The 144,179-nt window shown below is 36.3% G+C and overlaps 1 protein-coding gene across 1 annotated transcript; it reads left to right on the plus strand.

Annotated features, from left to right (window-relative positions):
- Positions 1-50,106: 50,106 nt before the first annotated feature.
- SmD2 (small ribonucleoprotein particle protein SmD2) lies at positions 50,107-82,803 on the plus strand. The gene is made up of 4 exons (XM_081738071.1): positions 50,107-50,264; positions 65,882-66,002; positions 73,581-73,715; positions 82,501-82,803. The coding sequence occupies exons 1-4, from the start codon at positions 50,257-50,259 to the stop codon at positions 82,603-82,605; spliced, it is 369 nt and encodes a 122-aa protein (XP_081594197.1). The 5' UTR covers positions 50,107-50,256; the 3' UTR covers positions 82,606-82,803.
- Positions 82,804-144,179: the final 61,376 nt, after the last annotated feature.

Here is a 144,179-nt window from a genome sequence, read left to right on the forward strand (position 1 = left end):
CTTCTGGTGGTGGTGGTGGGTTGTAATACTGCTACTTAGAGCTACTTTTAAGAGCTCCAATCTCTGGGATGCGTTTTATTTGTGTATATAAAATAAAGAAGTTTCCTCTTCTGGGGGGAGCGATCCCCCCGGTCGCCCCCCCTGGATCCACCACTGACGATAAGGTAATAATTCAACAAATAGGTTGAATAATTGATGCTCTGATCCTCACGAAGGAGACCCTCTCGAGGCCTCCTCATCCTCAATTACCCTCGCCCTCAATGATATGAGGGCGAGGAAAACTTTTGAGCACGAAGGCGAGGGCGAGCGAGGATAATGGACAACTCCTATCGCGAGGGCGAGGGTGCGCGAGGGCGAGGAAAAGCTTCGACGAAAAGGGCGAGGGTGTGCGAGGGCGAGGAGAAGCTTCGACAGCGAGGGTGAGAGTGCGCGAGGGCGAGGACAAGCTTCGATGGCGAGGGTGAGGGTGTGCGAGGGCGAGGACAAGCTTCGACGGCAAGGGCGAGGACAAGTTTTGGCCGCGAGGGCGAGGACAAGCTTCGACGGCGAGGGCGAGGGTGCGCGAGAGCGAGGACAAGTTTCGACAGCGAGGGTGAGGGCGCGCGAGGGCGATGGACAATTCCATTTGCAAGGGCGAGGGTGAACGAGGGCGAGGGCCAACTGCTACTGCGAGGGCGAGGGTGAGTGAGGTCGAAGCAAAATGAACATCTATGTATCCAACCAACATGAAAGATCATTAATTCTTTCACCTAACTGACTAATTTCTCCTTTGATAATATTTTCGCATTTCTTGCTTATCTCATCAATCCTCTGACTAACTAAATTATTCAACTTCTTTTCCTTCTCGCTACATTTTTCTGAACTTTTCCGAAACGCAACAGCTGAATCCCGTTCTAACGCCTTCATTTGATTCAACATCTTCTCATTTGCCTCTTAAATTTTTACATTTTTCATTCGTCTGATCTAAATTGACTTTATAATTTTCTTTGATACTATCTACTTCTAGTTAGCTTAGAAAAATCCTCCGCTACAATACCTATCCTGTTTTCTACACTTTTGGTTATGGATACAATACTCATTAATATTTCTTTCTACATTCAGCATATTTTCCTTTATCTTCTCTACATCTGTTGCAACGACATTTACCTCCTCTGAACATTTAAGTCTTACTTCGTTTAAATTTTCAGTCAGCTGTGAGGTAACTAATTTAATTTCCGATTTTACAGCAGATAACTCGTGAGACATCTTTGTATCTAACTCAAGAATAGATGATTTAATAGAGCTAATTTCTGATTTTACAAGTTTAAAATCTGATTTTACAGAGTTAATGTCCATCGACAACTTTTGTTGGAATCCTTCCATTATATTCTTCAAGCTCTCGAGGAGCGGTCCCCCTCCAATTTCGATTTCTGATATTTGTTTCCGTGAAGTTATTTTGGAAGTTTGATCCATTTCAGTATTATTTCTTTCTGCTTCAGAAATAACGGATACATTTGCTCCAGAAACAATAACATTTTCTTGAGTCTTAGAACCTGTTTCATTACCTTGGCCATTTTCACTTAGGCAGTCAACAATATCGATTTCCACTGAACATATTTGACATACCCAATCACCATTTCTTTGTTTAATGGATTCGAGCTCTAAACTCGATAACGTTATACACTTCAAATGAAACAATCGTTCACACTTATCACAGCAAAGAGATTCGCAACAGTCTGGAATCGTTTTACGTTTACAACATACATGAGTATCTAGTTCCATATCAACCATATTAAAGTTAATCAACATTATAATTCCATTAAAAATTCGCTAGTCACACACATCTGAACAGACAAATAAGGGGACAAAACAGAGGAAAGTAAAAAAAGAACTATCATTAATCCCTTGTTGGCTTCTTAAATGCTTACGCAGTTTCATGTCGGAGATGTACACCCCACATATATTTTTTTACTTACTAAATTTTATTCACATTTCTTTCCTGAGACAAATCCACAATTAAGAAAAGGAAAAATCCTAAAGCATAGGTCACAACTTTAACACTAGTACTATTTAATTTAATAAATCCTGGCTGAGTCGCCACTTTAAAACGCACTCATTTTAGCGCCTTTATTTAAACTAAACAATTCTATTTAGCCACCCTTTTTAAAACATACTCAAAAATTTTAATTTACGATTTTAAAGTCTAAATTGTTTTAAGCGCAACGGTTATTTATACAAAATTAAAATAAGTATTCTAGGAACTTGCAGCAGTGCCACTCCGAACAAGAAACCTCAGCGTATCTTACATACTATACTATTAAGGGAAGAAAATGCTTATATGTATATATTATATCTAGCCTATATTATTATTCGTTTAACCCGTAAGTACTATGGACCGTCTCTCAGACCGCTACGACTTTTTTGTATCATTATCTTTTCTACACCCCTAGCACTACAAGTGGATCTTCTCGTCTACCTTCCTGTCTAGCAAATAGTTACATATTGTGAAGTTTTTGTTACAGTTGATCCCCTGTGCGCGGCTCTGGAGGGGTCGCGCGGTCTCACAGACGTACTATAGTAGTTACGTGAGTATTTTACGTATTAGCAGTCTTTCGTTATCTGCCAATTATTAGCAGTTTTGTGTCCTACCGTGTGGCTTGTCTGGCACCACATATCAAATAATGAGCAAGAGACTGGAAAATCAGAAATAATTATATCTTATAACATGAGTAAAGGCCGAGTGGATACTCTAGACTAAAACTGTACAAATTACACGTCAAGTCGTCGAACAAGACGATGGCCGTTGACAATTTTATTTATGCTAGTGGATGTTGCGTATGGTGTCAATGAGTATGTTTTGCATCAATACTACGCTAATTCCACAGTGATGACATAACATGATTTCATGAAAACGTTGGCACAAGGACTTTTTAGGAATCACATGGAACGTAGTTGGTTCATCGGATGTGTGCCACAAAGGATGTGTTTTTCAATCAAGAGCATACTCCAGATTGAAAGAGAGCTTTTCTCAATCCCGCACGTGTGAAAAGGAAAGTTTGAGAAGAGGAAAACGTGCGATTATGTCCACTCTATCCTAAGCGGAAAGCTAGATATTCATGTCAGCGGTGTGGGGTGCAGATTTGCTTTCAATGTAAACAAAAGAAAAAAGTTACCGAAGAAAGTAGAGAAGTTCATTGCCTACCCGAAGAAAGTGCATGAAGTCAGAAAAGTTAATACAGTGCTTTCTTTACCGGCAAAATGTATTTTCTTTACTTCGCCATCATGTCAGAACGAAAATTTAGTTTTATTCATTACCTTTTCACTAAACAAATATATAACAATACTATCTTGTAAGTTTGACAGAGCTACAATTCCATGTTTCTTTCCTCCGTTTTTACTGTATATTTTATTCTCAGTGCATCTATAAGAACAATTTATTTTGGATTAGGGTTATTTTAACTATATAGAAATAAAGAAATAAATTGAATATTTCATCAATTACAATGTTAGGATAACAATGAGTGTTGTTGCAACTTTTGACTGTATTTTCTTTCCCATTGTTTTAAAAATATAAAACTTTTTACACAGTGAAATTACTATATTTTATTTTTCTATACACAACTAAAATATGTAGGATAGCATTTTATAAAATATATAATAAAACTACTTTTCAGCAAATGTGAAACAATAATGCGGTCTGACAGACCGCTCCATAGTAGTTATGTGATTATTTTCGTCCATAGTACTTAAGGGTTAAATAGAAATGAAGCATATCTCTGAAAATCTATAGCTTTTGGCGTTTATTATTTTCAGATGCATGATGCAGCTCATAACAACGGACTTAATTAACAAATTTACAAAACCATGGATAATTTATATCCATAATTAAAGATTTATTACATAGCTTTATGATGAATCACAGTAACAATTTATAATAATTTTCGGTTATGTAGCTAATCTGTCTAATAAATACTTTCTGTTTCCAATACACACTTATTTATTCAATTTATAAATATCTCTATAACATATACTGGAATCTATGCCTGGTTTTCCATGTTTAATTATTTCTTTTATGACTGAACAATCAGGAACATCCCTCGTCAATTTATGACGACAACACAAAATACATTTTATATTACTCTTTTTTATATCATAAAGCTTTACAATAATGAGAGCTCAGCAACACAGGAATGTCGATTCTTTTTTTATATAAGAATAACTTACAAGTGGAAGCAAACACACTTTTACAGGTAAAGAAAATAACATAGGTTCATGCCTTCTATTCGTGTGGGCAGCAGCAAACATATCCACAACTTGTTAAAGATCTAACGATTTAGCAATTTTCTTCTCAATATAAAGTAACACTAAGTTTTTCAACCTATCATGAGTCATTGAATTGCGTATACAAGTCTTTAATCTTTTCAAAGAAGAGAATGACCTTTCACATGTAGCATTAGAAATTGATGTAATCACAGAGGTGATACCTAGCTTGTAGGTTTCTAGGAATGCGTTTTTGTAGACACAAAGAAGATCAACGAAATTCGTTAAGGAATCAGCTTTGGTTTTCTTCTCGTCTTCATACAACTTAATTGTTAAAGCAACCCACATTATGCTTTATTTCTTGTTTAATTATGCTTTATTGTTAATTTCAATGATTATTTTACATTAATTATATAATATCTATTTATTGATATTTTTTGCAACTAGTTTCTCTCATATTTAATGAACTTTCTACTTAATTCATTGTAAAGAGATGTGCTGTGCTCATCATTTGTGTGCACCTTACAGGTACATATATACAGAATGGGAAAGTAAAGGATGCCACCAAAAAGTACAGAAAGTGCTTAAGTTCAAAAACTAAACATAACAATATAGTATGCAGTTCTTGCATACTATTCATTGTTGGCGGAAAAAATTCTTCTTTTAATTTTTTCTTTTCTCCACATCAAAGGATTACACCGGAAACTTTACAGAAATGAAAATAAGCTTTTCATTGTTGCATTGTTATGTTCTCAATGCTTTTGCCTTGTAAATATTGGTTTTAAAAAATATTAACACAGTATGTTAAACTTTCAGTTAAAGAGAATTTTCCAAGAATTGTGCTATATTTTTTAAATTATGCTTTATGCTTTATTTTCTAAAATTATGCTTTTAAAACTAGTTTCTTCTGGACTCTTAGACAATCACATGCTGTTATGCTTTATATGCTTTTTATGCTTTTGGGTTGCTCTATTAATTGTGTTTGGGAAGATTTTGAGTTCTCACTTTAATGTTTGCAGATCACTCCATAATGCTGGGTTATAGGCTCGACAATGTTGTAATTTTAAAAAGTTTTTACTTTTTGGATGTAGAGTGGTGATTGATCTGATGATTTTGCAACATGATACAAAGCTGTTTTCCATATCAGTGATTGTCTATCAATTGTAGGGAGAAAAATGTCTCTTGATAGATATATTATCTTTCGAAAATTCGTTTTCTGCATCCAATGAAGGAAAAGATTCATCCAAGATGAATTTGTGATATTTCGATGGCGGATGTCTAGTTCGTTTCCACGAGGAACCCCTATATTCTATTTGTTTCCGGCTGTGGAATTCGAGACCATTTTCTTTGCACATCTCCAAACATTCTTGATAAATTTGTTCGAATATTGTTCGCTGAGAGTCATATTTACCAGACCTCATCTTGGACAGCGTTTGAACTAGTGTATCTACAAGGATCAAACCTTCTGACATGTCTGCATCTACTTGAGATAAGGCGAAACTCAAAGTTATAGCATGGCACCAGTAATCTTAATTTTAGCAGCCCGAAAACATTCCCTCGTGTACAGATCACACTAATTCTCCGGATGGAATGATGAAGGTAAATAAATATCAGAAGTTCCAGATTTGTTTTAATACCGCATGATAATATAATGTGTTGAAAACAGATTTTATGAAAAAAAAGGAATAAATAGATATGATAATTTGTAAAAAAAGTGATAGTGCTTAAGTGAATTATAAGAAAAAGCTTTTAAAAGTAATCAAGAGGAACCATTAATATGTTTTTCCTTTGTTATAATAACTTGTCCTAAGGGACAACGGTGATAGTAACTAATGAGACTTTATAATTGCAAAAAAAATCATAAAGCATTAATTTGAAATTAAAGATTGATAACATTTGGTAATATAATGGGGATTCAGGCTGGCAGAGGGGGAGAGTGAAAACGGAGGCAACAGTGACTTTTTTAAGCCATGTGCAAAGAGATTAACCTTGGACTTCGGGTGAGAGGTTACCATATACTCATGTGAGTTTCAATTGCTACCACTTGTAAAAGTTAGCTAAGAAAGACAGTCTGAGCATAGTTTTAGTTTCCTAGCGTAATTAGTTTTTGTGACAAGTAACTCGTATATGCAAATAGCATCGTTAATATCATCTTGTATGTTAGAATTGCCTTTGTGTAAATAAAATTGTAATTAAGCATTTCGAGGTAAAACAGGTTCTTTACTCCTACAAAGAAAAGATTAGAACTTACCTCTTATGCACAGATACGACAGCGTGGGATACTGTCGGTCAGTAAATAATATAATCTGAAGTTATCTACCATACGTAACTAAATATAATTGATTAATCATTTTTATTAATCAATAAATAGTTGTTTGGTAGATAAACTCATAATAATAATAATAATAATAATAATAATAATAATAATAATAATAATAATAATAATAATAATAATAATAATAATAATAGTACCAAATCATTTAATGAATGCTATGCATTTGTTCTATGTCGCCATAATCAATGGAAATCAATTACTTAGTGTACGAAGACTTTTTTCGTCCAACACAAGTGTAATGTTTTACTGCAGTGCATGTTATTTGTAAGTATGCATATCGTATTTTAGTATGACTTTCAACATTGAAGCGAATGAGAATGCCGACTGATTTTCTATTTTTCTAGTTGTTTGTCAAAAATAAAGGAGATAACTAGATAATGGACAGAGGTTAAAATGAATGTCCAGGTGGCGAGGTCAATGCAAGCATCCCACAGATTTCCGTAAATTAGATCTTCCCGTACTACAAACTAAAACGAGTGGAGCTATTTTACTCGGAACGCAACGGTATTCTGCAGTTCGTAACTTTGTTGTCGAGAGATGTTTTGGAAGTAGTTTCACTTGTAGCCACTGGCAACTCACCGTTTGTCGACCTATAATAGCATCATCTGTGTGTGGGGGGGCACTAGGGGGCCAAGAATTTGAGCAAGGGGGCCTGGCCCCCCTTGGCCCTCCCTTGGCTCCGCCACTGCCCATCTCGATCAAATTTTCAACATAGATGATGTTCGGGCCTGGGATGGTATTTATCTACTCACTTTGACGATAGAACTTAGGGGTGGGGGAGGAAGGAGTTGAAAAATAAGTAAAACTTAATAACTCTTGACTCAAACGATCAATCTGGATAAAATTTTTAACGTAGATGAGGTTCGGGCCTGAGATATTTTCTATCATTTCATTTTGACGGTAAAACTTAGGGGAGGGGAAGGAGGAGGAGATATATAAAAATAAATAAAACTTCATAACTCTTCAGCCACAGGACCGATGTCGATCAAATTTTCAACCTAGATTAAGTACGAATATGAGATGATTTTTGTCATATCACTTCGACGATGTAACTTAAAAGAGTGGGAAAGACATTTACAAATGATCAAAAATGACCGATATTAGTGTTGAATCTATAGTTTTTGATGTCACTGAGATGAACAGTGACACTTTTCATGCCTTTTAAATCCAAATTTAGGCCCGCAAATTGTGGGAGGGGAGGGTGATATATAAAAATCATCGAAAATGACCAATATCAAAGAGCGCTTAATAATAGTAAAAGTGACTGACTAACGAAACATATTACTATTTTTTCTTAATTTAACCCAGCGAAGCGGGTAACTGATGCTAGTATGTAATAATTTGGCGTAATGCCATTTGGAAAACAACTTTATATTGGGTTGGCAACACTGTTCGGTGTTTCTGTTTAATATATGCAAAAATGTCCCCTTCATACAGTTGCTTCGTGCAAAGTTCGCTTTTCTCTGTTTTCGTTTCTGTTGTAGCGGATGATCAAGAATGGTCCATCGTGTATATATATATATATATATATATATATATATATATATATATATATATATATATATATATATATATATATATATATATAATAAATCAAAACGGCATAATTTGAAATTTATGTTGTAAGCACTAAATAGGGAGAATGAAATGATTTCACTACATTTTACCCATTCTATCTTTTACCCACAAAGTGAGTTTATGAGAACAGGATCAAAGGGAAATCTCTTTTCAGTTGCCGCAACACCCCGTGGAGCGTTCACAAGGAGAACAAATGCTACTTCACCAAAAATTCCGTAGGCACGTCCTCACCATAGGATTAGTGTTGAGCCGACGTTGCCAAAGAGAATAGAAGATGCGCCAAAACACCATTCCGTCGGTAAACACACATGTTCCCGCAAGAAAAACAAGACCATCCAAGTGGTAACAATAAATGTAAAAGAAAACTTGAATTAACAAAAGGACAACCTACACGAATAACAGAAACGAATTTTGGTTCAGATATTTTTTATATTTTCCTATATTTATTTTTTTTAAAATATTTATTTTTATGCAACTCAAAAGAAAGATACTAGACTCGTACAGTAGCAGGTAGGTATGGGTGCACCTTATTCAAAGGAATGCGTCCACTGACCATGTTCTGAGGCTTGTATCAACTTTCCGCGTATCCGGCAGTCATATTCGCGGCCGAGATGGCAGGCAAAGAACATGTAAATGCAAGGGTGATGAACGCATGATAAATTAAAAGAATTGGGAAGAGTAGATCAGGTTCATGGCCTGATTTTGAGTAACTGATGAACTTCACTTCAAGCGATAACTTGATATTGCGCATATCATGAAAATTGTGTAGTCAATAATCATGATAAGTTGAACATGCACACGTCTTGCGAAATGAGTTCCCAAATGTTTGAATGCCGATGAGAAACGCAGAAGTCTGACATTCTCAGTTGATTTTGGGGTATTTTTGCGAACTCTAAGGACGAGTTTTTGAATTGGCTTGTTACCCAGGATGGAAGGTGGTTTCATTTATTTTGATCCTGAAACCAAACAATCATGTCAGTAGTGCCACTCAGGTTCTCCAATAAGTTCGCAGGCAGGGTGCTTGCCTCAATATTCTGCGATAAGGATGGTGTTTTGTTATCAGACTATCTTCCAAAGGAACAAAGCATAACATCACAGTGTTACTGCAATCTTCTGCTAAATTAAAGCATGCTATAGAAAAAAAAGCGCCGGGGAAAGATGTGAGTTAAGGTTGAGAGATGTGATTTTCTGAAGGACCTAGGGTTTCATTGCGTTTGCCACCCATCTTACTCACCAGACTTTGCGCCCCCTGATTTTTATGTCTGCTGTAAACTAAAAAAATCTGAAAGGAAAGAAATTTAACAGTGATAACGAGGTTATAGAAGTTGCAGAATAGCTTTTGGCAGACTAGGAGGATTTGTTTCTGGAGGTTTTAGAGAAATTGGAACAACGATGTGCCAAGTGTTTTGACTTTCGGAGAGAATACGTTGAATATCTGAAGCTTTCATACCTGTAGCTAAAGTCCTTTGCTGGGTCAAGCCCAGAACTTACCAGCTCCCCCCGCCCCTCGTAATGTTTTTAAGTGAAAATATAATCTATACTACTAAAACTATGAAGTGAAATTTGGTAATAAAACTACTTTCGTTACGAAAGTAAGGAAGAAGAAAGGATTTTTTTAAAAAAATACCAGTAGTATCCTAAAGGGGGAAGGGGATAGAGTTGTTCAAGTTTTTTTTTTTTTTTTTTTTTTAAGATAAAGTATATTCTCAAATCGTTAAAGTTGTGGAGATGAAGCTTGGTACCGTACATAAACTCCGTTAAAAATAACTGAACACTTGTTTTGGTGTCTTCGAAAATTACGCTCCTAAAAAGGGGGGGAATTCCTTAAAAATTTCAATTTCCGCTTTTTTATTCAGAAAATGCCCAATGTGAATATTTATTTAAGTTAGAAGTGCGAAATGCGGTATATAAACTCTTCAGGGCAGAAGAAAAAATGCCTAGAGGAAGACTGCTATTGAATTACCGGACTAAGTAATACAAAATGTAGCAAATAAATGGAAAAAGTCTGGCTCAAAATAAGGAAAGCTGCATCACACTAATCAAAAGATTGCTGACCTTAGAAGAAGAAACTCCTAAAGGTAATGCAATGCATTTTTCCAGCATTTTCGAAAATCCCGATCCTAAGGGGAATGGGCTCAATCCATTATAATAACTTCAAGTGCGTTGCCAGTTCGGTAGACTGTTCCCTTGGGCTCTCACTATACTAACAATACATCATTGTCGGAAAACAGGTTCGGGGTGATCTAGCTTCTCTTACACAGCAATGTGGACATTTCACGTGCCATTTTTGCGTACCCTTACATTCTGTTCCAACAGTCTGCTGAATTGGAAACGCTTTTTCATTTGATCTACGGAGTTTTACCAATATGTGACCCAAACACTGGCGCAAATCCCAGGGGGGACGAGGGGGACATGTCCCCTCCAATCTTGGACCTGGGGGTACTGTCCCCCAATAATTTGACTTAAAAAGTGCTTTTTGGGATAAGTGTTATGATTTCTGTCTGACTGCCACAAAGGAATATAAGATGAAATTGATTTTTCTTGGCTTTTCCATTTTTCAAAAAGATCCGTATTCTGTAGTATTTCAAAATAAACTTCGTGCTGTAGTGCGTTTCGTAGTCTCATCAATATGTATTGATTCCACTTCCGCTACTTGGGCACAAATTGCAATAAATACCAGAGGAGGATATGCCCCTCTCCTCGTGCTGGAAAGTTGTCTCAGCTGTAGGCAGGGCACAAATTCGGGGGAAATGGGGAGACGTCCCACCCAACATTGGAACTGGAGGCTCTCCCAATAATCCGACCTAAAAAGTGCTTTTTGCAGATAAGTGTGATGATTTGTATCCGACTGTCACAAAGGAAAGTGAGATGATTTTTTCCCCTTGGCTTTTACATTTTTAATGAAAATGAAGGCGTGCAACTGTGCGTAACATAACCTGATATGAAATCTTATCTCCTCCTCTCCCCTAGAACCTAGCACACGAAGAGTATATAGACTATCCAATGTTAGTAGAACCCATCTTTTCACTAAATGCGCATTTCATCTATTTGTAGTATCAGCCTAGGCATCTACTCATGCTTCGTAAGCTAACTAACTCTATAGACTATGGAACCCGGAGGTTCAATGCCGCGTTCATAAAAGCTCTTCGCTGACTTCTATCCTTAGCCAACTGGATCCAGTTTCTACTTTGTATTCCTATTTTTGCGAGATCCATCTTAATATTGTCTTCCCATCTGCGCCTAGGTCTTCCTTATGGTCGGTTTCCGATTGGTCTTACCGCTAACACTTTGAAAGCGTTACTACTTTCTTCCACCCTGGCTATATGTCCTGCCCACCTAAGCCTCCTAGACTTAATGACCCTAACAATGTTTGGTAAGCCATATAATTTATCTAGTTCCTCGTTATGAAGTTTCCGCCAATCCCCTTCTCCGTTCCTCTTGAGTCCGAATATTCGTCTGAGTATCCTGTTCTCAAATACTTTCAGTCTATGTTCTGCCCTCAGAGTAAGCGACCATGTTTCGGAACTATACAGAACAGGTATGATTATCGTTTTATATATTGTAAACTTCAAATTTCTCGACAGAATTCGTGACGACAAGATATTTTGAACTGAATAATAACACGAATACCCTGTTTTTAGTCGACATGTAATTTCTTCGTGAATATGATTTTCGTCTGTTAATAGTGATCCTAGATATTTGAAAGTATCCACTTTATCAAAAGTGTTATTTAATATTTTAACGCATTCATAATTTGCCGTATTACGGTCCCGACGCACTTCCATATATTTCGTTTTCTCTGCATTTACTTCTAAACCCTTGTCCCTGCAAGCGTTTAATATGACCTCTGTATTTCTTTCTATTGTTCTTCTATCATTCCTTATTAAATTTACATCATCAGCGTACGCATAACCTGGTGAATACCGTTCAGCTCTAGGCCCTGGTTGCTATCTTTGATTTTCCTTATAGCGTATTCCAGACAAAGTTGAATAATAATGGTGACAACGCATCTACTTGTTTCAGGCCATTCTTGACGCGAAAGCTAGTGCCCAAAACTTTTCCTACCCGAACTTTACTTTAGGATCCATTTAAACATGCCTTAATTGATCTAATTAGCTTTTTCGGTATTTCAATTTCTGTAAGAACGTTGTACAATGTTTCTCTCCTAATCGAGTCGTAAGCCTTTTTAAAATCAATAAATAGTAGATGTACCGGGCTACTGTATTCCCACTTTTTTTCGAGTATTTGGCGAATGGTAAATATTTGGTCGATAGTTGATTGATTTTGTCTAAATCCACACTGGTAATCTCCAATAATTTCATCTGCGTATGGGGTCAATCTTGCTAATAGAATGTTTGAAAGGATTTTATAGGATGTTGACAGAAGAGAAATGCCTCGATAATTATTACAGTCAGTTTTGTCACCTTTCTTGTGGATTGCAGCAATGATTGATTCTTTCCACTCTTGTGGCAATTCTACCTTGTTCCAGATAAGGAGGATGAGTTTGTGTATCTTGTTCCACAATTTTTCGCCCCCAGTTAAAATTAACTCAGCCGGAATTTCATCTACACCCGAGATTTGTGTTTCTTTAATTTCTTTATAGCGATTTCTACTTCTATTCGGTTGGGTTCTGAAATATACGGTTCTGCGGTGTGTATCTCCCTTTCTCCACGCAAATTAGTTTTTGGCTGCGTGTTAAGCAAATCGTCAAAGAAATCTTTCCATCTATTTAAAATGCCATCTGTATCAGTGAGAACTGTTCCATCAGCTTTCTTTAATATAAACACGAGGTTGATAGCCTTTCTTAAATAAGTTGATCCCTTTATACATGTCCCGAATGTTTTTATTTTTACTATTATCTTCATGTTTCTAAATTTCAGCTTTCAAAAGATCGCGTTTCTTTGTTCTAAAAGTTTTGGAAGTTTCCCGCCTGATGTCTACGAAATTTTGGATAGTTATACGGATTTTGTAGCCAACGTAATTTTGTCTGGTTTCTCTTCTCTGCTAGTTCGAACCATGTTTTGTTACTATGTATTTCCGCGTCCTAATTATTCTATTCAGAGAGGATCATTCGTAAGCAAAGGAAAGAATTCAATTGCTGGAATATTTTTCTCCATAATCTTAAGGTTACATCTGTTAAATAAAGAGTATATGACATGCGTCAGATTTCTGTAACGATTCCTGTAATGTTATTAAGATTATCATCATTTAGCTCAAAGAGTATTGTTGCGTCATACATAATTGATATTCTTTCTTCATAGTTTTGGGGAAGTCATTATTTATATTATTATATTATTATAAAACAATTTTAACGTGGATCTTTGTGGATTTCTAATTAGAAACATACCAATTATAAATATGTATGTATTCAGATTTCAGAATCTGTTCACGGTAGAGACCTGCACGGGCCGAATTTTTCGGCCCGAGCCCAATTCAGCCCGAATGTACCTAGGCCCGGCCCAACCCGGGCCCGAAAAGTTTTGGAGTTTTTCCCCCGAGCCCGGCCCAAGCCCGGCCCGGGTCCGATAAATTTTAAAAGTTTCATTCTGTAACATTTTTCACGGGCACACTTCTTCAACGTTTGCCTTTATTCTAATTATCATTTAACGAAAGTCAATAATTATTAAAGAATTACAATTAATCGGCCCCAGCACGGCCCTACCTGAAGAGAAATCAGTGTCGGCCCGCCCAAGCCCAAGCCCAGGTCTCTGATTTACGGCAGTGATTTGTAATACTGATATGTACTGCTATTTCATCTACATCACCTAATATATAATATATTCTACAACAGTTGATCAGATTCATCTACCATAATATGAAAAAAATGAAATCTTTCAGTTTTACGTCCCACGGTTATGCCAGTTAGAGTAAAGGAGACGGTGATGATGATTAATGAATGATATGGTAGAATGAAGAAAGTGGGAGGAAACGGGAGATCCCCGAGAAAACCCACGCACACGGTGTTTGTCCACCACAAAGTTAACTTGGCGGGGGCTGGGATCGAACCCGGGACTCCAAGCACCAGAGGTGAACGCTCTACCACTGAGCCACCGCGGCCCCTACCGTAATATGAGCTTCATCTCCCTTCTCTAGAATAAACCTCAAATCTGCCCACTTGCCAATGTTGAAGACAACCAATGGCGTATTTATGATTTTTGTTTCGAGGGGTTATGCCCAACACAAGGAAGGAAGTGGGCAATTGCCAGCTGAGTTTGAGAATTAAATATATTTTAATTTATACATAAATTGAAGTTATACCGGTAATGGCAAGAATTGCAGTCCGATAAATCTTATATGATATGATACATAAATTTAGGAGTGAATCTAACCCTTTGTTTTATTCATGCAAGGAAGCATCCTCTTGGCCTTCCTAATTTCCCGTGCTAATTATTCCCCTGTTTTGATTTACTTTAATTCACACATTTCCTTCTTTTAAAAATAACTAAACGATATAATTTTTCCTTTGTTATAATAACTAAAATCCTGCCATGTTGGTATCCGCGCAAGTTGGTGTGGAACACCAGTTTCGCTTATCAACTCCTCTTAGTTTTGGTGTTACTGATGACGGCCGACTTGAATACACAACTGACAACGGTCAATAAAGTATGATAGGCGAAATGAAAGAAAGTAACGTTAAAAAAAGAGGGAAAAGTAGAAAGGACGAAAGAAAGAACAAAAGGACGCAGTTCTTACATGGAATAAAATTTGACAAATACAGTATTATTTCTGAACAAAGAGCATAAGAAAATGGAAAGTCAATGACATTCTTAGAAATGGTAAGGATTATTATTGTACGTGGAATGCGAGAAACTAACAAATTTATTTCGGGGGTAGCTTGAGCCCGATAGCCTCCTAAATACGCCACTGAAGACAATTCTGCTCCCCTGATCCTTCACAGCATTGTTTTTCAACTTCATAAATATTCTGAACATCGCCATCGCTTATATATATATATATATATATATATATATATATATATATATATATATATATATATATATATATATATATATATATATATATATATATATATATATATATATGTGTGTGTGTGTGTGTGTGTGTGGGAACGGTCTTACCCGTCCCCCCCAATGTTGAAGACAGATTTGCGCCGATGGACCCAAACGGCTGTTGCAATTGGAAAATCCCCACCATTTTAATTAGAAAACTACTTATTTCAAGCAACTTTCCATTTTTTGTCTGTTTACTCATAACGAAGTTATGTGGACTTAGGTTTGTGGTATACATGGTTCTTTAAATTTAATAGTTCTTCAATTAACTTTTAAGTATTAGAATTGTGCATCACATAATTCAATGTTAACAAAGTTCTGCAATATTATTAGCTTTTAACAAAAAAATAAAATAAAAATGACACAATGCCAATCGACAGATTTTATTAAACCGAGCAAAATGATATGGGTGAGAATAATTCTCGTGCGTAGTTTTTAAAATATTTTTGGTAAACCTAAACATTGATGCTGTGCAATAACCATGCCATCTATTAAAATGAAACTGGTATTGAAGTATACCCTCATTAACCGTTTCATTATGGCATTAGGAAGATGATAGTACACATTATGGTTAATGAGACATAGCCTATCGTTATCACAGTATACAGTGTGGTTAATGAGATATAGCCTACCGTTATCACAGTACACATTATGGTTAATGAGACATAGCCTATCGTTATCACAGTACATTATGGTTAATAAGACAGCCTATCGTTATCACAGTACACTGTATGATTAATGAGATATAGCCTACCCTTATTACAGTACACAGTATGGTTAATGAGATATAGCCTACCGTTATCACAGTACACAGTATGGTTAATGAGATATAGCCTACTGTTATCACAGTACACAGTATGGTTAATGCGATATACCCTACCCTTATCACAGTACACAGTATGGTTAATGAGATATAGCCTATCCTTATCACAGTACACAGTATGGTTAATGAGATTTAGCCTACCCTTATCACAGTACACAGTATGGTTAATGAGATTTAGCCTACCCTTATCACAGTACACAGTATGGTTAATGAGATATAGCCTACCCTTATCACAGTATACAGTATGGTTGATGAGATATAGCCTACCCTTATCACAGTCAGGGTTGGCAAGGTAATTTACTTGTTACGTATTTTACATAAATTACGCGTAATTTACTAGTAATATACGTCTTGTAGAAAACCAGTTTTTTACGCAGACATAGAAAACTATATTTCTTTCATTAAAACTAAGATCATTTTGAATTGTCGCTTATATTGTAAGCTTCGTTTTCTTATTTAAGCATTAAAACATTATATTTAAAAATAATGATTTCATGCCAAATCACAGTAATAAAAGATAATTTTGATGTAAAAGTCCCTCGTCCCTCGCCGGCCCACTACTACTTTCCACCTATTAGCGCGCACACAAGCACAACCACCCAACATATAAGCACACACATTAAAAATATAAGTGTTGTTTCGGATATGTTTGAAAGTATCAAGTAATCTTTTGACAGGGGCGGATCCAGGACGGACTTCTGGGGGGGCGGTCGGCGGTAATACTGCTACTTTTAAGAGCTCCAAACTTGTTATGGATGGGTTTATTTATATATAAAATAAGAGTTTCCTGTTGTGGGGGGGGGCGATCGCCCCGATCGCCCCCCTCTGGATCCGCCCATTATAACAATTCATTGTTATACCTTTGCAGCTTTTAATATTAAACTCGAAACATTTCAGTATACTTGGAAACTTCTATTAAAAAAGAAAAAGAGATTGACGGTTAGGCTCATTTCACCTTCATATTACACACTAACACACATAACTGATACGAAAAATTCTGATCAGAATATTGAAATAATGAAATTTTAGAATAAATTGAATGTTTTTCTTCAACGTCCCAACGATACTATATATACCACTTCACTTAGCACTGGGACATACTGAATTTTTGATGTAAAAGTTATTTAGATTCTCATTTTAAACACACACAACTGAAAAAATATAAAAGCACCCGACAGAACATTATACTACATTTTTCGGAATGAACTAATTTATTCTGCTCTTTTCTTCCAAGTCCAACAACAACACTAAATATATTATTTCCCTTAGCACTTGACTATCATTTGAACTTTTAATGTAGACATTTTTCATGTTCATAATAAATAGAGAAAACTGAAGAAAATACTCAACAGAATATTGAACTACTTGTTTCTTCGTTGTTTTTGGAAAGAAACAATTTGTCTTTCTTCCTAGTTCGAATACTGAATATATTTCACTTGGTTCCAATAACACTGAGTATATCATTTCATTTAAAACTTAGCCATTATTTTAATTCTTAAAAAATGTTACATGCCATTTCCATTATAGTTTAGTACAATTCGAACACAACACTCTTAATCATACTAATATTCATAACTTGAGTGGTCTTGTAATTTGAGGGTGTAGTATATTTGAAGTAGTTTCTTCGAACGTTCGAAGCTGAGCCAGTTCCTTGTGACGTTATGGATAAAGGACCAATTTGAGAAAAGTCTTTCAATTTGCGCTGAAGATGCTGGGATGTTCAGTAACTTCATAACAAATTCCGACAACTCCTTATGTTGCCGAGTTGCGAAATACCAGAATGTGTGTGTGTTGTAATTCCCTTCTTCATAAGTTCTTCAAATTTTCCACATTTTCCCCGATATTGCTGGTAGCTAGTTATTTCTGAAGGGCCGAGGTTTTCCAACAAAAACTCCTCTACTTGTTCTTGATGCTTTTCTCAGACATTGCAGAAAGTCGTCACAAATGGAGACCACGAAGGCTTACCATTGTTGTTATATTGCACAATAGTTTCTTCCACGGCTTCTCTGGCATACAACTTTTCTCGATTACAGAGGGTTTAAAACATGAAACATGATGAAATGGGTTTTGAACAGTCACGCGTGCAAACCGTGTTATACAATGCTACTTTACAAAGCCAATACATTCAAAGAACAAGTACTTATTCAAATAGCTTTATATGTAATAAGATACACATCTCTGATGAGATGGTTTCTGATTCGATCCCCAACACTCAAGTCTATAACAAGATGGATTGGCGTGAATTTTTAAACCAACCCTCGTATTATTCCAACACCAATTCTTGGAAATGAAATGCGACTAATCAACAGTTGGAGAAGAACAATGCTCAGGAATTTCTCACCCAAAAGGTACCTCACATTTCCAGACAGCTCTGCTTCTTCCCGTCAGTTCATATAAGGTCGAGTAATTTTGCTACTCTCGAGAGAAACGCCCACGCACAAGTCCTCATGACGATGACAGAGTTCTACGTGACAATGTGAAGTCTATCAATAATTGTCGATTGTACAACTTATTCGAACAATCAGTATTTTTAGTGTGATTTCTATGAACTCATGAACTATTCGTTATATATTATTAGCAATATAATAACGCAAAAACTTAATGTTCTCTACGAACTATATTTTAATTTGTCAGTGTATTCTAGCGCCGCTGACTGGCAACTATGCGACGCAGGTGAAGGTCCGGAGAGAGGACTCTCATTCTCTTTTTCTCAACATGTGAAGTTGCAAGTGTATATACTCTCAAAAGGGAGAGTATAAGTCTTCCAAAAGGTGAAAATTAGAATATTTTACAATGTCAAGCTAGCGCAACGTACTGAACTTCCATTCTCAAAAATTAATCTGCATCAAGTACGAGTGTAATCAACAGGAAGAATGTAATGAATTCATACTACGTAAATCCTGATAGTCTAATGTTCAAAGAATAGTTTTCTCGCCGCCTAATGGAAACAAATATGTTCTGTGAACTTTATACAGCGATCGAAGTGAAGTTTCTGTAGTGAACTGCATAGCCACTAACCGATTCATCACTTTCTTTCGGTCGAAATTTCGCGTATTATTTCGCTTACGCATCGGTTCGTATGTCGCAGTGATTGGGCCATCTTTTCGTTTAAGTGAAATCTTGTGTTTGTGTTCTCATATGTTTGTAAATGTTTTATATTCAGTGAAGTTTAAAGTAAAATATAAATGTTTCGCAAATATTTTCTTTTTTAATATGCAGTGAAAATAATACTTAATAATTTCAAAGTGTGTGATCCATATTGTCTCTTTCTCAACAAATGGAGTATATTACCTTTTAATAGTGTACATGGTTTAGAGTAGAACCAAACAGGTAAGGTACTTCTAAATGGTGGAGAACAAACATTACTTTCGTCTCCCACTACTCATCTGGTGTTAATCACGCATGGCTATCCTACCTTGCACTTTTTTACAGATATTGAACAGTGTAACTTGGAGCTGACGCAACACCGACGGTGGGTATATGGCTCATGTCTCTGATATATTTAACGCCCGAATCCTAGGACCGTGGGAGTGAGACTATTTGTTTACTTGCCAGTTCCTTATTGGATCTATTAGTCTTTTACAAATGAATGATGTTAAGGAAGACTCCAAAAGAGATCCAAGGTTCGAATCCCAATATTATTATATCTGAGTTCGCTACGTAAACAAATTTATTATAAGTCTTCCTTTATTTTATTCACCCACTTGTCTTAAGAGGAGTTCTTCATACCCATTAGAAACAAAGATTTCAGTTCAAGCATACTTTCTGACTTCAAGTTCTTGAGACCATTCATCTTCTTGGTATTTAATAGCTTTAGCTATATGTATAAAATGTATATTGTATATTAGGTCTAACTTTTGAAGTGCTTACTTATCATTTATTTAGTGTTCAAAACAATTTTAACAAGGAGTATGCTATGCATACGCACTCATAAAATAATAAGGAAAATTACAATGAAAACTATCAAATTGTTGAGAAATCTATCACCAGGTTAGCCATACCTCCGTATTGCTTTTCAGGAATTCAATTGAATCTAAAGACCAACATGTTGGGAAGAAATCAAATGATGTGAACTATCAAATTGTTGTAGAGAAAGATAGGAACATATTTCGCAAAAACCATTAAGTTTATTGAATTCAAACTTTTTGTAGACTGCAATGACTCAGTGGTAAAGTGTACATTTCTTCTTTCTCTCTCTCTCTGTACATCTCTCTTCTTCTAAAGTGTACATTTTGTTTTGTTTTGATTGTCATTGATTGTTAGTGTTACTCATTTCTCTTAGCTTACAGAACATAGGGAATAGAACGCTAAACTGAATGACCCATGTAACTTAAATAAGGCAGTCAGGATAATTCCAAACACTATAGCTAAACGCTTAGCAAACGTGCTTTTAGCATGATAAACCTAGCTTAGTTCCTGGCAAAGGGTTAGATTTCACGTCTCATATCACCTCACTACTAAAAGTAATGTTAGTTTCTTTCTTTGTTCTTTAATATCAAGCTTGCCTATGAGACGAGACGAGATGAAACAACAGTTGTTATGGTTAAGTGGTTAGCGCACAAGTTTTTGACATCTAATTTTTATTCGTACAAACACTCTAATATCACTTTCCAATGTTCGCAGTTATTGGGAATTCGATTCCCAAGTGGGAGCTCATATTCGGGTGGAAGCTTTAAAAGAACTTCAAAGTCTATCATTTTACTGTCTAAGGACTACAAAAAAATAGCCTTGATGGTGAACAGGACACTAAACTCCAAACAAATTCATAAATATCAATGACTCTCTCACGTGAAGTTTTCCTTAATCATACCATGCAAATGTAATGTCAAATATATATCTAGTATGTAGTCTAGTCTAGTGTGTCAAATAAAATAAGATCGTTTTCATCTTACGTGCAAATGGTCACAAATTCAAAAACCAAGCGAGGTTTACACTAATTAAATGTTAGAATGAGACTTAACATGCAACTTATAGCATACTTTTCTGTCCTCCGCTTCTACGAATAGATATTTCAAACTACTTGTTGAACCAGACCACCGTAGATGGTGCACCTTAGATGGTTGGGATCCCAGGTTCAATCCTTGACCAAATAAGATTATGGTTTACAATATCGTGTCCGTAACTTTTCTTGGGGATTTTCCCGCTTCCCCCTCACAGTTTTTTCATTTCACCATTTGCTTTAGCTAACCAACATAAATGTGGAATGTCAGATTTCATTTCATTTTAGACATAGTCAAAGGAAGTCATTTCAACACATTGCCAAGGGAGATCGCTAATGATTTATTTAACTAATAAAAAACATGATTTTAAATGTCAATATAAGGCAACAGTGGCTCAGTGGTAGAGTTTTCACCGCTGGTGAGTGGGACCACCAGTTAGACTTTGTAGTAAACAACATAGTTTACAAAAAATTCAAACAACAAATTTTAAACAAAAAATTTGGAAACGAAAAAATTTCAAAAAGAATTTGAAACGATAAAATTTAAAACAAAAAATTTCAAACCAAAGTTTTAAACAAAAATTTTCAAACAAATATTTTCAAAACGAAAATTTCAAAAACTTCTTAAATGTTAAACAAAACTTAAAACTGAATGCCGCAAAGATTTGAAAATCATCAACCAATCTGATTGCACGAAAGATAGTGATCAACCAATCAAATTGCATCAACAATAACTTTACCAGTGTTGTAGCATGTATTCCTTTAAGACTATGAGTCATAAGATTCAATAAGGTTAGCTATCAGATTCTAAAGCTCAAGGTCAAATCAATCACCACAAATGATCTTAGACTATGAGCTGTGACTAAAGTTCAATGTATTGTTTCAAATTTTTGCGCCTAATGTTAAAATTCTGTTTATCACAATTCCCAAATTTAAAAAATACTTCTCTTGATATACCTAAGTCTTCTCCTATAAATAATTTCAGAGGGGCCGCGGTGGCTCAGTGATAAAGCGTTTACCTTTGGTGCATGGGATCCTTGGTTCGACCCCAGCTCGCACCAAGTGAATTTTGTGGTGGAGAAACACCATGTGCATGGGTTTTCTCGGGGTTCTTCCGTTTTTTCCCACTTTTTTCATTCCACCATTGCATTCATTTCTCATCATCACCGTGTCCTTTAGCCTAGCCGGTATAACCGTGGGTCGTAAAACTTAAAGATTTGATTTCAAATAATTCCAACCCAAACAGTTGCAGGAAATATGTCATTTCGAATAAAACAAACTACTCTATAAAATTCTGAGTGTTATTATTTTTTATATATACAATTCTAGCGGACCTTATTTCTAAATCGAAGGGTAAGAAGACTAAATTCACTCTCTTATTATTATAAATTCATTTCAATTGAAGCAGTTAAAATAGTTGGGAAAAATTAGAAAGCCATATCCTATGTTCCAGTGTGCCACAACCGGATAACGTGGCACACTGGCGTGCCCAGCAAAATGAACAGTGTGACGCAACTTTTACCTATTATTTACAATAATATTTGTCGAGTTTATTTTATTTATTATTATGAACGATTCTTCCACGGATCAGCTCTCTGTATACAATTAAACAAACAAGTATCACATTGAGGGAATGAGTGTAATTATTTACTTTAATAGTAATAGAAATGTATTTTTTTTGTATTTTCTACCGGGAATAACTGCATCCGGTCTAGAAAGCTGGGACTAACAACAAAGGAACCCGATGTGCTAAACACACACCACCTACGTACTTCAATACACCAACGAAGGTGCAGACTATTCATGAATTAAAGTCTTTCACCCAATGTATTCTCCTAACATGTCTCCCAGCGATTACAACATTTTTTGGTATCTCAATCACTTCCTAGTAGGATAGCTTTACCTAGAGACCACTGATTAACCTGGTATTGGATGTTTCACTTTCTTACCTTTGGAGTTGACAGTCATCGGTTGGACAATCTCACACGCAAATATCTAATATTAACAACGTTTCTTCTATAATTTCGTAATATTGTATTATTTCTTTGTATTATTTATTAGGTTGGTTAGGCTTGTTTCAACACTTTTCTCTTTGCACCTACTTATTACCTATACCTTAACGTTGGATAAAAATACACTAGCTCTCACCGGGAATCAAATCCAGAACCAATGGACTTGAACCATTTGGCAACAACAAGGCACATTTAAATAGAAGTTTCGATTTTGTTAGGAAAATTGTGATTAGGTGTAACATTTAAAAATATATAAGAATGGGTACGGATGAAACGCACTGAATTTTCTCGCTCGAATTTCTTAAACTGACTCGTGTTAGGCTGTAGCTATTACTGAAACATTTATTTGGGAAATGCGAATAAAATAATGTGTTTTTGGGAAACTTTGTTCGAAGCAACTTATGTCCAAAAGTAAAGTACCCATTGGTCATATTTCTGTTAGAAATAACTTATGCCATATATTAGAATTATTAAAGAAATAATTGTATGTGAACTATGAGCAAAAGCGTCTGAGTACTTTCTTAGAAATCGTCAAAAAAGTCATCCCCAAGAATAAAATATCCCTTGTGTATCTTTTCAGGACAAACGAGTTAGGCTATTTATGAAATACGAACAAAATTGCCAGAGTCATTCTCGACAAAATCGTAGGGTAAAAATTGCCCCGAAAAGTAATATACCACTTCTAGCTTTTTAGGATGATGGAATTATACCATATCGTTAGGTTATTTATGTGACATTCATTTATGAAATATGAACAAAATTGCGTCAGGCGTTAAAGGGAAAATCGTCGGAGAAGAGTAAACGACCTCTTCTGAATGTTTACATGACGAACGAGTTGTGTCATATTGTTAGGTTATTAATGATACAATTATTTATGAAATATGATTGAGAAAATTGCTCGAAAAAACGCATCCCATACAGTAAATTACACCTTATGTATTTTTTTCAGAGCAATGATTCAAACTATATTTGTAAAAAAAAGGAAAAACTTTACAGCTATTTTTGAAACAATTAATTTATTTTAAATTTTCATCCTTCAGCAAACTACCCTTATTTTTAGGTGTCGGAGAATATAGAATTCGAAACGATAAAGTGTTATAAAAACTTCATGTCTAGACTTAGGTCCAGATACGTCGTACAGTATGGCCTCTATTTGAATGCATGTAAAAGCGTGACGAACCAACAAACGAACAGATGGACAGACATCAAAATCACTTTTTCGATATGTGGGGGCGTGAAACTTGAATTCATTGAAATCTCGAATTCGATTTTTATCACTATTACTACAATTTCTTCTTTCGTCGCTTGAACGTGAAAAAGAATACGAATACAACGACACGTAAGGTGATAATTTGTAATTCCCAAAATTTAATGAGTTACGTTTAATGTGTTGCCATGCTAGGAAAAAAGCTTATGCCTGTTTGTTATATCATTTTAATATCAGTTTTTCACGCTACTATATAATGTAGAAATATGGTATGATTATCGTTCATATTCATTCCTTATTTGGAAATATTCGTGTTCCGTATACATAGATCTGTATAATTTAGTTACGTTCAACGAAAGCATTCTTGCACTTGTGGATATGAAAAAAAAGAGAGAGAAAGTCAATACTCTAAAAAGCAAAAAACAAGCACACACACACACACACACACACACACTAAACGATCATTTAACATCAGGTCGATGTAACAAGGGGTAAGACTGGACAGACTTTCAAGGTCGCGTATGTTCTTCCTGACACACAAACCCGAAGTGAGTTGTCTGCTGTTCAAGAACGGGAAGTAACATACAAGATTATAAACTGAAAACAATAACTGCTTCCAATAGTACACGTATTCTAATACTGAATAAATACGTCGATTAAAGGATACTACCAATAAATTATTTCCTTATTATATTGTTTCGGTTCTTATTAACATCAAGATTATACACTTCCTATAATGTTTTGTAAAAAAAATGGGATGGGATGGGATGGGATTCGATGTGGTGTCAAAATAATAAAGTAACTACGACTCCATCACTCTATCCACCTAACCACGGAGGCTACGTTGTGTTGGCTCTTTTTTTTTAAAGAAATAATCTTCATAACCATGGTGCGTATCGCTTCGAACCTTAAGATAAGAGTTTTTCTCTTTAATTCTATATTTTCGTACGACGTCTTAGTTACAGAAGCTAATTTATATTTGGCAGGCAATCTACACACTAGGTTTTAACCAATAAATGCAACATTTTAGTCCACTATCCAACTCCTCGATTCCCCTACTGAATTCCCTCCGCAATTGTGATCTGCTACTGAAAAATCCCTAGAAATCATCGTTGCCAGTATACACAAAACCGAGCATAATTTTGTTTTTTGCTTATATTTTTATTATTTTATTATATTTTTTGGAAATATCTCCTTAGATGGATTGCTTTCTATTATCTCCACATTCTAATAACTGAATTTTACCCATAAACGTAAGGAAAATGGAATAAATGCGAAAAATCTTGAGTTACAGTATACGCGCAATTTTTTTTTGCGCATGGGAGTACCTATGTCTTATGATAGGGAATGAACACCTATACATTACCATATAACCATGTAAGGTAATAGGACCTCATCCAAAGGAATAAATTAGGTCAAAAACCAAACACGTGGTACAACGTAATGCTTACGTTTATATTTTGTCAATTTTGTACCCCTGAAAGGGAACGAGGTGGACCACCCAAAGTTATAGTGATCCATATTAGGGTCCTATACTGTAATACCAAATGTTTAATTGAGCAATTTCCAAAATTAAAGGGGTGGGCCATTGTACCCCTCCCGGTTGGTGCACAAATGTACCTATGTCTTATGATAGGGAATGGACCCCCTATACATGACCATATAACTATATGAGGTAATAGGACCTCATCCAAGGAGATAAAATCAACCAAAAAACAAACACGTGGTATAACGTATTGCTTACGTTTATATTTTGGCAATTTTGTACCCCTAAAAGGGAACGAGGTGGACCACGCAAATTTATCATGATACATATTAGGATCCAGTACTATGATACCACATGTTGAAATTAAGCAATTTCCAAAATTAAAGGGGTGGGCCAAGGTACCCCTCCCAAAAATTTAAAGGGGTACATCAATATACCCATGTCTTATAAAAGGTAATAGACTCCTGTATACGCTCATGTAAACATATAAGGTAATAGAACCTCATCAAAGGGGATAAAATCAACCAAAAAACAAACACGTGGTATAACGTATTGCTTACGTTTATATTTTGGCAATTTTGTACCCCTAAAAGGGAACGAGGTGAACCATCCAAATTTATCATAATACATGTTAGGGTCCATACTATAATACCACATGTTGAAATTTGGGCAATTTCCAAAATTTAAGGGGTGGGCCAAGGTACCCCTCCCAAATTTTTCAAGGGGTGCATTAATATACCCATGTCTTATGAAAGGTAATGGACCCCTGTATACGCCCATATAACTATATAGGGTAATAACACCTCAACAAAGGGGATAAATTAGGCCAAAAACCTCCGAAATTTGACTTTTTGGCAATTTTTTACCCATGAAAGGTAACGACATAGACCCCAATACTAATAGAGGTACATACTATGGTCCTAGGCTACCATAACAAATTTTTAGATTTGACAATTTCCAAAATTTAAGGGGGGTGGTCCTAGGAACCCCTGCCAAAATTTAGGGGGTGGGCCAAGGTACCCCTGCCAAAATTTAGAGGGGGTGGTCTTATGTACCCCTAGGTCATTGAACCCGGGCCAAGGTCATTGACCTTTGACCTATGACGTCACAAATTTTTTTGCTGACTCGGCTTAATATACGTCGGGGCCTACTACTCATGTCTCATAGAGCATCGTTGCTGTAAAGAAGAATAAACTCAAAAATCCATCCATCCATGTATCCTTCAAAAATAGAACTTGCAATAATTTCAAGTATATATAAAAGAAGAAACCTTATATGTTTTGCAGAGAATGAATTTTCACTACACAACAGTTATTGAGACTATTATCAAAATACCTCAGCACTGTTAAGAAAGTTAGGAAAGGTTTTTCAGAACAAAGAAAACACAAATTTCCCCATTGCCCACAGAACAATTTATTTACATTATATATACAACTTATTTTATTTAAAAAAAATTTCTTTTAATTTTCTGGCCGTCTCTAGTCTCTCTCATTCCCCCCGCCCTTATTATAACCCGATCTTCCCCGTCGTTTAAATATATATCAAGTCCATCCCCCACCATTTCCACTGCTACTTCTTGCATTGGGTACACTTCCTCTTTTTGGTCATCCATTGGTACTGGTTCTGCTACTTTTCCCATTGGTATCCGTTTTCGTACTTCTACATTTAATAGTGAGTACCTTTTCTTATTTTTCTTCTCCTCTCTTCTCCCTCTCTTTCCTTCGGCTGCATTTAATAATGCATCCATTTTTACAAACCAATCCAGGGTATTGTTAGGGGGTTGGGGTAGAAGGTTGCTGTTGTGACTCCATTTCTTCTGCGAAATAAAAAATAATAAAAAATGTTATTAGTACAACATATTTTCACCAAAATAGTACAAATTATAATTATTTTTTAATGTGGACAATATATACCAATAAAAGTTCTGTTATTCTATCCACGTTCGGGAATCAATTACTTTTTTAGCGTACAAACTTATAAAAATATCTTTAGTTTGCAAGAGCTATGTAGGATTCTGGACAGTACTTCATACATTTTTGAATTCCCGATAAATCTGTACAAGCAAACTATCTGTGCTGTGTGTGAGACCCAAGCCTAATTTCCAACAAAATGTTCATATAATTCGATTTGGCCATTACAAACAATATTTTTTCTAAGAATCTACAAGAAATACGCTGCTAAAGAGAATGTTAAATTCTAGTGTTCCCTCATAGCGTAGTCGCTAACGTTCTTGCATTCAGTGCGAGCGGTCCCGGGTTCTATTTCCGGTGTGGGAGTAGTCGCTAACGCTCTTGCGTTCAGTGTGGATGGTCCCAGTTCGATCCAAGATAGGTGTCGCGATGCAAACGGTCGCGGGTTGAATCCCCGACAGGAGCTGCGGTGCAAACGGACCCGAGAGGACCTGCGGTGCGAACGGTTGCGGGTTCGACTACCGGTGGAGGATTCCGTCGAAAAAGCAAAACAAAATACGATATCCTGAATGATGTTTTCTCATTCACACCGGTCAAATGCCTTGGGTGGCACCTAACTTCCCTCTTTCCGCGAATACTGTGCTCACCGAGGGCCGTCATCCCTCAGAACGTGACGGGTGAAAAATGCCTAGAGCCCAAAAAACATAAAATCAACTCAATCTTTGACGAAGTATAAAATGATAAATATAAGTCGCTCACAAAAACTCTTGCACTTGTAAAAATCCTATATTTCAATCTTAGTGAAAACTTATGATTCCCCCAACAACAAACAAAATTTTCATTTTATAAAACAAAATTCATACAAAATTATTTATTTCAAAGTGGTAAGGCGTTCACTTCATATGTTTGGGGGGTCTGTAGTTCAATCCTGGCTCATTCCAACTGAACAAACACTCTGTCTACGGTTTCCTTTTACTTTTATACTATTACTAACTATATGTCTTCTAAGAAAAAGAATTCAGATCCACTACACTAGCAATAGTAATTTAATACTATTTTAATAGAAATACCAGTGACATCTAGCGGCAGAAATCTAAATTAGAGGTTAGTTGTACGTTGAAAGTCCGGCACTGCAGACGCGTGTGTAACTGTTCCGTATATTTCTATATATTTATATATTTACGGGGGATATCTACCTCTAGCACTAATGCTGCAAATGTTTGCTTTGAAATCCTAATACCAAAAAGAGAGGGAGTAAATGGTCTTTGGTAAAGAAAAAGTCTTGGAGTTACTATCTAACGACAATAGCGGTAAACCCTCCATTTCTCACTGCGAAACAAAAAAGTGTACGCTTTGGGGAAACCAAGTATAGAACAAATAGCATTCAGTAATGGGAAAGTCTAGGGGAGAATTCAGTCTTAACAGACTACTGACAGACTTTTACAGACTACGTTTGCGATCATTTACTTTTCTGTAGTTACAATATTTATTTATTTTTCTCACTCGATACATTGGGGTTAGTCATACTCAAATCACCTATTTAGTTGTATTCAAACCAGTGGACCTTCGTTAATATAGAGTTAATATGAAACAAGTTTGTGACTAGCCCATGATTAACATATTCTCTCTGAATACTGCCCCCACATGTTTAAAATATGCAACTTCATATTTCTTACATTTTTTCAAATATATTCCCAATACAAAGACAAACAACATCTAACTTAAATTTCTCTCACCAAATTACAAGCAATATCGCTGGAGTTATGGAAAAACATTTGGGTATTCAATACATTTCGCAAGATTTGCGAAAGTTTACTATTTTAACGCAAATTCGAAGGGGAAGTCTACCGCGCAGTTCTATGATCAAAAAAATAAACGAACGTAGTTCTTTCTTTCGAGTCTAGCTGTGGGAAAGTATCAAACATCGAGAAGAAAAACCTACACATTTACGTAAAGTCGAACGCAAACGCAACGCAAATTTGTAATAATTGTATCTCTCGGGAAACTGACCCACTGCAACTGAGAACTCTTTATATCTACATTTTTCAGTATGGGAACACTTTTTGAATAGTTTTGAACACTTAATACTGATTAATTTTTTAAATACTAGGGAATATATCTCTATTATAATTTTTTCTTTGCATTTATTCTTGTTACGCAAGCAAGACAAAAGTCTACATTTCTGTTGAAGTTAATTATTTTACACTATTAATTATTTTAAAATATATTGTGTATCTATTTGTTTCAAAGTGTTCTTTATGTGTAAATTGTTCATTTTCCGAAAACACTTCCCAATATGATTACAGATTCTCGATAAATCATTTAGACACAATGTATTTACAGAGTACCTACATTATATTTAAACAATATAGTACCAGTATCTAGAATCAAAAATATTGTATAGCACGCAATTGTGTTTAATCTCGCTTTCAGTTATAAAGATTGAGACAAATTCCACACTTGATTTCTGCCGTAAACTATAAACTCCATCAGTGGCGGGTCTCAAGTCACATCACAAGCATTTCTAAAAAAGACCAACTACTCTAGACTTAATTTCTGCAGTAAACTATAAACTCCGTCAATGGCGGGTCTTAAGGGACGTCACCAACCATTTTTCTCTAAAAAGACTAACACTAGTCAGATATCTTCCGTATAAATAAGCCACTACTTTGTTAAAAAAAAGTGTCATTGTAAAGTTTTAGATTATCACATATTCCTAGTTACAATAATAATAATGGTTTCATCCATCAGTCTTTACTTGCTGTCCACAAAGTTGTCCACAAACGCTGCAAACATGTACTGTTCAAACAATATAAAGTTTGAATTGCCTATGAAATGAAACGAGACTAAAACATAGTCTTCAAACACCAGTTTGCTGCTTAAGTTGCGCACGAGACGAGACGAGAGTAAAATATAGTGTTCAAACAATAATTTGGATAACCGTAAAACAATTCAGGGGTAACGCTAAAGGGGCGCTAGCACCCTCAACTAATCTTTTTTCAAAAAGCAAATGTTTCGCTCGTTCGTGGGGGACCCCGATCGTTCAGGGGTGGCTTTCCCTGGTTTGGGAAACACGTAGGGCGCTATAGCTCAGGCTTGGTTTCCCCCGGTTTAACAACATATTTGCTCAGTGGTAGTTTTCTCCGGTATGGGTTTCGTTTCTACACCGTTAATTATTTTCATAAGAAAGACAATATGCCAATTTAAATTATTAACGGTTATCAGACAGTTTCATACTGTGCCTAAAGTTTGGAGATCATCAGTATGTCTGCACTCATACCACCTTCCTCTCTTAAAAGGAGCCTGATTGTCGTATTTTAAAAAGACATGGGGCCTCATGACACAGACGAACTGATAACTACAAAGAAGTAGAAAATTCGTTAATGCGGGCTCAACCAGCAATTTTTATAAAAATGTGATTTTAATGGTACATACATTTAAACGAAGGAATGAAACCCGATGTCAGCTTTGAAATGTATTGCCTTCATTTCAACATATGTTTCAATTAGTCTTGTATTTTTGCCGAAAAGAACAGATCATCCATTTTGTCTCTAAATACACAGAAACCTATAAATCATTCAAGAAGGGTTAATGTTGTCTGCAAGACTGGTTATGGGCGCCAATTAGACATCCGAAAACAAATGCAAGAAAAAATGAAAATGAAATGAAATCTTTGAGTTTTACGTCCCACGGTTATGCCGGTTAGACTAAAGGAGACGGTGATGATGAGTAATGAATGAAATGGTGGAATGAAGAAAGTGGGAGGAAACGGGAGAACCCCGAGAAAACCCACGCACACGGTGTTTGTCCACCACAAAGTTCACTTGGCGGGGGCTGGGATCGAACCCGGGACCCCAAGCACCAGAGGTGAACGCTCTACCACTGAGCCACCGCGGCCCCTACAAATGCAAGAACCCAAGCGTTTATCCATCAGGTTATTGGCATGAGAGAGCCATTCAGTCGAAGGGTAGGCGGTGAAAGTAACCTTTGCAGGCTGTTCGTCACCCAGCGTGAAAAGAGAGAACGGAAGGGGAAGATGACCTGTGACCAGACACAAAAGTGGTCAAAGAGTTGGGAGAAAAAGGAAGCATTCATTCTTTCGTGACAAGAAATGTGTGCTCGTTCAGTGGTAAAGAACAATATGATTTGTCAATCATCGCGGGGGAAGGGAGGTGTTCACTTGTTCAAACAAGAAACGATGAACATTAATGGGGCAAAAATAAGGGGGAAAATTAAATCTTCCATTCAGTCAAAACTAAAGGAAATGATTGACATCTAACCATCTCCCCTGGTTAAACAGTGAGAGGTGGAGCTATACTGGACTTTGGTTACCAATCAAATTGCAAGGATGTTTATGTAGCGGAGTAAGTGGAGAACTAAGAATCCTCTTATTTGAGATGGGAGCTACAAGTGAAGAAACCACATGGATCTGCGTATCTGTTGGTTGGAGCGGCGGAGTCTCTCATTTCAGAAGCAAGCTAGAACGAAAACGGACTGCACATCGCAAGGAAAAAATAAATGAAAAATAAATAAATAAATATTCATTTCCTTTCCTTCCCGTTCCTACAAAACTTATTTTTATTTAGTTCTGTTCTGTTAATATTTTCAAAGTTACTGTAGCTCATCTTAAGACATTACGTAGTAAAACGAACCACCATTAAAAATCATACTTTTTAAAATATTTTCAGTACATTTACTTACAAGAAGTTCTTAATACGTTTAAAACGAAATCAGAGCTTATATAAGCGACAGGTAAAAGGAGAGAAATTTTAATGAAAACGAATTGAATTAACATAAATGACATCATTTTGATGGATCAAGTTAAATATTTAAGATCATAATTAAATTAATGGGAAAAAGCTTGTGGGAGCTAGGGATCGCGTTTTAAGCCATATACTGAAGTTCTAATAATCTGAAACATATTTTTAATTTTAATTTGATTATAATTTTTAAAATTTCGATTAAAGAATCGTGTAGGATCATGTTTCGACAAGAAAAAAGGCCATTCCGCTTTCCAGAAGCACATCAGCCCCTTCTATTGCCCAGGTAATCAATCCTCCTCCCCCAGGGACCTACCCAGGGCCGGGACAGCCTCACAGACAAGGATATACACAGACTACCAGTTCAATGGACCACCTGCTGTTCTGTTGTTGTATACAAGAAGCGACTGGACTACTCATTGATTGCTTATTGCTGATGCCACACACCAATTCGGATGACGTGGACTATAGTGACTTTTCTAGCCATATGATTTTCTCATTTAATCATTTCTAGTCATTTTCTTAGTTTAACTACTTTTTGATATATTCTGTGTGTCATTTTCCTATTTTCTGAAGCTTAATGTGTTCTGTAACTGGTAGCATTCTAAACCCCATTGTCCTAATAAAGCATAGCATTGAAGGTTATATTGATCCCCCATAACTTGGTTGCACAGCAGAGAATGAGCTCAAAACCTGTAAGTTACTAGTAGACATTGAGTAAAATTTTCGGAAAAGACGTGTAAGTTTTAATAAAAACTCTTTTAAGAAATTCAAAATAGACTTCCTGATAATACAGAAACCCCTTTGAAAATGTCGCTTTTTGCTGCCAATAAGAATTTTAAAAGGGTGAAACAGTCTTTTCCTGATTTAGCTTCAGCTTTCACTGTGAAATTTGAGGATAATATGGACGGCAAAATTAAAAATCAGTGACGAACATAAATTTCATGAAATGAGTAAATAAGTCTTCAATTGAAGAACTTTTGCAAGAAGTAAATCGCCACACATATGCTGCAAGAGATATATTTTCAAAATTGGTTTCGTTTTTTTTTTGGTTTAATACCAATGTTTCCAAATTCAAACATGGAAATGAAGTGTATATTCAATCAGGTGAATAACGTCAAAAACAGATTCAGTAACAGGAAATGAAAACACTTTTTTTTTTTAAATTTTAATGATGAGATTCGGATTACGTCGTGTGTAAAAGTGTTATTTTCTATATGAGAATTTTGCAACTAATTGAAACAAAAGCGGTCCAGTGCAAACAACAGGACAAAATATGCTTCTTAACAGCCTAAAGAAGAAGAAGATTATATTTGTCTCTGTGGCGGGAGTTTTGCTATAATTATACAAGGATGTTGTAAATAGAGGATCTGCCTATATATATTGTCGTCCTATTAAATCGATGAAGCCAAAAAACAATCGAGCATCGGCACGTCTGATTGGCTATTCTCGTTTCCGCCATCGTCTGATTGGCTACTTTCGTTTCCGCCATAATTGTTGGCTCAAAACATTGCGATCCTATTGGGCGGAGTGGGCAGAGTAGGGGTGGCGAAGCTGTGACGTATGGCTTCAAGATTTTGTGGTAAGGCAGATCTTCTATTTTATAAAATCCTTGTAATTGTATGTCATTATAGGACTAGCTCAGGAGAGTAATACTTCTGGAAGTGGGAACGAAATATACACTTCTGATTGGTTGGCGTTATCTATTTCTTGCCACGTAGCATTCAAATAGAAATCAAACTCTTGCTGCTGTCGGCTCTCGTGGCCGAGAGTGCTAGCGTTACGTGGTAGTAACGAAAATCACTTATGGCGTGTGTTTAAACCCGCTCCAAGGAAAGTTTTTTAAACACTTTTTTAAGTTAAAATAAGATGAAAATAATACTCAGAAAAGTTATTTACTTACGTCTGTGCAGATAAAAAGAGGAAGTAGTAGTAGTAGTAGTAGTAGTAGTAGTAGACGAAGAAGAAGAAGAAGAAGAAGTAGTAGTAGAATAGTAATAGTAGTAGTAGTAGGAACAGGTTAGCCCTGCAGTACTCGTTTTGTTCCACCTTGTCCCCCATGATATACATTTTGTGACCAACTTAAAACACCTGGCTAGAGTAGCACGCGAAAAAAACGTACTTCCGGGAGCATTACCTTCCGAGCGGGTCGTGCTATTATAGGATTCGGATTCGTTTATCTTTGTCTCAGCGCGGAAGCTTGCTTTTTTCTAACAAGTTCTGGCCATTTTTAGCTATTGATTTTAGCCTCTTTTTCTCGTTGAGTGTTGGCAACACTAATCGTATCACATATTCATTTGAGCGCGTCAAAGATGTTATAAAATAGAGAATCAACCCATTCGTATCTTCATAATATGAACTCAATGGGTGATATCAATAAAACGGAGAAGTTACTCATTACGCCCAATTTTGAAGTAGTTACTCGCATTGGTATCAATAAAAAGAGAACTGAGCACTAGTCGTCTCGGCTGACCTCGGAGAAGCCCCGCCCTTTTGAAGTAACCACACCTCTATTCTCGAGCCGAGTAACTACTCCGCGTTTGATATCAATACAAATCAAAGACTCCTCTGTGATGCTAGTAACTTCTCCAAATTTGTGGAGCAAGCTAAATAGATGACTCCGTGCGAAATATGGCAGAGTATATGATTGTTTTACTACGTAGAAAAACTTATAAACTGCATAGGAATGTTGGAAATGGAGATTACAAAAAGCATTATTAGTTTATGAAAGAAAATGTAGTGATTAGCACAACATTTTTTTAAGGAGAATCAACCGAAATTCGGGGTGGTGGACTACGTAATGATGAAAAGATGAGGGTTTTCTTCAAATCCTGTAGGGGCCCGGGCCCCCCAAAGCTCATGTGGGCCCCTATTGTATTTATGAATATACAATATTTGGCATAATTAGAGTGCAATTTGTCTTAAAATCCTGATATATATACCTTCTGCATCTGAATGCCCTCCCCTCCCAAATTTACAGAGAAATCGGTGCCCTTGGTTTTCTTGCGTTACGTGAGTGATCCGGGATTCCAGGTCGGAATGTCAGGGGATTCTGGTGTGGCTCAAAGTACTGTCTATGACTACCTGAAAATGGATTGTTTCCGGAAGTGTGCGTAATATATAAACAGCAAAGGCAGAGTGGCAAGAACAATATACATTTCCGGGTGCTATCGGAGCACTTGACTATATACAAGTGGCATTAAACAAACCTAGTATTTTGGAGAGTAATACCTTAATAGGAAGAGCTATTTCGTGGCTAAGCGGTTAGCGTACATGCCTTTGGCATAGGAGACTCGCAGTAGTAGTCCCCCCGTTATGGCCGATTTGACCTTGATGACGTCATAGGTCAAAGGTCAATGACCTGGCCCGGGGTCAATGACCTAGGGGTACCTAGGACCACCCCCTCTAAATTTTGGCAGGGGTACCATGGCCCACCCCCTAAATTTTGGCAGGGGTACATAGGACCACCCCCCTTAAATTTTGGAAATTGCCAAATCTAAAAATTTGGTATGGTAGCCTAGGACCATAGTATGTACCTCTATTAGTATTGGGTGTCTATGTCGTTCCCTTTTATGGGTAAAAAATTGCCAAAAAGTCAAATTTTGGGGGTTTTTGACCTAATTTATCCCCTTTGATGAGGTATTATTACCATATATAGTTATATGGGCGTATACAGGGGTTCATTCCCTTTCATAAGACATGGGTATATTGGTGCACCCCTTGAAAAATTTGGGAGGGGTACCTTGGCCCACCCCTTAAATTTTGGAAATTGACCAATTTCAACATTTGGTATTATAGTACAGGACCCTAATATCTATTATGATAAATTTCGGTGGTCCACCTCGTTCCCTTTTAGGGGTACAAAATTGCCAAAAAATATAAACGTAAGCAATACGTTATACCACGTGTTTGGTTTTTGGTCGATTTTATCCCCTTTGATGAGGTGTTATTACCCTATATGGTTATATGGGCGTATACAGGGGTCCATTACCTTTCATAAGACATGGGTATATTGGTGCACCCCTTGAAAAATTTGGGAGGGGTACCTTGGCCCACCACTTAAATTTTAGAAATTGACCAATTTAAACATTGGGTATTATAGTACAGGACCCTAATATGTATCGTGATAAATTTGGGTGGTCCACCTCATTCCCTTCTAGGGGTACAAAATTGCCAAAAATTCAAATTTCGGGGGTTTTGACCTAATTTATCCCCTTGGATGAGGTATTATTACCCTATATAGTTATATGGGCGTATACAGGGGTTTATTACCTTTCATAAGACATGGGTACATTAATGCACCCCTTGAAAAATTTGGGAGGGGTACCTTGGCCCACCCCTTAAATTTTGGAAATTGACCAATTTAAACATTGGGTATTATAGTACAGGACCCTAATATGTATTATGATAAATTTGGGTGGTCCACCTCGTTTCCTTCTAGGGTACACAATTGCCAAAATATAAACGTAATCAATACGTTATACCACGTGTTTGGTTTTTGATCGATTTATCCCCTTTGATGAGGTGTTATTACCCTATATGGTTATATGGGCGTATACAGGAGTCCATTACCTTTCATAAGATATGGGTATATTTGTGCACTCCTTTAAAAATTTGGGAGGGGTACTTTGGCCCACCCCTTCATTTTTAGAAATTGCTCATTTTATATATTTGGTATTATAGTACTGGACCCTAACATGTATTATGATAAATTTGGATGGTCCACCTCGTTTCCTTCTAGGGGTACAAATTGTCAAAATATAAACGTAAGCAATACGTTGTACCACGTGTTTGGTCTTTTGGCCCAATTTAACCTCTTGGATGAGGTTCTATTACCTTATATGGTTATATGGTTATGTATAGGGGTCTATTCCCTATCATAAGACATAGGTACATTTGTGCACTCCTTTAAAAATTTGGGAGGGGTACTTTGGCCCACCCCTTAAATTTTAGAAATTGCTCATTTTATATATTTGGTATTATAGTACTGGACCCTAACATGTATTATGATAAATTTGGATGGTCCACCTCGTTCCCTTTTAGGGGTACAAATTGTCAAAATATAAACGTAAGCAATACGTTGTACCACGTGTTTGGTCTTTTGGCCCAATTTAACCTCTTGGATGAGGTTCTATTACCTTATATGGTTATATGGTTATGTATAGGGGTCTATTCCCTATCATAAGACATAGGTACATTTGTGCACTCCTTTAAAAATTTGGGAGGGGTACTTTGGCCCACCCATTAAATTTTAGAAATTGCTCATTTTATATATTTGGTATTATAGTACTGGACCCTAACATGTATTATGATAAATTTGGGTGGTCCACCTCGTTCCCTTTTAGGGGTACAAATTGCCAAAATATAAACGTAAGCAATACGTTGTACCACGTGTTTGGTTTGACCTAAGTTATCCCCTTGGATGAGGTTCTATTACCTTATATGGTTATATGGTTATGTATAGGGGTCTATTCCCTATCATAAGACATAGGTACATTTGTGCACTCCTTTAAAAATTTGGGAGGGGTACTTTGGCCCACCCCTTTCAAAATTCGGTAAACGTTTTCTAGGACCCATTGGTGTTCCTCTTATGGCCAAATATTCAAAATTTAAATGTTATTGACCGGTTTTATTATTGAATAAGTACAGGATTTATTACTTTTTTTCATAAGACACAGGTGTATTTGTGTACCAATCTTAAATTTTGGGAGGGGTACATTTCTTATTGTCGTATCAATAATTGGTAATTGTTCTTTGGGTAAATCATTGTCAAATATGAGTATGATCACGTGATCAGTTATTAACCTATGATGGGATTAGGAGTCCAGGACATTGGTACATTAAAACTTTGTAGTATAATTTAAGAATTGTCAAATGAAATTACGTCATTGGTTTGATTATTCACGCCAAATATAAACGTAAGCAAGACGTTGTACCACGTGATTGTCCTTGATGAGGTAGTGTACAGGGATTCATTTCCTTTGTTGTGGTACTTCTTAAGTTTGAGTACACACACTTCTAGAAAACAGTTGGTTCTACTCAGGTAAACAATTGACGGACATTATTGACCTTATTGAACATATTAACTCTAAGACTTAGGTATATCAGGAGAAGTATTCTTTAAATTTGGGAATGGTGATAAGCAGAATTTTAACATAAGGCGCGAAATTAGAAACAATACATTGAACTTTAGTCACAGCTCATAGTCTAAGATCATTGGTGGTGATTGATTTGAAATCTGATAGCTATCCTTATTGAATCTTATGACTCATAGACGAAAGGCAATACATGCTACAACACTGGCAAAGTTATTGTTAATGCAATTTGATTGGTTGATCACTATCTTTCCTGCAATCTGATTGGTTGATCACTATCTTTCATGCAATCTGATTGGCTGATGATTTTCAAATCTTTGCTGTATTCAGTTTTAAGTTTTGTTTAACATTTAAAAATCTTGGTTTCGTTCAACATTTTGCACTCACTGATAAATATGATCAAAACCGTTTATTTGTTAATCGAATAGTTAAAAACCGGATAAAGTTTGACGGTTAACCGTGAAACGTAATTTTTTTTTTAGTTTGAAATTTTTTTGCTTGAAATTTTTTTGTTTGAAAATTTTTTCGTTTCCAAATTTTTTTTGTTTCAAAATTTTGTTTGAGATTTTTTCGTTTGAAATTTTTTGTTTGAAAATTTTTTCGTTTGAAATTTTTTGTTTGAAAATTTTTGTTCGAAAATTTTGTTTAAAATTTTTTGTTTAAAATTTTTCGTTTCCAAATTTTTTGTTTGAAATTTTTTGTTTCAAAATTTTGTTTGAATTTTTTGGTTTGAAATTTTTTGTTTGAATTTTTTTTTCGTTTCAAAATTTTGTTTCAAAGATTTTTGTTTGAAATTTTTGTTTCAAAGTTTGAGTTGACATTTTTAAAAGTTTGTGCACTTATTAGTAAAGAACCGGAACTGTTTAGAACAAAAACCTTTGACAACATTATGGTGCAATAGTACACGTCAGAACCTGGGGTTGTACTTGAAATGAAAAAACACAATTCATTGAAATGGATCATTTTATTACACTCCACATACATCCATACCAGATAGTGGTTCTGGATATTGTCGATACAATGTATTTTGAACTTCTTGCACTAGTTTGTCTTTAGCATATAATTTTAATTCCAATTGAAGTCTTTTAAGGTCTAATGCAATATCAATTGGTGGAAACTCAATGTCCATTTGATCACAAATAAACTGTTTATCAATACAGGTATGCACTAGCCGGAACTGTTTAGAACAAAAACATCTGGCAACGTTGTTTATCATGGTGCAATTGTACACGTCAGAACATGATAATGCAACGTCATCAGTTTTGCATCATCGTTCGAGTTAGTATTCATGATAACGTCATCATGGCTACTTGTCTGCAGTTTCTAAACACACGTGATGTGATGAAATCATTTACCAAGATTACTGATTTACAACAAAATGTACCTTATATAATCTTAGCTAGCCAAATGATCCCTACAAAGTTTGGAGTAAGAATCGTAGTGAAGCTTGAAAATGATAAGAATATAATTTTACCAGCAAGATATTTACCCATGGAACCGTCAAAACAAGAAGAACTGCTGCGTTTCTTAAATACTGGATCTGTATCTTTATGTTACAAAGGATTCTTGGGTCGAAGTCATCAACTTGAATTTAGTACACAGCAATTGTGATGAAATCATGAATCAGCACATTTCTTTCCAATGACGTCAGCTGTAGTTGTATGAATGTGGTTGGTCAGCATGACGTCAGCAACTGTGATGAAATCATGAATCAGCACATTCCTTACCAATGACGTCAGCAATAACTATAAACCAGCAAATACAGTGTCATCCCACGAAATCATTTGAGCAAGTGCTTTTCAGGAGGAAAGATGTGTACTTCTAACGATAAAGAGTTCATCTTCGCAAGCTATTATCCAATAAATATATTTCAAACAAAACATGTGATGATTGGTATCAGTGCTAGAACATTTGACCCAGTGATTCGATTGGGCAAAGCAGAACAATTTGGTGTACAACTGACCTGTGAAGAATGGCAAATATTATGTTCACGAATCGACCAAATGAACGATTATTTTCATGATGAGCTAAATGTGACCATAGTCAAATCATTAGGCTCAAATCATGAAGTGGTGCTACGTACAGTCCTCGAAGAGAAGATGGTGCTGTTACGTAAAAAGAGTACATCTCATGTCCCTCGCAATATGGTGTATCTAACGGAAACTGAATGGAACAAATTCATCAGCGTATTTCAGTGTGTGAAACATGCAGTGGAAATGTGTAACAAAACAAGTATATTCCTGAAAAAGTACTATTTTGAAAAATGTGTTATGCATATTGTACAACATGTATCTAGATATTGTGATGGTTGTCAACATCGTTCTTGGGTGCATACCTGTATTGATAAACAGTTTATTTGTGATCAAATGGACATTGAGTTTCCACCAATTGATATTGCATTAGACCTTAAAAGACTTCAATTGGAATTAAAATTATATGCTAAAGACAAACTAGTGCAAGAAGTTCAAAATACATTGTATCGACAATATCCAGAACCACTATCTGGTATGGATGTATGTGGAGTGTAATAAAATGATCCATTTCAATGAATTGTGTTTTTTCATTTCAAGTACAACCCCAGGTTCTGACGTGTACTATTGCACCATAATGTTGTCAAAGGTTTTTGTTCTAAACAGTTCCGGTTCTTTACTAATAAGTGCACAAACTTTTAAAAATGTCAACTCAAACTTTGAAACAAAAATTTCAAACAAAAATCTTTGAAACAAAATTTTGAAACGAAAAAAAAATTCAAACAAAAAATTTCAAACCAAAAAATTCAAAAATTTTGAAACAAAAAATTTCAAACAAAAAATTTGGAAACGAAAAATTTTAAACAAAAAATTTTAAACAAAATTTTCGAACAAAAATTTTCAAACAAAAAATTTCAAACGAAAAAATTTTCAAACAAAAAATTTCAAACGAAAAAATCTCAAACAAAATTTTGAAACAAAAAAAATTTGGAAACGAAAAAATTTTCAAACAAAAAAATTTCAAGCAAAAAAATTTCAAACTAAAAAAAATTTACGTTTCACGGTTAACCGTCAAACTTTATCCGGTTTTTAACTATTCGATTAACAAATAAACGGTTTTGATCATATTTATCAGTGAGTGCAAAATGTTGAACGAAACCAAGATTTTTAAATGTTAAACAAAACTTAAAACTGAATACAGCAAAGATTTGAAAATCATCAGCCAATCAGATTGCATGAAAGATAGTGATCAACCAATCAGATTGCAGGAAAGATAGTGATCAACCAATCAAATTGCATTAACAATAACTTTGCCAGTGTTGTAGCATGTATTGCCTTTCGTCTATGAGTCATAAGATTCAATAAGGATAGCTATCAGATTTCAAATCAATCACCACCAATGATCTTAGACTATGAGCTGTGACTAAAGTTCAATGTATTGTTTCTAATTTCGCGCCTTATGTTAAAATTCTGCTTATCACCATTCCCAAATTTAAAGAATACTTCTCCTGATATACCTAAGTCTTAGAGTTAATATGTTCAATAAGGTCAATAATGTCCGTCAATTGTTTACCTGAGTAGAACCAACTGTTTTCTAGAAGTGTGTGTACTCAAACTTAAGAAGTACCACAACAAAGGAAATGAATCCCTGTACACTACCTCATCAAGGACAATCACGTGGTACAACGTCTTGCTTACGTTTATATTTGGCGTGAATAATCAAACCAATGACGTAATTTCATTTGACAATTCTTAAATTATACTACAAAGTTTTAATGTACCAATGTCCTGGACTCCTAATCCCATCATAGGTTAATAACTGATCACGTGATCATACTCATATTTGACAATGATTTACCCAAAGAACAATTACCAATTATTGATACGACAATAAGAAATGTACCCCTCCCAAAATTTAAGATTGGTACACAAATACACCTGTGTCTTATGAAAAAAAGTAATAAATCCTGTACTTATTCAATAATAAAACCGGTCAATAACATTTAAATTTTGAATATTTGGCCATAAGAGGAACACCAATGGGTCCTAGAAAACGTTTACCGAATTTTGAAAGGGGTGGGCCAAAGTACCCCTCCCAAATTTTTAAAGGAGTGCACAAATGTACCTATGTCTTATGATAGGGAATAGACCCCTATACATAACCATATAACCATATAAGGTAATAGAACCTCATCCAAGGGGATAACTTAGGTCAAACCAAACACGTGGTACAACGTATTGCTTACGTTTATATTTTGGCAATTTGTACCCCTAAAAGGGAACGAGGTGGACCACCCAAATTTATCATAATACATGTTAGGGTCCAGTACTATAATACCAAATATATAAAATGAGCAATTTCTAAAATTTAATGGGTGGGCCAAAGTACCCCTCCCAAATTTTTAAAGGAGTGCACAAATGTACCTATGTCTTATGATAGGGAATAGACCCCTATACATAACCATATAACCATATAAGGTAATAGAACCTCATCCAAGAGGTTAAATTGGGCCAAAAGACCAAACACGTGGTACAACGTATTGCTTACGTTTATATTTTGACAATTTGTACCCCTAAAAGGGAACGAGGTGGACCATCCAAATTTATCATAATACATGTTAGGGTCCAGTACTATAATACCAAATATATAAAATGAGCAATTTCTAAAATTTAAGGGGTGGGCCAAAGTACCCCTCCCAAATTTTTAAAGGAGTGCACAAATGTACCTATGTCTTATGATAGGGAATAGACCCCTATACATAACCATATAACCATATAAGGTAATAGAACCTCATCCAAGAGGTTAAATTGGGCCAAAAGACCAAACACGTGGTACAACGTATTGCTTACGTTTATATTTTGACAATTTGTACCCCTAGAAGGAAACGAGGTGGACCACCCAAATTTATCATAATACATATTAGGGTCCTGTACTATAATACCCAATGTTTAAATTGGTCAATTTCCAAAATTTAAGGGGTGGGCCAAGGTACCCCTCCCAAATTTTTCAAGGGGTGCATTAATGTACCCATGTCTTATGAAAGGTAATAAACCCCTGTATACGCCCATATAACTATATAGGGTAATAATACCTCATCCAAGGGGATAAATTAGGTCAAAACCCCCCGAAATTTGAATTTTTGGCAATTTTGTACCCCTAGAAGGGAATGAGGTGGACCACCCAAATTTATCACGATACATATTAGGGTCCTGTACTATAATACCCAATGTTTAAATTGGTCAATTTCTAAAATTTAAGTGGTGGGCCAAGGTACCCCTCCCAAATTTTTCAAGGGGTGCACCAATATACCCATGTCTTATGAAAGGGAATGAACCCCTGTATACGCCCATATAACCATATAGGGTAATAACACCTCATCAAAGGGGATAAAATCGACCAAAAACCAAACACGTGGTATAACGTATTGCTTACGTTTATATTTTTTGGCAATTTTGTACCCCTAAAAGGGAACGAGGTGGACCACCGAAATTTATCATAATAGATATTAGGGTCCTGTACTATAATACCAAATGTTGAAATTGGTCAATTTCCAAAATTTAAGGGGTGGGCCAAGGTACCCCTCCCAAATTTTTCAAGGGGTGCACCAATATACCCATGTCTTATGAAAGGGAATGAACCCCTGTATACGCCCATATAACTATATATGGTAATAATACCTCATCAAAGGGGATAAATTAGGTCAAAAACCCCCAAAATTTGACTTTTTGGCAATTTTTTACCCATAAAAGGGAACGACATAGACACCCAATACTAATAGAGGTACATACTATGGTCCTAGGCTACCATACCAAATTTTTAGATTTGGCAATTTCCAAAATTTAAGGGGGGTGGTCCTATGTACCCCTGCCAAAATTTAGGGGGTGGGCCATGGTACCCCTGCCAAAATTTAGAGGGGGTGGTCCTAGGTACCCCTAGGTCATTGACCCCGGGCCAGGTCATTGACCTTTGACCTATGACGTCATCAAGGTCAAATCGGCCATAACGGGGGGACTACTACTCTCGCGTTCGATTCCCGGCAGGAGCTCATGTGGTTTGGATTCCACGTTAATTAGTGGGTTCTGTCTCATATAGGCACGCTACTGAAAAGGACGTTAAACTAATAATCAACTCAACTCAACGTTGATAGAAAGGGTGTATACATGAGAATGTATTTTGTTTATGTCAAGGCGAAAGGGGACACGTATAGTGTGGAAAACGCAATCAGATGGACGTGATTTATGACGTGGGTAGCTGGACTTCTTTAAAAAGAAAACAAAGGAGCCAAGTGTCTGATTTCGTTCTTAAAGCCAAACAATCTACAAAGACCTTGGACAACACGTGATATGCGCTTGTCGTGTTAATCTTGATATTGCTGGATTCCAATCAACATCCATCAGCTCAAATAGGTTCATTCTCATGGTTTCAGTATTACTTTCTTCTTTCCCGTTTTTTTCTTCTTTTTTTATTTTTGTTTTATTCTCGCTTGAATATTAAATATTCTCTTTTGAATTTGTGTCTCAGTCGTAGATGTATTTGATATTTCGTTGCATTTCACTGTAATTACCTTCAAAGTTTCGGCTTTCCTTCGTTTACTTTCTGGTAGCTGTGACTTTGAAAGTACCACTGGAAACTCTTTTACAATATCCACAAATGCACTTTGATTGAAGCTATCGTTGCTACTTGACCGTTTCATGGCTTTTAAGATACTACGCCAGGGGTGCCCACAAGGGAGGGCTATGACGCAAACTGCGTCATTGAAATATTTGGGGGGGGGGTAAAAATGTATATAAATATATTTGAGAGGGTGTAAAATTAATCGAAAAGATTTTTTTTCATGGAAGAACACCTCCGGTTAGGCAACTGAGGGGGGGTGCGTCATGGACATGAGGGGGGTGGGCACCACTGACTACGCCATAGGTTAAAAACAACGAAATGACTGCGCGATGAATGGGAGAAATGAGTAATCACTTCTTTTATTGATACCACTCAGTGCTACGTGCAGAGGAAGTGCGAGTAAACGTTCATAAATCTGGAGCAGACTAGACCTGAGTAGTGGCTTGTTTTATTGATACGAAAAAAAATGAAATCTTTGAGTTTTACGCCCCACGGTTATGCCGGTTAGGCTAAAGGAGACGGTGATGATGAGTAATGAATGAAAGGTGGAATGAAGAAAGTGGGAGGAAACGGGAGAACCCCGAGAAAATCCACGCACACGGTGTTTGTCCACCACAAAGTTCACTTGATTATTGATACGAAATTGAGGGAGGAGATTACTCCAGCTGTAGTTACTCCGATTCTCGAGCAGGACTTCTCAGGAGTAGTTACTTATTTTTATTGATATCACCCAATGAAGCCAAAAAACAACCGAGCATCATTTGAGCCGGCACGTCTGATCGGCTACTCTCGTTTCCGCCATGATTGTTGGCTCGAAACATTGCGATCTTAGTGGCGCGGAGTGGGCAGAGTAGGTGTGGCGAAGCTGTGATGTATGGCTTCACGATTTTCTTGTATAGGCAGATCCTTGGGGCGCGTGCTATCTCTTTCCGCAATACATGGAAGCCTCTCTTTCCGCATACTCTCCTACCTACCTTAACAAAAATGATAATTACTGAGTCGACCTATAATTTCACTCATGTTATGTACGATAACTCGTGTACAATAATAGGCAAAATACGATTATTCAATAAATTTTGGTCCTACAAATAATAACTCTCAGTTAGTTAAAATTGAGAGAATACTGTTTTCTTTCTTTTTTCTTTCATTCATTCTTTCTTTTCTTTTTTTTTTTTTATATATAGAAAAGGATTTGAATCTTGAGCTCAGATAGGTCTCTTTCCGTATATATTTGCGTCAAGGCTCTTACAATTGCTTTTTCGAGTTGTTGAGTTGCGGTTTTCCATAATATTTCAAACATCGTTACGGAATGAACCCATATGACGAATAAATTTCAGATTAACGTCTTAAAAAAGATAAATAACGCATGTAAAGTAATATTACTAGACAAGTAGGTCTGATTATAAATATTTAACGATACGCCTTACGTTTATAGTGTAAATTTCGGCATTTGAAAATTATGAAATAAATTTAATACATTTCTTTATATGTGTTATATCAAAAACCACACGTAACGGTTATTACTGGGTGTTTGGTTGATCAGTTTATTGGAACTTAACGTCACAGGCGGATATACACTCTGTAAAGAAAAAATAGCGACACCTCAATTCTCAAGGAAACTTACACAGAAAACCATAGTTGCAGCCGGCTAGAAGAGGAATAGAAGGAAATTATGAGTGTGATAATTCATTTCCATTATCTGTGACACCTATGGTGTACAATGGTGCTTACTAATTATTTAGGTATCAGTAATATTCTCTCCAGATGGCACCTGAGAGCGTCTCGTAAATTATTGGGGTGAGAATTCTGCATTGCATTTGTGATGTGTAAGCCCAGGTAATTAGCATTTTGTGATTGTTCTATGCTTTGTAATTGTTTGAACAGTGAAAGTAGCAATATTGTTGTTGTGCAGTGTTGTTTTGGTATGAAATTGTTGCTACATGTGAACTGTAAACAAGTATGATTGGTAAGAAATGTGACTTGTCACGTGAACAAGACATACTTCTTGCTTTGCACAGCTAAGTTAAGGGAGATGGCTGGAATACTCAGAATTTACCATTCGACGGCAGAAAGAGTAATTCACAAGCAAAAATAGTATAAGAAATCATCCATTGTCAACAGTGTAATAGAAAAAAGAAAGCATCAACCAGAGCTGATCGCCAAATAAAATCAGTGGCACTGCAGAATTAAGGAATGACTTCCCCAAAAAATCGTTTTGATCTTGGAACTGCAGTCAGTCGTACGACTGTATTGTCTTAACTGTATGAGGAGGATATTACGAAGAAAAAACCGTCTGGAAAGTCGAAACTAACAAAAATACTGAAGACTTCAACACGTACGTTTGTGAGGCGATATGCTACTTGGACTTATGACAAATGGAAGCATGTTGTTTTCTCCATTAAAATGTTTAGAATAGTTGGAAACGATAGTGATGTGAAGTTGTGGATACGAATGAGCGAGAAACTTGATACGGATTTTGTTTAAGAGATGCAAATATTCAGTTACTGAGTCATGGTGTGGGCTTGCTTCAGTGTCAAAGACTCAGAACAATATTGATATATGTGAAGAGTCATTTGATGTACAAAAATGTCTTCAAATTCTGGTACGTAAAATTCTTCGAACAGCTAAAGATAACTTTCCTGAAGAAGATATGGACTACTTCATTTTCCAGGACGTAAATGTTTCATGTCAATGAACGAAAATCGTTAATACGTGGTGTAAGAATATGACTATTCAAAGACTCATGTGGCCTCCAAACTCACCTGACATGCATCCAATTGTAAAGTTTGGGTCGATATGAGCAGAAGACTCAATAGACAACTATCTCGGATAGAATAGAACTCCCGGAACAGATAATCCGGGAGTGATTCCATGAAATCAAGGTTGCATTTTGCAATAGCCTTGTCACCAAAAGGCCTCGACGATTCCCCTGCAAGTCCTAAAGCCCATGGTCCACATACGAAATCTAGTTTGATGTATTGTACCTCACAATGTTCGTACACAATATGTCTTACTTTTAAGAAATTACGTTTTTTGTTTTGTGCTATTATTGTTGATTTTTCATACTTTTATGTATAATTCTTCTCACAGTCGTTTTTGCTGAAAACACACATAGCTACTAATATATGCATATAAATTCATTATATGCATATAAAAAACCTGAAACTCCGGCGCAAGTATTAAGAATGAGCTGCTCATTAAGAATATGCATTGTAATATCATCAGCAATTCATGTAAAAACTCATATTGGTTAGTGTATGTTGTGAAAACCATATCCGAGCGAGTGTCGCTATTTTTTCTTTACAGAGTGTAGAAGGTAAAAACTACGGCAGGCATGTAGCCAGGATTTCGTGAAGGAGGGGGGAGGGGGTCCGTGACATGAAATACTGTGATCATAACACCAGGGGCTCGATCATTCTAAAGTATTTTATTGGAACATATATTGGTTCGTTTAGCCAGGATTTCCTAACGGGGGGAGGGGAGGGCGTGATATGAGATTCTGAAGACTCATAAGCTTGATCAATGTAAACTACTTTACTACCAACATATATTGATTTGTGAGGACAATAAAGTGAGGATGTGTTGCTAAGTATTTTAATAACAAACTATGAAGAAATCTCGAGTAATAAAAGAATAAACAAGTATTGAAAAAGATTTTACAATATTTACGTTCCTTTCTTTGTTCATTCAAATATAACAATTTTCCTTTCATTATGGTCTCAACTATTATGAAAAGTACTGCACATATTCACTATTACAAAAGTTTATACTCAATATTTATAAAATATTTTGCAGTATCTGCGTTCCTTTTTCTGTTGAATCAAATGCTAAAAGAACTCCTTTTCCATATAATTTTTGTTTTTATTATTTCGTCAACTACTGTCGGTTCCAAATGACAGGCTAAAGGATCAGTAGATAATTATTTTTGAAATAACATGTTTGATTTTGCAAGGATGCCACGACGAAAAATTATGATAAAAAATGTCCACGCTGTTACACAACGGCACTATGCTTTCGGAAACTTGATATCTCCCTGACTAGTAGCAGACATTCTGAGAATTCTGTATCTTTTCTAGAAATTTCAAATTCCCTGACTCTTCCAGGATATCTCGCTCACCTCGCTACCATGTATTTCAAATAATACAAATCTCCTCAGAAGATAGTTACCAAAAGCTTTCTGTAGTTCTTTTTTAAAATTTTTAACGCTGATCTTTCTTTTTCTCATTTCATTTTCTGTCATCCTTCCTTAATTTTTTCAATTCTGGTCTCGAAGGGGGGGGGGTGTCCGGACCCCCCTTTGGCTACGTGCCATTTTTGCTATTTCAAACATATTTGTCAATAATTACATGTATTCGTAAAATCATTATTTGAGGAACAAAAACGAAATATAAATTGAATAAACTGTTGTGGTTCGTGTACTAATTAAATCTTCAAATTTTAATGACAAAGCAAAAGAAAATACACATATCTTCCACACAAAGTTCTTTGCTTACATCTGCCCATAATTTGTGCACGACGTGTCGTTTGTGTAATCAGGATGAGTTTGGTTCCACAATGGAACTTTATCGAAAACACAATTTATTAAAGCATTAACATCTATTTCCATCTTTATTTTTATCATTTATTTATTTTGTTTTTAACTCCGCACCTCACAACGACGTGTGCTTTCACGCAAAACAAATTTTCTAGCGCTCAATTCCTCTGCAGACGACCCTTCATTCGCACGAATTCGGACGAACTATCCCAGCTTGTTTGGATCGTTCGCATTCGCATCTTTTCGTCGGTTTTCGCAGGTCGGAACTAGTCGAGGCACTCCAATTTACTTACAGGTGATGGGAAATTCGCATTCGGAAGCAATGGAGGCGCGGCCTTAGGAAGTCGAACCACTAGTTACTTGTAGTTAGTAGAAAGGTTCCCACAATGGCTAAGGAATTGATTTCTAATATCCGAATCTTCCATATAGATTATTGAACTACATAGCTTCACAGATTATTGTAGTAGAAACATAATAATAGTCGATAGTGCGACTGTAAAAAAGGAGTATGATAACATTATGACAGAAACGATAATTTAAAATTTGCTTACGATAATCTGTAGTGATACCGATGGCAACGCTGCTTTGGCGGATAATAGCCATTATTTTCTACATATCTATTGTCATTTGTTAGGGAAGTTCCAAGTGGAAGTTTCCCGTATTCTTCCGCGGTACACTTGAAGAAGAAGAAGAACAAATAACTGTTGGCGTCTAGTGTTGCGAGGTGTACGAGAAAACTAGCCATGGCTGCGTAAGTAATGCATTATATGTGTAAAAAATAGTTTAAATATATTCTATTGATACTTTGTAACTGGATGATATGAATATTTCCACGGTATTAAAAAATTTACGCAGTAAAATAAAGTATGTGTAGTACGTAGTCAAGGTTCAGGATTCGGTTCCCTCTGAAGCAAATTTAATTAAACATCGTTAACTTTCATCAATAATCCGTCTCCTTGACCATAAAAGGCATAACCATAGGACGTGAAACTACTTTTAAAAATGTGGAAGTATTATTTTAAAATTAAACAATAGAATAAATTGCAAAGGTAATGCGTTTGAAGCTACCGGTACATGTTTCTGTACTATTGACATACTGTCAGTACCACGTGGTGAGATGTAACAGTCTGACAATAAGAGCGGTAAACGCTTTGGAAATCAAGTGACACTTAGTGTTTTATCGTTGAGTTACAGACATCACCCATCTCTTTATTTCATCGATTATTTCGGCTGATATTTAGTATCTCCCCCAATCTAGCGAGCGAAGGAAGTTAGAAGCCCCAGAGGGCCCTTTTTTGTCTACCTTTATCACAATTGAAACACAAACAAGGTACCCGATTCTGAAGCCAAGAAACGAGTTGGGTAAATACTAAATACCATCCATGGAATTTATCATAGAATTTGTGACAAGTTGCTACTAACTACTAAAGGTGCCGTTTTACTATACAGATCCAGAGATTGTAAAATGTACGGAATAATTTGGGAGTCTTTAATTTGTCTATTTTATGTCGACAACAGAACCCAACGAACCCCTGCGGGGCTTCTAATGTCATTTTAGCAGCAGTGGGCGTAGAGTTTCCTTGGCAACAGACCTAAACATTCCAATGTTGCTGCTAGTAAAAACATATTTTCAGCAGGATAGATGCGATTTATGTATATCGTCGGCGGCAATTCAAAACCTGCTATGTGCATTTTGCAGGAGAAGCGAAAAACAGTATCCTGGTTAGCTTTTTGGCTTTATAAAAGTGATGTTATAAGTAATATTTGATGCTGCACGTAACTGGTACCTTCTCAAGTTACTTGAAAAGGTATCAAGTTACGTGCAGCATCAAATATTACTTATAACATCACTTTTATAAAGCCAAAAAGCTAACCAGGATACTGTTTTTCGCTTCTGCAAAATGCACATAGCAGGTTTTGAATTGCCGCCGACGAATATTATCTGTTGCCAAGGAAACTCTCCCCCCCACTGCTGCTAAAATGACATTTATGATATATATATATATATATATATATATATATATATATATATATATATATATATATATATATATATATATATATAGATATATATACACACATGGAAGTGATTTCACACAGCCCTCCCTTCCCAACAAGTACAAACTGGGATAACAAACATATCCTTTCATCCTTCCAAACAAACCAATATTTAAAGATTTTCTTCTCCGTTAAGACTGGTAGGACGGTTCCAGCTGATGGACTTACCGGGTTGTGCACGAAGTGGCAACAGCGTACTACGTGCTTCTCCAAACGTCAATTTGTTTATAGTTTTGAAAGCACTTTGAACTGTAAGGTTGCAACAGAGTTCCGCGGTGAGGGTGAAAGCGTAAACAACATCTATAGTGAGCTGCCGAAGAGGAAATGGTTAAAGTGGAAAATTCTCATCGTTCACCATTTACACACTTTACACATATTCATGATGTTACGACTTACTATTGATTAAAAAAAAAAATTCCTGGATAGTATTGCCAATTTTGGAACTGACTTAAATTCTATTAAAACAGGAAAAGACTAAATATTCAGTCTCCTGGCTGAATTAAGCCAGTTTTGATTAAATTCTAATTAAATAAAAACAAATGAGCCCAAGTTCTAAAGAAAAAAAAAATTCTAATTTACATACGCAATGGATTTTTTTTTTAAGTTCATCTCAGGTTCTTGCTAAAGTAGTAGACCAACGATGAGACTTTAATCAGTGTTCCATCTAGCACACGTGCGTCACTAATTTACAATATATATATATATATATATATATATATATATATATATATTATTATTATTATTATTATCATCTAATCTGCCATTAAATTTTAGTAGGACTTTCGGAACTTAAATCATAAATTCAATTTGGAATTAGTATTTATTGGTTCAGATTCAGAATCAAATTACAATTTAGAAGTATTAAAAAAATATGCCTTTTTCAGATAAATTGGTTCTAAATGTCTTGACACGGCAATATTTACATTTTATCATTCCATAGCTTATTGTAAACATATTGTTATCATAGTAAAAATTGTATCTTAGCTTCCCGGTACAAAGACGAAATAAACACATATGCATTGTAAATAAAGTTAAGTTACTCTTCACTGTACTATATTCATAGTGGTATAACATTTCATACAATAATGATTATCATAATTTTAAATTGATCCATCCATCTTTCATTAAGAAATACGAAAATGCGAGATTAAAAAAAAAAATAATTAAAATTTCAATGTTCCGTGCACTTCTGTCACATCTTACTTATATGTCCCAATTACACACTACATTATCATTTCAGTTACAACGTAAATTTTATATTTGTAGCATATTCTTAACTTGGCCTACATAATGAGCCATGGGACGACACGTTCAACTTAGTAATTACTACAATAATTACTACTATTAATGAAGATGCAATATATACAGATGATATGAAGAAGAAAAAAAAATACGATGTAAGACAGAGTTTGCACTTTCCTGATTATAATCCAAACATAATATTTTTATCGCATGGATCAATATACTGCACACAAATAGTATTCGAAGACTGACAAGTTGACCTAACATAACCTTCACGGAAGCATTTTCTGAGACTATTATTTTTAGTTGTACCGAATTAAATATATCAAAATTAAAATAGTGAATTGTGCTATAGTTTACATGTAAAAGTTTCGGAACAGTGTTAATATAGAGGTTAGGTTAGCTGAAAACCCTGCGGTGAATCCGTAAGATGCGTGACGCAATTTAAAGATTTAAGCACAGATATTAGTCATGACTTTCTTACTGATGTCCACAAAACTTTTAAACAAGTGATACATGCAGTTGGTACCATGAATCAAGTCGTCACCAGTCTAAATGATTCAGGAAAAAAATAAAGAAAGGTTTTACCTTCTTGTTATGAGTTGTTTGTATCACCTCCACTCTTCCGGTCCTCGCCTTCACCATAGATGGAAATCCGAGCTCCCGAAGAGTATAGTTGTTACCCACCAGGGGCGTCATTTAGGGGGGGGGGCAGGGAGGGACAATTGCCCCCCCCCCTGCGTTTGAGATTTATACAGATGTTATCAATAAAATAGTAGAAAATCAGTGAAAACTGCGAAATTTTACTTATATCAAGGGATCTTGCTCCCCCCTCCCCCCAAGCAAAATCTGAAATGACGCTCCTGTTACCCACAACTAATGAACCACCCGCCACTCATTCTTCGTAGCGTCCATAGGTGGTTATTTACTGTGACACATCACCCAAACATGTTTTCAATTTATAGACTTCAGAGCCTCCAAATTTTGTCCAAATAGATGCAGGTTGTGCCGAAAGAATAAAATTTAGAAGTGGTTTCACCTACTATAGCGTTTTGCTGGTAAAGATTTTTTTTTTTTTTTTTTTTTTTTTTTTTTTTTTTGTGGAGGGCTCTGAATGCATCACATTACTTCACACTTAATAGAGAAGGTAGTGCGTCATTCAATACCTGGCAATTACACACCCCATGCTAAACACAATATTTTCATCTTGCAAACTAAGAATTTTTACCATACTTACTTTCTTTAATTTTCAAACTTAACAAATTATTAGCAACTACGAAACATTCAACTATTTTAATAATTTCCCAAACTAAGAATGGTATATTTGTATATTTCACTTACATTTGTCATTCCTTTCACGTCAAAGGAACCAATCACCCGCACCCACATATTCGTTTCTTCCAACCTGAGAGTCACCATATTTGCCCCTGGAACTTAGCATGCAACAAACACGCGACAGTTGAAGAACGATAACCGCTAGTTGTTACAGCATGCCTTAATGTATGAATTTATTTACCCACATATGTATTGTAATCACGTATATAACGGGTGAGTTTAAATAATAAGAATTATGCTTTTATCATGTTAATACGAATTTATGTAGAAAATTTAGAAGAATTTGATATAAGGTTAAAATCACATTTGTAATTAATTTTGATTTAATCATATCTTTACGTTAACTTACGGTGCGGTACAGACATAGTATAGACCTCACCATTTAGAGGCTTTTCTGACATTATTATTAACGGATCATAATAGAACATTAAAATAACCTTCACGAACAAGTCAAGCTAAACAAGTAACAAAAATGAATGGCACGATTTTACAACGTGGGGACCATTCACACAAACAACAAAATAACTAACAATGTACGTTACCGATAGACGGTACGTTACAATGAAAACATTTACATACATTCTCAATTACTCTACATGCGTACTTATTTCATTTATTTTTCACTTTATCCAACGTTTTCACCCTGAACATCTGGGTAACTGACCCTCTTCTTCCCGCTGGAACTCCTCGATTTTGACTATTTTTACACCTGATTATGACTATACATCTTTTACCTGTATTCGACTAATTGTTCTTTCTATACTTTAACCTACATAACTAACAGTTTATATTTAAATACATATTTCTTACTATATATAACAGGTAATACGACTAGAAAATCGACTAAAAAATGCAAATGGCCGCTTCCGCCATTTGTAAAATTTGTTACAATTTCAGTACAAGTAATTCAATTTATCCACATTTTTAGCATACTAGGCTTAAAGCTGATGCTCCTTTAAATAACACCGATAACGGTGAAGAAGACAAGACAAGGTTGCAATTATTGGAGTAAGATGTCCGTATCGGGGGATCAAATTTGATATTTAAACTTATTTCAAATAACTTAATATACTTGCAGAATTTTTTTATATTTAACTGGAAGTAAAGAAAGAGGGATGGATGTTGCAATTACTATAATAAGATGTGCATATCTCAAAACTCCTTATAGGATAGGCATAAAATTCACTATTTAGACTTAAATTATTTAAAACTTGTTCCAGCGCTTTTTGACATTTGACCGAGAGAGAGAGAGAAAAAAAAAAAAAGATTGAAATGAAAAGGGACGAGGCTTACGGAAGACTATATCTCTGTATCCCTTAAGGCTAGGCATTCAAAATTTGATATTTGGAGCTTGTTCCACAGCTTTTCGATGTTTGACATAGAATCGAAGAAAGATGGATTAGAGTAGTTTACTAAGATGCACATACGAGTATTTAGATTTGCATGTAAGATTTCGGGTTCAGGCGAATTTTATATGAAAGACTCACAAGAACTCAAAATATTGTCCGCAGTAACACGTGGTGGCATTTGCTAGTCTACAGTTACATGGAGGAGAAAATGATTACTTTTTGACAGGGTTGGCAAAAACCATGTTTTTTTATTGAAAATAAAACAAAAGCCGGTTTTTTGGTTTAAATAATTTGCTCTATGTATTTATATCACATATGGACAGAAATAAGTTTGTTTCATCTTGGTATTATTATTAAACAACCGGGTTATGCTGGAAGGGGTCACATAAGCTTAAAGCAGAATACAGACCGTTTCTCGACTTACATTCGAAATTGCCCTCCATTTGAACTCGAATTTGGGACTAATTGGCCACAAATACAATACGTCTGCCGACTCACTCACGAAGGACTCCTGATACGTTGTACTGATCTTTACATACCTGTTAATGTAATTGCCAAGAGTCATTTCAGAAGGACAAAATGATAAACAGTTGAACAAGTGAAACCATTATACATAATTACATATGAATAGTTTTCAAAGTACTGCAGAGTACAGAAGAACTAATTAGCCCAAGTTAGGTCACTACGACTTTTATTAGTCCAAGTTAAAGAAATACAAAGACTTAATTTACATATCAGTAAGAAAAGTGAATAAAGATACGAATTATTTGAGCACTTTGGCTCTGACCCATTTATACATAAATAGATACGAAAGGTACTTCTGATTTCATTAAATGCTTCTCATGCGGTTTGTATGTCCCCCCCCCCCTCCCGAAATAAAGGACAGCATTTCGATGTATTTTATCAATAGTAAACATTATTAAAACGAAACAATATTTAGAATTTTTCTTTGCTTGCAATTGCAGAACAATAATAATGAACTACTGAAAAATCACAAAAGAAACACTCATAAACTTACATTAAAAAATAAGTTGCTTTTGTAGTATAATCTCTTTGAGTAATGAATGGGGAATTTAGGTTTGAATATAATACGAATAATATACGGGAGTGAAACGTGGTAACCCACAAATGTGTGTTCATCAAGATTTTACGAATACTTACTCTTTTACATAAATTTTTCGTTTTTTGGTTTAAACCAGTTTTTTCAGTTGGTTTAAACCAGCCAACCCTGCTTTTTGAGTTTGTGAAACAGTAATATTTAGATTGAGTGCATACTACATGGATTCTGTGTAATTCCTTGAATTGCTTGCGAGGTCCCATATTTTTGAAGCCGAGTGTTTTAAAACTTAATGCTTCGTTTTTCCGACGAGTTTGTAATTCAGAAAGGAGGGGTTTCTTCTCCCATCCTCGATAGAATTTTTCTTGCATTTTGATGTAAGTAATCATCTCCCAAATTTGTGACACGGTATTCATTGATATACTGTACACTGATGAGAGAAAAAAATCGACATATTTTTGGAACTGGGAGGCTAGAATATTTTGCTTAAATTTTGTGCTTTTGTGTGTGTGTGTGTGTGTGTGTATTTTCTGTATTTTTTGATGGTTTAGGTAGGTTTACGTTAGTTTAGGTTAGGATATTTGGAGTTTGGGGGAGGAGGCAGAATTCTTCGCTTAAAATTCGTACTTACTTCCTATATTTTCCGTTTTTGATGATTTAGGCTAAGTAGGTTAGGTTAGTGTTTAGTAACTACACTTCATGATTTCACTACACGTAACATCAACTAATTTCTCCTGTAAACGTGGTGATTTTACCCGATTTTGGCCCCCCAGTTCCAAAATTATCCCAAAAAGTCAGATCAGGATTAAAGACCGCGTTAGAGAGATCAAAAGGAGGCTGCGGTTTCTGATTATCAAGATATCTTGATACGTCACAATTTAGAATTGAAGATGTTGAGATTTTAAACAACACTGCACAGTTTGAGAGAAGAAACTGGTAAGAGTGCACTTTGTGCAGAATATTCATAGAAACCAATACTTAAACGAGCCCTGCGGGTTTCTAATAATCCCTTCGCTCGCTCAGCTGTTTTGTGAAGTAACACTGGAGATCTTATATTTGCAAGATTGGAGGAGAAACTAAAACATACCCAAATCTCACTCTGTTGCATGTCTTTCATCAGTGAACTAGAGATTTCTTAAGCAAAGCTTAGTGTCTATGTGAGTTCTGTGAATTATTTGTGAACATACCATTTCGTCAACATTGATGGTTTAAATTAATAAAGGTAGAGGCAACTATTAGCAAACTAAAGATAGAAGTTCCGTCATTCCAGCACGTTTTTCCTCCCTGTTTTTTACTGTAAAAGTGCAAGATAATAATTTCAATTTTAATGGGGTTTGTTTTCTCATATTGTCTTGGAACAGATAGAAAAAAAAAAAAAATAGTTACTGATGTGAGGAGTTGCGTAATCGTCGCCAGTCGAGACATGCCTCGGTACAGTTATGTTAGTTGAATAATATAATATAATAATAATAATATAATAATAATAATTATAATTATAATAATAATATAATATAATTATTACTAACGACAGAATTTTTTAAAAAAAAAAGTGGCGTTTGGTCTGTCCCCCCCCCCCCTCTTATCCCAACTTCTTTATACAGTTCGTTGCGTAAGTACTTCGAGAAAAATCCTCGGATTATTAAGAAATGCCCAGAGGATAGGGCATTGATAAATGTTATAAGAGGATGTATTATAATAATTCCAAATTAAGTTACAGTTTGTGTGTTGATGAAGTTTTGGACTCCCTAAGTCATGTGGTTAATTTCAGGTAACTTTAATACATTTGAAGAAAAAGTTAGTTCATAAATTTGAAGAACAAGCTAAGATTTATTGGTTTGAAACTATATTTGCTGAAAGTTATCACAGGGATTGCAATATGTACACCACTCAAGTAACTAATTTTGTAGGGAGTAAGAAAGACGTTCTAGCATCTTAACTTTACATAGAAACACCCTCATTGCAACTACTCACACAGAGTGAGTTGTCTTTTGTTTTGTTGAAATTGTTACGTTGGTGTGAAACGAGATGTTTCCTGATGTAGATAACGTCGGTATCTCAGCATAGTTTACTTCTAGTTGTATTCTTGATTTCATACAGGGTGGATTGATTTAAATCAGTCTGATTTAAATCACTTGATTTTTTTCATAAAAATCGTTGATTTAAATCAAATTTCGAAATGAATTAATTTAAAGTGAAAGTAAGTAAAATCCCGTTTCTCTTCTGTTATTTCGATTATGGAAGATAATAATCATAATACAATGAGACTCAAATGTATGTAAGCACAGTATGAAAACGAGTATTATGTAGGGAACGATCAGGGAAAATCCCGTTTGAACGGGTTACGGGTGAACCCTGCTTTCTTCCCTTTGTAACACAGGGTTTTAAAATTTCTATTCCAACGGGGAATCACCATGAACATTTAAGATGAAAGCTCTTTTATGTCCACGTCTATTTGTTTGTTTCCAGATAATAGGGGCATATTTAGAGGGGTCCGATCCCCTCCTAAACAAAAAAAAAAAAAAAAAAAAAAGATTTTAAAATTTTGTGCGAAATTTATGTACTAAATACATAGAAGTTCCTCGGGATAGTAATACCACAAATTTTGGTTGCGTTAAAATATCGAATAATACTTTTGATAAAGTGGATACTTGACCCCATTGCAGAACATGCCGCGATCTGCGATGTGATCGCAGAAAATTTGCCGCGCCTGTGCAGGAAAAATTGTCAGAGGAAATAAAATAGCCAACAGAAAAGTATAAAAACGTGCCTGCTATGTATAGATGTCTTAATGCATTTGAACTGTTTTTCACATCACATAAAGCATATTTTTAATAATCACAATTGTTTCTTCTGCTGGAACTGATCTTCTTGATTTTTTTTATTTTGGAATTCCTGCAGAAAATTTTTGACTTACAAAAGCTCATCGCATAAAGACAAAGAAAGTTCTGCCATCGGCTAATGTATAGGATCAGAAAACGATATTCACGAAGAAATTAAATATCGACTAAAAGCAGGGAATTCGTGTTATTATTCAGTTCAAAATCTCTTATCGTCGCGAATTCTGTCGAGGAATTTGAAGCTTTAAAATATATAAAACTATAATTATGCCAGTTGTGCTGTATGGTTGTGAAACATGGTCGCTTACGCTGAGGGAAGAACGCAGACTGAAAGTATTTGAGAATAAAATTCTGAAACGAATATTCGGAACCCAAAGGAACGTAAATGAGGAATGGCGAAAACTTCATGATGAGGAATTGCATAATTTATACCATTCACCAAACATTGTTAGGGTCATCAAATCTTGGAGGCTCAGGTGAGCAGGACATGTAGCGAGAATGGAAGAAAGTAGGAACGCTTTCAAAGTTTTAACTGGAAGTCCAATCGGAAAACGACCATTAGGAAGACCTAGGCGCAGATGGGAGGACAATATTAAGATGTATCTCGCAGAAATAAGAATATAAAATAGAAACTGGATTCAGTTGACTAAGGATAGAAGTCAGGAGAGCTTTTGTGAACATGGCATTGAACCTCCGGGTTTCATAGATCATAGAGTGAGTTAGTTAATTTTAGGCGAAATTTATGTACTTTATATGTATTTCGTGCCGCTAGCTAGTTCCAATTGTTTAAAAATATGCCCCTGCCAAATATCAGTAACTTTCGTGAAAAGAAAAGTGTCATGTTGATATACATTGCTGTACTTTTTCCTTAATGCTTAAAACATTATTTGGGATTGAAATAGGTTAACGATTGGGAATTAATTCAAAATTAAAACCCAATACTTTCACTTAAATGGCATAATTAACATTTAATACTAATTCCTAATGTTTTTTCTTCAGTTCTCGACTTGTATTATACGAAGAAAAAGATTTGATTTAAATCAAAAAAATCGATTTAAATCAAAAAAATCAACAAAAATGATTTTTTTGAAAAAAATCATGATTTTTTTCCACCCTGATTTCATATAAAATAGTCTACACCAGTTTCAAACCTCCGGACTTCGGTTTTTTAAATTAATTATAACCAATCGTTAACATTTGTTACAACCTTAAACTTCAAATTGATAGACAAAACAGAAAAAAATTGAATAATGCTGAATACGCTATACGCAACAGATTTGCACGTGTGAAATAGATCTACGAAGTGAGTTTCAATGTTCTGCAAGTGCACAGAAAACAATTTGAATGCTCTTAATTGTGAACCACTATCCTTTCTAAAAGTATCGTACCTTTATTTCCATTCCTTTGTGTGAAATAGCCCTTTTATAAGCTTTCCTTTCTTTCACGGTATTGTATTACCAAAATAATTGTCGCATTCCCTTTTCATCTTTAAAGTTAAGAACGTTACTAACGAAACTATAATTTTTCGCATAAACAAAATTAAGTAGAAGATTCAAAATTCGCTGGAAAAGAAAACCTGGGAATACAATGCTTGTGTACTCGGTCATTTAATGTTTCCAAAAGGCCTACGACTCTGTTAGGTGGGAAACATTGTATAACATTTTTACCGCATTTGGAATACTGTAAAAAATAGTTATATTAATTACTAGCTGAAATACTAGTTCTTTATCAGGTTGGCAGAGTTAAGGTTTATTCAGTATATCATGCTTCAAGGTAAGTAATCAGTGAAACAAAGAAGGAAGAACAACGCCTTTTGCGTTTTCCCGGTCAGTTCCTAGACAATCTACCATGTCCATTCTTGCCTAAACTTTAGGTCAAATGTCATCGGTATTGTCACCAATCAGCTTAGAGATAATGAAAACTGGATTCAGCATTAATATCGATAATGTTTGACATGCTATTTTTCAGGCTCTCCCAACTGCCCACGATGATGAGGGCTACAGTTTGACTTGAAAGGCGTCGAGTGTGTTACTGTTCATCTCAGCGACCCCGAAAATTATGAATTTGACATTAATATTCGGCGTCCCTGGTATTTATAATCTCCCTTTTTGCATACGTTTTGACCCCCACCTCCCATAATTCTCATGCAATTTTGTTCTAGAACACGCTATAAAGAAAGTTAAAGATAACCGGGGCATAGAGACGAATGGTACTCACAAGGTTATGGCTTATGCTAATGAAATGAAGCTGATTGCAGATAACACGAGGACAATAGAAAGAAATGCAGTAGTTTTATTCAACATCTGTATGAACATGCGGAGAAAATTAAATACATGGAAGTTACCCTGACCGTAATACTCCAAATGATGTATACGTGAAATGTCAAATAATACTTGCAACAAAGTGGATACTTTCAGGTTTCTAGGACCAACATTAACAGGCCAAAACTATATCTACTAAGAAATTGTCAACTAAAAGCAGGAATATTGTGTTATTATTCAGTCCATAGTAGTCAGTCTTCGCGAATTCTGTCGAGGAATTTGAAGCTTAAATATATAACTATAATTATGCCTATTTGAACTATACAGTTGCGAAACATGATCGCGTACTGTAAAAGAAGAACGCAAATTGAAACTACTTTAAAATTAAATCCTAAGACGAATATTTGGACCCAAGACGGACGGGAATGGGAACGGCGGAAACTTCATAACGTGGAACTGCATAATTTATACGGTTTACCGAACATTGTTAGGGTCATAAAATCTAGGAGGTCTAGATGGGTAGGTCATGTAGCCAGAATAGAAGTAGAGATGCTTTCAGAATTGTTAACTGGAAACGATCGGAAAAAGACCATTAGGAAGACTTAGACATAGATAGAAGAACAATATTAAGATAGATGCCGCGGAAATAGGAATACAAAAAAGAAAGAATTCACTTGGCTAAGGACAGAAGTCAGTTTGAGAGCTTTTGTAATTGCGGCATTGATCCTCCGGGTTTAGTAGGCAATGAAATTCAATAATAAGTTCTGAGGTCACTTAATATTTCAGCCCAAATATGTGGCTTGAATGTTTCAGTACAGGTGTAAAGAATAAATAAATAAATAATACCACCTGCAACATGTATTCCGTCCAAATAAATGACACTCCTGCCTTAAAATACACTTTTCACTTGAAAGATTTTTTTCGTTGATGATTTACGTATACTCCAAAAATTTAAATAATCGTTCGGGTTATACAAGAATTTTTCCTTACCAGATATCTTGTACTAACTTGAAAGTTCTTATTGTCAGGGCTTGAAAAGTCCACTTGCCTGCTCGCCAGTGGCGAGTACTTTTTTACATTTGGCGAGTTAAGTACGATCATTCAAAAACATGAATTCAAGAATAAATAGCACATAACACTATTTTTTATTTATAAGAGACAAAATAAAAAAATGTATTGGTACTTTTACTGTTTCGCAAAGTGACTTCCACTAAAAGCATAAACACGGTGATTGCAAAATGGTCTGGTTAGATTTTTTGGTTGGCGAGTACTTGCAAGCAACATTTTTCAAGCCCTGCTGATTGCATTGTATCTCGTTAGTAGATATTCAAGGTAATGATTGTGTGGTAGATACACTGTACTCACCTTTGTACTTTTTTTTTTCTTCTTATGCATTAATAAACATCAATATTTCAATCCACGTAGGGATTTTCTTCGGGATCAGTTTACTCCTTTAGGCTTGGAAACCTATTACTCACATTCTTTGAGTTATTTTATTATTATTATTATTATTATTATTATTATTTTGTGTATTTCAGTCGTGATCCTTAATCCGGTGTTGAGTTTTTTCTTGTTTGAATCTTGCTCCTTTACAGAAGTTTTTTGCAGAATATTGCAGTTTATGTAAAGGTTTCTCTTCTTACTTCACTTAAACTAATATTTGTTAGCTTGACTGCGTAAGAAGTGACATAGAAATCGTACACGTATTCTCAATCGGAATTTTTCATTGATTCTTATATTCAACTAAAGAATCCCATGATAGTGTCAATATACCAAAAGTAAAGAAAAGGAGAGAAAGGAAGTCTGTGACATTAATGGAAATCAGCATTTCTATTGCAATCTGAAGATAGCGAAGCCAAAATATATCATTTACTTAAATCGAGAATATCTTGATCTATAATTTAATTCTGATTGGGAGTATGTGTACCATTTCTTTGTCACTTTTTACCCGGTCCAACTATCTAACCATTTGCTTTACTCTTTTGTGAGAAAACTCAGCAAAAAATACCAGAAAACTGTTGAATTTACATATATATATATAGGGTGACTGGTAGGTCGATATATTCCTTTTCTACAAGTACTTACGAACATTTACGCCTATATGAACCGGGTGTCGAAAATCAATAGTTTGAGTAATTGCACATGTGTGATTTGAAATCTGCCTTCTAACAAGAGGTGCGCAGGAGTTTTTACTCTGACCCACTTCCACATATCGTAGAGCGATGAAATTTTACGTGTGGAATCCTGTGTGCCTATGCAGGCCATGTGGTAATGTGCGGCTCGTAACTCAGCATCATTGCTGTGTTATAGTTACGAACGTGAAGTAAGGTGTGATGGTCCAAAATCCATTACTGCACCTCAGAAAATAGCGTGGCAACATCGCAGAAGTACTTGCCCCCTAGAAAATGACTGCATGGTTGGGAAGAGGTGGAATGAAGATGGTTGTCGATCAAGAGAAAACGTGAACTATGACTTGATTTCGTACCCAGGGTCGTGTATCTGTCTGGCCAACATTCGAGCAGTGAACATGTGCGTGTTTTCCAGGAGTAGAAAACCTTTTGTCAGCATGCCACGCTCTGGGACTTCACTGCTCCTAACACACGCGGCAGTGTGGCATAGTATATCCTGGAAATTGTGGTACTCTTTGCCTGGAAAGCGAGTAGTAATACCCTATGCAGATCCCAAATAAACTAATCATCACTTTGATCGCTCAGAGTTGAAGACGGACTTTCTTTGGTGACGGTACGTCGGCATGCTGTTATTGGTTTGACTAAATTTTCCCTGGTTTTCTTCACTCCCACCAGGCGAAGGCCGGAACAGTACCTTCTAGAATTCTAGGGCCAGTTCCTTCCCAATTCCTAGACCCACCTAAAAGTCTGATGTGATCCCGGAGTTGGAGGTCCGAATCCTTCCTTGAGTCATTCCATTGCATAAGTAAATAAATAAAATTTCACAAGCTTTTGTTAGTGCTACAGTGCTAAATGTGTTATTTTGTTATGACTTTCCAAGGTTTACATTTTTACCTTTGTAAAAAGCTTATAATACTAGGTTGCCATTGTATCAATTGGTACTGCAATGGTCGCCATTTTGTTTTGAGTTATTAAGGCGATGTATTCGATTGCTATTCCTTTCTTTCTATGTTTCTTTATTTATGCAAGGGAATGAATCAAGGAAGGGTTTGGATCTCCAGCCCCGAGGTCACATCGGTCTTCTAGGTGGTCTGGGATTTGGGAAGGAATTGGCCCTGGAATTCTAGAAGATACCATCCTGGCCTTCACCTGGCGGGAGTGAAGAAAACCAGGGTTTTCTTCACTATATATATATATATATATATATATATATATATATATATATATATAATATGATAATTTTTGCTGTTGAGTTTTCTGAAATAAGAGTAAAGGAAATATTAGTTATGTAAAAGAATTACTAGTACATAAATTACAGTATTCTAAATAAATTAAAAGGAAAAAAACTTTTGTAAAGGAACCAAGAGTCAAACAAGAAAAATCAGTGAGAAATAGTGGTTGTACATAAATTCAAGAAGTCACAAGTGAGGAAAAAGATAATACCCTGTTATTTATGAATTGCTGTTCTCAACTTGTTTGTGGACAATTGAGGAGTTTGATGCAATAAGGGCGTAAGTTTGAAACACGCAGTTGGAGAAAAACGATGTTGAAAATTTAAGTAGTGTTTCTTCTTACATAAAACAATGTAATATGCAGCATTTTATTCCAATATTGAATTGAATTATTACCAGGAGGCTAAACAAGCATAGCAAAAGCCACAAATGCGTTTGATGCAAAAAGGGCTCGCTTACGCCCTTATTACATCAAACTTAACAGTGATGTGATAGTGTTTTATGGTTTCTGTGTTCCTAATTTTTTTCATGAGACGGTACACAAAGTAAACCCAAAGAATATGAGTAATAGGTTTCCAGCGTAAAGGAGTAAATTTATTTCGAAGATAATCCCGTGTGGATTGAAATCTTGATGTTTAGTAATGCATAAGCAAGAGAAACACAGCAGTACAGTGTTTTACATATGTACCCTATAGCTTCCATTAGTAATTATTATATTTGTGTAGTTACGCTCTGGCTATGCTTCATGAAAGCAAGTACTTATTACTATTCTAAGATATATGTACAGAGTAATGTAATAATCTTCTATTGACAATGTTTCATACAAATTTTGTTCTATTTAGTCATGTGCATTTTTTTTTCTTTAAAGGTCTTTGCTTAACAAACCAAAATCTGAGATGAGTCCGGAAGAATTAGCACGGAGGGAGGAGGAAGAGTTTAATACCGGCCCGTTGTCAGTATTAACACACAGTGTCAAAAACAATACGCAGGTAAGCTAAACTCTTTATTTTTCGTCTTTATTATTTTATTTACGGCAAAAATTGTTTAACTATGTATCTTGGACAAGGGTCGTTTTAGATATTCATATTGACGTGATGTTTAGTACAGATACTTCCCAATTCATGCAACAACTGATAGTCCGCCGTATTCAAGTCTGGACTTTCAGGCGGACGACCCACGTAATTAATGAATTCGAGTACATTATTCGTGAACCACTCTTGTTCTTTTTGGGCCTTGTATGGAAGCAGTGCGCTGAAAACCCAATGTCTACGTTTAAGAGTATTAAAGATTGCACTGCATAGTCTAACACGTCTTGCTTGATATTCTTTGCCAATGTTTTTCTCTTGTTCACAACAGTGGTAACATATAAATGTATCATAACTTACACCACCTTTGAATCCTGGGAGCAACTTCAGAAGCTTCTTTACAGTTTCGCACATAAATCTTACTTTGGCAGTTGTAGAATCGTTGTATCGAGAAAATCTTAACGTCTGAGAAGTGGTCTCACTATAGCATTTCATAGCGTGCCGGACCAACAAAGTTAATCGTATTTTTTTTCTCTTTCTTGTAGGAGCATCATCTCCTGTTCTCTGGTGGTAGATACACATTCTCAGATCATTCTGAATAAGATGTGTTGTTGTTTCGAGGAATATTTTAATCTATACGACCATGACTTTTGGTTTCGCGCACGATTTAGAGATAATTTGATCTTTGCAGCCTTTGGAATTTGTACGTTGTGTAATTCGTCAGACCTCTTAATCTAATTGAATCTCGCAAGTTCTGTAGATAAAATTTTGGTGAGTTCTAGGTTTTCCAGGAGGCTAAATATCGTTGGTGTATCATGGCCAGCCTTTTACAAGCCGATAATTCTTCGTTTTATGTTAGTTCTCAGGCTGCTTCATTTATTGATGCTATTGAATGCTTTCATTTGAAATTAAAATTGAATATTTGTCCTCATAAATAAATACCGAATTAGCCCGTAAGTACGCCGTTTTCCTAAGCTTGATGATGCTTTCTGCTTTGCAGGATTGTTCCTGTTGACGACAAACCAGTAGATCCATGTCAGTAGAAATGAATGCAGATATAAATTTAGAAAATAGTGAACACAGTGGTAATATCCGAGTGCTTTATCAAGAATTCTGACTGTTTTGACAGTGCTCAGGGTGTCTATCGCTCACGAAATGAGAAAATGGTCATGAAAGTCACGAAACTTATCGTTTGGGTCACGATTTTTTTTAAACCGCAAATGTAAGTACAGATTGGCAAATTTTGTTCTATAAAACGTCAAAATTCACCACCAAAATGTCTGTGGTCGCCTTTAGACGCTACCAAATCGCATGCAAAGTACGTTTCTGTCGCATGAATGAAAATTCGGCCTAATTCGCACCCAAATTCGTTATTGGAAATGTTAGGAAATTTTATGATTTGGTAAAGGAAAGGTCACGAAATTTCATTTTGGAATTTTAGTAGACACCCTGGTGGTGTTGGATAACCTTACGGTATCTGCATTGTGGCCAATTTATATAATGGTATTGTTGCATTATCGTTATTTCAGAATGAGGGATCATCAGCTTTTTAAACATACGATATGACGAAATGTAAATTTTGTAAGATCGTGAATAGAAGACGAACTCCAATCTTTACAATTGAAATTTTGATATGTGACACTTATATTCGCACCAATACCGCAATATGAATTGCAATATGTGTGTGTGAAGTAACTGTATATGTGACATTTGTGAGATACTTTATGACAGTACTAAGTACATAATCAATGCTTAATAACGTAATAATAATAATGGTTGTGATTCTACATTGCATTCGTATACAAGACGGACACTCCGACTCACCATTAGAGTTCGTATCTAGGGTGTTATATTGTAATACCATTTAAACCAAGTACCACAAGGATGGAAAGTAGTTCTTTTCAACATGAAACTACAGATGAGGTTCAGTGCGTAATGGAATTGTATATTGATTGTAGTTTAGCTTTGGTTTTCAATACACAGACTCCGTACTATGGGATCTACTGGTTAAAATGGTATCCGATCGACTTCTTAGGTTTGTATCATAGGCAAGCAGCACATCGGAACTCCCGGGACCTCGCGAACAGAAAACAGTTAAAGGACACTATGGTTTTTTGTAACGTCCCATGGGTATGCTTTATAGCTAAAGACGACAGAGGATTACAGAAAGTGACCGATTGTCAAATTCAAATTTTTATGCTTTCTCGCCGGAAATCGAACTCAGGATCATGTGCACTAAAGGCACACGCGCTAGCCACGAGACCAGCGGGGAAGGCGAAGGTACTATGGAATTGTTGTAAAAAGTACATACCTTTCAATAAATGTTCTCTTAATAAATCTTTTTCGATATGAATTGAATTTGTTCTCTATTTGCGTAAAGTGTACATGATTAATCTGATTATCTATAATTTATTTAAAATTATGTTCAAATCCTTTTGGTGTTACCATTAAAGAAATAGAATGAAGCGAGCCACTATTGCAGGCGGCGAGACAAAACTGTTGGTAGTTCTGTTTTTCATTTCTCTCCTTATAATCTGATTTTAAAAATACAAACTAGTCGCGGTGGCTCAGTGGTAGAACGCTCCTTTCTGGTGTGTGGGGTCCCTGGTTCGATCCCTGCTCGTACCAAGTGAACTTTGTGGTGAACAGATATTGTGTTCAAACGTGTAAGTGAAAGCATAGTAGAAAGAGGAAAACTTTTTTGATATGAATTGTTCTAAGAATAGGTTCAAAATCTGCTTTAGTACCCTATTGTAACCAAAAATGACAAAATTCAACAATCTACAGTTTTCAATAAATGGAAAACTGAAAATAGCAAACCCGTATAATGACTGAAAACCGCCCGCCCAGATGCCTTTTGGCCTTAACCTTTACTGCCACTCCTGTCACCTCCCCAGCCCGTACACTACCCGCTCTGTCAGAGAACAAACTCATGAGAATGTATCTAGCAGAAGTGTATAGTGAATATTGAAATATCAATATTTTGACCGATAATGTAAATCTGTACGCTGTTCGTAGTAGAACCCAAGAAAATAATAATTCGTAATTTCCGCCCACTCCCTTTATATCCTTGTTTCCCAATTTTTTAATATTTGTGATACCTTCTCAGTTTCATCCGTTTCGAACAGATGTAAGTCATGTCGCCCAATGACACGATAAAGGAATTAGTAAAGAACAGTTTCATATTTGATCAATGATTTCTGGTAGTACTCTTAAGCGTAACCTCAACATTACATATTTATTTTAATCATAAGCAAACTTGAAACCTATAGGAATAATATTTTTATTCCTAGTTACTGGGCGGAAGGTATGAAGTGATTGAATCATACTGCCCCACTGCTCTGGGTAACGTAAAGCTATTGGACATTGAAACAAACATTTGAGCAAATATCATAGGATATTCGCTGGGCTCACCAGAGCCATCTGGTAGTTGATATAGTACTTTTGGGCAATGAGTCATGTGTGTCGTTCCTTAGTAGTCACTCCAGTAGAAGATGTTCTTCAGTGAACGTCAAATCGTGTGTTTAGAGTGATATAATGGGGACATATCAGACTTCAAAAGAGGGCAAATCGTAGGGGCGCGTCTAGCAGGTGCGTCTGTCTGAAACTGCAACACTGTGACGTCTCACGAGCTACTTTATCTAGGGAGATGTGTGCATATGAACAGAAAGCGCGAACCTCCAGGAGAACATCTGCAGGGAAAACGGAAGTAGTCTGAAATGCACGTCAGGACATTGACTAGATTGTTACACGAAAACGGAAAACCACTGCGGAAGTGAATACACACCTCAGAGGCACGAAAATAGTCCGTTGATACATGTATAAGGTCAGCATCTATGGCAGGATTGCGATACCGAAGCCTTTCATTAGTAGCGTGGTTAAGCTTAAGGTTTATCCTAATGGGGGTACATTGCGAGAGGTTTACTTTCTTAAACATAACCAATTCCGTCCTATGCTCCTGATAGAAGTGTTACGTAACATTAAATAAACTAGGAAATTCTAGGCGTGAATAAAAGATACAAGCCTCAAATGTGATTGATTTTAATTTTTAGTGAAGTCATGAGATGTTTGTGAATTGGTTTATGTGTAGAGACATTTTGGCAGTTGACAGATTTCTTAAGCACATACCTGATTTTCTTGTTGAAGATTATTGTCCCACGACAGTCCCTCCAGGTCCAATCTCAGCCCATATCCTTATTGACACAACAGTGACTTTCCAAATTTTATCTGATGTAGAATTTAATGTTCGAAGTCTCAAGACAAAATTGTTTCAAATAACTCAGTTACATTGAGACTATCAACGATGTAATCTCTGGTCGCTCTCTCCCTATCCCGGAAATATCGTGAGGTTATATACTATTTCTTTTGCTGAGGTTGTTACCCAAAGTGACGTAGATCCATGGCATGACCCAGAAACTCGGGTTCATGTACAAGTCGGAATTTGGTTCAGACGAAGAAATCTGTCAACGCAAGATTTACATAATGAGGAAGTTCATTATGTAAGTCACTGTCTTCAGCACATAAAACGAATTCGCAGACAAATTACATAATTCTTAACATTTTATTATAGTTTTAATCTGTATTTAGATAAAGGAATCTTTTCCTGTTTTGTTCATCTTTAAGAGTTGAATTTAGAACCAAAGTACAACACAAATAAAAAGTTTATAACTGGCCGGTTACAGTAGCACAAGTACCGTAAAGCTGTTTCAGTGGTGCCAGAAGCATAAAACCTGGATGTTGCGTTGGATGACCTAAAACGCGTCATTCTCAAATGAGTCCAACTACATTGTTTCCCAAACAGGGAGAGTGTTCGTTTGGGGAAGCCCATCTGATGCATACAATCCAGACTGCTTGGTACCCACAGTCAAATATGGAGGTGGATTCGTGATGGTTCGGAGTGCAATATCGTGGCATAGTTTGAGCCTCCTAATTTTCTAGTCGTGTCACTGCCAAGGACTATAGTACCATTGTGGAGGCCCATTTACACCTGATGGTTCGAACACACTTCCCGAACAGTGGTGCAGTGTTCCAGAATGATAAACGCCTAATTCAGCGTTTCCCAACCTTTTTCAACTTGCGGCACACTACGGGTGTAACTTGAATTCTCGCGGCACACTCATAGATATATTAAGTTATTATTATTTTATTCGTAAATATAAAATACCGTGGTATTTTTTTCTGTGATTGCTGATCTCACAGAGAAGAATGCTTGATCGCTGGTTATCCCCCGTGGTAAATCATAATGCTTATTTTTCATTCTAATTTAAAAATAGAGAACAATTGCGCTGAAATACAGGACTCAGGTTTTTAAAAGTACCCTTTCTTTTCCAAAAACTGTATCCAACCTTTCACTAAAAAGTAAGATCATTAAATAACGAACGAACAAACTAATCTCTTGTACTTTAATAACACAAATGTAGGTAATTTGTATACCTGTTTGCTTTACCGAATGGAATGAATGATATTTTAATATTTCAAGTTACAAAATATTCTGCACCAATAAAGAAGCAATAATGGTCATAACAATGATAACAAAAATACTTTTTTCAACGTTAAAAATGTACAGAAAAGTAACACAAGCATGAAACTTATAATTTATTAACATCGTTGATCTACATTACAATTTTTAAATATTTTATGAAGGTTAGAATTGTTCAATAATATTAGTAATGTAACATTATTTCAATATCTGTTGAAGGTTGCAATTGTTTAATAATATATTACGGTTACAGTTTTTCAAAAATAAGTGTAACAAATTGGTACACGAAGCAAAATTAATGTGCAGCTTGAGCTTGATGTTTTCATAATCTTCCTCAATTGTGGACTGATAGTTGTTAAATAGACCCTCATGTCGTGTTCCGGAGTTAACAGTTGTGACCCGTTCTTACACTTGATTGTGTTCATTGCAGAAAATCCTGCTTTACTTAAGTAGGATGTAGAAAAGGGAATATGAACTTTGTAGAAATAGCTGGATATTCTCCCCGAAGAGAAATCCAGAATGATGCCTTGTCTTGTAAGTGCTGGAGCTTCAAACCTCGGTCATTCCTCATATCGACCAATTAACTTTTTTCCTGTACGTTTAATTCTGCTGACTATAGGACAGAAGATGCAAAGTAGTCCCTCACCCAGTCAAATGAGTTAAACTGAAGCGTAGGAAAATACTTCTTAGCATTCGTACACAACAAAGACAATGTGTCTGAAATGAGTAGAGGTCTGCGCGGATGCGGATATCCGCATCAAAACGGGTATCTGTGGATATATATTTCGTTTCTGTGCGGAAAGCGGATAAAGTTGCGGATATGGTTTTCTACTTTTCCCTATCTAAAAAAAAAAAAACTATGAAATTTGTGATGATGGTGGAAAGAGCCCTAAGAAACGTTTGTTTTGAATTAGAAGTTTTAAAACCAGTTGAAAAATAACTAAAATCAAAATAAGTGTGTCTGAAACTTGTGACTCCGTGACAGGAAAAGGTCAAGAAATGACAGGAGAGAGTTGTCCTTTTATTGCTCTTTTCAATAGCTATTTAAAATGTGTTTTTAAAAATTTTTCGAAATCATGACTATTATAGAATGTGTAAGTTGTATATATTTCTACCTCATTATCTGCGGATGCGGTACGGATGCGGATGCGATATTTGATATCCGAGCAGACCTCTAGAAATGAGTGTTGATAGGTTTGTGTCAATTTTACAGGACTTTGTAATCTCAAATGTCACATTTGTTTTGTTTTCTAATTCTGACCTCCCAAAATGAGAGTTTCTCCCTAAATGAGTAAATTTTGTCACTTAAGGTTAGGATATTTTCCTTTTTTCCCTGCATGCATTTGTTCAGCGTATTCAATGTTTGGAATATGTCGGTAAGAAAAGTAACTTTGTTGCACCAAGTATCATCACTAAGGAAATCGACATTTTCACTTTCTTCTGACAGAAAGAATAGAAGAAGTTGTTCTTCAAGTGCATAAAATCTTGACAATACACGACTATGAGACAACCACCTCGATTTCGTCGCGGCACACCAGTTGGGAAACACTGACCTAATTCATACTGTTAAATTTGTTAGAGTTGTTCGATGAGCATAATAGTGAGGTTGAACATCTGCCATGGTCCGCTTAATCGCCGGATCTCAACATTATTGAGACTATGTGGGGTTTGTTAGAGGATCGAGTGAGAGTTTTCCTCCACCACGTTCACGCGCTGAACTTCTTGCAAGTGTCGCCAGAAAAATACCTTGGATGTGGTTAAGAAAACAAAGGTTAGCAATAGCTCAGTAAGTGGTTTCCCATTGAACTCTCGCCAAAGAAAGTAAGAATCGAGGAATTTCGCCGGATCTGCAAAAGTGTTGATGATCAGTTAACTTTATTATTTAATGTTTTGATTATCTTCACCGACAGGCTTATTCGACGTAAAGCAGTTTGTATGAAATACTTGTTTGATTCGTAGAAATTGTATTAAATTATATTGGTTATGGGGAAAAAAATAAAAAACAAGTGGTTTACACCGTAAATAAAACTAAAATAATATTGTAATGAATACTTTCATTGCAGGTTCTGATCAATTGTCGGAATAATAAGAAACTTCTGGGAAGAGTGAAGGCATTTGACCGTCATTGCAACATGGTTTTGGAAAACGTCAAGGAGATGTGGACTGAATTACCTCGAACTGGAAAGGGCAAAAAGAAGGTAAGGTTGAAAATGTTGGAGAATGTTTGCTTTCGAAAAGTCAGTCTGTCAATCCACTATTTCCTTATTTGCCACCCCAATACACACACAATTGATTCTCAACTCTGTAGAACCAAGGCATCACATTGATTCGACTGGCTAATAAGAGCGAAAAAGAGTGTTTATTTCCACAGTAAATTGGTAATCGCGCGGTTTGTGAAACCGATTGTGGTGGTACGTCAACATCCTTTGGTTAGGACCGAAAAGAATATTATAGTACATCCCTGGTGAGTCAGCCATTCTAAGTGATCAAGCATGTATCGCTCGACCATCTCCAAAAAATCTAATTTTTTCATGAATGTTTATCCTATATCAGGGCACTTCAAAACCACAATAATTATTTTTTTTACATCATCCCATGGCGATACAGCGGCTGCCGCCATTTTGCGTTTTTTCGATTTTAGGTGTTTACGTTGTTCTGAATATCTCAACATGCATTTGTCCTACCAAATTGAAAATTGCTGGATGTCTTCGACTCGTGCAGAGCTAAAACTTTGATTTCTTAACATTTTTGCCTAAAACCACCTGAAGGGGTGAAATCAGGGTCTATAGTAGCAACATTCGTGGATATTGAAGACATGTTTGGGAAGAGGAAATAACTGATGTGGAGGTCTGAGTTTGTGTGTGCATGTAGTCCGGGGTCATAAGTTAATACACAACAATTTAGCTGCTCCTAAAAGCCTTAAAAACAATCGTAAAGTTGGAGAATTATGCCAGTTTAGCATGTTTCACTGTCCAATATCTCCAGTGGGCCTGGATTTAAAAAAAAAAAAAAAAAAAAAAAAAAAAAAAAAAAAAAAAAAACTGAAATTTTGGGAATAGTTAGTTCTTTAGTATCCCATAACACACAACAAAGCGCGTTTTGTTTTTGAGCGGAACGGGGTCTAAGTATTAAGTAATAATGTCATAATCCAGGAGGTGTTTTGTTAAGAAGTTCAACTGGAATTCGTTGTTGTGAAGTGAAATAAAGTAGGATGAATGGTTAATCCAGTCAAGGCTCTCAAGCTCGTTTCTTTCCTCTAGTTGTAACACTGTCTTATCACACCCATAGTAGCACTGGTGAAGAATGCCGCTATCAGCAGAAGGCGAGGAAAGTCAAAATGCACCCTTGACAACAAAAAAAAAGTCCCTAAGTACTTCTTGCTCTTGCTGCTTGCTATATCAATGATATTTAATCATGTTTATTCTTGTTTTAACTGTCAACTCATGCAGGAGACTATAGTCCTTTCGTTTGATCTACATTCTCAAGTCAGTGAACACTTACTCACTGTAAACACTGACTACGGAATGTAGATGCGTGTATGCGTGGAACAGGGAAACACTACAGGGTAGGGGTACAGGGAAGCACATTAATTATTTTAGGGTCCAGCATTCATGACATTTAGACTAAGGAAGACGGATAATTAATAAATGTGAATGATTATGAAATAACTGGAGTGATACGGGAGGAAAAGGTGGAAACCCTTGAATATTCGCGGGCACAAGCGTACTCAGATCACCTGGGATCGAACCTGGACCCTACACATCAGAGGGGAGCGTACTGCTGGGCTACAGTGACCCCTATTATTAACTGCTCTGCCATTACTGAGAGAAGGCAGCTGGTGCAGAAAGAAGTTTTCATGCGCTATGGTACGATTCTCTTCGCTTTGAAACAACCTTTTTATTAACATGTATCAATTATGTTCTCAGGCTTCCTCTTTCTTTCCTTCCTTTGTCATACCTTCTTCCACATAAATCAGAGTATTTCTCCATAATCCTCTTTAACAGTTTCTCCTATTTTCGTTAGCTCCATTGTTGTTTTTCTGTTCCATATTTATTTCGAGCTCCTTCGTGGCTAAGCAGTTAGCGTACGCGTTTTTGGTGTGGGAGACCCGGGTTAGATTCCCGGCTTGAACTTGTGTGATTCGGATTCCACGTTTATCAGTAGGTCCCGTCTCATATAGCCTCTCTGTTGAAAGGGACGTTAAACTCAAAATCAACTCATAGTGCAGGGGCATATGTAAATACAACAAATTCCGTTGGATTTTGAATGAAGCAATTATATGATTGGTGGCGATGGATAAGTAATGAGCTATAGAATCGTGTACTACCGGGTGTTTTGTCTCAAAGTGTGGCCGAGCCGGTGTATGACTTCATACTTCTAAGATGGCCGCTAACACCTACATCGATGTCTTTTTAGCGCTACACAGGCTGAAGTTCTCAACCGATTTTCTTGGGAAGTGGCTCATTTTATTTCTTCTGGTTGCTGCATGTGCCTTTTAGATAGATATTTGCCAAATAAATAGTTTCACTACTTCAAAAATTAAGAAAACTATCAAAACTGAGGTAAAATTAAATCGCTTTTTCTAACTTCAATGGGCATACCCACTAAACTAGCGAATGATTTTAATAAGTGTCTCATTTTACTCCATGGCTATTATTTATACATATTGAATAAATATTTGACAACTAGATGATTATTTACAAATTTAATGAAAAGTCGGAAAAATTATATAAAATTGAGTTTTTGAAAGATATGCAGTCAAATATCGAAAATGAAAATGGTGTGAGGTATAAAATGTTAACAAATCATTATGCTGATAAATACCTATAAATTAAACAAAGTTTCCGATTATAGGGTAATTTATTCTCGTATTGTAGTGGACCACTTCCTTCGTACTGGTTAAAAAAAAATGCGTATCATTTAAACAAAAATAAAAATTAGTGAACATGCTGGGTTGTAAAATCAAAACATATAGTAAAATACTTCAAATAGACAAGTAAACCCTTTTTATTACTACAGAATTGTTTAGAAAGGGAACTAATAATAGAAATTCGACTTAAGAGTCATTATCTGAATCCGACAGTTGAATTTGATCGTCATTTTCACAGTTGTCACAATGTTCCTCCTCTGCTCCACATTTGCTCAGTTCTGTACCTCTAAGTATTTGAACACGGCATTTCTAATTGACACAATTGAAAGCACATGACACAATCGCAACGCACCAATTTTAAAATAGCTTCTGGAGAGCATGATACATGACTCATGGTGGGAAAATACTCATTTCCCCTCCTTTCCTATCTAAACGTAGATGGTCAGGGAGATCCGGTTGTCGAAGATTAGCCCATCGTCACTCCATCACTTGGTAGTGAGTTCTTAAGATGTGTTGGTGTAAAACTGGGTTTGTTGGCGGCAAAGTTTCACGTTGGACATGTTTTTCGGTAAACAGCCACCACCGAATCTAAAAATTGTTTACCTTGTAAATATGTGCGACAAATGTACCTTTCTATCAATTTTTCCATCTTCACATGTAAAACTTTCTGGACAGTTTATTCTATCAAATGCCTCTAGAACTTTTACTGTGGAAGATATATATATATAATAAAAAATAAATCTAGAAAGATTGTTTTCCCCTGTTAAAGCAATCTGCTGTGTCACACCCAGCTAGAGAATGAAGTTCTAATAATGCCTTAGCGTGCTTGGGATTTAGGCAAGTGTAAATACGATAGTTCAACCTCCTATTAGCTCCAATCCCGGTCACACACACACTGGCTAGTGGAAGCAACTGTAACCACCACAATAACAGAATAAACATATCTGTATATGTTGAATAGATGTGTAGAGTAGAAGCACGGCCGATACATGTAAACAATGTAAATTAATTTTTCTATCAGCTCCCTCCTGACTTCTTGCAAGTTCGTGACATCATCGCTAACCGAAGGCTTTGCCTCGTTCCTTCATCTCGCAACTAATATTCGGTTCCTCCCACTTTCTTCATGGGGCCGCGGTGGCTCAGTGGTAGAGCGTTCACCTCTGGTGCTTGGGGTCCCGGGTTCGATCCTAGCCTCCGCCAAGTGAACTTTGTGGTGGACAAACACCGTGTGCGTGGGTTTTCTCGGGGTTCTCCTGTTTCCTCCCACTTTCTTCATTTCACCATTTCACTCATTTCTCACCATCACTGTCTCCTTTAGCCTAACCGGCATAAACGTGGGACGTAAAACTTTACGATTTAATTTCATGTTTGAAACGAGACGAAATGCCGTTTTGTTCTATAGGAACAGATGGTTCTCGAACAGGCTACCAAAGCGATGAAATATATGGAGGTGTGGTAAACGAAAACCGACTCTAACACTTTTTTTTTTGTTAGCTTCTTCTGAACTTTCTAGGATATCCACAGAAACTATGAAAACAGGTCAAAACACCATTTTATAGCATGTAAAGTGTCTCGCCAAACAGAAAAATGCCCAAAAGATGTAGGACTCTCTTTTGACAATGACATTTGAGGAAAAAGAACTAAATACCTCAAACAGTTGTTTTTTTTTTTTTTTTTAAATCCAGAACAACACAATAAGAATGTCTGAAAAAGAACTTCAGCTGTACAACGTTTTCTAACAAGAAAAGATTGAATCAGAGAAATGTAGTTTTTGGGCACCAATGAAAAAGAATCTTTAATTATGTAGTAAAGCCCACAGAGTTATATTGACGAAATTGTCGGATACTGTATTGCAGTTAGTCAGATCATTCTCTGTTCACTACGTTACTAATTGTTTGGAGGAGTCGACCCTACATCGATCTGTAGTAATGTCTTAGTGATTGAGTTCTCAGCTGTTCCCTGATCAATGTTTGATTTAGACGAATCAGTGATTTTGCCTTTCAACAAGAGCAATTTGATAAATTCTTGAACGCCTTATATCGCCAATTTCTGACAATACAAATCAAAAAAACTTCAACTATATACAATGGACCAACAACACACTCAAAACAAACCACTCCTATACAACACTGTGGCAGTCATTTATGGCATGGCAGACGTACATTGCATACAAAAAGATTCAAGTGTAAAGACGTGTTGAGACCTTTCAATTGAGTTTATCAAGGAGATGGATTGGTATCTAACGAAATATGACGAACACACTTAGTTCTTTTTTTTCACTTACATCGAACTTTCACTGAAGAACTCAATGGGGAAAAAAATGTCTATTCAAACAACGTCTGTTCAATATAAAGTCACCGACTCCACAGATACAAGGAAAGTAACATTGAGGTCTTTACTGTCTCATCAGAAGACTAAGGATGAGTTGGAAGCTTACCTCGCTCATAAAGTATTATTGCATGCACAGAAAATAAAGCAAAATATAGTTGTTAGTTGGGGGAACGAGGTAAAGTCTTCGTTTAGAGATGATCTTACGAACGTACAAGTAGTCAGGAGGGAGCTGATACAAAAATTATTTTACACTATGTACATGTATTCATGGTACTCTACCCGTGCTTCTACTTTCCACATCTATTCAACAAGATAGATGTGTTTATTATGTTACTGTGGTGGTTACAGTTGCTTCCACCAGGCAGTGTGTGTGTGACCGGAATTGGAGCTAATAGGAGGTTAATAGAACTTATCGTATTTACACTTGCCTATATCCTAAGCAAGTTAAAGCATTATTAGAACTTCATTCTCTGGGTGTGACACAGCAGATTGCTTTAAGAACAGGGGAAAACAAAGCCAGTTTTTCACCAGCACATCTTATGAACTCACTACCAAGTGATGGAGTGACGATGGGCTAATTTTCGACAACCGAATCTCCCTGACCATCTACGTTTAGATAGGAAAGGAGGGGAACTGAGTATTTTCCTACCATGAGCCATGTATCATGCTCTCCAGAAGCTATTTTAAAATTGGTGCAAAATTTTATAAGAATTTTCTTCCCGAAATACATTCTTCAGCGGTTTCTTTGGGATGAACTCTGTCGAGTATGCAAAGGAAAAGAGTCACGTCTGGGTTGTTTCACAGTTGTATAAACTCCATATTGGACTTGAAACTGCTGAGAATATAAGAAGGCCAAACAATTAAGCGCTGCTGAAGTTTGAGCTTTTGCTGTCGAAAAAAAAAAAAAAAAAAAAAAAAAAAAATAGAAATGACCTTTTTTGAAATCAAGCTTGCTTATTTTGAAAATATTTACATACACTTTGCATAATATATTTTCTTCTTGAATTGTCTCTGAACTTCAATCCATTGTTTCAGAAGATAACTGTTAGAAGATTTTTCGGGCCCATTTAGTTGTAGTGTGACACCATTGTCCAATTTTTGTTCATTTTGTCCACCCAAGAAAAAAAATTGTACCATTCAAATTAACAAAGGAGGGCCATTTCAAAATTTCGGCCACTTCGATCACCTGTAGTGCGACATTTTCAAATTCGAATTTTAACAAGCTTAAAATTTTGTTCAATCTCTGTGTATCCATGTACCACCAACAAAACATTGTGTACCATTAAAATAAACGAAGGAAGGTCATTTCAAAAATTGGCCACTTCGATTATCTCCAGTGCGACATCTTCAAATTCGAATTTTAATTAACTCAGAATTTGTTCAATTTCCGTACATTTTTGTACCATCAAAAGATTTGTACCATTCAAATTAATAAAGGAGGCCATTTCAAAATTTTTGTCGAATTCTAACTAGCTTAGAATTTTCCCTACTTTTTGTAATTTTTTGTACCACCAAGATAGTTGAAATTCGAATTTGAAAATGTTTCACCACAAGTGATCGAAGTGGTCAAATTTTTAATGACTGTCCCTGGTTTATTTCAATAGTACAGAATTTATTCTTCGTGGTACAAAAATGTTCAAAAATTCGACACAATTCTGAGCTAATTAAAATTCGAATTTGGTGTCGCGCTCCAGGTGATAGAAATGGCCAAAATTTTGAAATGTTCCCTCAATTTGTCCAAAATTTGTGATAGGAATTGATACTTTCCCTCGTTTATTTGAATGGTACAATTTTTTTTTGGGGGGGCGGGGGGATGGCCAAAAAATTGGATAAAATTTTGAGCAAGTTAAAGTTGAAGATGTCGCACTATAGGTGGTCGATGTGGACAAATTTTGAAGTAGTCCTAGTTTGTTTAAATGGTACAAATTTCTTTGTCGGGTGGACAAAAATGGGCAAAATTCTGAGGTAGTTAAAATTAGAATTTGAAGATGTCGCACTATAGGTAGGCCGAAAATTTTGAAATGTTCCTCCCTCATTTATTTGAATTGTACAAATCTTTTCTCGGGTGGACAAAAATTGGACAACATTCTGAGCAAGTTAGAATTCGAATTAGGATTTGAAGATGTCGCACTACAGGTGATCGAAGTGGACAAAATTTTGGAATGGTCCTCCTTTGTTAATTTGAATGGTACATTTTTTTTTCTTGGGTGGACAAACATGGGCAAAAATTTGACAAAATTCTGAGCTAATTAAAATTCTAATTTGAAGATGTCGCACTACAACTAAATGGACCCAGAGTTTTCTTTTGGTATTCTTATACTGGCACACGACCACAGAATTTCAAATCCACACACACACAAACAGTAGCAACTTTAACTGCCGAGATGAATGACGTGGAAATTTTGTTGTAGGTGATTTGATATCGTTCTTTATATCTTCTTCCAAAAAGCATGCATCATTGCCGGGAGGATGAATCACTCACCCTTTTGTTATTCTCCTTACTCCTTTCACATGACCTTGGAAGATATTCTAAACCGACAACAATGAACCATTTAAAGATCTTGAGTCTATATTAGAAACTTGAAATTTCATTTATAAGGAAAGTTGTTGGAGGTTAAAAATTATCAATTTGGTCGTTCCTTTAAATATGCATTTATATACAATAACGACATAAACATGCACTAACCTCCGAAATATGCAAATGTATGCACTATAAAACTCGAGTCTTTTACTCCAAAACACCGGAAACAAATTTCTGTTTAAAGAGCATATCAATATCACATCAGAAAAAAATATGCAAATATGCAAAAATCCTAAATCTAGTCATGATTGATACATCGTTGGAAAGCTGATGGAACACAAGTTCCAACGTGGTAACATTTGTGCAGTTCCCAGCCTATTTGTAGAAGTCTTATATGAAACCATCCTCAAAACAAATGGAATTTACATTTAAAAAATTGGCTAATTTTGCCCCCCTTCTCCCATATAAGCAACAAGTACACATACAGGGTCAGAGGCGAATCCAGGGGGGAAGGGGAAATCGTCTCCCAGAAGAGGAAACTTCCTTATTTTATATATAAATAAAATCCATCCTAGAGTTTGGAGCTCTTAATAGTAGCTCTAAGTAGCAGTATTACAGCCCCCCCCCCCCCTCAGAAGTCCATCCTGGATCCGGTCCTGTACAGGGTATTGCCAAGTATTGGATTACTTTATTGCTTCATATATCAATTCTAGGGGGGGAATCCCCCCCCCAAAAAACTTTATCCTTTCCCCTCCGCCGGGGTACTCTCCACATACATAAAATGCATATCGGCGGAAAGCTCATCCCTCGGGAATACAATTATACCAAAATTATCTTCGTAGCTAAATTACGGACTGAGCTATTGAGGTTCAAATCCTGGACGCAGCAGTTGCGTCAATAGACGTTTAAAGGTTAGTGAAAGGAAAGCTGAAAGACGAGAGAGAGAGAGAAAAAAGAAAGAAACTAGTATTATCCCAGTATATCTAGAAAAGTGAATTTCACAGATTTTGAGTTCTCTTAGTGTCTGTAAGTTAACCAAATGCATTAAATAGATTTAGTTAATTTTGAAAATTTACCGTTAATATAACTTGTACTCCACTTTGTTGGTGTTTTAAATAGTGGTCTCTTCAAACATGTTGCACTTGATAAATTTATGAGAAGTAACAACCTTCATCCAGGAAAATGTGATGGAGAGTAATTCTTTTCAATCTTTTTATCGTGAACATTAATATATTCTTTTTTTTTTTTTTTTTCTTTTTAGGCAAAACCTGTGAACAAGGATCGATATATCTCAAAGATGTTTTTGCGAGGTGATTCTGTTATTCTTGTATTGAGAAACCCGTTGGCTACTGCAGCAGGAAAATAATAGTTCAAAATATGTGTAATGTTTTATCGTGAACTCCTTTATAAACAGAGGAATGTCATCTATATTTGTGTAAATTGTGGACTTTTATGAAAAGAATGCGTTTGTGTTCTATCTTAAGTTTCTTTATAAACAGACAAATGTCTGTATCTGTGTGAATTGTGCACTTTTTAAAAAAATATATAGTAAATGAAAACATAAGTTACCGCATTTTTCATTGTGTATTAATATTCATGTAGTAGATGTATATGAGGCATTCTGGGTGGTAAGGATGAACTATGGACAGCAGCATGTTTATATGGGAAAGAAGGTAAACAGCACACAATTTATCTACGTGCAGGTGTGGTTGCTGCAGACTCAACACTGGCGCTCTAGGCTGTACTTTTGCGTAAATAGTATACACGAGTAATGACACTCCATTCTCACTTATGGACAATAATATTTACCAATGAAAGTCACAATCAAACTATCTACCAATCAAAGTATATTTCCAGTACCCCCAAAGTTGCTGTCGTCACAATCTATAGGGTACTTTTCTTTTTTTTTCTTTTTTTTCTTTTTTAATGCCTGAATATGACAAATTATTATTTTATTTAAATACGCGTTCGATTTTTTCAAACTATTTTTATATGCAGGTTGTTACTTTTTTTTTCTTTGTGTGTGTGTGTGTGTGTCTTGCTCATGCAGATGCGAAATTCCCTGAAATAAAATATTACCGGTAATTAGATTTCAAGTGCAGAAGATACTTTCAGGTTATTTGACGATTTCTACTGTCTATAAGTTAAATAATTGTAATCGTTCATATGTAAGATATTTGTGTGTGCTAAAAGTTTGATAATGGTGGATTAAAAAAATGTGGGTATTAGTATGCAAACTTGTGGGGTGCTCAAAGTGAGATTCAGATCCATTTCAGTATTTGTAATTAGTGTGGTGCGTATCTTTTTAAAAATAACAGTCCAGATTTTCCGTAGGGATCTATCCATAAATTGATTACATTTTTATTGCCTTTTCGCCGAATCTATCCGTACGAATGTGCTTGACCTCGAACGCTCCGAAAATGTGTTCACTCATCTCACAAACAGTGGTATGAGTCCTTTCCATGCAAAACCCAGTTGATGTCGGGGAGTACCATTCGACGGTGGCATGTTGTATCTGCACGAACAAGTATTCTAGTTGTGTGAATAGTATAGCTGCATTAGGAGGCCTTCTTTTAGGGTGTTCAGTTATGGGTTATAATGTAAAGAGTACATTGGTATCATGAGCCGAATTAATCCCATGAATGTTATCAAACTGTTACAGGCTAAAGTGCGACGTGCTGAGTATGGAAACGTAATCGAAGTCGAGGGTATGGAGTTCGCGAATATGCTGTATAGCATATAATTCACAAATACAATGGGGATGATGCAGAAATGCATAAAGATACCTCGGATAGGTATAGTAATTTTGAAGGGTAGGCAGAGCCTATAGCTGAAGTTGATCTGCCCAGCAGTACAAGACTTCCATCACCAGAGCAACAGAAACCCTCAAGTGAAAGTGAGTACGAATCATCTTCACCCAAAATGTCAAGGACCAGTATATTACAAGATAATGAAGACAACATACTGAAGAACATTTATGAAGACTATTACAATTGTGGCTTCAACTCCTATAGCAAACTTGTGAGGCGCTATAAGTGCATTCAAAGTAAATCAAATTGCAAGATAATATTAAATTATATGGCAAGGAAAAGGCGAGATCGAGCTCATTTCAACGGAAAGAGGCTGTCAATTAGAAACTATAAGAGAGTATGTAATGTCACAATTTGATAGCGCAAAAGCGTATAGATGTGCCATTCATCATTCTTGCAAACGTGGCCACTAGAAGCGCCTAAAGAGGTTGGCCTAGACAGTTTCACAGCTTCGATTACTTTTCATCAACAAACTTAAGGCTGAATATGGCATTTCTTCCAGCCATATGCACACATTATGATATACAAGATCATAGTATTCATCAGAAGGCACAAAGTTTTGTGCAAGAAGTAGAGAAAAATGTAACAGACGGGAGTATGGACAAAGAAAATGTTTGGAACGGTAACCAGTCAGTTTATGAAATGTCTTCATAGAGGCGAGAAGACTACAGCTGGTGTCTTGCAGTCTGTGCAAAGCTCAACATAAAGCTATACAATTGATATGGCGTTATCAATGAGTGGTATGTTAGCTAACAAGCTCTATATCTGTTTTTTCAAGAGTCACAAGGCACTTTTAGCCCCAAGTGTTTGAAAGAAACCTAAAGCAACATGTCCACGAAACATTCCTATAGAGGCAAGCAAATGATGGAAAAGCATATGAAAAGTTTTCTAACTGCCGTCCTTGATGAACATCCTGAGCGGGCCATAAAGATCGTATTCTGCTAGATGAAAATTTTCCGAACAAGGATGTTACGCTCAAGATACTGCCACCGAAGACCACATAAAATTACCAACCTCTTGCTGTATATTTCTTTAGGCAATATAAGCTCTACGTGAGAGGGATCGTTCAAATTGTAAGACTAGAATTTGAAAAACAGCAAGTTATCAGGCTTTGTACTGTGTTATAGTCAGCTTTCTTCACCGAAGCACAAGCTTACCAATATCATCGTTTGAAAATTTAGTGTGGCGTTTGATATTGGACTGCTTCAATGCAGAAGTGCTGCTGAACGTGAAAAAGTGGCTTTCAGATGTGCATTTTGTTCTGTTCCACTTTGCTTTGACTACTTCATTGAAACCCCACACGTTCACTTGAATAGCAGGGCAGCACTGTCAGGTCAATGGGGGTCACGATATTGTAATTTTTTCCCCGTTATATCGATATTTTGTTTCTTCGCATTACCAGAGTTCCTCTCTGACCTTGCGTAGCTGACCATTCAAATGTCCCTCGTGGTAAGACGCGCAGTTTTCCATGCGAATTTCTCATATCACAGTTTTGGGGATGAGCGATTTATTTTGTAAGCAGTTTTGTGCGGTTCTGAGTGTTGAGGTTACGCACATTCCTTGTTGGTACATTTAACAATTACTTATGAGTTACGTTCCATTCGTCCTGCTGGTTAACTTTACGAGAGCTTGACCATTTGCCTATAACTATAGTGGTTTTATTTCGGTGAATTCGACGCGTACATCCTTTAAAAAAATCGTCGTAAAATGAAAATCTTACGGTTAAAATGAGTGAATGTCGAAGATAATTTCCACTGGCGGAGCATTTCTGCATAATGTAGGAAACTAGCATTTTATATTTAGAAGTAAGGCTGCAAGTGACAAACCATGACAAGCGCTATACTGCGGTTAAAATGAGGAGTGCATTTGAAATATAACTGTGTAACATTTTGACCGGTGGGATATTTTTTGCACAATTTAGGAAACAGATTTTGTTTACAAGCAGTTACTAGGGTCATACCATGATAAGTGCTGTTTTTATGGGATATACTGTGTTTCTACTATCTTCGTCGGTGCACACACTCTCCGTTGAAGACGCGTCTGCTCCCTACGGACGCACTCCCTCGCTGTGCGCCTCTCCCTCCTACTGTGCTTGAGCTTTGACTTAAATAGCATTCTCGCTATATGATCACCTAGCGCTAGTTAGTGCTTGTTGCACAAATGCTTTTATGGCTTATATCCGTAAGAGGAAATTCTCGTTAACTAACTGCATCCATGAATGTAACTCCCATCCTAAGAAACAATTTAAGGCACTGGGAGTGGATTTCGTGATGAAACTGGATATGATAGGATAATATGTAATCATTTCCAGGGTACATTGATTTGCACGCGTATCGAACTGTGCGCAATTATTTGGACATGCGCTTTGGTAATAACAGTTCAGAACGTCTTAGGAAATCATTTAAAGCAAGAAAAGCAGAAAAAAAGTTTTATTTTTATTTTGACTATGACGAACTATTGTTAACATGTAATCTTCCAAAAAAGAAGCAGCACTACGATAGTAATAGCCCAACACATTTGCACTTACCCAATAGATAACACAACATATTGACCTCAAATAGATCCCTCCCGTTCGTGTCGCATTCATTGTGGATGCTATTCACATGCCTTGTCCCGTCCAAGTTTCAACTCACTACACAGGATTAAGAAACAAATGCTTGTGGTATAGTACCTAATAAAAGTAGAAAGCCGCTAATAGTATTTAGGATTTTAAAGGGAACGAATGTGTGTGTTGGATTATACTCAATCTACATGGATCTGGGTATGTACGACAATGCAGAAAGTTTTGGATATAAATTTGGCTCGATATATATATATTTCGCAGACCGACACACTTTTCACCAACTTTATCTGCTCCACTTCTCTATGAATTATTAGAAGGAAGAGGTTCCAGAAATTTGGAAGGAAGAAAACAAAAGATTTCTACACCTTGCACATAAACATGACTACTACTCACAACATAGCTATAGTATCATTACTCGTGTAACATACACTTGATGTTAATGGAGTCTTTTTTTTTTTTTTTTTTCTCTGTCTTTATTTTACGTTGGTGTAGGATCCTAGGAAGCGTTATGGTCGAAAGAAGTTATCTGGAAGTTAATACATATTTCCAACGAGTGAAACGTAACTGACGTCTGTTTATTGCACAAAATTTGTCTGTGAGTAACGCTAACTCCTAATATACTACACTCGCTAATCCGACCATTTCTTGCAAAGAGGGGTGCTGGATTAGCGAAAGTGCCGGATTATTGTGTGTGTGTGTGTGTGAAATTGAATTTAACGCGTGTAGTACTATACTTTGTAAGATTTTATGCGAGGAAAAGTCAAAAAGTAAACGGACTTCCGCAGTTTCTCGTTCTAGGGTTTGGTAATACTGGTAGTATGCAGCGCTGAATTAGTGTCGTCTGCAACACTTTTATGCAACGTGTCACTCTTATCCCCGCGTTAATTGTTGGAGTGTAGCAGACCATTGAACATGGCAACTGCAATGTCGATCTGCACCAAGGAAGAAATGAGGGCAGTGATTCGCTTTTTGTTTGCGGAAGGTGTTAAACCTGCAGAAATTATTCGTCGAATGCAAGCGCAGGATGGTGACAGCTGCTTATAGCGAAGCAAGATCTACGAATGGATAGAGCGTTTCAAACAGGGAAGAACTTTGTGACGAGGAAAGATCGGGAAGGCCATTGACGTCAACGACTGAGGACAATTTGAGAGTCGTTGAGGGCATGGTGATGGAAAACACGAATCACAGTAGACAAAATTGCCAATACTTGTACATATCAGTCATGGTTCAGCGTATTCCATCGTACACGACCTGAAAGAATTGTCAGCGCAGCATAAGGCACAAAGATTGGACATCTCATAAACATTTGGCCCGTTAACATCGCGAAGGACATGGATTTTTACAGCAAATCGTTATAGTAGATGCAGAAGTCATTGATGCAATGCAGAATTGGTTACAGGTGCGACGGAAAAAGTGATTTTTCAACGGAATCAAAAAGTTTTTGAAACGTTGGGGAAAATGCATTGAAGTGCAGGGAGATTATGTAGAAAAATAATGTGTTTCTGTTTTCTATGGTTAGAATAAATGTACTTTTTCTCAAGTCTCTTCTTTTTTTGACTTCTCGTACATTATAACAGAAAAAAATAGAGGAATATGTCACAAATTTTCAGTCGAAGCAATGAAAAATGCTCAACGGTGGCATATCACGCTACCGCTTTCCAAGCAACAACAAACAGAAGCCACAATAGTACTGAATGTATTCCGCAGTTAGAGTATAAACAAATACAACCGTTGATAGATTGTTCACAGAGAACGACAGGTAAATAAGATTGTAAACCACTGTAAATATTCCAAAAATATAACTGGTAAGGAAGTTAGCAAAGCATTTTTCGTTCGGTGTTAAAGAAGCAAACCAAGTGCCAAAACACTGATTGAGGTCGTGAGTTCTACAACTCAAGACTTCATTAAGCTTATGCAGCACTACATCAAACGCTATTCATCTCGTAGCGAACAAGCATGATCGAATGCTTCAATCAAACACTTCGTAACCTAATATGAAAGTGATTTACACTAGAAGGCAACTACAAATAGTTTGATTCATTACCTGAGCAGTTAACACAAAGCGTAGCACAACTATGATGATACCAACATACGTAGTAAAACACAAGAAGCTCACGGTTAAGATCTACAAAGTCTATACCCCAACAAATCCGAGCAGTCAAGGTTGAAGTTCAAAGTTCACAACTATATTAAGGCCTGAAAATTCAAGTACGAAAGAGGCTTTCTTTCAAATACTTAAAGTTCTCTGATTAATCCTCCACGTATCATTTAATTGATTGAAATGATGAACTCATTGCAGGGCTGTTTTATGAACCTGAGTTGATGCGAACATATCACCCTTACAACTCCTCATTGAGAGAGTGTTGTTGTCCTAAGATGAGGCATGCGTTAAGTAGTTAGGTTTACTCCATCACAACTCATAGGTTGATTTGAAGTATATAGTCTAGTAATCTAAAGCATGTGGACAGTGAGAAATTATTTACTAGTACCAGAAGTTACAACGGTGGGCCCTATAGAATTGCTCTGTTCACTCAGCAATATTCGCCTATACTCATTCAGTGAATATTGCACTCCAGACTATTAGAAGACTACCTTGGTTACTGATAACTGCGTTGGTTCCCGGAATGGCTTAATTGAGAAGGAAGGCATGTACAGCGGGGGACACTTCTAAATGGTACAGCCATATGGAGATTTACGGCTAAGGTGTACCATTTAGAAGTGTCCCCCGCTGTACACATGTTCTCCAAGACCTTGGAGCAGTTTAGATACAAGCAACTTCAGTCCATTTAAGACGACATCAGAAGCGAATATGTCTTACACTTAGACACATTTTCTTCATCCCACTACATGACTCCGATCTAACTCGGTTGTAGTTTTCGATGATTGGAGAATCCGGACGAAGCAAGCAACTACTTCACTCAAGGCAGAGATTGCTTTTATCTTGCTAAAACGTTTAGTAAGGTTCCCAAATAGTTTATTAGAGACAACACTAACTTCCTGGGTCTTTCGTCAAAACACCACCAAATTGAAGCACATCTATAATGAGTATGCAGATGGTGACATGTTTCGAAAGTTCAATAAGTTATACCATCACGTTGGAATGAGGCGTTTAGACTTTAATCATGCGTCGTAATGGAAATGAAGTCATGTATCGCTAACGATTTGATTTTGAGTTTAGTGTCCCTCCCAGCATTGGGGCTATATGTGACCTAGACCTACAACTTAATGTGGAATTCGAACCACATGAGCTCCGCCTGATCAACTCCATAACAGTTGAACTACCTCTTCTTATCTAAGAAGTGTCATTTTCGATTCGTATGGTGGTGAGGCGCTATAGAACCCAAGTTTCTTACATAAAACGCGAACTCTAGTCATAGGATATAATGGGAATAGAATTACGAGCTTTAACGCCATCAACTCTCATTGGATACTATAGCAGCTATCTTATTCCAAATATACATAACGCCAAAAACACGTTTAAGTATGGAAGACGAAAATGCGTTTTGGCGTTATGTATATTTGGAATAAGATAGCTGCTATAGATCAATTGAGGAATAACCTTTCCACTAGACGTGGTATAGACTGAAAATCATGTCACTCATAGAATGGAGTTTAGTCTATCAAAAATTAATTCAATCTGGGAAGCACTGGGAATCTGCTCAGTTTCAAGAACGATGCACAGCTTGTTCCAGAACAAATTCATTTTGGGCAGTATCTCCCTAAATTTCAAGCCATTCAGAACCCCGTACACTGTAACATAACTGGAGAAAGCTACGAACTACAACTGTTTCTATCCAATAACTTGAATGAACCAAACAAAAAGATCGAGTTTGATATTCAGGCCAGGGATGGATTCATTCATCCGTACTATTGTGACCTCTATATCCTTTATGAAATGACAGGATGAGAGATGAGATGAGGGTGGAACGTTCGCCGAGAATGCCAACATTGGGCTCGTTGATAAATTTGTCCCGTATCTGCTCTCGCAAATGGAGGTTAGGAAATGTGGCACTGTTATTGATCTTGATTATACAGCGATTAGTCTCCAAGTCTGAGGCAGAATGTTGCAAGGCAGGAGGTCCATTCACTACGTCTAAGCTTCCTTGAAAAGAAGATAGGGAGGTAGGTCTGCAAATGACATTTAAACAAAGCACAAACAATAAGATGCTGTTCTACCGATGGAAGTGTAAAGAGGATCGTGGAACGTTGATGATACGCATGCTGGTAAGCTTAATATTAAGAGCCGAACTCAGGATGCCGATTACTGAGTACGACAAGAACAATGATTTAAAGTCAAAAGTATCCTCAAGGACTAGGACGCCTGGCTATGAGTTTCATACATGTCTTCCTCGAAATCAATGTTACCACACAGTTTAATAACTTACAATATAAGGTATTCAACCAACAGACTTTTCACCCTCCTTCCTGATGTTTCAAATGATTTTTCACAAGAAATTTAACTACTTATATACAAAATGATAATAATCTCTAAAATAATACACAATCGACTAAGTATAAAACTCTATATAACGGATCTTAAGGACCTATCTGGGTTAAAGGAAAAGACAAGACAAAAGTTTTGACTATTGCTAATTTTGAAAGTACTTGGGTTGTTTAGTATTTATCCATCATTTTAGGAACATATAAATTCCTAAAATAACCTCCACTTAAAAACTAACTCTATGACCTATGGAACCCAGAGGTTCAATGCCGCATTCACAAAAACTCTCCATTGATTTATGTTCTTAGCCAACTGGATCCAGTTTCTATTTTGTATTCCTATTTCTGCGAAATCCATGTTAATGTTGTCCTCCCATTGGCGCCTACGCCATTCCTAATGGTCGTTTTCCGATTGAACATTGAAAGGGTTCATACTTTCTTCCATTCTGGCTACGTGACCTGCCCACCCAAGCCTCCTAGATTTGATGACCCTAACGTTTGTCAAACCGTATAAATTATGCAGTTCTTCGTTATAAAGTTTCCCCCGTTCCCGTTTCTCACGGTCTGAACATTCGTCTCAGGATTTTATTCGCAAGTACTATCAGTCTGCGTTCTTCCCTCAGAGTTAGCGACCATGTTTCAAAACCGTACAGCATAACATGCATGATTATCGTTTTATATATTTTAAGCTTCAAATTCCTCGACAGGATTCGACATGCCAAAAGATTTTGAACTGAATAGTAACACAAATTTCCTGCTTTCAGTCGACATTTAATTTCTTCGTGGATATGATTTTGGTCTGTTAATATTGATCCTACATATTTGGAAGAATCCACAGGGTCTCTAAGTCTGGAAAACCTGGAAAAGTCAGGGAATTTTATAATTTCCGGAAATATCAGGGAATTTTCTGTATATTCTGGAAATTTTTGGTAATGTTAGGTTTATTTCCTTGCTTTACATTTTATCTGCACAATGTTTGGAAAACAACTTTTCGTTACAGCAGAAGTCATCGTACATTGAAGCTTCTGAAAGGAGTTGGCAATCCTTGCGTCTACGTCTGATGCTCGTAGTTTCTAATCTTCACGTTAAAAATAATCCTTATGTCCAGGGGTGTAGCTAGGCTATTGCAACTGGTGACCCCCAATAAAGTCCTAAATAACACTTGTTTTAATCTTGTTAATTTTAATGTAGCGGTAAGTTAGAGCCTAACTTGTATGGTTAACTCTGATTTATAATATAATGCATACCTACATTAGTTAGATTCAAAACTCCTATACTGTTTCCTCCGTATTCCATTTTTAGTGCAATCTGGCGTTCCGCGTGTCTTTTGTGATGTTTATTATTATTTTGCAGGTAATTTCTGTGAATAATTTTGGTATGCTTGTAATTTTTCAATAAGACCATTTTTTCTAGCAAGTGCTCATATTTTTATAGAAAATGTGAATGTAATAGACAGAGTTCAGCGATTATTACCACACTTCAAGAAGTATGTCGATTCAGTTTCAGGTAGTAACCGAGAACCATCTTGTGGCAGCTTTAAAATTGTTAAATCATGTGTGAAAGATTCTTTGTTTGGAGCTAAGTTAGCTTTCTTCCAAACCGTTGCTGCAGACATTCAACTTTTTCTTGCGAAATTTCAGTCACTCACCTATGCTTCCTTTTCTTTATGGGAATACTTATATTTCTGAAATCCCATATGATTAGATTTGTTTAAAAATCCATTCTGATTGAAGCAGAAAGTTCTGAAGACCTGCAGAAAGTTTGCCTATAAGATGCTAGTAAGGATCTGTGTTCGGCTAAGCAGGTTTATGTCGGATTTACAACACATACAGCATTAATATTAGAGAAGCTATTTGAACTGGATATCTTCGTTTTCGGAGGGATAGTTTCCATATTTTAAAAGGTTTTTGTAAGAAGATTCTATGTGAATTGCCATTGAAATACAGACTTACTTATGGAGCTGCATGCCTCTCTCCCGATCCAGTTTTAAACAAAAGACTTGAGGAGGCACAAATAACTGTAGCATTGGAAGTAGCTTGTAGAGAATCATAATTTCTCTGGCCCTCCTGCTAATGAAGTAAAACTATTGTACAGTGAAATTTGTACTTATGATTTAAGAATTTTGGCATGACTAAGGATCGTTTAGATCACTTGTGGTTCTTCATTCTTAACAACACTTACACCAGCAATAACTTTTCAGCGTTCGTTAAGAAAATTCTAGGATTATCGCACGGAAACGCTTCCTTTGAACGCAGTTTCTCATTGAATAAGGAGCTTCTTACGGATAATTGAGCTGAGCGAAGTGAAGCTCTTATACTCGGGTTAGCCGTTTGGTTGTCCGCGAACTCCTCCTAGACCGTTTGGCCGATCTCAACCAAACTTAGCACGCTGATAGAGTATGTCGTGCTGAGTGACAACATAGGTCGAAATCAAAAATCCGATGTACCATCGAGGAATAATCACCGAAAAACGCTTACTCCTAGACCGTTTGGCCGATCTCAACCAAACTTAGCACGCTGATAGAGTATGAGTGACAACATAGGTCGAAATCAAAAATCTGATGTACCATCGAGGAATAATCACCGAAAAACGCTTGCATAGACTTAACATGGGGAAAAAGTTTTCACGCGATTTTTTTGTCAACAATTAAAAATGGCATTTATTATTGCATAATGGCCAGGAATGATTACGTAGTTTAAGCTCGCTCAGCTCATTTCATTGCAATCGGGTACATCCATTGCATTCCTAGTTGAGCTGAGCGAAGCGAAGCTCTTATACTCGGGTTAGCCGTTTGGTTGTCCGCGAACTCCTCCTAGACCGTTTGGCCGATCTCAACCAAACTTAGCACGCTAATAGAGTATGTCGTGCTGAGTGACAACATAGGTCGAAATAAAAAATCCGATGTACCATCGAGGAATAATCACCGAAAAACGCTTACTCCTAGACCGTTTGGCCGATCTCAACCAAACTTAGCACGCTGATAGAGTATGAGTGACAACATAGGTCGAAATCAAAAATCTGATGTACCATCGAGGAATAATCACCGAAAAACGCTTGCATAGACTTAACATGGGGAAAAAGTTTTCACGCGATTTTTTTGTCAACAATTAAAAATGGCATTTATTATTGCATAATGGCCAGGAATGATTACGTAGTTTAAGCTCGCTCAGCTCATTTCATTGCAATCGGGTACATCCATTGCATTCCTAGTTAATGAAGAGTTTTGTTTCCAGAGAATAGTAGGGTCTACATGACGCTGTCACTTTCCACAGAGATGTTCAGGCAATGCCAGTCTCAAAACAATTAAATTCATACCGCAATAAATGCAAATGCCAAATTAAAAGAGGCTCTCAGAAGGATGCAAACAACAACCGAGGCAGAGAAAAATGGTTCGAAAGAAAGAAACAGCAGCTGCAGAGTTGGAAGAACTGAAGAAAAAGAAAGAAAAAAATCCTTGAGAAGGCAAGAAAAGAAATCAACGAAGTTGATGAGCACATGAAAAACATTAAGAAAAAAAAAAAAAACAGTAACGTCATCATAATTGGAAATCTCATGTAGATTTTAGTGTTCTAGACTATAAAAATATTCTGTATTTAGTATTCTATATAGAAATACTAAATATAGAATACTTTTATAATCTAGAATACTAAAATCTACAATGTTTGTCAGTATTTGTATCTCGCAACGACATTCTTGTTAATATCCATATATCTGTGTGTATTGTCGTGTATGTATTACCCCATTTCATGTCCTGCAATAATAAAAATCTAATAGAAGCAAATCAATTGAATAGTCCAGTTTATGTAACTGAGTGTATCTCACAACGCACTTTTGTGTATTATTATGTATGTTTTGTCATTCACACTTTTTGTATTTGAATATATATATATATATATATATATATATATATATATATATATATATATATATATATATATATATATATATATATATATATATATATAGTATTGAAACAAAGAACGGAGAGAGGTGCCATAAGAGGAGATGGGAGGCCATGAAAAAATACATTATAATTAATGAGTTGAGTTGATTTTGAATTGAACGTTCCTTTAAGCAGCGAGGCTATATGAGACGGGATCTACTGATTAACGTGGAATTCCAACCACATGAGCTCCCGCCGGGAAACGAACCCGGGTCACTCACGTCAAAGGCACGTACGCTTACATTGTATTTAACAATAGTGTTCTTGCCAGGAATAAATAGGTACTTATTTAAGCGTTGTTCATATTTTTATAACAGTTGTCGCAAATAAGAAAACAGATATTATAAAACTAGAACTGTTTAGAGAATAGCTTTTACTTAACTTCACTAAAATATAGTCTGGAAAATTTTCTGTTTTGGTCTGGGAAACCTGGAAAAGTCAGATAATTTTACTTGTCTGAAATAGTAGACACCCTGATCCACTTTGTCGAAAACATTATTTGATATTTTGACGCATCTATAATTTACAGTATTACTTTCCATAAACTTCCATGTATTTAGATTTCTCTGCCTTTACTTCTAAACCAATGTTGCTGCAAGCGTTTAATCAGGCCTCAGCATATCGTTCTAGTGTTCTATCGTCCTCTATCGGATTTACATCAGCGTACGCCATAACCTGGTGAATACCATTCAGCTTTAGGCGCTGGTTGCTATCTTTGATTTTCTTTATAGGGTACTCCAGAACAAAGCTGAATAATAATGACGACAAAGCATCTCGTTGTTTCAGGCCATTCTCGACGTGGAACATCTTGGACACGAATTTTTCTATGCGGACTTTACTTTGGTATTCATTTAAGCACATTTTACCAGGTGTAGAAGTATGAAACCGGAATTTCCCAATAGATGGTGTTCGCGTCAGTTGAAACACCGTAATACCACTTGTGCAGCGCCAGCGTCTGCCTCTCACAGTTGACGAAGTGTGGCAACACGCAGTAACCAAGTTGAATGCATCGATAGAGTTTGCTACAACCTCAAACATGTCGAGTTTTGTGCCTACGAACTATGATTTGCGGACAGCATTGGTGTTTTGCTTTCATTTGAAAAAAACTGCAGCGGAAGCGCATAGAATGCTTGTCGAAGCATATGGTGCGCATGCTCTTGGGAAAACTCAGTGCTTCGAGTGGTTTAAGTTCAAAAGTGGTGATTTTGATGTGCGAAACGAGGCGTGTGGGAAAGCACCGAGAAAGTTTGAAGACAAGGACTTGCAAGCGTTGGATGAAGACGATACTCAGACTCAACAAGAACTTGCGGAACAATTAAATGTGACGCAGAAAGCAGTATCTCTTCGTCTTCAAGCTATGGGGAAGATCCGGAAAGTGGGCAAATGGGTCCCACATGTGCTGACCGAAAGACAGCAAGAAAATCGAAGAACCATTTGTCAGACGCTGCTCGCCAGATATCAACGCAAGTCATTTCTCCATCGGATAGTTACAGGGGATGAAAAGTGGGTATATTTGCAAAATCCCAAGCGTCGTAAATCATGAGTGAATACAGGCGAACCATCGACATCCACTGCCAGACCAAATCGGTTTGGCAAAAAGACAATGCTCTGCGTGTGGTGGGATCAAAAGGGTGTCATCTATTATGAACTATTACAACCTGGTGAAACCTTTAACACGAATCGCTACCAACAGCAAATGATCGCTTTACACCAAGCCATACGTGACCAACGACCGGAATATGCAAAAAGGCAACATCAAGTCATTCTGCTCCACGACAATGCCTCCTCACATACAGCAAAACGGGTCACGGATACCATCAAGGAGTTCGGTTGGGAAATACTAGCGCATGCGGCTTACTCACCAGATTTGGCCCCGTCCGATTACCATCCGTTCGCCTCATTGGGACATGCACTTGCCGGACAACACTTCGAGTCGTATGAAACTATACGACAATGGCTCGACGACTGGTTCGCTTCAAAGGAAGCAGGTTTTTTTTTTTTTTTTTTTTTTTTTTTTTTTTTTTTTTTTTTTTGGCGTGGCATTCATAAGCTGCCGGAGAGGTGGGAAAAATGTATCACTGCCAGTGGAGATTATTTTGAATAAAATGTGTTTGCTCATTGTCACATAACAGCAGTGTCATTTGCACAACAAGATTCCGGTTTCATACTTCTACACCTGGTAATTAATCTAGCTAGCTTTTTCGGTATTTCAAATTCTGTAAGAATGTTGTACAGTGTTTCTCTCCTAACCGAGCCATAAGCCTTTCTAAAATTAATAAATAGTTGATGGACTGTGGTATTGTATTCGCATTTCTTTTAGAGTATTTATCAAATGGTAAATATTTGGCCTGGATAGTTATTAAACAGTTTTATCGCCTTTCTTATGAATTGGAACAATGATGGATTCTTTCTACTCTTGTGGCAATTCCACCTTGTGCATAAGTTTTCTCGGGGTTCTCCTGTTTCCTCCCATTTCATTTCATTCATTTCTCATCACCGTCTCCTTTAGCCTATCCGGCATAACCATGGGACGTAAAACAAAGGTTTCATTTCATTTTTTGTGGCAATTCCTGCTTGTTCCAGATAAGGAGAATGAGTTTGTGTATCTTGTTCCACAATTTTTCCTCTTCAGCTAAAATTAACTCAGCCGGAATTTCGTCTACACCCGGAGATTTGTGTTCCATTCATTTTTTATATCGATTTCTACTTTTGTTCGGCAAGGTTCTGGAATAAGCTGTTCTGCTATGTGCATTTAACTTTTTCCACGAACATTAGCGTTTAGCTGCGTGTTAAGCAAATCGCCCAAAAAATCTTTCCATCTATCCAAGATGCTATCTGAGAATTGTGCCATCGGCTTTCTATAATATATAAGCGCGGGGTAGATAGCCTTTCTTGAATTTGTTGAGGCCGTTATAAATGTCCTGAATGTTTTTGTTTTTACTATTATCTTCAAGTACACTCATGTCCAAAATTATTGTCGCAAGGCTATAAATATGTTGTTGTAGGAATATAATTTGATAACGAATTCGCCCAGTATTTCTTATAATGTTAGTATGTGTATAATCGGCCAAGACATGTATATGGGAAGTTTCATGTCAAAAGAGCAGTAAATAAGAATAATAAAACGAAAATAAAACTTTATTGTCCATTTAGCAACATTTTGTTTTACTCGTTCTAATTTTCGTATCTATAATTCTTTTCCTATGAAATTTACTACAAATATACATTTCCCGATTATACACATAGTATCAGTATTAAAAGTACACTGCAAAGTCATTATCAAATTATATTCTTACACGAAGACAGTTATAGATATGCGACAATAATTTTGGACACGAGTTTTACACTACATTGATTTTAGTTTTCAAAAAATCTCGTTTCTTTTTTCTAAATATTTTGGAAGCTTTCCGTGTATCAACGAAATATTGTTTAGTTATATCGTTTGGATTTTGCAGTCAGTGCAGTTGCGCCTGTTTTCTACGCTAGTTTAGTGCATTCCTGGCCGAACCGTGATTTGTTCCTATGTAATTATAAGTGCTTTTTTGCTGAAATTTTAATGCTATCCTTAATTTCAACCCAAGTATCATTGACACTAGTGCACTTCAAACCTCCTAAACCCGAGAATCAACTCGAAACTTCAGTCTGGTATTCCCCTGACTCTCGTCTAATTTCTTTAAATTGAACCTCTCCGTTTTCAGATGTTCTCTCTTAATATCGCTGCTGCCAGATAGTGATCATAGTCAGCTCCTCTGAACGACCGAACATCAACTATGCTTCTTTTATTTACTAAAACGTCATCAATTTGATTATGCGTTTTCCCTTTCATCTGGTGAGGTCCAAGTATGTTTATGAACGTCGCCATGTGGGAATTTTGTACTCTTCACGATAAGAATTTGGGTGTTGCAAAGTTCATGAGTGTACTTTCCTTATGCAGACTTTCATTCCCTCTGATCGGTTTGAAAATATCCTCTCGTCCTATCTTCCCTAATAGAATTCCCTAATAGAATTTTCATATGGTATAGCAGGAGTTGGTCAAATACCCGTTCTATTTCTTCGTAAAAACTGTATATCATTATCCTTATCTTCTGTTGGGACATGTATTAACACGAGCAAAAGTGCATTCACACTTCCATTTTTTACATCCTGCAACGTTAGACAACCAATAATTCAGTTAATGTTGGTTGGTTGAGAGCTAAATAAGGCATTCTACAAGTGCTCTAGTTTGTTCGAAAGATGCCATTGTAACAAACGGCAAAAATAGAAAAATATCCATGCCTCTGAAATGAATAAACGTCGGGTAGAAGACGCCGTTTAGTATCTACAGAGCGACTGATATCATGAGAAAGTCACAGAGACAACCTTACACATACCAAGGAAAAATCATTTTAGTCAAACATTCATTTTAATTCACAGGTTACAGTATTTTGTAAAATCTTTGAATGTTTTATATTATTAGTTTCAATGTTACCTTCACGTTTGCTAGTTTTCTGTTTTAATATATCTACTGAAACTATGAAAAACAGATGTCGTGCGGGGTGATTTGACTATCATATTTGTTTTGCAAGAATTTCTTTTATCCGCAAAACCATCATCCTGATAAAGTTTCAATAAAATCTATTTTCACTCTCTCTCGGTTAATATGTGCATAATTCTTGCATTTGATCTCTAGATGGAGAACTCTAAAGAAATAGAATTTATTTTTCACCTTCTAAGAACAAAATAAATTTAATAGTATTATTTTGAAGTAGAGTGGATTTAAACTATTCATCCACTACTGGAAAAGTCTCCCAACTTGGGAGTTGAGTATAAACTGACCATCAGACATCAGTCAATAAACTTAGCTGATGTCTTTTCGAAAAGAACGGTTTCAGGTAAAAGGTCTTCTATGCAAGGGCGTCATTTAGGGGGGACAGGGAGGGGCATTTGTCCCCCCAGAGTTTGAGATTTATATAGATTTTATCAATAGAATAGTAGTAAGTCAGTGAAAAACGCGAAATTTTACATATATCAAGGGGTCTTGCCTTCTCCCCCAAGCCAAATCTGAAATGACACTACTGCTTCTATGTTGAGATTCTCAAGTTTCACTCACTCTTCCTTGGAGAGGTAATGGAAATTGAATAATTCAAGAAAATTAAGTGGGGCATATATATTATTAAACCATTCTAGTAAGCAACCTTATAGAATGTTGCTTGTCTGGGTTGGTTATGTGTTAACAAACGGAAACAATAAAATTCACTCTTTCGTAAGTTGTAAATATTGTATGATATACGATCCATGCAGTCAGGTTTTGAAATAGCTTGTTTTGGGGGTTAAGTGGGAACTAATAGGCGAAACACGCCCCACACCAAACGTGTCCATTTGCTATTGTGAATACAATTATGATCATTAATGAAATAAAAGGTAAATATTCACACAGTTATCACGACCTGTACTTTCATACGTACAGTACACTCACTGTACTGTACTTTCATCTCCATTGAGATATAGATATGGAGAAGGGTGGAAAAATCAGGTAGAAAGAGAAAATAAGTAAAGAAGTTCTGAGAAGAGTGAATGAAAAAAGAAAAATACTGAAGTTGGTATCAAAAGGGAAAATAAATTGGTTAGAACCAAGGATCTTATAAAATAGAGGATCTGCCCTTACAACAAAATCTTGAAGCCATACGTCACAGTTTCGCTACCCCTACTCTGCCCACTCCGCCCAATAGGATCGCAATGTTTTGAGCCAACAATCATGGCGGAAACGAAAGTAGCCAATCAGACAATGGCAGAAACGTGAGTAGCCAATCAGACGTGCCGATGCTCGGGTGTTTTTGGGCTTCATCGATTTAATAGGATAAAGATACATATGGGCAGATCCTCTATTTATAACATCCTTGGTTAGGACACTGTATAAGGATAAATTACCTTATAAGAGATACTTTGGAAGAATTAGCTTCTGGAAGAAGAAAGAGGGGGAAGAAGGTGTCAGCTAATGGTCGATACGAAGAAAGAAAATTCTGATTCCTTAACAATGGAGAAATATTGATTTGCTATAAGTACCTGTCAATGTGGCAAAACACTGATGATGGTAGTAAAGTTATAGTCATGCTTATAATAAAATTCGTAGGATTTTTTCTTCATCACGATACATAGTAACGTCCTTTCGTTAAGTAAAAGAATTGCGATTATTTATACTTATATTGATATTTAACAAAATATACATACGAATATTAAAAAAAGTACCTGTTTACAAATTTTGGTTGAACGGATATATGGAACATATTGGAAATGGCGAACGAAAATATTTCTAGCAGTACAAGAAGTTAGGAGCAGTTCCAAAATTGCTAGGAAACAATAACGTTTGCTCTTGACCAGTCATATTTTTGACCAATACTAAGGACAGTGGCGGCGATTGGACTTTAAAAATGGGGGGGCAAGACATGATCCGAATATTTCTATATAAATCTTAGTTCCCTTGTTGTTTCTAACACTTTGACGAAATGTTGCATAACTAATAGGATACTATTTTTTTCTGTTAAAATACCGTATATCGTATTTCATATTTTATTAACTAAATTGACGAGAGCAACGCAAGTAGGTACTAGCCCTTTGTATTCTTAAACAACAAAAATGTAACAAGAGATTTGATTCCTTGCTCATGAACATCCTAAAATTCAGTCTGGAAAATTGTGTGATCAGATTATTTAATAACAAATGCAAAACAAATAAATAGAAATAATAATATTAATCATAGTAAAGAATAATGAGGATTGTTTTGCAAATGTTATATTGATACTGTGGATAAATGAACAACTTAATTTTTAATTCCACACAGGTTATTACTCTTAGAAAATGAAAGACAGTAAATATTACAAGCATATACTACAACATTTAAAGAAATATTTGCCTCTGCAGCTTCCAGAAACATATTCGTTGTCATTAGGTGCAGTCTTCACCTTCTTGTAACACATCAAAACATAATACGAGGGTCATTTAACTCGAACTGGCAACACTGCTACGATTGGAGTGTCATGTGGGCAGGAGACAAATGACGAACATAGTGTGTTCCGTTGATGTGTACGAGTCAATTCAACGCTATTACGGTACCATATTACGATGTGTGTGGCTAGTAGACATTGTTAAAGTGATTGTTGTGTGAAATACCGCCGTAACGCAATGTTCACGCTTGCAGAACAGTGTGTGTTTATGAAATTCCAGATGGTACGAGGGCGAAATGCTAGGACGATTCACAGAGCATTAGTACAGGCCTATAGTGAAGATGCTCTACCGTATCGGATAGTGGCCAGATGGGTTGCAGCATTTCAGGCGGGACGACAGTCAACAGACAAAATGCACGGTGGAGGGCATATGCGAAGGCATACAACCAATCCAGTACAGACTCTGTTACGACGATGGGGTTAGGAGGTACTGGAGCACCCGCCATATTCCCCGGATATGAGTCTCTGAGACTCCACAAAAATGAAAGAATCTCTCAGGGGCAAACGTTTCAGAGACATTCCCAGCATTGTTCGTGCCTTATGGCGCACTGTCAACACCTTCTCACAAAGTGGGGCTTTTGATAGGTATTCAACGGTTACCAGACATCTGGCGAAGGGTTCAACAGGCTGGTGGAGATTACATCGAAGGACTGTAAGCTTCTTGAGGTGAGTGATTCACTGCATTCCATTTCACAACTATGTTGCCACTTCGAGTTAAATGACCCTCGTACTTAGCATCACTCCACACTCCAGTTATACAAAATAATCCTAAAACATAGAATTATGTTGAATTCACTAAATTTAATTGTATATGCTCTCGTACACCCCTAAACACAGCACTTAACTCGTATATTACACAGCAAAATAATGGAAAAGGTAGAAGTTGTTTCTTATTACTCTCCTTTTAATCAATAATCCTTAGTATTAGGAACAAAAGAAGATATTTTAGAAACTGTCGATTTTTTTTTTTTTTGCAATTAAAGTATAACTTGTGAAAGATTTTTTTTTTCGAAATATTCTCTCAATTTGTTTCAAAGTGGCTGACTAATATATCGAGCCCTTGTAAGAAGTAGTGAAAACTATGCTGCAACTGTTGTGCTCCACGGGAAGACAATCAATACTTATTCATGCAAAGACAAGCATTATATGGCACCATTTTTTTTCTATGGACCAGTAATACACACAAAAACTTTACATTTCCAAATGAAACTATGTACATTAATGGGCTACTTCAAAAAAGTGGGGGGGGGGGAAACTGCCCCCCTTTGCCCCCCCTAATCGCCGCCCATGACTAAGGATGTGCCTTATTATTCATCAATTGTTTGCTAACACTTTACGTTCCCAGACAATAGAAATTAAGGTTGATACGGCTGACGTCGTTTTGTAGACATGTTGAAATTTCACCTGTGAAGAAAGTCGTTTCAACTCTAATGGTAAGATCGCGGTGGGTCAGTGGTAAAGCGTTCACCTCCGGTGCTTGGGGTCCCTGGTTCGATCTCAGCTCGCGCCATGCGGACTTTGTGGTGGACAAACACCGTGCTCGTTGGTTTTCTCGGGGTTCTCCCGTTTCCTCCACTTTCTTCATTCCACCATTTCATTCATTACTCATCATCACCGTCTCCTTTAGCCTCGCCGGCATAATCATGGGACATAAAACAACGATTTCAATTCATTTTTGTAATGCTAAGATCGAGGGAAATTGAATATTTTTCACGTTAACATACGTCAGAAGTATCAATATTGCAAATGATAAAAACTTCTTTAATTACCTGAGCGGGAATCGAACTCCCCAAGCTTATGAGACCGACGCTTAAACTACTAGCCTAAGACATCAGTGTTAAGACGAAAAAAGACTTGATGTGCAGTGTATTTAGCAAATTTCACACTTTTACGATTCCAATATAATAATGACGAAGCACTCTGATTTCAGTCATGATAAAATACTAAAGTGTTATGTAGAAACCATAGTCCAGAGAATTCAACTTTAAATTGAAAACAAAACTCTGGGGCCCGCCTTAGAGTACATTAGAAGGTCGTGTCGGAAGGGAAAGAGGTAACAGCTAAGCCTCACTGCTCTGATAACAAAGGCACATCTAGTAGAACGTGACCAAGAAGAAATACTATACAATCATGTAAAGGCTTTGTATAGTTAACTAGCCTAATGCCACTAAGAATATCAGAATTTTTAAAACTAGTTTAGAAACTTGCTGAAAAACTAAACATTATAATCTGCGGGGAGTCTTTTGATGATTGGATACAGCACAATATATGTAAAGACTTGGTACATGAACAATATGAAAATTTTGAAGGCAGACTGTTTTATCATTGTGATTTATGTCAGAATAAAAAATAACAACTCTTAATGAGACTAAGAATTTTAAAATATATTTTTTACTCTTATTTTAGGCTGTATTTCAAAGCATAATAAAACTCTATTTTGTGTGTAAGAACTCCTGTGAGTAAACAGCTGTTTGCAATTTGTTCTGTCATTAAATTAATTCAAACGACCAATTCTCTATAGTTTTATGTTTATCGAATACCACCCTCCACTTTTTAAGAACGCTAATTTGTATTCCTTTGATTTTTTACAAAAAATATATATTATTAGTTTTTACCTGTCAAATCACCTTTAACATGTTGTGTGTAAAATACAAAGGTATCGTTTTGTGCATTAAATAATTTGATATAGGTATTTTTCAGTCTGACAAACTAAGAAAGCTAAGGTGTCCGATACCAGACGACCTTCCCCTACATCTTCAAGCTTGCCATCGTTGAAATCAGTAGCACAAGATTTTGCGTACCGAATTATTTTTTAACATTGCTTTCGACTACTATGTTTACTTCACTTATGCGTATTTTCTGAATTACGTAAATAAAAAAACGCTGTACACAAAAAGAGCATCTCATTTGAAAATATGATTCCGATTCTTGATTGGTATTTTCCTCGTGAATATTTTCGAAGGTCAATGTACTTATTCACTGCGCCTTGCTGGCAACCCTTGATACGTTATTCTTCCCACGCGGAAAGGCCAAGCGCAAACCATTTTTCACCTCCAGATTCTGCAAATAGTGTCGTCCTTTTTGCACTTTTTACTCCGTCATCTCTGTGCAGTTTTCTCGTGGCGCGCGGCCAGTATGCTCTCACTGACAACTGGATTAGAACCATGCTAAGGAAATGACGCTTCATTTAGCGAAACCGGTAGCAGACGCGTTTTGTCAGAAATTGTCTGAGAGAGGCAATTAAGGTCTCAATCGATTCAGTAGAGTCTAAGAAGTGTTTTAAAGTTTGTTCCATCACTTGCTGATAAGCAGTTGCCGACATATTTAAGATTAAAATGTAAGGGCAAGTTTTCTCGGAAATTGTCTGAGAAGGGCAATTAAGGTGTCAATCGATTCAGTAGGATCTAAGGAGTGTTTTAAAGTTGGTCTCATCACTTGCTACTGAGTAATTGCTTATATATTTAACATTAAAGTGTAAGGGCGGGTTTTGTCGGAAATTGTTTGAGAGGGACAATTAAGGCCTCAATCGATTCAGTAGAGCTTAAAGGAGTATTTCAAAGTTGGTCTCGTGATTTGCTGATGTGTGGTTGCCAAGATATTTAAGATTAAAGTATAAGGGGAGGGCGCCATGGAAAAAAAATTCTATTTGAAGGTGTTTTACTGTAATTCTTTCTCTTGTTATAGAAACAATACTTCTAAATTTTTTAAATCAGGCTAAAGGCTAAAATCTTCATAGATACTAATTTTCGACCTTATTCAGTTTCTATTGTTGAATAAAATTCTTTTGCTAGTACCTACTCCTTTCGGTAGACGTGCTATTTTCAATTTAAAACCCCTTCCATTTCTTTTTTGGTAGTCTAATGTGATTCTTTCACAATTTTTTATTAAAAAAATATTTCTAAGAGCTTTTCTTTTATTCATAAATGCTAAATTGTTCTTTATTGATACTAATTTTCGACTTTATTTAATTTTCATTGTTGAATAAGACTCTTTTATTCCAGTACCACTTCTACTTTCGATAGAAGTTGTTTTTAATTTAAAATCCCTTCTATTTATTTGTTCAATGTGATATTCAATAGAGTTTTAGCCAGTTACACTGTGTAAGTCGAAAATTACTATCAATAAAGAATTTAGCCTTTATGGAGAAAATAAGATACTATGAGTATTTTCTTTATAAGCAGAAAAAGAATTACAGTAAAATTTGTTCAAATAGAAAATATATATAGGACCTATGGAATGAAGCACATTATAACCTGCTTAAAATAAAAACTTGAAATTAGTGCATAGAATTTAAGACATAACACTTAGGTAATTTTACTTGAAAGGGGAAGAATGGTGATTGTTATTATTATAACAAGATGTTCATATCACAGAATCACTTACAGTTGAAAAAAAAAAGAATAATTGGTATTTAGACTTTTCATTTAAACTGTGTCTGACCGTTTCTCACTGTTCTACGACAATGTGTTGGCTTCTGCTGCACGCGGTACACTTTAGAACCGATTTTTACAATTTTCTATGGCTCCCTCCCCTTATACTTTGATCTTGAACATCTCGGCAACCACACATCAGCAAGTGACGAGACCAACTTTAAAGCACTATTCTTTAAGCTCTGCTGAATCGATTGAGACCTTAATTGTCTCTCTCATGTGTCAGACAATTTCCGACTAAACCTGCCTTACACTTTGATCTTAAATATCTCGGCAACTACTCATCACCAAGTGATAAGACCAACTTTAAAACACTCCTTACTGAATCGATGACATCTTAATTGTCCCTCTCAGACAATTTCCGACAAAACTCGCCCTCATACTTTAATCTTAAACATGTCGGCAACTACTCATCAGCAAGTGATGAGACCAACTTTAAAACACTCCTTAGGTCCTACTGAATAGATTGACATCTTAATTGTCTCTCTCAGATAATTTCAGACAAAACCCGCCTGCTACCGCAAAACCTATTTTGTTCAATTGGCAGACGTCGTCGCATACGAGATGAACTGGAACACATATAGCACATGTGAAATGCTGTTTTTAAGTTTAATGCCAACGAAACTATCTGAAGCCTGCCTGATTGTTTTTACAGTGACACTCGAAGCTAAGCATCGTAATTAATTGTATTGCTTAGCTTCGAGTCTCATTGTTAACAACAATAGGGCTATCACATTATTTATGTAGTTTTGTTGATCAGTAATGATTGTTGTGATCGGATTTACTTGGTTATGAATTTCATTGTTATAACAATGATCTACATTGAGGTAATTTCGTCGATTAGCAACGAATGTTATATTAATTCGAACAGGAAATAAAGTTGTAATGGAGATAGCTATTACATATAAGATGCAGCAGGGACAGATGTGTTGACATAAAGCAATAACCAGTCGTTCACGGAGACTTGGAGAATACTTAACCCAGGCACGTAGCCAGGATTTCGTAATAGGGGGGGTCCGAGACATGAAATACTGTGGTTATCACACCAGAGTTCGATTATTCTAAACTATTTTACTGGTAACATATATTGGTTCGTTTAGTCAGGATTTCGTGATGGGGGGGGTTGTGGTTATCACACCAGGGGCTTGATCAATTTAAACTAATTTGTTAAGACTTTAAAATTAGGACATATTAGCAAGGGCGCCGATTTCTCTGTAAATTTCGGGGGGTCCATTCAGATTCAGAAGGCATATATGAGGATTTTAAGACAAATTGCATTCAAATATGCCAATATATTGTAGGCCCTATATTTATAAATACAACAAGGGGGCTCATATGACCCTTGGGGGGCCGGCCTCTCAGGATCGGCGCCCATTCATGTTAGTAAGTATTCTAGTAACAAACTATGAAATCTCGAATAAAAGAATATTTATAAAAATATGTTTTTAAAAAATTACAATATCTACGTTCCTTCTTCTGTTCATCCAAATATGACAATTTTCCTTTTACTATGACCTCAACTATTAAAAAAAAAAAAAAAGTACGTATCCAATAATGTCTTATAAAATATTTTATTTCTGCGTTCCTTTCTCTGTTGAATCAAATGTTAACAGGACTTGCTTTCCACATAACTTTTTTGTTTTTATTATTCCGTCAATTACTGTCTGTTCCAAATGACAAGTTAAAGGAGCAGTAGAAAACCGTTTCTGAAAAAACATGTTTGATAGTACAGGGAAGCGATGATAAAAATTTATTTTTATTTTAGCTTTATTTTTATCTTTATTTTTAACGCTGATTCTTCCTATTTCTTGTTTCTTTTTGTTTCGTCCTTCCTTAATTTTTTTATTTCTGGTCTCGAAGGGGGGGGTCCGGACCCCCCGGACCCACCCCTTGGCTACGTGCCTGCTTAACCCTCAAGTAAGTGGGTCCTTTGTCGTTGGCGGTGTGTTGAAGAATTTGTGTAGGAAAGTTTTGATTTGTCTCCCATCTATAATATACTGCTGTTTCTTACCACTGGAAGATTAACTTACATAAGTATACAACATATAACAATACCTTTTTCTACTGAATCAGGACTTTTGTGTTCGTTGAGAGGTGCTAGGCCTGTAGTTCTGAGTAATGACGTAGTTGGATAAAACCGGGACCTCAACAGTCGGACAGAATCGGGTAATACAGTGAAAATCTGAGAACGTTGGATACAGTGTCTTAACCGTAAAGGATGGGCACACGAAGCTTGCAGCAATGTGGACGAGTATGATGAAACTTTGTAATTTTTGTTCTTAGATTTAATTTTAAGTTGGACTTAAAGTTTTCTATGTTATTGGTCTAATATAGTCTAGCCCTCTATATTTTCCATACTTTTTAAGCTCACATATTTTTTCAGTTGTATTTAGGCTTACTTTACTAGATCTTGGAGTAATTACATATTTTTCCTGTAAAAAAGAAAACTTTTTATAATTATTTTTTCTGTACACAGTTTTGTCAAACCTGGTCGGACAAAACCGGGTATTTTTACATACCCTTTGAAAAATGTTTTTGCTCTCGAATTTACCACCTTTTTCCACTGAAATAAACATTTTTGTGTCAATAACAAATCTATTTAGCATTTGGAAACTAATTCAATCTATACCATCCATATAGATGTTGAGGAACAAGTAAAAATATTTTGGGTCCCGGTTTTGACCGACTTTCCCCTAGCTACTTTCTCATGCAGTATGTTCGATAATTTGGTTTGCTAATCCACATGAAACATTACTATGCAATCAACCCACCCGCATGTGGATTTACGTCTTACTACACTGCTTTGTGAATATTTAAGGTCACAGTCTAGTCGTTTCGCTGACAAGTAAGCCAACGAATGTCTAATAAACACGCCAGAAAGTTTTGGAAACAAGAAATAGTGTACTTGAGAACTGAAAACGTAAGCTGTGGAAAGCGATTTTGTCAAATTATTAAAATACGTTTCATAGCAATGAATACTATTGTTCGATCATGCAAGTATAAATTACAAATGCTTTATTGTAACTGTGTGTCATGTACTCTAAAAACCATATTTAGCCATGTATGTGAATAACCTAATACATGTTGGTTGACGATTGGATAATATAAAAATAAAGAAAATCTATCGCTTTTTGTGGAGGTCTGTGTACAATTGGCCCTCACACCATGAGTTGAATGCGAATGGACATAAGGCGAAAGTAAGTTGTTAGTGTGGGTATATCCAACATACTACCTGGTTGTGGTAATTCAGTTACGCGTAAGGACAGAGTGAACATGGAACCTCCACAGAACATCATAAGGGCGTGTATGATGTACAAGTTCAAACTGGGGTCCAACGCTGCTGCAGCGGGGCGGAAGATGCCAGGCCTTTGGTGCAAGAATTGAAGCGAACAGTGGCCAGACATGTGCGGAACTGGGACTACAATTCAATATGAGTGGAGAAATCATTTGACAGCACCTCCAACTTGGGAAGCACTACAAGTTGGGTCGATGGATCCCACATGATTTTACTCCGGGCCAAAAGGCAAAGCAATCAGACACCTGTGTTTCTTTGCTATCTCGTCTGAGGAAGGAACTATTTCTGGACAATGTGTTGACATGTGATGAGTCGTGTAGTAAGCTCCTGTACAAAGCTCCACGGCGCCGTCATAACCGATTAACATCCCATAAACCGGTTCCAAAACCAACACTGCACCAGAAGAAGGCCCTCCTTTTCTTGTTTGGTGAACTGCTCGCGGCATCGCCGGAGCTGCTACCAGCTGGTCAGAGCATCAATGCAATTGTGTAGGTCAGCAGTTGAGCCGTGTTCAAGAAAAACTCAAATTCTGAATCCCAAAGGGGTCGTCCTATTACATGACAACGCTAAGATCCACGTGGCGAGGATGACCCGGGACAGCATTCTACGACTTGGATGAGAAACACTATTACATCCGCCATACTCTCCGGACATTGTACCGTCCGATTATTCATCTGTTCCATTCCTTGGACAATCTTCTTAGAGGACGCCAGTTCAAATCCTTAGTAGAGATGCAAAATGCACTTAACTTTCTTCGCTTCACGGACCACCAAATTCTACCGCGATGGAATCCATGGCCTTCCAGAACGTTGGAAGGAGGTCGTCGATGCTGGTGGGGACTATTTTTTATCTTCCAGGTACGTCTTAGGTAACATATCGATGTTCGAAGGTGGTGGCTGGAAAAAGCAACAGAACTTTCTTGGTTACCTTTATATACAGTAAAATGATGCTTAAAGTAAGATGTTTTACGTAGTACGTCCCACAATATGTATCCCATCTATCTGCATTATATTCGGTGTCCAACCTGGATCCCCACTTAGAAACAGATTTTAAAAATTCACAAATTATTTAATAAAATGTAAAAATTTAAGTAAATTAAGTTTATTATACAAAAATATTAACAATTATAAATAAATGATTGTTTATTATACAAACATAATGTTTGTATAATAATTTTAATACAATATTAGCCTAGAAAATTACAAAGAGACATGAACGGGTATTGTTCATGAAATGTTCTTCAACAACATTGTTCGGGTTGTTTGTATACTTGGGAGCAGATCTGGATGAAACCGGTTCCGGGTGTGGTGTGATTTGAAAATCCTTTTAGATAAAATTAGTATTAAATTAATAACTAGGAATTTCATTTCCAATTTTCATTTGTTACGTTTTATTATTATACAAGTACTTTAGGTACCGGTACTTGTTATGTTCTAGTTTTTACACTTTTTTCTAAAAAAAACTGTTCTAATTTGTTTTTTACACGTGTTTTGTGGTTTAATTTTATATTCGATAAGGTACACGGTGGCTCAGTGGTAGAAGGCTTATCTCTGACGCGTGGGTTCACTGGTTCGATCCCAGCAAAGTAAGTTCGATCCCAGCAGGACAACTTTAGGTTCGTGGGTTTTCTCTTTTCTCAGAAAATGTTATTCCTTCTATCATAATTGACGGAGTATGTTTAGTACAAGGGGTCCAAAAGCACGTAAAAAAAAAAAAAAAAAAAAAAAAAAAAAAAACAGGAGAAATGAATGATGCAAGCACTTGAACGTAACATAACGTAACCAAATCTAACCTAATCTAACATAAACTAACCTAAGGTAACCTGAACTAACCTAAACTTACCTAATACTATAGAAATAAGCGAAATTCTATCATTTTTTGGAAAATTATGCGGGACCCCTACACTAATTTAACATAAACTAACCTAACCTAAACTAAACTAAACTAACGTAATCTAGCCTAAACTAACATAACCTACTCTAAACTAACCGAATGTGAACAGAAATTACCAAAATCGTAACATTTTTAGAGAAAAGAGCTGGACCCCTTCTGCTAAACATAGGCCTAATTGACTTGCCTTAATCGTAAGTCTCCCTTAGCCTAAAGGACATAATCGTAATTTTTTTTTAAATACAAGTTCATTTAATTTACAACTTCTATGTTTTCTTTTTGTATTTTTAAAATTAAAGAGCATACGGGGCAATCCAAATGAAATCGATTAATTTCCAGGTCAAAGGTTGCAGACAAAATTTATTTATTTTTTAATTTTTTTTAAACCTAAGATTGTACCATATTCAGGGAGTTGTAAACGGGTATTCATTTATTTTTTAGCCACGCAGGTTGGTTTGTAGCGGCCATTTTGTATAGGCGCGGTGCGTATTTTGCACTTTTAAGATGATTCCGTTAAACGTTGTAACTTTTTAGGTTTTAAAGATAATGAGTTCAAACCAAAAGCATATGAAAGATAATTGAATGGACAACATTCGGCGTTCTGTGGACATTGAGACGTACTTTAGAACGTCGGGGGAAAAGCTCTGAACATTGATGTTGGAAACCTAAAAATGACCGTTTTAGAAGGTATATTTTGAAACGAAATAAATGAGACTCGCCTTTTTTTTTTTTTTTTTTTTTTTAATCTACATAGAGACTAGATAAGAGACAACGTCTCAGACAAGTTTCAGATTTGAGAACCATAGCTATATTTGATTTTTTGGAAACTTTTAAACATTGCCAATTTTCGAAAATCGTGTATTTTCACCAGACCCGTATTTATATACTGTGCGCCCCTGTGCTCTAAATAATTTGTCTCCCCCAGAAAACGACCAATATTAGAGTTGAATTCATAGTTTTTGTGGGGTTACTGAGATGAATAATAACAGTTTTAATCCAATTCAAGGTCATACTCCACTCCCCAGGGAGGGGGCTAGATTTTAAAAGTAATCGAAAGCGACATATATATATTAGTGTTGAATTCATAGTTTTCGAAGTCGCTGAGTTTAACCTTATCAGTTTTCATAATGTTCAAGTTCATCCTTATCCTTTGGGGTGGGGGTGAGAGAGGATGACTTTTTAAAGATGATCAGATAAGCTAATTGGTAACTACTGAAATTAGAGCGAATTAAACACAATAACATTTCTCGCGCTTGCTCGAGACTCTGCGGGTTGCTAGTTTTAAATATTACTTTATTGTGAATCTTTAAATTAATTCCAAAATTTTGCCGCCCTCTAAATTCTGCCGCCCTTTGCTTGAGCACAGAATAGCACTTACCTAAATACGGGCCTGATTTTCACCATCAATATCTCAGGAAGGACGCAAGTGAAAAATCCCAAATTTGTACAAAATAAATTATAGTTGTGCAGTAACACGTGGGCAAAATTGCGTCACTGAGACTTGAGTAATTTCTGAGTTATAAGTTGTTGCAATGAGATCTCGAGATGTTGAGGTTTTGTGTTGATAGTATCTCAGGCATACAATTTACCTATGTTTCATCAGAAGTGCAGTAAAACAGCAAGAAATTCGAGATTTGCTGGTTGTAAAAGAATAATCAATACCAGATCTTATCATAGATTTGTACAGCGGTGGACACTTCTAAATGGTACACCTTAGCCGTAAATCTCCATATGGCTGTACCATTTAGAAGTGTCCACCGCTGTACCTCTGACCCAAACATAAATCAGATGTTATGAATTGTCACAACCAGATGAATTTACTGATTGCAGTGCTTCAGTACTTCCAGAACATAGCATATTATCATTTGCACCTAATGATACCGTAGTCTGTATTTACGATGAGAAATGGCGGATTGGGAGAATTGAAGACATCAGTCATGACTATCTTTTGGTTCACTTCTTCCATCCCCATGGCATCAAAGTTTTTAAACTACCTACAAATGACAAAGTGTGGGTGCCAATCCGGAAACTCACACCGACAGAGTTCACAATTCCTACAGATCACACTTTCAATATCAGTGCCAAACCCTGTACACAAATTAGTCAACTGTTTATCTCACTGATGTCTTAACAGCAGCGCTTTAGGCAGAAAAATAACAGACGCCTTTCGTTTTTTTTTTTTTTTTTTTTTTTGGTACAAAATATGATTAAAAAATTGTGCACATTTTACCAATGTAACATTACTGTCGTGTTATTTTGACTTTTGCTACAAAGTTTATATCCACACCTCATAGCGCTTCATGATATTAAGTCCCAGTAAAGAAGAAACTTATAACTCAGAAACCACTAAAGTCTGAGTGGTGCAATTTTACCCACTTGTTACTGCATAAGTATCTTGTATTTTGTTCAAATTTCAGATTTTTCACTTGCGTCCTTCTTGCGATATTTGATGGTGAAAATACACGATTTTCGAACATTTGCAATGTTTAAAAATTTCTAAAAAATCAAGTATATGGTTCTCAGATCTGAAACTTATTTGGGACGTTGTCTGTTATCTAGTCTCTATGTAGACAAAAAATTGAAGGTGAGTCTCATTTACTTCGTTTCAAAATATACCTTCTAAAACGGTCATTTTTAGGTTTCCAACATCAATGTTCAGAGCTTTTTCCCCTGACGCTCTAAAGTACGTCTCAATGTCTACAGAACACCGAATGTTGTCCATTCAATTATCTTTCACATGATTTTGGTTATCGTTAATAATTTTATCGTTAATGCTTGAAGTAGGGGGGCAGCGTGAACTTGGCCCCCCCAAAGTTTTTTTATTTATAACTCCTACACTAATGAAACACTAATTTTAGCGGTTGTTGCACTAAGAAGCACTAACGATGCATTAACGATTGCACTAGAAGAGGTCAATAGTGCTTTTGAATTTGACGATAGTTTGACGCAATGAAAAATTCCCCATGCATTTCTTATTAGGGATGCGCACGAGTCGAGACACGGTTCTTCCAATAGAAAAATATACATTTTTCGAGTCGAGACATAACTTTTACAGCACATTTTCGAGTCGAGACAGCCTCAAATCTTGTCTCGTGCGCATCCCTATTTCTTATGAGAGTTTCGTGACTTATAATTGGCTACATCTACCCTAATAGTGAAGTACTAACGAAACTTTTAGTATTTTCTAGAAGCACTAACGATGCACTAACGAACGGCACTATTCCTTTCCTTATTGCTTGAAGTGGGGGGCAGCGTGTATCATTGTTTTGGATCTAGAGCCTACACTAACGAAGCACTAACGTCACGAGTTGGTGCACTAGGATGCACTAACGATGCACTAACGAATGGCACTAGTTATTTCGTTAGAGCTTGAAGTGGGGGGCAGCGTGAACTTGGCCTTTCATAGGTTTTTTACTTGTAGCTCCTACACTAATTAAGCACTAACGTTAGGGGTTGGTGCACTAAGAAGCACTAACGATGCACTAACGATTGACACTAATTTTATCGTTAGTGCTCAAAGTGGGGGGAGCAAGTTTACGGACGTGTCGTAGGGGCTCTGCCCCTTTTCTTCAAAACCCCAGGGACAATGCTAATTCATCAAAATTCATAGAAATATTATACATTTCATATTATAATCAAAATCAACAGTTAACAAAACAGATTCTGGAAATAATTCAATCATCTATAGTTGGTAAAATTTGCATCTTATTGGCCTGCCTAAGCAAAAGTCAATTTATCATGCGTAGAATCTGAGTGCCAACCCAGAAATAATAAACAATACATGCATGTTATTATGAACGTTTTACTAATAGCTTGATTCATCATTGCCACTAGGAATTCAGCATTGAAATACCAGCTTACGACATTTTGCACCTAAAAGGAAAATAATACTTTATTAGTACAATAATGTAGGTAATAAGTCATTGCATTTCTACGTAATTGAATAGTGTAAGATAATTATTGATATAAAGAAGTTAATACTAATGATATAAATGATTAAATATAATTAAAGTTAATACAATGTGTAATAATAAGTTCGAATTTCGAAACTGGCAATGAAACTTATCTTCCTAAGTGTACTAAAAGTACAATTGATTCTTAATGCAAAGACGATATTTGTTACACTAATGTGATGCGTGCTGTGGTAAAGCAAACATAGTGGCTTCTGAAGTTTGATAATATTGCATGTATAAACATTATTAAAATAGATACCTTCTGCGATTCCTACGTTCTGTTAATATGGTTGGTAAAAGAGAACATGTTCATTATAATCTAGTCTTTTTATTCCTGAAAGAATCGTCATTTGCTTAATAAAATTTCGCATTTTTATTGATATTCCAGGTGTTACTACTGTTGATGTATTTGAACTGTAAATAGAACTTTATATTTAAAGGGTCTCAATTATTTAAATTGAAGTAGCATTATAATCTAGTTAATATATTCAATGTTGAAGTATCAGATGATATGATTATGTTCATTCCCTCGTACACGCATACAGTGCATTAATGTATTGGAATAATTCCATCTATTACGTCACGGTAATACTCAATTAACCGACCGGGCGTTGTGATAATGTGGTTTCCATCATGCCAGCCTACTATTCAACGGACTTGGAATGCGTTATCTGTTTTGAGGACATACCTCAATGGCGACCATGGGCCTACAGTTTCACGACGCCTGCCATGTCGCCCGTCGCGGGACTGTCAAGAATAAATTTGTTGACCAATAAGAAGAAATAAAGAAACCCGTAAGCACGGACGATTACAAGAGCATATCAGAAATACCTTGTTACTGGCTGTGACTATTTGCATTGCTTTTTATTGTTTGGTATGAGCAAAGCTTTGTGAAATATATTTCGTATTTATGGCAAGTAGCTAATAACATTCTGTGTTTTCTGTAATCGATTACAATAATATTGTTGTAAACTTGTGAATCATCTGACAACAGTTACATAGATAGCAGCAGGGGCGGATCCAGAGGGGGGCGATCGGGGCGATCGCCTCCCCCCACAAGAGGAAACACTTATTTTATATATAAATAAACCCATCCATAACAAGTTTGGAGCTCTTAAAAGTAGCAGTATTACCGCCGACCGCCCCCCCCAGAAGTCCGTCCTGGATCCGCCCCTGGATAGCAGTGTGCTTCCATCTATTTTTTTATCTGTTATTCTTGTGTCTTAGCACGTATGAACGGAAGATGGCAGAACTATTGCGTATGTAACAGTTCTCAGACGATTCACAGATTCAGACCCGTTAATTTTTACTGCCCCCCTAAAATTTTCACGGTAGGTTTGCAAATGATATATAATATGGTGATGAACTATAATATGGTTGGATCGGATCCCCTAACTTCAGCCGGCCCCCCTACATTTTTGGGCTGGCTACCGGCCTGCACAGGTTTACAACAATATTATTACCGATTACAGAAAACATAGAACATTATTCGTTACTTGGCATAAGTGCCAAATATATTTCGCAAAGCTTTGCTCATATTAAACAATAAATACCAATGTAAATTCTCTCAGGTAGTAACGAGTTTTTTCAGATGTGCTCGGAAGGCGATGTGTTTGGTGTAGAATTAACACACAAGTAACACGTTAAAGTGGTAGTCATTTTGTGTTGTTTCAACACATCATTTTTTACAGTGTAACACCATTTCCTTTGGTCACTTCGAGTCCTGAATTGTTAGTCTCCCACCAATTGCATAGGACACAATGGGGAAGAGGAAGAATAAGATATTATTAGGAAAGATAAAAATCACATTTACTCACTTTTCGCTGTTTTGGGAATACTCAATTTGGGGTAAAATTAAGTATAATCTTTCTAATGTTTATCATCATTTTGGAATATCAATTTCACAGGAAAATTCACTTTCAAGCAATGACGCTTTTAGCGGGTAGGCCGGATAGCACGGGCCTACCCAAAAATTTAGAAATATATATAAACGCTAAAAGCTACAATATATTTTCTACTATTTATATGAATGGTAGATAATCATTTAACAAATAGCATCAACCCTTATTGTAAAAGTAATTTCCTACTGTCATTCATCAATCAAACGCGTATATGTATTCATTAGAGAGGGAGCGGAGCAACCCAAAATTAAATTCCTAGAGCCGCCCGTGCTTTCAATTGGGAAAGTCACGAAGTAGAGGTCCCGGCGTACATCAGCGTGGGAAAATTTTGGCCCTAAAACCGTTATCAGGGGCCCTAAACTGGTCTAAACTAGTATGTTGCTATGCTAGAATAAGGAAGTATACTCTTGGACAGCTATCAGCTATAGAAACAAGGTGAAAGATGCCTTTTCGTCTTCTTCATCTTCTCGTCGTGTATTAGATAGTTATTTGAATACCCCGTCCCAGCCCCTCCTGGGAAGCTAAGAAAGGGAGGTTCTCATAGCATTGGGTAGCTATTTGTAGCCCCCAGCCCCCGACCTTCCTGCGAAAAGCGTAAGCGATTTAGCCCCTTGGTTCTATTCCCACGAAATGCCTGTAGGTTATGAACTAAAGGTGTGATATTCAAATGATCGAAGCTTCCCAGCAGATTGTATGAAATTGGTTTTAGTTGCTAAGGTGAATATTGTATTTCATAATTTTTTTGAAAACGTGGGATGAGAAACGATATATGACTCATAGTGAAACACATTCCCATAGAAAACGATGATTAGTAATCAACAAAATCGTAAAACATGCTGTTGCTAAGTGTTAGGACTCCGTGTGAGAAAATTTTCGCCCTGGGAACGTTTCCTGGGCTCTGGGTTGCTCAGATGAATATCGTAGTTCATGATTGTTTTAAAGCGTGTTGGATTCCATTGATTGAACATGATCTAATAACGGAAGCTTCTCATAGCATTTGATAATGTTTTCATAACGTAGGATAAAAATTTGTATACTCAAGTCAACAGGGGCCCTTGAATTGCATGTGAAAAGTGTCATATGAATAATCACATGAACGAAATGATGATGATGATGTCTAAGGATGGTACCGAGACCGAGACTAGTCTCGGTATCGTCTCGAATTATCGAGACGAGACCGAGACCGAGACGGACTTTTATGTACCGAGACGAGACCGAGACCGAGACGGACTTTTACATAGCGAGACGAGACCGATACCGAGACAGACCTCTATGAATCGAGACGAGACCATGGTCAGTCTCGAAAGTCTCGGTCTCGTCTCGAATATTGATAGTTATTTTGCCTTTAATAAAAATTTGTTTTGTTGCTGTATGAGATAATATGGGAACGGTTGACTGATGTGTAGTGGCGTATTTAGGGGGTAGGTATTGGGCTCAAGCCCCTCCCGAAATAAATTTGTAATCATTTCGCATTGCACGTACTACTATGAGCAAAATAAATGACGTGTCTCTTTATTTTGAAGATTTTTGAAAATATCTCCGTTTTCTTTATATGTTCGAAATTTCGGAAGGTTTCCCCAGCAGGACAGGTTAATAACAAACCCATTTTTAATATTTGTGTTAGATATTAGCTTAAAATAAATAAATTAGAAGCAAAAAACTTTAATTCCACAGAAATCTCGAGAATTACCAACTCTGCTAAAGTGGGAAATTTTCAAGAACGCGAGGGAATTCTGCAGTTCAACACGAAGCAGCGACATCTATGTCATTGAGAGAAGCGTGGATTAGGTCTACAAATGAAAATTTTAACGAAATATTACTAATATGTCTTATTACACGCATTATCAGCGAACTCCAAATATATGAATCTATGCTAAGTATTAACGTATAGATAGAGCAAATAGTGGAAATTAGCTATGGAAAAAGACGAATTGTTAGCCCAATTGTAATGAAATATCGTCTGTACTGTAGAACAGGTTCAATTTACGTACGAAAGCAGATAGCTCAGTTAATTAAAGCAACGTGTCTATATGCCGAAAGTAGTGGGTTCGAAACCGCGGAAGTACTTTTGTCATTTTTATTACTAATGTTATTTTATTTATTTTTTACTTGGGAAAGAATCAAATTGTAACATATGTGTAAAACTCATGACGATACGAAAAAAAAAGACAAAATGTCGCATTTGCATTAGTGTCTCTAATTTTTGTTTGCAAACAGTTTCGTAATTATTTCTCCTGTGCTCACTGCTCACTACATGCTCAATGATGCATAACGAATGTTTTCCAGTAAATGTTAATTCTAATTTGGAGAATTTTATAGTTTCACAATGTTTCTCACTACATAGTCTTCTATCTACGTGTTTGAATATTTTGATAACAGATTTCCCTATTAAATGTTTAATTTTCCCTATAAATATTTGTCTTAAATTGAAATTGTTTTGAATTTACTACATAAAGAAAGTAGCCCGAAGTAGGAGAACTCAAGTAATTGATATTCTACGTAAAAGCAACCTATTGTAGAATGATGATGCTTCTTACCTTCAGCACATAATCCTAACGTTAGAGAGTCAGAGAGAGAAAAATCCTGTTTTTTTCCTCCCCTATGACCACTCATCTTAAAGCTTTACATATAATGATTCGTGTCACATAATTTCGGCCCTCCAAAGACATTCATATGTATTATTATTATTATTATTATTATTATTATTATTATTATTATTATTATTATTATTATTATTATTATTATTATTATTATTATTACTCCTGAATATGACACCCTTACATAATGTAGTAACTTTAGACATCTTAGTTTAAAGTGCTTTCTTTAGTAATAATTTGAGCAATCACGTCCCAAAATTTAAAATGTATGAGGGGGCACGACGTTTTATTTCCCCCTCTCTTTTCAGCACCCTCCAACAGAAAGTATATAATTTCTGAGAAGCAGGGCAGACAAAATGAATAAGAAATACATTTAGAGCAGCCTTTCCTCCTTCATGAATGGAATATCACGTAGCATTTTTTATTCTACTGAAGACGACCCTAGGCCGTTATGGTTAGGTAACATAAGAAATACCTAATATATTTATAGCGCCCCTTAACTGTAATATTACCTCTTCTTTATTTGTTCGAGGCTGCCCTACACAACCGAGGGTGACAAAAAGAATAGGAAAAGTGTAAAGATTACAAAGCACTTTATTTTTGTCAGAAACAAGGCAGCATATACACAGCATTGCTTTCGTTAACAAGTGTTTCACCCTTGAGTCGCTTATAAAATTAGGCAGAATAAACTTTTGCCGATCATTGTTCTAGAGGGATTTGTCCAGGATGGTTTGGTGTCGGGGCGGAGCAGGCCAAATTTTCACACGGGCAAAGTGACTTTTTGGCGCCCTCCCCCTAGTACTAGGCTATATTTTACATTTTATCATAGTGTTTTTAATATTTTAGACCCATTTTTCAAAAATAAATTCATTACCTAGGAAAACTTCACAAAGAATATGGCCCGCTATAAACAATATGAACTCCGCCCCCTGGTCTAGTGGCTAGCACGCCTGCCTTCTGTGGTACCGGGTCCAATTCCCGGTGGATTACTGTTGAACGAAAAAAAAGTGGTTCGGATTCCACTATAATTAGTATCCACATCTCCCTTGGCCATTAAGATATAACCGTGGAACGCTAAACTCAAGCAAAGAAACAAACAATACTTACTTCCCGGCACTCTTTATTCTATATGCCATCTCTCCATTTTTCGATACAGCCCCCTTAGTACTATGAAACTCTCTTCTTCCATAGTGAAATGGAAAAAGATCATGTAATTGCCACTACTTTACAAGAATATAAACCAAAAACGTCAGTAGAAAACACATTATAAAATTTACTCTTTGAGGCTCGTTTTGGCGCCCCTCTTTCTCTGGCGCCCCGGGCAGTCGACCGGCCCTTGGTCCGCTCTTGAAAGTACGGACGCATAACTAAGGACTGCGGAGGAGAGGTTAACCTTCATGTTATGCCACTGGTTTGACGTGTTTGAAATGTTCAGTAAGTGATCGGTTAGTGAAATAATTTCGACGGTTACTGATGTTTAAAGTTTAGCTAAGACAAAGCTACCTAACCAAATACATTTGATATCGCGATGTCACAATTTGATTTTTCCTCACATAAAAAAGATAAAAAAAAATAGTAACAAAAACTCTTACTCGAACTAACAACCTAATTCGTACAGACTAGTTGCTCTGACCAATTGAGTTTCGATTTCTTACGCGAAAGAAGTCTGTTATATTAAGAGGCATGCTTTTCATTATCAAAACCGTTCGAAGTAATACGAACATGGCTTAAGAACAGAGACGGAACTGAATTACCACTCGATTGACCTTGAGAGCAAATCACCAAAGGATAGCTATAAACGTAAGTTCAGCACGCATTTCTGTGGAGTTCTGTTCAGTATTCCTATCTGCCAGTCATGCTTGTTCGTAGGAGTAATATTTTACAAACCTAAGGCTGTTGCTACCTCTTTGCCAAGTCGAGTTTTTCCCTATCTAATAACATTGGAACTATTTTCGAATTTTTCTCAGTAAGCAATGAACAAATCCCTACAAAAATTTGCATGGAGTCAGGTCAATAATAAAGGATTCCTTATATGAACTTATAATTTTACTAAAAGCCTCCAATTAAGTTATTAATTCCCCCTTTTTTCATGTGAAGATTTGCAACAGTGCGATCTCTCTTTCTTCCTGTTTGTGTTAGCAGCGTGCGAGAAATTCGGGCTAGCCATTTAAAACAGGTTTTAAAACTCTGTCCATAACGCATCTGCGGAATGAATGTTTCTAGCCCTGTCGCCTTTTTCGAGGACAGATTTATGGCACTCAGGAAGAGTGGGCGCTCTTTATTTTCTTTGCTAAACCTATTGCTTTTAGTATATTCGCCCAGTCTTATTGGAAGTTTTTGTGGTTACTTTCAAACCTAGCAAGGTGCCTCTTGCATCTCGTGTATTTCAAAGTCTTAGATTTAGTGATTGGTTATACAAATATAAATTAACAGACGGCTGTGATACCAGATCAATCTCCTGTGTGAAATATTATTATTATTATTATTATTATTATTATTATTATTATTATTATTATTATTATTATTATTATAGGGAATCCGTGGAACAAGAGCCTGTAAGGAGCAGGGAATCTCTGTGCGGCTTTGACACTAGTAACCTAGTTAAAATGTGATGTCACCGCATAGGTTCTCCCTTGCCGGTAATGCTTGTTTCCCTGCCGCCTTTAGCGTGGGAGATCCTTATTCGATTCCCGGCGAGAGCTCATGTGGTTCGGAATCCACGTTAATCAGTAGTCTCGTTTCATATAGCCTCGCTGCTGAAAGGGACGTTAAAATCAATTCATTGTTTCCGTGCCGACACCAGTTAGGTTTTCACATTGAATACACTAGCGCTCTTTCACTTTTGTAACCTCACGGAAACAGGTAAACCAGTTAAGGTAGCATTTTGGACTAATAATTATAATTATAATATGTATCGCTTTAACAACTTTGAATACTATTATAGAATTTTTATGCTAAATAGTAATCATTTTTTTTACCACATGCGAAGAATATTTAGAAATAAATTTTCTTTTGTTACACAAATTTGTTCTTAGCGTGAATGCTGTCGAATTCTATTCCTAGTGATGACAGATTTTTCGGTATTGATTCAGTATCGCGAATCAATTGGGAAATTGAGGAACTGACCACACATTACTCTTCTTACAGAGCGCATTTGTAGGAGAAAGTGAATTGTAGTATCAGGGATTCTTTTATTACACAAGAAAGACATCTACACATAATGAAATAGATATTTTAAATGTAGATAGAAATATCATTTTCTATTATTATAACTTTTCGAAATAGGAATAGGGATTTATCTCTTGGTTACAGGATATAGTGTAATCTGATAATAATAACCTTGAAACTTACGCATTCTACACATGGAATATTTATTTCCAAACGGTGGAAGTGAAATTTCATATATGGTTACAACACATACAGTAATATACAAATAGTACAACATATATTATTAACAGAATAATTTTAATTTTATACATTATCTTTTGATGCTTCATTTTAAAATACAGGCCTTACTTTTTATTGAAGTACACCCGTTTGTCAATGTCATACCTATTCAACTAAAACATTTTCGCATGAGTATAAAAATATGTGATGGAATACTGTTTCATCAAGCTACCACATTAATGAAGTTATTAGAAAAATAAATAAACAAGTAGTATAATTAAAATGCCAAATAACAGCGAAGCACTGTTCACAATTTAAATATCTATTAGCATGCTATTATTTCGAATCAAGAAAGTTATATCTATTCATGTTTCGAAAAAAAGTTATAATAATAATAATAATAATGTGATATTCGCTTTGGTATACACTAAAAGTATCTTTATTCAATAGAGACAGTTCGCTTCTAATTGCTTACAACTGTCTATCCATGAACGGGGGAAAAGCTAATGTAAAAGAAGAATGGATTTGTTCCAATTGTTTTTATTTCTTTCTTCTGCTTTCAGCGAAAGAAAACGAACTCCAACGCCTCCTCACTAAAATGCGATAAATATGTCATTCTTGAAAAGAGTCCCCTCACAGCTGTGGACAATGTTCAACCTCAAAGTAACCCTCCGTAACCTGCTAGAAGAGAGAACCGAGTGTCGTCAATGCGTTGTTGCGAATCTTCACATGAAAAAAAGGGGGAATGAATAACTTAATTGGAGGCTTGTAGTAAAATTATAAACTCATATAAGGAATCCTTTATTATTGTCCTGACTCCATGCAAATTTTTGTAGAGATTTGTTCATTGCTTACTGAGAAAAATTCGAAAAAAGTTCCAATGTTATTAGATAGGGAAAAACTCGACTTGACAAAGAAGTAGCAACAGCACTGACCTTTCGATAGAGCACAATAGCAGAGAACCAATGGAAACGAATTCTTGCCCGTGTGAACGTGGGATACCACCATGTGCAATAAAACTGACGCGTCTCCTTGAAGTGATATTTCATCGAAAATAACTCGTTTTCCTTTATATAGTCTATCCGAAGTTTTTGAGGGTTTCAAAATGAGGAAACGTTACTGACAAACAAGGACGCATTTAGGGGTTGGTCCAGGGGGTCCGGACCCCCTCTGAAATCCCAACTTTTCTGTAAATTTAGCCTAAATTTGGGGATTATCTTTTAAAATTTTATTATAATGTATCCTGATATTGTCGGACCCCTCCCGAAATAAATTACTGCATACGTGTCTGCTGACAATTTTCAATATATTCCTTAAATAATAAAGTAAAATAACTAAATTAGGAGCAAAAAGCTTCAACACGGGCTAACTATTTTCCACTGCCAATATTGTTAGGAGGGTTATTAATAGCAAAAACTGCTAGTCAATGCTGAACCTTGGAACGTCATCCCGAACAACAAGCCTATTATTGAGAAATACATATGAAACATGTTATCAAAACTTATCCAGATTTCATCTGGCATGAAATTATTATATATACCAAAATTCACTCTCCTAAAATGTGTATCTAAACATTGCTCTACGTATCTACGAAGCAATGATTTTTTTAAAATCGAAATATGTGAGCAGGAAACTCTAACAGCCAGCCATTTTATTTAAATCCAAATAAACCTTGTAACCGTGTGTTAACGTGAAGACAAAGCTAGGTCCATTGGTAAAGTGTTGGAAGAATAAAAACTCCATGTTCGTAGGTTCGAATCTATCCACTCATCACAACATTTTATTCTTATGTGTAACGATGAAATAAGAAAAACATGTATAACCGTTAAGACAAAACTTCAACCAAGTCTGAAGAGAACAATACTAAAATAGTAACACAATGACGTCAACCAAGAATTATTTCATGTAGCGTTTGGACGAAATTATAGCTGTCAACAATTGCAGAAGTAGAAACAGGCTGATAGGTGTAATGCAGTCTAGACTTCTGAATGCATTTACTCCCTGAAAACTTCCGTCTCGTCATTGGTATGCCGTTAGTCATTGTAAAACCTTTCAATTGGAAGTGAAATGACACAAACTAAAACAGTTTTAAATCAATAAATGTCTATGTGTAAAAGTAGGTGTCTCTGAGTTCCTTTTCCTTTGAAGTGACAAATGAGAGAAGAAAGTATGGTGTTCGAAAAAAAATCAAATTTGAGATTTCAACGAATTTACACATGCCCCTAACACCGAAAAAGTTATTTTTCGATACATGTCCATCTGTTCGTCCGTCCGTTCGCTACACTTTCTTGTGCACTCGCCTAGAGGCCATAGCGTTCAACTTATCTGCACCAAATGTTAGTTTAAGATTTTCATAGTATTTCCTATAGTTTTTTTTGTTAAATTTCCCTCCTACTCCCAAAACATGGGTAGTTTCCTGTACGATGAAAATAGAAAAAAGATATTTTCTCATAACTGGCTGTAACGATCTTGTTTTCTTTCTTTTTTTTATAAATCAATATTTAATTAGCAACCCTATTTTGTGGTATAAGGCACAAAAATCTACAAGGAGTAGTTTATACTAAGGGGTGAGTTTTTTTCAGTGATTTTTTCAAAATGGATTCAAGTGTTTTCGTTCATATTTTATAAATAAATATTTCATTAGTAACTTAGCAATATGGCATAACTCGTTTGGACTAAAAAAAATGCGAGGGGTAGTTTATTCTTGGTGGAGTGTTGTCTGGGCGAGTTTCTCAAAAACGACTCAAAAGAGTTTATTCGTATTTCAAAAATAAGTATTTCGTTAATAACCAAACAATATGGCAAAACTCGTTTGTCCTGAAAAAAATATGCGAGGGGTAGTTTAATCTTGAGGGTATTTTTCCTCCACGGTTTTCTCAAAAATGAGTCAAGCAATTTTGTTCGTACTCAGAAATAAATATTTCATTAAAAACCTAATAATATGGAATAACTCGCTTACCCTAAAAGAATCCTCAAGAGATAGTTTATTCGGGGAGTTATTTTTCCCTCACGATTTTCTCAAAAATTACTCGGACAATTTTATTGATAATTCATAAATAAGTATTTCATTAATAACCCTATATTTTAGAATAAGTCATTTCTATGAAAAACAATTACAACGGATAGTTTATTTTGGGGGTCAAGGTTTTTTCCCCGACAATTTTCTTGAACGACAGGCGATTTTAATCAAATTTCGCAAATAAATATTTCATTAATAACCAAAAGCATATCTTAACTCATTGTCCGAAACAATTCACAAGAGGTAGGTTACTCCTGACGTGTTCTTTTTGAACGACTTTCTCAAAAATGACTCATTTGATTTTTTTTTCATATTTCACAATGATTGCATTAATTGGTCTATTATATGTCTAATGAAAATGTGCTCAATGTGTGAGTTAGTTTTGTAGTGTGGATTTTCTTCAACCGACTGACATTCGATGTATTTGAATAATATAATAATTTTATTCGTATTATCCAAATACACACTTCAGTAACAAATGCGGCCTAACACAGTTAAGAAATTGAATTGAAAAAGGTTAATGCGGTGGCCCTGTAATTGAATATTTTTTGGTAAACTCCCTAGCTTTTTGTGGGAAACTCAGGCTTTTCTTTCTCGATCGACAAAAGAGAGAAGAAAATATAGTGATTGTGAAAATAATATATCAAATTCAGATTTCAACGGATTTACATATTTCATGGCGTCTACATACCGAAAATGTGACTTTTCGACTCCCGTCCTTCCGGTCCGTCCGTTCGGTACACTTTTCTATGCACTCGTCTAGAGGCCATACGGTTCAACTTATCTACACCAAATTTTAAACTTAGGGTTTACATAGTATTCCTACAGGAGATTTTCCAATTTTTTTCCTACCACCTAAAATAAGTGTGGTTTACCAACAGCCGAAAATCGGAAAAAGCTATTTTCTCAAAAATGGTTTTAACAATTTTGTTTATTTTTCATTAATCAATGTTTAATTAAAACCCTATATTGCAGTATCAGATATTTCTCTTAGAAAAATTTACGAGGGCTAGTTTAAATATTTAACGTTACAACATGATATAAGTCAATTGACCTGAAAAATATATGAGTAGTAGCTTATTCTTGGAGTTGAATTTATTCCCAGGGAGTTTCTCAGACACGACCAGTTGGCAACCCTGTATCTCGACAACGATGCTAAATTCGAAAACTACAAGAGGACCATTTGTCTCCTTTTGATGTCACGAATCATCTTCCAAAGCTTGGGGACATCTTTCAGGTTCACCCTAAATGAAGCTTCTTTCCGAAAAGTTAACTATTAACTTTAGGCATTGTCATTTGGAACCAACACTTTTAATAAAACTCACTCTATTGCCTATGGAACCCGGAAGTTCAATGCCGCGTTCACAAAAGCTCTTTACTGACTTCTATCCTTAGCCAACTGCATCCACTTTCTACTTTGTATTCCAATCTCTGCGAGATACCAACACTTTAATATGAAGCAAGATATTTCTTTAAAATAGACGAAAAATTCGAAAGTTATAAACGTGTTAATATTTTTGCCTTTTCTCATAAGGGGGCCGTATTAGCCTACACTGAAGAGCCCCACGAGATTTAATCATTGACCACTTGGACCGAAATTATCATATGAAACCAAAACTTTAATATGAAGTCAAAAATTAAACTTTTACATCAATATAAACAGACTGGGTTCCGGTTCACCCCACTATTGTTTAGTTTAGTTAAGTGGTAATTTGTGACAGCTTCACATCATCAAAAGAATCTTTCACTTCCCCTCCCCCCAAGAGTTCGTGCTGGATCCGCCACTGGAATCAATAGACACTTTTTCTATTCTTTATGTCACCCTTGATTGTGTAGGGGCTCCCTCGTACAAATAAAGAAGTGGTAATATTACAATCAAGTGGCGCTATATATTAGATATTTCTTTAGTTACCTACTCCTAACCGCACAGGGCCATCTTTGGTAGAATAAAAAAAAATGTTACGTGATATTCCAATCATGAAAGAGGAGAGGATGCTGTAAATATATTTCTTATTCATTTTGTCTGCCCTTTATCAGAAATTACTTTCTGTTGGAAGGTTTCTGAAATGAGAGGGGCAAAATAAAACGTCGTACCCCTTCCTACATGGTTGCTCAAACAATTACTAAAGGAAGCATTGTAAACTAAGATATTTAAGATTTAAACTAAGAAACTAAGATATCCTTACATTATGTAAGGATGGCATATTCAGTATTATTATTATTATTATTATTATTATTATTATTATTATTATTATTATTATTATTATTATTATTATTATTATTATTATTATTATTTGAATGTTTTTGGAGCCCCGAAATTTTGTGAGACGAACAATGGTATGTAGAGGTTTAAGATGGATGGTCATAGGGGAGGAAAAATATTTTCTCTGTTTGACTCTCTAACGCAGCGTTTCCCAACCGGTGTGCCGTGAATGGGCCGCTGGTGTGCCGCGGGGAAATCGAAAGAAAATTATTAATTCTATAAAAATCAAATTGCAAGACATAAGGGAAAATGTATATTTGTATTTCACATTACTATGAACCTCTACTGTGAATCTACAATTTTAAGTTTCATGCCGTCTTACTCTTGTGTACAATTTTAATGTTGAAAAAAGTATTTGTTATCATTGTTGTGATATTGTTGCTCCTTTGTTGTTGCAGACTATTTCGTAACTTGAAATTTTAAAATATTATTCAACCCTTTCGACAAAGTAAACATGCATACAAATTACCTACATTTGTGTCTTAAAGCTCAAGAGATTTGTTTATCTGTTCGTTTAGTTATCTATCTTCTTAGTGAAAGGTTGGATACATTTTTCGAAAAAAAAAAAAAAAAAGCGTAGTTTTGCAAACCTGAGTCCAATATTTCATTGAATTGTTTCTATTTTAAATTTAGAGTGAAAAGTAAGCATAATGATTAACCACGGGGGAAAACCAGTGATGGAGCTCCCTTCCCTGTGAGAAGGAGATCAGTAATCAGGAAAAAATACCACGGTATTTTATATTTACAAATAATATCTATGAGTGTGCCGCGAGCATTCAAGTTGCACCCGTAGTGTGCCGCAAGTTGAAAAAGGTTGGGAAACGCTGCTCTAACGTAAAGATTATGTGCTGAAAGTAAGAAGCATCATCATTCCACAATACGTTGCTTTTACGTAGAATATCAATTTCTTGAGTTTTTCTCCTTCGGGCTACTTACCTTATGTAGTAAATTCAAAACAATTTCAATTCAATACAAATACATTGTAAAACTTTTCCATAATTAAACATCTAGGGAAAATTAATCATTTAATAGGGACATCTGTTATCAAAATATCCAAACACGTAGATAGAAGACTATCTAGTGAGAAATATTGTGAAACTTTATAAAATTCTCCAAATTAGAATTAACATTTACTGGGAAACATTCGTTATGCGCCAGCGAGCATATAGTGAGCAGTGAACACAGGAGAAATGATTACGAAACTGTTTGCAAACAAAATTAGGGACGCTAATGCAAGTGCGAGAAATTAATCATAAAAAAAAAACACACACACACACACACACACACGGAGAAGTTAAATGTCGACTAAAAGCAGGGAATTCGTGTTACTATTCGGTTCTTATCGTCGCGAATTCTGTCGAGGAATTTGAAGCTTAAAATACACAAAACGATAATCATGCCTGTTGTTCTGTATTAGAGATGCAAAAAAGCCGGCTTTTTTGAATCGATAGTTTTTTTCACATAAAAAGCCGGCTTTTTTGGAAAAAAACCGAGAATTTTGGAAATTTTGGCTTTTTTCATTTTCATGATTTTTCTATCCAAATAGCTTTCTTATAGTATATTCTATAGTTAGATAAGATTTCCACGACCTGAATGCCATATTTAGCTCTGTAATTCACCATCAAGATGGATGGAGTACATATTTTACGAATTAAAGCTAACATGAAGAATGTAGTATTTGAGGGCAATTTTACAGGCTATTTAACTTTATTTTAACTTTTGAGTTATCGACATTTTTTTCCTTCTCTAGATCATTTTAGTTTGTCATCCGTGTTTCATTTCTAAGAGCTTAGTACTCCAGCTTCTAGCACGAAAGTTAAACTTACGTTTTTCTATATATATCTGTCAAAGCATACGTTTTTCAATATGTCCGTCAAACCGTATTTCCACATTTCTGTTATACTGTAGTTGTGCAATGATTTAGCAATAATTTTCCAGATACAACCTTGAATACCAATTTATACAAATAATCAATAGCGGATTTAGAAAAGTACTTTGGGAGGGGTTTCTCTGATTGTTTCGTTTTCTAGAAAGTCCTAATTTTATTTGGGAGCAGCTTGAAGTTTATGAGTACAGGCATAACTAATATTTCGTTTCGTTTATATGTTTAGCAATAATCTTCCGGATACAACCTTGAAGATCATTTTATACTGAGAATCAGTGGCGAATTTAAAAAAAGTGTTTTGGGAGGGGTTTTCTTACTACTAATGTTTAGTTTTTATAAACATTCGTAATTTTTATTTGACGGGAGCTTAAAGTTTATGAGTAAAGGCATAACTAATAGATATTTCGTTCGTTTTAGATATTCCACAACTTTGGAGAACAGGCTTCAGTCCGAAAGACCGATCCTCTAACCTTCGCAAAATCGTCACTGCTGGTAATTAGTAATAATAACGATTTAAAAACAATAAGAAAGGAAGTCGGCCAACTCCTACACTCCTAGTCGGCCAGTACACGCACTATTTCTACATTCTCAGATGGAATGAAGGAAGGCTTTGTCAGAATGGTCGAATGCTGGGTTGAATCCCGGACTTCCCGATAGAAGCGCAAAAGCCAACCACTCAGTCACGTTTGTTGTGCAGTTGTATTTAGCTTAACTTAAATATATTCCGTAGTCTTTTTTTTTTTTTTTTTTTTTTTGTTCCGTAATGATATGTTGAATCCCTCTTGTTAAAAATTCAGAAAACTTGAGGACTGGGTAAACCGTGATGGTGGTCAAGGGCGCCTATGTTGTGGTTTCCAAGGAGGGGCAAGTATAAGCGACGTTTCAAAAATAGTTTCAAATTTTGCTGTAACTAATGTAAAAATCCTATTGGATTTTCAATATTCTGAAGTAGGCCCTACATTTTCCTCTAGGGGAGGCAAGCGCCCCCTTAACCCCCCTGATGGGCGCCCTTGATGGTGGTTATAAAAAACTTGACTGTAGAATTTCAAGAATATACAGAACCATGTGCAGCCTTTAATTGTATCATACAAATCTAAGCGTTTCTCTTATGTTTTATTTTAATTTTAATTTGTTTCAAAAAGAGGGTATGGAATATTTTGAAGTAAAAATACTACATACAATTTTGCTAGTTATTTGTGTATTTTTTGAAAGAAGTTTTTACTCTTAGGGTTGGCTCGTTTACACCAGCTGTTTTTTTTTAAATAACTGGTTTAAACTAAAAAAAATTAAAAGAACAAAAATGCGAATCGTGTGAACTTCATGGTGACGTTTCACATGTCAAACCATCTGCATTAGTCTTATTTCCTTTTCACCTTTTAATCAAGGTGTCCCATGTTCAATTCTCGGTCGAACCACAACCCTTCTTTCATGTGTAAACCAAGTACTCTTTCGGATGTCACTTTAAGCGAAAGTCTTCTCCTTGATAACCTCGGTATTACGTAAGGATGTTAAGCCTAAACATACAAAACGAAACCAAATTATATATTTCTGCATGCCTGTTGTTTTATAAAGAAGCGAAGGTTGCTTAAATATATTGATTAAAATTGGTAAAATTTATCGATTGCCTACTTAGCTTCCAACATTAGCTTGGATTGGACTTTCAATGATACCTACATATTAAATTTGTAATTTAATACCTCAGTTTTAGAAAAATAAACACACTGCTGAACAAGACTGCACTTATTTAATATAAAAACACATTTACACGTGACTTTTCGATCTTCTATCCAAGATCCTCATCAGAGGTACACTCACGTCTGATGAGGATCTTGGATAGAAGATCGAAACGTCACGTGTAAATGTGTTTTTATATTAAATAAGTGCAGTCTTGTTCAGCAGTGTGTTTATTTTTCTGATTTTATTCGTAAGACGTTGACTATGATTGTGTGTCACTCAGTTTTAGCGTACTGATTATAATGCGTTGACCTTTAAATTTTACATGCAAATTAAATTTTACAGGATTTTCCCGTTATTGTTTTACATTTAAAAGAATGACGGGATTTTCCCGATGGCTAGGGCGGGAGTTTCTCAATTTAAGAAATTTACTGACCGGACTTCTTTAAGCTTATGGGACCTCTTCCAGCATAACCCCGTTGTTGAATAATAACACCAAGGCGAAACAAACTTATTTCTGTGAATATGTAATATAAATACATAAAGCAAAATATCTAAATCAAAAAACCTGGTTTAAACCCCAAAAAAGCCTGGTTTAAACTGCCCCCCCAAAACGGGTTTTTGGCATTTTCAGAAACAACCCTGGTTCTTGCCAGCTCTGCTTACTTTTGTATATAGAAGGTTAAAATGTGTTTATTATATACATTGGTTAATCCTTTGGAATTCATAATGTAAAAATGTTGAAGTAAAATTATTTAAAATATCTTTTCGAAATTCATGGTTTACTTTCGAGGTTTTATATTATTATCGGCATCAACCACTAATTAAATGACTTTCTGTGTTATAGAGAAGCGAAACAAAGTCTGCTTTATCGATTTAAAGCAGAATTTTGAAAAAAGCAAAAAATTTCCCAAGCAAAAAAGCAAAGCAGAAAAAACCGAGTTTTTTCCAAAAAAGCCGGTTTTTTTCCGAGCCCTTGCATCTCTATTCTGTATGGTTACGAAACATGGTCACTTACTCTGAGGGAAGAACATAGACTGAAAGGATTTGAGAACAAGATCCTGAGAAGAATATTCGGACCCAAGAGGAACGGGAATGGGGAATGCCGGAAACTTCATAACGAGGAACTACATAATTTATATGGTTTACCCAACATTGTTTGGGTCGTCAAGTCTAGGGGGCTTAGGTGGGCGGGTCATGTAGCTAGAATGGAAGAAAGTAGAAACGCTTTCAAAGTCTTCACTGGAAGACCAAGCGGAAAATGACCATTAAGAAGACTTAGGCTCAGATGGGAGGACAATATTAAGATGGATCTCGCAGAGATTGGAATACAAAGTAGAAACTGGATGCAGTTAGCTAAGGATAGAAGTCAGTAGAGAGCTTTTGTGAACGCGGCATTGAACCTCCGGGTTCCATAGGCCATAGAGTTAGTTAGTTAGTTAATGCAAGTGCGACAACGACATTTTTTTCTTTTTTTGGTATCGTCATGAGTTTTACACATATGTTGCAATTTGATTCTTTCCCAAATAAAAAATAAATAAAATAACCATAGTGATAAAAATGACAACAGCACTTCCATGACAACAGCACTACCTTCGGCATACAGACTAGTTGCTTTAACTAACTGAGCTATTTGTTTTCTTACGTGAACTGATCCTATTCCGGTAAAGACGGTTTTTCATTACGATCGTGCTACCAATTCGTCCTTTTCCATAGATAATGTCCACTATTTGCTCTATCTATATGTTAATACTTGGCATATATTCATATATTTGGAGTTTGCAGATAATGCACGTAATAAGACATATTAGAAATATATCGTTAAAAGTTTAGTTTGTAGATTTAATCCACATTTCTCTCAATGACATAGATGTCGCTACTTCGTGTTGAACTGCAGAATTCTCTCGCGTTCTTGAAAATTTCCCACTTTAGCAGAGTTGGTAATTCTCGAGATTTCTGTCGATTTAAGGTTTTTTGCTTCTAATTTATTTATTTTAAGCTAATATCTAACACAAATAATAAAAACGGGTTGGTTATTAACCTGTCCTACTGGGGAAACCTTCCGAAATTTCGAACATATAAAGAAAACGGAGATATTTTCAAAAAACTTCAAAATAAAGAGACGCGTCATTTATTTTGCTCATAGTAGTACAACACAAATGTTTGTTACCCGTTCCTCAAGCCTCTCCCGAAACAAAATCCTCTGCTGTTGTATATAATCTTCTCTCTCTCTCTCTCTCTCCATATCTTTTCGTCGAACCTAGCTCCTCTTGTAGCAGTTACTGTACTATGCTGTGATCAAGTATAGCAAACGTACTTGTGAGACCAGTACAGATACCCTACTTAGGAGTCTGACAGAAGGTTTTCATCTTCTGGAGGGTATTAAGTTACGATTTTGAAGGTCATTGTTTTTATACTCTGACCAACTTCTTGTCGCTTTGCGACACAGGTTGCTCTTTTGGATCTCGAACTTTGCATACGACTTAGGCCATGCATAACGGACTTCCTCGGACAGTATCTCAACGTTCATCTACTTCTGCTAAATCTTCCAAAAATGTCTCTTCACCTCCATCTCGTTCTCGCTCACCAAAACGATCTAGAACATCTAGTACCAAAGAGACTGCTACTTCTAAAGCTGCACTTTCTCGCTCACGCTCACCATTACGGACCCCATCTGAAACTGATCTTCATAACACATCTATGGATTACACTGCAACAGAAACTTCTGCTACTTCGTCTGCCTCTGTCAATCCTCAACAGCTAACTCTTTATAACTTTCTGCTAACTAATTTCGACACTAAATTCAAGACTCCAAAACACATCTTCCAGCAACTTATAAAATATGTTCCACGTGTAGAAATCAGTGAGATTATTTTCCGAAACAATGGAGTTATTTTGAAATCCTTTAACCCAGATTTCCATCGTCATGTCAGGAACAAAGCAACTTTTGAAATTTTTGGCAAAGATGCCACTATAACGCAACTCCAACCAAGACAAAACAAACAACCTCCGCCTCCTCGAAAGCCTCCTATGCTATCAGTAGTCATCAAGGGCGTTGACCCTGAATATACAGACACTGAAATCGAGGAAGAACTCAAAGCGGAACAAGTTCAAGTCCATAAATGTATTCGAATCCGGAATGAGAGGGGACCCACCTACCTAGTACGTGTATTAACTCCTGAACAATCTGTTGTCGATCACTTGCTTCTTACAGGAGCGTACATTTACAGACGAAGACACAAGGTTGAACCTTCAAAAACTCCTGCACCACAGCCTATACGTTGTGAACGGTGCCAAACATACAATCAGCATTTGACCAAAGATTGTAAAAACTCTTTGATTTGTGGCTACTGCACACAAGCCCATGCTACTCGGGACTGTCCCAATGGAAATACCAATCCCAAGTGCAACACATGCTCTGCACAACATCCTACTTACAGTTCAAAGTGTAAGGCCAAACCTTCAGTTGATCCTACTCAACCAGAGCTTACTGTACCAATCAGAACGTCTGATCGTCCAACGCCACCAAATAACTCATTAACTCACCCTGTTACAATTGAAGATATGATACGTTTCTTTACAGTAACGACCCAAAACATTCATCCCTTTCTACGTACTCATATTCTTAACCAAGTCATACTTACAACTAAGCAACTATACAACATTCAACTTTATGCTACATATTCTGGTCAACATGTTCACATTCAACTACATCCCGTTTCAACACCTGTCTAAAATTATACATATCATCATGGATTTATCATTTCTGTTTTTGAACATTCGTTCCTTCAACACTCGCAAGGTACTACTCCACACTCTACTGTTGGAAGAAAATATACACGCCTTTGCCTTGAACGAAACATATCTTTTGCCGCACCAACATGTACATTATCAGCCATATACTATTTCTCGTTGGGATGGCCCACCTGGAGATAGAGCAAATGGCGGAACTTTAATAGGAATTCGAAGCAGACTACCTCAACGCACGATCACGCATCACTTTCAGGCCCCTCTTCCAGAACACAACATCACTCTGATCTATTTTCCTTCACGTACTATTGCCTTTGCTACTATATACGTTAGACCCAATGTTCAAATTCCCTTGACATTCTTCCAATACATGGACACCTCGTTTCGTCATTATATTATTATGACTGATCTCAATCTATCCAGTCGCACTCTTACGCAACGACGGAACTTCTATCAATTTCTTATGCTGCACACAAATGCCGAACTATGCGCATTACCAAGACATACCCGGCCTTCCTCAAATACAACACCTGACGCAGTCATTGTTTCCTCTACATTACAACCATTCGTAAATTGTCATGTTCTATCTTCCATCGGTAGTGACCATGACCCAGTTAAATTGACATTACATTTTCCAAACCACCGTCAAGCTTCTGACACTCCACCACGTACCGTTCTCTGTTATGACCGTGCCGACTGGAACAAATATCGAGAAGATTTGACTACTACCTTATCTAACGTGCCTACTCCAGTACATCACTCTGACTTACATAACACGCTTGATAGACTTACTACTGCTATACAACATAGTAGCCATCAACATATACCCACGATTAAATCTAATTATGTTCGACCCGCACTTCCTCCTCAATATCGCACACTAGTTGCTCTTGCACGGCAGGCATACCATGAATATCTTCGCACACGTGAACCAGGGCTTTTACAACTACAGCGCCAATATTTACGGCAAGTTCATAATTATATCATCGCCTATAAAAGACGCAAGTGGATCCAAACAGTTAACCATCTTGATCAAGAACATAATCCTACCAAATTCTGGAATGCCTTCCATAGACTCTGTGGGACACGCTCTTCTCTCTCTTACCCTCTCATCGTCAACCAGACCTCAGTACAAACTGATACAGAGAAGGCTAATGTGTTTGCTCAATCACTTCAAAGCATTTTTACGCCACCACTCATCACCTATACTCCTGAACGTTTACGCACTAGAATAAGCAACGTAACAGATCCGCATCAATCACAACTTCGTATTAGTTCTAGTCACGAATTAGACTCGAATAATCCTCTTACTCGTCCAATTACACCTTTGGAGATTACCGCAGTCTTAGCCAATAAGAAGAATACAGCTCCAGGGTTTGACGGTGTCACTTATCGCCATATTAAAGAGGCTCCACTGGTGGTTCTGCTACTACTGTCCGCTATTTATAACCTTGTACTTCGAACAGGTGATTATCCGGCTTCCTGGAAAACTTCAAAAGTCTTAATGTTTCTGAAACCGCATAAAGATAACACCAAGGCAGAGTCATACCGTCCAATACAACTCACGTCTACACTGGGAAAGATCCTCGAACGCATCTTAGTTCGGCGTCTACATACTCACTTCTTCCATAATCAAATTCCTCTACACCAAACTGGTTTTCGTCCTAAATGCAGTCTCAATGATAATCTACTCAAACTTACCACTATTCTTACCAACCACTTCAATAGCATCCAACCTTCCTGTTTATTATTATTTGACTTAGAGAAGGCTTTCGATTCAGTTTGGCACGATGGGTTACTTTACAAACTTCATCTTCTACGATTACCATTCGCATATATCAGACTAATTTATCACTACCTCACCAATCGCATAGCATATGTCTGCATTAATTCATCTTTATCATTTCCTATTTTTCCGCTTAGTGGTGTACCCCAAGGGTCAGCGTTATCTCCACTGCTATATATACTATATGTTCGAGATTTGCCTGTTCCTCCTGATCCTATCTACACTTTTACCTTTGCAGATGATACTGCTTATCTTGCCTGTGGAAAATCTATTCAGCATATCAATAGTATACTTCAAGAGGCAATAAATAAGTTCTGTGACTGGTGTGATACTTGGCGACTCCGAATCAACTCCACTAAAACACAGGCACTTGTCATCATACCATCAGGACGTACCAGTAGGGTCCGACGCAATAGATCTCTCTTACATCTTACTATAGCTGGCACACGCATTTCCGTCACCCGTACAGCGAGATATTTGGGTGTTATCTTTGATGACCATCTTTCATGGCGTGGACACCTTCAGCATCTTATAAGTCTAGCGCAAAATAAACTAAACCTTTTGAAGAGATTAGTTGGAACTTCCTGGGGCCTTCATCAAGAGACTGTGTTAAACACTTACAAAGTCTTCTTGCGACCATCCATACTCCATGGACACATCGCATGGCTTAATGCCAGTAACAAATTCTACACTCGCCTCCAGATCATTGAAAGACATGCACTACGCCTTGCATATCGTATCAAACTGCCTAGCCCTACCCGGCTACTCTATGAGCGTATTCCATTTCCACATCTTCTTCTTCATCTAGAAAAACTGCGTACCAGGTACATCACTACCCGTTGGACTCAAGGCCATCCCATCCTTCGCAGTTGTATACGCATCGATGCAGATCAAGATGTTCCAGCCCGTCTACAATCTACACCACTTCAGCACTTAGTTACACTGTACCTTCTCACACATCCTGACGAACAAATAGACGAATTTCTATTAGCATATCAACCACCAGACTTATCACCAAACATTTATCCATCTTTTGCACTTTAATTCGCACTAACAAGGGCATCATTATGTCTCTCATCATGTGTCGAGTCGCCCCGACACAAGAAGATAACCCTTCACCTGTCTAACTAACAATATCACTGTGTTGTGGCGTCTAACTTGCACCTCATCTTTCATCTCATCACACATACATTTCGATAGATATTGTACGTACAATAAATAACGATTCCTGATCAATTGATGAATAAAAATCCCAATTATGAATGAATAAAAACCATAAATAAATAAATGAAATTAAACCTCTTTGTCCATCCAACTTATCCTTTGTTCCCCTTACGCATAACTCCACTCCCAAGAGAAGGTATTCCCTTCTACGGGTTCTTGCATTGTAAAAAAAAAAAAAAAAAATCTCTCTCTCTTGGGGCCGCGGTGGCTCAGTGGTAGAGCGTTCACCTCTGGTGCTTGGGGTCCTGGGTTCGATCCCAGCCCCCGCTAAGTAAACTTAGTGGTGGACAAACACCGTGTGCGTGGGTTTTCTTGGGGTTCTCCCGTTTCATCCCACTTTCTTCATTCCACCATTTCATTCATTACCCATCATCACCGTCTTCTTTAGCCTAACCGGCATAACCGTGGAACATAAAACTCAAAGATTTCATTTCTTTCTCTCTCTCTCTCTCTCTCTCTCTCTCTCTCTCTCTCTCTCTCTCTCTCTCTCTCTCTCTATCTATCTATCTATCTATAGGGTGGCCCATTTTAATCTTTCCACGGAAATATGTCAAAAACAGTTGAACATAAATGAACTGAACAAAAACTAAAATAAGAAATACCATGGGGCAGATCGAATGGCGATGTCATGGTGCCCCCAGGGCCGCTTATCAAGGGGGCCCGGGGTCCAACTTTAAAATCTTAAATGGAAACATGGGTCGGGTGACACCTCGTTCGATAGGTCTTTAAAAACTAAAAAGCGATGTGGCAAAAGATTTTTCATGTCGGTCACCGTATTCAAAATAGCCCGCAAGATATGTTACCTGCATTACATGAACGTCCAGTAGCACTAATATGAAAACGGTTGAACATAAATGAACCAAACAAAAATTCAAATATTAAATCCACGGGGCAAGTTGAATGATGTTGTCGCGGTGCACCCCAGGGCCGGCTTTCGTGGGGCCCAGGCCCAACTTAGAAATTTTAAACGAAAATATGGGTCAAGTGATACCTAGTTCAATAGATCTTTATACACTAAACAGCGTTGTGGCAAAAGATTGTTCATATGTGTCACCGTTTTCAAAATGTCCGCCAAGACATGGTGGCTGTATCAGATAAAACGTCCAGTACCTCTAATATGAACACGGTTGAAGATAATAACGGATGAACAGAATAAAACTCCTATAGGAAATCACAGAGGGTATTTATCATTCAAGGACTCGAAAATGTTGCAACACAGGAGAAGATGTTTAAAGTAAAAGTCCCATATTGCAAAGGAGGAAATCTAATTCCTAGGAAATCATCGTTCCAACGTCCTTCGTAAGTGGGTGAAGCGGGACAGGAAGAAACGATGAAATTGCAAATGAGAACCTTAGTTTTTGCAAATTGTATCTAGACAACAAAATTATCTGAAATGTGATTTTATAACAGATAGGTGTCTGTAATAGAAAATTCTTGTTAAATATTACTTTCCATTTTGATTGCAGGCAATGATTTGTGCAAAAATGAACCAACTGATATGCGAAAGCAATTTGTCGAACAATGCAATTTTAGAACAACTTGTACAAATGTTGGTTTTGCTCAGAAGTCGTCTGCACAATATTGGTTCGTTACTTCATTACAGTACCAGTCACTTGTACACCCAAGTGTTTCAGACAAACCATACCTATTGCAAGTAAAAGTGGGGTTCTCATTTGAGATTTCACCATTTATTTCTGCTTCATCCACTTACAGAGGGAGATCGGAAAGATAATTTTCTAAGAATTAGATTTCCTCTTTAGCATTATCTCACTTATACTTTAATAATCTTTTTCTCCGTTGGATTATTCTCGAGGCGTGGAATAATAAATACCTTCTGCGATTTCCTACATGAGATTTATCCTGTTCATTTATCTCCAACCGTTTTCATATTAGTGGTACTGGACGTTTTATCTAATACAGGCACCATGTCTTGGCGCTCATTTTGAATATGGTAACTGATATGAAAAAAATCTTTTACCACAACATTTTTCAATTTTTAAAGATCCAACGAACGAGATATCACTTGATCTATGTTTTTTCCATTGACAGTTTTAAAGTGGACCCTGGGCTCCCATGAAAGGCGGCCCTGGGGGTCACCACGACATCATCTGACGTGCTTTATGTCTTTTTCCTGTTTCACTTTTTGTTCTGTTCATTGTCACAACACTGTTTAGTGTTTGAAGATCTATCGAACGTGGTATCACTTGCCCCATGTTTCCATTTAAAATTTTAAAGTTGGGTCCTGGGCTCCATGAAGGGTGGCCCCTGGGGACACCGCGACAACACCCCCTAAGGCTTTTCTATTTGAGGTTTTGTTTGGTTCATTTATGTTCAACCGTTTTCATATTAGTGCTACTGGACAATTAACTGATACAGGTAACATAATTATCTTGGCTGCCATTTTGAAAACAGTGACCAATATACAAATCTTTTGCCACATTCCTTTTCAGTTTTTAAAGATCGATCGAAAAAGGTGTCACTCGCCCCACACAGAGAAAAATCAATTCTCCGGACAGCAATATATTGTACAAATATACGGTATCCTCTTGCTTACTATAGAAATCAGTACGGAGCATACGTTATCCGTATGCTACATAGGCACTGCCCTTAGACGTTACATCATGCTGTTGCAGGATCTCTGACATCTAACAATTTTCCGTATATCAGATGCATATACTTATGTTACCTTCGTCAGATATATGTTATATACGTGCATTTGTATGCGAGATCCTGACCGCCTACATTGTTTCATACGGAAAATGCGTATAGATGGAACACAGAAAGTATTATAAAAACATGCGTTTTCAGTTATACGTCTGCTGTACATCAAGTCCAAAAACTACAGGAATTACGCATGTAACTTATCTTTTTAAGTACGCCACCTACAATTCTTTTTCTCAGTGCATGTTTCCATTTAAAATTTTAAAGTTGGGCCCCGAGCGCCCTTGAAGAGCGGCCCTGGGGGACACCATGACATCACCATTCGATTTGCCCCATAATATTTCCTATTTGAGTTTTTGTTCAGTTCATTTTTGTTCAACCGTTTTCGAGATATTTCCGTGGAAAGATTAAAATGGGCCACACTGTATATATATATATATATAGGCGCGAATCCAGGATATGATCAAGGGAGGGACTAAACCATACTTTGCCTCTTTGTCCAGTGTAAAGCAGGATTGAAGCTCATTTTATTCAGTGTATACCTGAGCATTAAAGGGGGATATAGCCCCTATAGCCTTTCCCTTGGATCCGTGCCTATATATAAACAAGCAGTGTTACCAACGCAAAATAAAGTTGTATTTTCTCAAATTGCAGTATGTAAGGTATTACCTATTTCTAATTTAGATATTAAATAAAACCACAATACCACATACATTATTCAGTGTAATAAAGGACAATACAGTATGACTAACATCAACATTTTGGAGATCTCTAATCTCTAATCTATGCGCATCATTTGTATCTTAGCGTCAAATACTATGATCATGGTATAATGTATTTCGAATGAAGGAAGGAACAGAGTTACAAGGAATGAAAAATTTAACTTTTTCTAAAGACTTTACTTCAAAAACGTGCTGATATATCACGTCTCATCATGTAGATGCTCCCAAAAGACTTAAGTGATCATAATGTCATTTACAAGAATTGTTGTTTCAAAACGTTTCAGAGATATCAAACACATGGATAGTGATTGTTTCATTGCTTAAAATAATGCATTTGTGTTAAGTTTTTGTAATAATTGTTGTTTTAGTTTGCTTCTATAACATTACAATAATAGTTTTTGGCTGTTTTAATTACAAGTAGCAGTTCCATTATTTTAAGCAGTGTTGCCAACTTAAATAAATTACTAAATATTATTGTAAATATAGTGGAAACAACGTAACTAAGCTGCAAAATATTTTAATAACTCGTAATTTGCTTTATGATGCAAGAATGGTTTCAAAAGACGACGTTTTTCATTGTCTTTGGCTATTTATAATGTTAATGTCAAAGTTTTCGTTCCAGCAATACATGTAAATGCAAATTGTAACTGAAATTAAATGTAATTGATAACTTTTCAGTAACACTAGTTGTTCCCTTAAGCCTTATGCCTGATGTACACAAACCCATGCTTATTTAACAGTTCTAATTACACCCTAGCTACATTTCACTTGTTTTAGTTTGACCACCGACCACCTCAAATTCGATCCATACCATATAGCTATATGCAATTAGTCAAGGACTTACAGTTAGTAATACACATTGTGTTGATTTTTGGTTTGGTTTGTTTTAGTTTAATGTCCCACGATTATGCTAGGGCGTCTAAAGGGGACGTGGGGCTAATGATTATAATGGAATCCGAACCACTTCGGTCGTTCAACTGTACCCCCATCGGAAATCGAATTCGGGATCACGCGAACCGAACTCAAGCGTGCTAGCCGCTAGACCAAATGGAGGTCCTCATATTGTGTGGATTTAAATAATTGAATCAGTGTTGCCGGATTCCAAGATCAAAAAGTAGCGTGTCGGTGCTCCAAAAGTAGCGGATTTGAACTATTTGTAGGCCAAATATATACAGTAGAAATGAATTATTTGGCAACTAATGACTGGTACTAATTGAATAATTTTTAACTTGGGATGGAAAATGTGCTGGACATATTGCAAGAAATTATGATGGATGAACAAAAACAATTCTAGACAGGATACCACGAGATAAAAACAGCCTAGGAAACGTCCTTATACAAGAAGGTTTGACGAAATCAAGAACAACTGGGGAGTAACCTGAAAAAGAATTGCTCAAGATAGATAGTTGTAGAGAAGACTTGGAAAGACCTTCATCCAGCAGTGGATTGACAATGGTTGATTATGATTATTACTATGATTTTATTATATCTGGACCTTAGAGGTAAACTAAACCAAGTCATAATTTCGTAATTTTACAAGAGAAGCGAAAAACAAGTTCCTTAAGTAAGACCTATAGTACTGTTTTCAAGCTATACTAAGTAGTTACAAAGTAATAGGATGCTTTTAGACTTACATTGTTACACCACTAGAAAGAACATAGTCTATTAAAAAGTATTCTTAACTCAATTTCGACCAAAAAATGACTTAACATAGTCTACCTCTAAAGTTCATGTATATATATAACTTTTACTAAGTAAGGTAGGGTA

Source organism: Thermobia domestica, chromosome 14 (genome assembly GCF_964235325.1).
Source record: "Thermobia domestica chromosome 14, izTheDome1.hap1.1, whole genome shotgun sequence".
In the NCBI taxonomy this organism is placed as follows: Eukaryota; Metazoa; Arthropoda; class Insecta; order Zygentoma; family Lepismatidae; genus Thermobia; species Thermobia domestica.

Bases quoted from the DNA above. Each gene is read 5' to 3' on its own strand.
- SmD2 (XM_081738071.1), top strand. The intron at 66,003-73,580 runs GTAAGCTAAACT...CTTTCATTGCAG, and splicing joins GTGTCAAAAACAATACGCAG to GTTCTGATCAATTGTCGGAA. The intron at 73,716-82,500 runs GTAAGGTTGAAA...TTTTCTTTTTAG, and splicing joins CTGGAAAGGGCAAAAAGAAG to GCAAAACCTGTGAACAAGGA.